Source organism: Lissotriton vulgaris, chromosome 6 (assembly GCF_964263255.1).
Source record: "Lissotriton vulgaris chromosome 6, aLisVul1.2, whole genome shotgun sequence".
NCBI classification, from domain to species: Eukaryota; Metazoa; Chordata; class Amphibia; order Caudata; family Salamandridae; genus Lissotriton; species Lissotriton vulgaris.
Window position 1 is genome coordinate 1,858,141,143 of NC_141694.1, and position 144,179 is coordinate 1,858,285,321.

At 46.4% G+C, this 144,179-nt stretch overlaps 1 protein-coding gene across 1 annotated transcript; it reads left to right on the forward strand.

Annotated features, from left to right (window-relative positions):
- The first annotated feature begins 4,960 nt into the window (after positions 1–4,960).
- On the forward strand, positions 4,961–107,420 carry LOC147709666 (vomeronasal type-2 receptor 26-like). The gene is made up of 3 exons (XM_086926066.1): positions 4,961–5,140; positions 8,699–8,822; positions 106,495–107,420. Exons 1-3 carry the CDS (start codon positions 4,961–4,963, stop codon positions 107,418–107,420), a joined length of 1,230 nt encoding a protein of 409 aa, XP_086782192.1.
- Positions 107,421–144,179: the final 36,759 nt, after the last annotated feature.

Genomic DNA, 144,179 nt, shown 5'->3' on the forward strand with positions numbered 1-144,179 from the left:
GATATATAGGAGTCCAGGCATGCTGCAGAGTATGAGGTGGACTGTTATTTGGAGTGGAAGGTCAGCGAGATACAGGGTTCGGTTCATAGCGGTGATCTGGAGGAACCTCTTGAAGGCTGAAGCTGTGAGGAGGTCACTTCCGTGGAGACAGGATACGGTGGCTAAGAGCTGCCCTGACGAACTTGGAAAGCCCCAGCAGCACTGGTGCCGTGATGGACCAATGGAAGGGCGGTTCCCCACTTGAGAGGCCAGCATGGAGCCCCATGGCGAGTAGGAGCAGCATTACGAACGGCATGTAGTCAGTCAGTTCAGAGAAAAAGTGCTCCAGTAGTTCGATCAGACTGAAACTTATGGGTCACTGCTCGCCTTGTGTAATGTCCACGAACAGGTCCTGACTTTCAGGCGGCTCCACATCGTTAGAGCGGTCCGCCGATTTTCTGCGCCGGTCGTGGGTGGTCACCGAATGACACCATCCCTCCAGCCAGTCCCACACTTCAGCAGGAGACTCAAAAAACCAGGTCTTGCCATCTGATTCAATGCGGAGCTTCGCGGGAAACAGCATGGAGTACTTAATGGATTGTGCACGGAGTGCCTTCTTCACTTCCAGGAAGCTTCGTCGATGAGCCTGCACTTTCATAGTGAAGTCCGGGAAGATCGTGATCTGGGCATTGTCAATCCGTAAGGGCGGTCCCGCCCGTGCCGTCTGCGGGAAGACATCTCGGTCACGGAAATTGAATACACGGCAATGATAGGGCGGGGCGGAGCGCCCGGCTTCGGTCTGCCCCCGGGGACCCTATGAGCCCTTTCTATGGAGAAATAATTGGAGAGTTGCTTCGGTTGAAGGTGTTGCAGGACCAGTTTCTCCACAAAGAGATCAGCGGCCAGCTCCTCAAGGCGCTCCGGAACCCCCAGGATGCAGAGATTGTTGCGCCGCGGGCGTCCTTCGTAATCATCAAGGAGCATTTCCATTTGGTGCTGTTGTTTCTGGAGTTGAATTACCTGTTGTTGCAGTGTGGAGGTATCGTCAACAAGTGCCAGGGTCTTGATTTCTATGTCTTTCACTTTGGAGTCCATTTTACCAAGGTCTGCACGCAACAGTGTCACTTCTATGTTTACGGAGTCAATGCGATTCTCTAATGAGGAGCGGACCCCCCGATTGCTTCCATGACATCGTCCAAGGTGGGGGGGGGTCTCACCATAGGAGGGGGAGTCGCTGTTTTGAGAGCAGCCTCTGGGGCAGTGTCTTTGGGTTCCCCCTTGGAGCCCCATGAGAGCTTGTTGATTTGCCTTTGGGTGGGAGGTCGATTTCCTTTACTGGAGGCCATCCTGATACCCAGGTCCTGCAGGGGGTCGTTAAGGCGCTAGTCTGCAAGGCACACTTGTCGGAGAGAGGAGAGAGGAGGGGAAGTCTCTTGTTAATACCAGGGGGGGGCAGCGTACCCCTTGCCTCATGAGATCTCAGTTCCGGGAGAGGCCGCGAATCCACAGGGCTCTGGGGGGCAAGAACGAGTATCTGTTCACTGGTGAGGAACGGGGGTAGGGCAAAACCACTCACAGTTATACCTGCTTCACCACCAAAGCAGGATGCAGAATAGTACTCAGTCACACCCGGGCAGTAGTGGGAGTCATAAAGGCAGTAATCTCCACAGCGTGGGGGTCTTTCTCCTGTTGGGCGCCTCCAGCAGTAAGGGTGGGCACAGGGAACAAGAGCACCAAATCGGAGCGCAGATGGAGAGGCAGGTGCTTTGCAAAGCGCGCTGAAATGGGGTCCAGAGTAGTGGGTCACGGTGATGTTGTGAGCCTCGATGGTGCCATATAGTCCCCCACGTGTCAGCCAGTCGAAGCAGGTCGGGGGGAAATGTGGGCCGGATGTCGAGGCCGTAGGCGCAGTCGCTCCTCATCAGAGTGGGAGAAACAGCATCAGCAGCAGTTGCAGTACGGTGGTCCCCAGCGGTAGGCCCAAAGCCGGGGACTCGCCTAGGTGCGGGCCCCGAGCGGGTGGGGGAGGCCGTTGTTTACTGCACCATGCCTCACCGGTGGGGGCTAACAGGGCATGAGTGTGCAGCAAAGGTGGCGAATCGCCTCCTCAAGACTCGGTGAGGCAGCTCATCGAAATTCAGGATTCTCTGGCGTGCGGGGCAGCCCTGGAGTGTAGTGCAGGACGTGAGACGGCAGCAGCCGCCATCTTGGGCTGAGGAAGGTCCGATCGCCAGGATCCTGTTGCAGCAGTTTAGGGCGACCCAGCGGGCAGCATGGACCAGGCGGGAGCGCCCAGAGAGGCAGCAATGTATTGTTAGTCGATCCTGGGCATTATGAGGGCACCAGTGCAGGATCAAAGGCACGACTCAGTCAAGGCCAAGCTCTGGGCCCTCCACTTATAATACATGCTCCTGTTCCCGGAAAAACTAAAGGTCCTCTTCCAGACCCCAGAGGCAGTATGGGCATGGGTAGGGGAATGGCCAGCACCACGCTCCCTAGGCGGAATGTCCCTGGATAATCAGGTGTCACGTGCGGGCGCTGCCTGGCAGAGCTCCCCCAAAGGTGAGGTCGCATGACCTTGGGTCATCAGCAGAGATCGCACAAGAGTTCCCCATATGCCCTCAGTAAAACTACACAAGACAAGATACACCACAATGGCCATGGAGTACAGCATTCCCACTCGGAAACAGATGCAACACAGGGACCTGGATCTCCCGGCCAACAATCCGACTTCAATGGCACCAAAATGTCCTGGGCCAGAATCACGTCATCCCCTGGAGAAGGCAATCCAGCCACTTGAGGAAGGGGAGGAGACAGGAAGACCACCAGATGGAGCTCTCTCGAGTAGCCTGAACCAGTGGAACTGAGTGTTGCAACCTGACGCCGGCGGGGAAGCCCCCTTGCATCAAAAAAGCCCCACTGGCTTCTCCTTTGCAGCGTTACAATGCTTTGAATTGTTGATTGATTGAGTGAACTACTGAGCAATGAACTGTAAGAGTTTGGGGTTCTGATTTAAGGGAGGACCGACAGACCGATCTACTCTCCTTAGCCAAGGCTCACTTCCAGAGATGGGGTGGCAAAAGGCTGTAGGGAGATGGAGGGAAGTGGGATGGGAGAGACAGAACAGTTGGGGTTTCACAGTTTTTTAATGTTGGTTTGTTATGCGCAGGGATCAGGGTGCCAGAACATCTTTACAGACCAAAACACACTCGAGACTCTCACTCCTACACACCCCTAGATTTTAAAACCCAGGGTCCACAATGGATAGTGATATCATGTCCCACACATCTTCCTTAATGGTCATGACATAGAATGTAAATGGGCTGGTAGATAAGATTAAGCACGGATTAGTGTCGCAATATCTTAAGAGGCTTCACCCTGACATCATAATGTTGCAAAAGTCACACCTCCGGGGCACAGAATGTGGTTTTATTGGCCGTGGTCCATACAAAGTCCTGGCATATGCTGGGTCTCCTGTGGTGTGAGAGGGGTGGCTATCCTGATTAAAAAGGGTCTCCCCTTCCATGTCTCATGTCTTTGGTGGGACCCCCTGGGTGGAAAACAGGGAGTCCTGGGACTATGGGGTCGAATAGAAGCCATACTGTTGTGTGCGTACACACCACCCAGGCTATAAGCGCCTTCCATGACTAAGGTGATGGACATACTGATAGAGATGCCCTTAGCTCTGCATTTAGTGGGGGGCGACTTCAACAATGTTATGCACTCACAGCTAGATCACTCGGGAGGGGGAGATAGACTTCCAATGACCACTCCCCTTAGGCGATTCTCCTCAACATTGGGTTTGATAGATGTTTGGAGGGAAACTCATTCCCTAGTCCAGCAGTTCTCCTTTCACTCTGGGACCCACGACACATAGTCTAGATTGGATTTCATATTCATCCCTAAGGGTGAGCTATGGGATGCAGGGACTGCAGAATACAAGGCTCGGGCCTTTTGGACTACTCCCTGTTTCTGATCGAGATGGGCTTGAGGGAACAGGAGGGCATTCGCACTTGGAGACTGAGTCTGTGGGACTTAAGCAATGCCAAGATAGCACGTGGACTTAGGGCAGACTCTTTACAGGAAAACAAGGACTCGGTCTCCTCTGGAGTGACGTGTGGGAAACGTACCGTGTAACGTGGCAGAGCCCAAAACTGCATAGCCTGTGAAAAGAAGGACAGGGATAAAGCCTTAAAAACCTAGGAAAAAGAGATCATGGAACTTGAAAGACGGTGATCCTGGGCAACGACCCAGACATAACACGCTGATTGGCAGCGCGGGTAGAGGAATATAGGGAACTGACCACAGAAAATGCCAATAAGTTATAGCTGGCCTCACTACATCACCTTTATGAAGTAGGGGACAAGGCTGGAAAGCTGCTAGGCTGGATCAGTTGGCAAGAAGTAATGAACAGATGGGTAAGGTAGGTATTTGATTCTCAGGGCCTCATCCAATCTACCGATGACTGGGTTGCCAATGCCTTCGCAGGGTACTGTAAGGATCAACACCATTCCAAAACGTCCAAATCGTAAGCCGAGATCCAGGCCTACCTTGAAGGGATCCCACGCCACTCTTAGAGGAAGTGGAGGCACAGAGCCTGTAAGGAGAACTGATGTTAGTAGAGGTCCAGGACGCGATTTCGAAACTTCATCCCGGGACGACGCTAGGCACCAATGGGTTCCCCGCTGAATTTTATAGACGAAATACAAATATCCTGGGCCCCCATCTCCTCGACTCTTTATCGATTCACATGAGGAAGGCATTCTCCCACCATTGTGGTCATACCAAAGGAGGGCAAGCATTTGACCAATGTGGGTCATGCAAACCAATTTCCCTGTTAAACTCGGAAGTCAAAATCTTGGCCACCATATTGGCAACACGTCTCCTGGGGGTGATTGAGGGTCTGGTCCATGAGGATCCATCGGGATTTATGCCGGGCAGATCCACTTGTTTAAACCTTAAACGCACCCATAACCGGCTCATGAAGGTACGGGATCGGACCAGCACGCAGGTGTTCCTATCGTTGGATGCCGAGAAAGTGTTTGACGTGGTTGACTGGCTGTTCCTTGATGCCACTCTGGTCAAACTGGGGTTAGGGCCTAAATTTCGTAAATGGGTCGCACTTCTTTATAAGTGGCTGATGGCCATGGTGCGAGTGAACGTAAGGTGCTCGTCACCCTTTCCTATCGAGGGAGGAACACGTCAGAGATGCCCCCATTCCCTCTCCTTTTCGCGCTCACCCTCGAACCCTTGTGCGTGTGCGATACTGGTACACCCCTCCATCCGTGGTTTCTATATTGCACCCACGGACACTATAGAGGAAAATATTTCTTTATACCCCGACAATATCCTGATGTATATATTGCACCCGGCAACAACCTTCCTGGCCCTATTTGAATATATTATTTATTATGGCAGCTATTCTGGATATAAAATAAACTGGAACAAGTCCACACTCTTCTGCCTGATCACCACACAAATTGACTGTCCCCCGCCGGGAGACATTTGAGTGGTGTAGAGTGGCTTTAAATATCTATGTATCTTCATTACTCCCTATCCTGAGGTTTGTAGAAAGGAAAACTTAGGACCCGTCCTTACTAATTTTAGATTAGATGCAGAACGGTGGAGAGACCTCCCGCTTACTCTACTGGGTCGTGCAGCCTCAACTTCTTTACGCCCTGCAGAACCAACCCCTTACTCATGCTGTCATTACAGAGATTGATGGTATACTCTGACTGCTACTGTGAAAAGGGGGCCACACCAGAATCACACTTAAAACATTGCAACGCAATCCCTACAATGGAGGTATCACCCTTCCTGACATTCAGGCCTATTACTGGGCATCTCTTCTGATACTCATTAACAAATGGATACACAAACACAGACAGCACCCCACATACCGACTAAAGAGAGAGGTCATGTTGCGCTATTCGCACCTGCAATACCTATATGGAAGAAAGGGTGGCTCTCGTCTGCTACCCGCGACTCAGGAGACCCTGACGGCATGGACAAGGGCGACTAGGATCATGGGCTGGACAGGGACGGGGGTGACGAAGGTCACCCCACTTTGGGAGGGGACTGGCTTCAGGGAACTAAGCAAGCTCTCTGGGTTTGGGACCTGGGACCTCCTCGGGATTTCCACAATGGCATTATAATTGCGAAAGGGCACTTCAAACTGTGGGTCAATCTTTACCAAGAATATAATATGAGTGACTCACAATTCCTCAAATACGCAAAGCTGCACCACACATGGCTGACATAAAACGTTTCAGGTGACCAACTAGAATATGCGCCCTTGGAGGGTAGACTCCTGAAAGAGGAGCTCGCCCAGAAGGCGGTCTCATTCACATACAAAACAATAACCAACAACATTCCAGACGGGTTGGGGATACTCCATTTTGTGATGGGAGAGAGAGGTAGGAGCAATGGAAGACAGACTGGGAGGCGGCGCTAATGTACCCTAGGGAGGTGGCCATACAGGCGAGACTCCGACTTATTCAGTTGAAGATATTACATAGATCTTACTACGATAGAGATAGACTGAATAAAATGGGGGCGCGGAGTCTCAACTTTGCCTGGCCTGAGTTGCGGCCAATGTCTGATTCTTCCTCATGATTTGGGCATGTCCTGAACTCCAGCCTTTCTGGGGACAAGTGCTGAGACTACTAGGCACTGTCTTGGGGGTGACGCTACCAGTGGAACCCAGTTTGCAATACTTGGGTTACCGAACAAGGTCAATATCACCGATCGCAACTGACTTTTGCTTCCTTAGGGTTGGTGGTCGCGAAGAGAGACATTGCCGGGAAATAGGGGCTGGCAGATTAGCCGACTATTCAGGAATGGATGAGGGGCATGGACATGTACATGATAGCCGAACGAATGACTTACCGAAGCAGAGGATGCCCCAAGAAACTCCACAAAATTTGGGACCCTGGGAGACGACACTTTGAACTTGACTTAGGGGGAAAAACACAACAGTCCGTGGTATTTACTACGCAAGGGTCTCCAACACTGAGGCCTGATGATGCGTTGCCCTCAGGATCACTGGCATGGCCCAGACACCACTTTTCCCGGACCCCATGAGCATAGGCGGGATCATAGAGTAATGACATGTGTTGAAATACAGGTCTACGAGAATCCTGGGGAAGGAGGGAGAGACAACCTGGTGTGGGCGAGAAAATATATGCATTTATTTGTGACTATGCTTTTGTGGAGATCTTGTCAAAGCTTGTACTGCGCTGTTTGTTTTGTTTTAAAAATAAAAAAATATATATTTTTTTATGAATCTTAATCCCTCTTGACCCCATCCAGTCTATGTTTTTTGCTAGTGCGTTTCAAGGCAAGGACCAGCCATATGCAAATCACTCTTATTGTTGCTCAAGTCTAGCCTGAAATTCGAGACCTCACCTCTCTGTTGGGATCACAGGTAACCACTGACATATGCCTGCTTTCCTGGGCCTCATTAGGTGCAGGTTGAGTTATATGGCACAGTGAGGCACAGGACCTAAGTATAGGCAAACCTGTCTCATTTCACTGAGAAAAACTAAAATGAATAAGTCATGTTTGAAATGCTTAAATTAATCTCAGTGAGAGGTCCTTGCTCTGTACTGTATTCCAGTTCTTTGTTGCCTACATTGCCACTGTAGACCGGGACCAATGTATGCACACCATCCTTGGTCCCTCCCCAAAGGGGACAGTGCAGCCCAAATTGCTAGTACCTGGCCCCTCTGAACAGCAACAGAAGCAACCTCAAACCGATGTTGGCCTTTTTTTGGCACCATGTTAACATGTGGCATCTAATATTACAATACTAATATGGCCTTCTCTATTACACCTCTCCTGACTGTGTTTAAATATAGCATTTAGTAGTAACGCTCTTCTGCTTAAACTCTGGCAATATTTCCTGCGGTCCCTACATCCAATATACCGGAGATGAAACATTATAAACACATCTGCACTCCGGGCTCCAGTTGGAAATCTCTGTTTCCATCTGTGCCCATTTTCTCTACCTTGCTCCAGTGCTTTGTTCCTTTGGGTAGATATAGTGCAAACTAAAGTGGAAACTGATGTAGGAAAAGACAAACAAATCATAGCTGGGAGTCACCTAAACTGTGCTTTCATCATTGATGGCTACAAGCTATTGATTAAATGGCAACTGTGTTACAGAATAATTTCCCTGTTATTAATTAATGCCTAACCATGTATAGCACACTGCATAACTGATAGACATTAAGGACATGGAAAAAAACGTAATGTCTGCAGAATTCAGATCATGTGCCCGGGTTTATGCAATCAGCTTATAGATTAATCGTCAGACTGGTATTTACCTTGCTTAATGTGAGCTGGTGGTTCCTGGTGCTCAACACTGGCACTTAATTGTCAACACTGGCACTTATGAAAACCTGCCACAAGGTGGCGCTATTTGTGTAATTTGGAGATGAGCACAAAAACAGTTGTTATTAGTTTAGAATACATTGAAAAGGACTAATACATGCTGCTCAAGCTGATCTTATAGCTTTGGGGGTCTGCAATAGTCAAACCTGTGTGAGTGTGTGACGAGAGCCTTGTCACTTTTTCTTTAATTAAGCACTGTATTAAAACAGTTTACTAACGGATGATGGTAGCATCTATGCGTAAAGCAGTACTTTGTTCTATTCCACGTGCCATACAGCGGCTTTATACTGTTTAACAATGTTTTCTGTGTCCCCCTTGCATGCAGGTCCCGCGCGCGATCTGCACTGAGCACTGCCAGCCTGGGTACCGAAAAGCACATCATGAGGGGCAACCAGTGTGCTGCTATGACTGTCTTCCATGTTCCTTAGGAGAATTCACCAATGAGAGTGGTGGGTGGCATGGAGCAGATGGTACTAAGGAAGCTTGGCTTCACCTGACTAGTGTTTCTGATTGGCTTATATGTCCATGGCAAGAGGAGATTGGGGTCCTGCATCCTGTGATAGCAAAATGGAACTTAAAGCCAAACCATTTTATATTACATAAAACAAACAAAATTGATTTTTGGGTCACTGGGGTTTCACCCCCCTAGGACCTTATAAGTTGCTATAAAAAAGCTTTGCATGCATACCACCTAGAAAGCAATGGAGATCAAAAGACCAGACCAAGTCCTACAAAAAGGAACACATTCTGCTTGACACTACAATCTGATCCTTCATAAGTGATTGCACACATCCACATTGTAATATTGTGTAAGCGAGTTCATGCATTCCATGATACTAGATTCTGATTTTACATAGGTGATTTTATGCAGCCCTTTGCCACTAATATTAAATATTCCTAATATGAGTTGTATAGATTCTCTTGATATTATATTCGGATCACATTAAAGAGATTGGAAAGATATTCCACTCCACCCCAGCATGAGGTATTGCACGAACACCAATGAAACTACATTCCAGACATGGTTCTACATTTCATCCATGAAGAAGCGATTTCATGGCACTATTAACATTGCTTGCATGGATTCAGCAATTCATGTTTATTTTGTAGAACTGATTTATTGTGCACTATGACACTGAGGACCCCATTAGGATGGCGGGCAGATTGCCCCCGCCGTGCCGGTGGTGGTGACTGCCGACCCGGTGGGGGCAATTTGCCCGCCATCCCTGTTGAAAAGACCCCTGCCATATTATTATGGCTCAGGGGTCCGCAGCGGACGGAAAGACCGTGCGGCGCATTTGCTCCCCGGTCGACTTGCGATTGGGTGGAAAAAGCTGCAATATGGTGGCGGTGTCTGTTTGACACCGCCAGACATATTACAATGTGCATTTAGGAATGCCTAATGCCTCCACGAAAAAAAGGCATTTGGAGTCTGCTAGGGGGGCCCTTTGCGGGCCACCAAGGACTCTGGGGATGGGGGGTAGGGGGTTCACATGGGTGGTACCCACTTGTAGTTCCCTGCGGTGCCTGCCATGTTGTGCATGGAAGTGCACAACAGGCCTCCCTAACATTGTGTCGGGCGGTGCTGAGTGAATGTTAGGGATGCAGGATGTGCCCGCCACTGTGGCAAGCGCATCCTAATAGCACCCACAGGACCCCCACCCTTATGACGGGCGGTCCATTTTCACGACCGGATGGCGGGCGGACTTTGTCATCCTAATGGGGCCCTAAATGTCTGTCTTGTATGAAAATCTGCATATACAATATTGTTTTTTCAGTGTAATTTTGCATAGGGTGTACCTGACTACCCAAGAAGCAAAATTGCGTACAGGATTGAGTGCACATCACTGTCATTACATATTAATTATTCTTGCATCAGGGTTTGCATAGACAGCTGTGAGACTATATTTCAATCACGCACCCAGAGTTGCACTATATCCTTCACAGGACAGTTTGTACCATAGCATAAGTTGTAGTAGGCATAGCCAAGGTACTACTTGTCAGTTTAGCATATTGAATACAAGACTGCAGGCATATCTGTGATAGTGCAGTGTAATTATTCGTAAGACATTGCAAGCACAGCCTTAAACTAACATTTCATTTTTGTATGCGGTATTGTGGGCACCACTGACACTGTATTTCAGTCAGTCATGCATAAGTGATTGCGTGCACACCCTCGACACTGATTGGTGTAGGGATACTTCACCACAAATTAAATTTGATTTAAATGTGCTGCACTATATTTGGACCATGGCAAAAACAACTCAGTATCCGCCATGGCCAAACTTCTCAGATGAATCGACAGAGTAGGGGCTGTTTCAGAATTGGCTATATGTCTAGTCACTTCATTTAGATCGGTGAGCATATAGCCATTTGTTTACTCCTTGTCACCGCCAGGAAAACTCTGGCAGTAATTGACAGTTAGAAACTAAAAACATGACCATCTGACTATGAAAGATAACTCCCATTGCGAGTGGGGCATTGTTTTATATTTGTATTTTGCCCACAACATGCATACTGTCGCCATTATATTTCAATAATACTGCAGGTTCAACTTACATTACAAATTGAAACTATACCCTTGACACGTCTCACTGCTTTCCAACCTGTATAAGAGATTGCATGCCCACCCTTGAGAATACAATTTATCCTTGCGTAAAGGATAGCAAGTCTACCATTTGAACTACATTGCAATTGTGCACACCAATAACTTGGCTGAAATTAAAATGCCAAAACCTGGTTTGCAAATTGTGCTCCACTTTTTCTGAATCTGAATAACGTGCCAGCAGAGAAAGGGTTATCGCAATGTAGTTGAATGAGTACAGACCTGTCTCACAAGTCATATGAACAAACCCTTGAACAAAATACAAGAGATATTTAACATTTTAGATATATTTGTTGTTAAAGAAGTATGACACATGAGTAGGACAAACTGCAACGGTTTTTGTAATTTTCATAAAAAAATCTCGAAATTGTTTTAGCTTGTAGTAATTTAAAGAAGGTGCTGTATTTTTTTAGGTGTTCAAAATATTTTATTAGAATTTTTTAGTATAGACCACGTACAAAAAGAGCTATGTAAAGGTACAAACGTTAATCCAATGATACAATCAGTATAAAGATAAACATTCTACTTTATGAATAAGAGATTCAAGATTATATTATAAAGTACCTACAAAACAAAATCATATCAGAGCAATGAAAAATAAAAAGGACAACATTGTAAATTCATAATAATAGCTTACAGACCTACTAAGCTAAAAGTTAAACCTAAACATAAATAGATATATTTAAACTGCATACTAACGATTCAAAATTAAATAATCATCAATTGGATTCCAAAAATTTAGATAGTTCAAGTTATTATGAATAATACCAGATAATGTCAAATTAGCACCCTTTCATGTGAAAATTATACAAGCCCACCATGCATGAACCGATAATGAAGGTGAATCTTTCCAATTAGTAGTAATTGTCTTTACTGCTGCAGACATTAAGAAATCCCAAAATTGGTTATTCAGTAGTGGCATTTTAGTGGTGAGAAAAAAGGCTTTGCAAATAACTATTTTATATGATAAGGTATCTAATACATTCACTATACAAGTAATCCTTTGCCAAACTTCATCCTAAAAAATGACAATCATATAACATATGTCTTAAGGATCCTATATCTGAAGAACAATTCCAACAAGTGAAAGAAATTAAAAGTTTGGCAATATATAATTTTAAGGGGTTCCATAAACAATTAAAAAGTATAAAATAATAAGTTTGATATATTAAAACAGTCAACCAACCCAAAACGGAATTCAACCAAATCTTTCTTCATGTGTCCAAAGATAAAGACACATCTAATTCTGCATTCCAAAATATAGAAAGAACATTGATATCACCTCCATCAGAATTATTTAACTTTTTATATAATAATGACATTACATTGGAAGATGACGCAATTGTTTCGAGATACACGTCTAAATCAGAAAAAACAATGTGAATAGTGTTACATAGCAATTCATATTTAACAATATCAGATGATTGTAGATTAAATCTTTGTTTCAAGTAGTCAAAACGTAAAAAGGCATTATTATAAAAAATATCTTTAAAATAAAAAATGCCCGCTCTTAGCCATGAATTCCAAAAATGTGTGTGACAAACTAATTTTAATGATGAATTGTACCACAGCATTAAGTTCAATGTGTTAGAAATAGAACTTTGGAAAACAGTATCTAAATTGTGTAAAATCAATCTAGTAGATTTCAACATTACTGATTTATTGAAAAAAAACGGAAGAATTGGACATTGTAATAGGGGATTTATGATACTTAAAAAAAATCTGGTAAACCATACCCTCCATTGAGGTTAGACAATTTCAATTTTTTGTAAGTTAACCGAGGCGATTTATTATTCCTAATAAATTTAGAAAAGGAGTTATATATAGTCTTATAACATTTAAGAGGGAGTTGAATAGGTATCAATGATAAAAGATAAAACAGTTTAAGAGCCAATATTATTTAAACAGCATCCATTCTTCCCCACCAAGATAAACACAAGGAGAACAACTTTTGAAGTTTAACCTTAAGATGCACCAAAGTAGATTCAAAATTCAGACTCAAAAATTGTTTGATATTGTTAGCAAATGATATACCCAAGTATTTAAAAGTATTTTTTTGTAAAACAATATCTTTCCTTGTGAGCATGTCAGGTGAAGAGTGAATATTTAAGGGAACAAAGTCTGATTAGTTAGTGTTAGTTTATAACCTGAAATCCTAGAGTAAACATCAATGAAATTCAATAATGGAGGAACGGGAGATTCAGGGTTAGCAATATATAAAATAATATCATTAGCATATGCTGACATTTTAATAGGGACTTTGCTTAGCTGAAGTCCTTCAATTTCTGTGCAATCTCTAATAGTAATTAATAGTGGTTGAATTGCAATAAGAAAAAGTGATGGAGACAATGGGCAGCTTGAGACAATGGGTAGTTTTGCCTAGTTCCTCTAAAAAGGAAAAACGTCTGTGAGAGTCGACCATTGATAAAAAGTTTGGCAGAAGGATTGAAGTAGAGTGCTGAAATCATACAAATAAACAAGGAATCAAAATTGAAAGCAGACAAGGTGCAAAAAAGGTATTGCCATTGAATTTTATCTAAAGCCTTTTACGCATCTAATGCTAAAACTCCGGCAGGAAATGGCAATAATGCTCCAGCATCAATTGTGTGAAATATTAGTCTAATATTCTTTGTCAAGTGTCTCTTTTTCATAAAGCCAGACTGATCCACATGAATAATACAAGGAAGTATGTAAGCTAACCTGGTGGCAATCATTTTAGCATTAAGTGTACAGCCTTGATTTATTAAAAAACGGTAATTGGTAACCAGAGAAGGGTCTTTATCTGGTTTCAGAAGGACAATAATCAGAGCTTCCGTAAACTACCCTGAAGTAGACCCTGTATTACTAAAATGTGAAAACAAAGAAAGCTGGGGTGATGAAAGGTGAGACATAATTTCCTTATACAATTCTGCAGAAATACCATCCGGACCCAGAGATTTCTTTAATTTTAGCAATTTGATAGCTGAAATTATTACCTCTACCGTAATACAGAGATCCAATTTAGTTCTATTGGTTTGTGAGATTTTAGGTATACCAGAGCCTTCCAAACAATTATCAATAAGAAATGCATCAGAAGAAGGTGGTCAATTATATAATTCTGAATAATATTTCATAAATTCCTTAATTATATCATCATGGGATAAAGCAACTGAACCATTTGGAGTGTGATTAGCATTCATTTTTTTTCATTTGTTTATATGGAGATAATTAGTTACAAGCCTACCAAAGATATTAGCACTAAAATAAAATGTCTTTGTTGTTAGAGATTTGTATTCCAGCTCTATTGCTTAAAATAGAATTCAGTTCATAACGAAGGTTCTGTAATTTTACCTTATATTGGAGGTAGTTAGAAGTAATATATAGATGTTCAAATGTAGCTATCTGTTTACCCAAATTCTTCAATTTTACTGCTAAAAAAGGTATTTTCATGTGCCATAATGGAAATTGCTTCACCTCTAATATATGTTTAAATGTGTCCTATCGGTTAGTAGTAGACGTGGAGCCTTCAGTATTGAATGAAAAATACTCTAGAATAACCGATAACAGTTTAGATTTGTTTTTGTGATTAAGAACAGTATTACTATTCATACTCCAGGGACCTTGACTATGTTGACTGAAGTTGCCAGATAAAATGCATGATTTTAAAGCATGGTCAGAATATCTATATTCTGAATAGTGGTATTAAAAATTGAGGAAATTAGATTATGAGAAATTAAATAATAATCCAAACTAGACTAGGAATCATGCGGATTAGGAACAAAGTAAACTGTTTAACAGTAGGATTATGAGAGACCATATATTAACCATTTTGGACGTATAAAAAAAGATTTGAGAGAGAAAAATGCTTTTGGAGGACCAACTTTAGCTTGGGATATTCTATCTAGTAATGAGTCTAATTAAAATACCCTCTGATAATCAGAGAAACATTACCCAATTTTAGAATCTCTGAAGTAAATCTGAACCAAAAATCAGGGTCAACATTAGTAGGCCCATATACATTAATTAGGTGGAAAACTTTATTGTAAATTTTTATATTGGCTATAATGAAACAACCTTCAGAATCAGAACGTTGATGTAAAATCTGAACATGTGATTTTTTTGCAAAAAGAATTGCTACCCTATTTTTCCTATTGAGAGCCGGAGATTAAATAAGATCCCCTACCCATTTTTTATTCATATAGGATAACGCTTTATCATCTACATGAGTCTCTTGAATTAAAAAAAAGAAAATAAAAAAGAACTGATTTAATGAATTCCGTAAAAGAAAGAATATGATTTTGTTCTTCTTTTCTCTTAGAGATTATTAGAAACTGTTGGATTGTGCTCGGGGACAACCTATCTCTTTCTTTGCATTCTCTATGTTTTCACAGAGGAGTTTCTGGGGACGCAAGTGGCCGTTTTTCCCCTGTTCCCTTGAGCCACTTATTTGGAAAATACTAAGTTAGTTTGTGTTGCGCAAGTCTTACCCAGCCACTATTTTATAATTTCTTTCAATAAGGGCAGGTAGTAGTCTCATTCGTTTCCATAGGTGACTGTGACTGCAAATTAAAAAAAGTGCCGAAGATCCTCAGGATGTTGAAAAAACTTAGAAGACCCATCTTTACAAATTTACATAGTAGACGAATCAAAGAAACCATATTTATAACCACCATTTCTCAGCCTGGGACGTAGATCCGCAAATCCTTATGAATGTTGACCGTATCTTTAGCAAAGTCTTGATCAATAACATTTTTATTCCCATAGACCATTAATGAAGGACTATCTCTGGCAGCCTTCCGTATCAAAATTAAATGGTGATGACGTAAAACTTTGAAAATCATTTGATGAGGCTTATCTTGTCTTGGGTTGCGAAGAGAAGGGATTCTGTGGGCCTTCTCTATCTCAAATTTTTCAGTAATCCTAATACGTAAAAGACCTGGAAGTAGGTTTTCTAAATAAACCCTGCAGTAATTACCTTCCACATCTTCTGGTAAATTAAAAATTCAGAGGTTGTATTGTCTATTACGATTTTCCAAATCCATCAGTAATTTATGCATTGGTGCAATTTTGGCTGCACTAGCCATAGAAGATTTTTGCCTTATTTTCTTGAATTGTAATAGCATTGTCAGAGACCTTCATGGAAAGACCAGCCATATCTTTACGTAATTTTTTTTTATCTCAGGCGCAATATTGTCTGTATTTGAGCTCACAGCTTGTAACTCCTCCAGCAAAGTAGACAATGAAGGCTCATTAATATCTACTAATTTATACTTAACTGGTGGTGGAGAAATGTTTTGTTTTCAGTTGGTAGACATATTATAGGACTGCTTGCCATCCATATTTAAAAGAAAATAAATATGAGCAACCATGATGGAGCAAGGTAGAACAATATTATATGAGTAATATGAATACAGGAGCGAAATGCTGCCTAAATAGGCACAATGCAGCAGCTATAACCGACAGTGGGAGTGGCCCAAGCCTCACCCGCGCCCTTTCCTGAGCTTCACTTCACCCTTCTGACAGGAATTCCAGCAACACAAGCTCCCAGAACACCGGAGAGCAGCTCACCTCCTGTAACTGCAGCCAATCTTGAAGAAGAGGCCCCAAAAGATAATCAACAGAGAGAACTCCCTCTCAGATCCTTGTAGTCAGTTCAAAATAAGAAATGCCAGCCTTAAATTATCATAAAATCACCGATAATGGGCATAAATCGTCGCTGCTCAGTGGGAAGCGGCCATCCTGAACGGAGCGCTTTCACGACTCCAAGAAGGTGCTGTATTGATGTCATCTTCTGTTAAATTTGATTTCTATATGGACATTAGTTTGACTAATAAAGTAATGAAGAAATGTCTAAAGCTGCAGAGTACAAAACCTCACACAGAACCTCCCAGTAGCACTATGTAGATTAAAGGGAGCTCTTTGAGGACAGGATCACTCATATCTAAGAATCCATCATTAGCAGCTCTGCCTGATCTCCTAATACCCACATTTCACCCCTGACTCCAGTTGCCTACGCAGGCTTTAAAGTTGTGTCAGAAGAGGGAGTCATATGGCTGGCCAAGGAAATGAAAACCTCTCTGTCCTCCCAGTGGAATTGTACCCAGCTACGTTCATGAAGGAAGCTCTCCCATTACTCACAGCTAGTGTTACAGTTCCAAGTGGTACAGTTCCCAACTCTTTGAAACATTCATTGATCATTGTCTTTCCTTAAGAAGCTTACAACAGACCCATATGTGCTAGCCGCCTACTACCTCTCTATGTTACACATTCCATGAGTAAACTAAATCATGGAAAAAGAAGTCACCACTCAATTGCAGTATGTGGAACCTCATATGTAATGATCGTCAATCTGGGTTCAGACCTTTTAGTTAGTTAGTGTTTGCAAAAATCACAGAAGAGCTTCTACTCTCCTTTGATGGTGGACAGCAAGCAGCTCTGACCAACTTCCACCTCTCAGCTATTTATGACCCAGTTGATCACATCTTACTACAGTGCAGGCCTAAGGTGTGTGTGGGAGTCTCTTGCAAAGCCTTTGATTGGATTCACCCGTTTCATAACAGCCAGATACAACAAATACATATAGGTTTACCCCCTTATCTTTCAGCAGAGTCCAACGTGGATCTTCTGTGGTCCCCCTACTCGTCAATATCTCCCAGCTGCCCTTGATGTAAGTCTTAGTCACAGCAGGTCAAATTAAGGATGGTCCTCAGTGATATCCAGACTCCGAGCTGTTTACAGAACAATGCTGAGGACAACACAATCATTAGGAAGTGCATAGACACTGTCTGCTACTGAATGAAGAAAAGTTACCTATGTGTTAACAGATCAAAGATGGAAGTGCTAATCATAAAAAGGTGAGCTTAGAGACTCCACCTTTCAACTGGCCTTTCAACCTGGGCTCCCATCTCCCTTTTGCCACGAGTAGCATGATCTATGATTTCCCAATGCCAATAGAATAAGTGGTGGGAACACTTCCCGATGACAGTAGAGCAATGGTGGTAACAGAAAGCATTGGGCATGTACTCCAGTATGAATGACAAGATCAAATCTGCAAGTAAGGAACTCATGTTGTTATGATGCTTTAGTAGCAATGTCTTGCTGTGTTATGTTACTTGGACACACTAAAAGCTCCACCTTATATTACAGTAAGTAAGGGACACATGTTGTTATGGCACTTTAATGACAACAGCTTACTGTATCAGAGAAAAGTCTTGTAAGAAAGCAGGAGACTTGTTGCTCTTCCAGCAAGATATATATTCTTACGGCATTGCATAGTTTAAACACTATCACATACTCCTCAACTAAAAGTGTGTTTGAATGCAAGATTCACACTTACTTTTGTTACTAACCTTGTCTTTGTTTAGGTGTCAGCCCTTATTTTGCAAAAGACATTGGCCACCGCAAAACAATACAAATGGCCACGCCCTATCTCAGATTATTCTTGTTACCGCAGTAACAGGAGGTCCCGAGTCTTCTGTGGAGTTCCGGCTCACTGTTCGGGATTGGAGACAGTCTATCACCGTGCTCCTAGGAAGCAGATAGGAGACATCGGTTCTTGTTATAGACATCCGAGCGGAATCCAGTAAGGAACAGCTGATTCTGCGTTGCTCTTTGGAATTGGAAACCCAATTGGAAAATTTGGTGTATGACTTTTGTGAATAATTTGGGGTCTTGACTTTGTTCTTCGCCTGTACTTGCTGCACACAGTTTTTTGCCACATCATAATAGATTTCTATTGTTTAAAGACTGTTTAAAGCAAGAACTAGTTCAAAGCAAAACTGAACCTATTGAGCCTTTTCAACATTCACGACGGAAAAGATACTTTGATCTGATCATCAAGGAATATATGAAAGCAACTAAGTCTCTCATATTTGGACCATGTGTTTTCATTTACAGGTAAACTCTCATATCTTCTTCAAGGTGTTCAAGTTCAGATTCAGCTACATGATATATAACCTCAGAGTTGTGAATTCTCCGTTCCCAGGTCACCCTCCCCGTAGTACCCTCCCTAATTATCGTTCCCCTCATCTGGCCATTCCGATACTCTGTGTTTATGTAATCAGAGTCGGAGCTGCCAGAAGGTGGGCCCCTTGAGGGTACTGCTCCCAAGGAACTATGTTAGATTGTGACAGGAGCTCAGAAACGTAGGCATCGTTTTTATTTTCAACCTCATCTTCACCTCTCGAATGAAAGCAGGGGGCTATCAAACCAATGTCAAACTCTCCCTCCGGCAGAAAATCTCCTCATTCTTCCAGAATGGAAGTGATACAGGAACTCATCCTGACTTGACTGAGTTATGATGATGTAGTCTACACTGAACTCACATAAAAACTCATCATCAGACTGAAAAATGTACAGGATCAGACAGCTAAAGTATGTCTCAACATAAAGAAACTGGATTACAGTTACCAACTCCGAGAGCTTTCCACTGGTTCTAGGCTAAGTTTAAGATCAGCTTCAAAGCACTGTGTATTAAGTACAAGATGTACTGGGAAAAAGTTCAACAACTGGAACTCAGCTGCACTCCAGCCAGGAACCTACACTTATCAACAGCTCATCTGTTCCAACAATGTCCCTTTAAAAGACTAAAGTGTGGGGGGAAATGTTTGGAGATTCAAAGCCCCATACTTGAAGGAAGCCTTCATCCTTAGTTCTGAAGAGAAGTTTCTTTGTTTCAGTTCAGAAAACTCCTGAAAACCGATCTGCTCTTCAATTCTGATTAGCATTGCCAACGGAATGATCGCAAAAGTACCAGGCCTCTGCATCCAACTGGACTTTAACTCTCATGATTTGGAAACAACCTAGGCATGATAATAATGGTGTGTAAGCGCTACGAAGTGGCCTAGGTGAGATGAAGTGATTATAACAAATCCTCATAAATAAATTAGTTTGACACCTGCAGTTGTGCTGGAACAATATTTAGAGTGTGGGTGCTGCCATTAATGTTATGTCACTGAACTCATAAGGATTGTGAAAAAAAGTCATAAAAAAAGCAAGTGTATAAAATGAGCCACGCACATTCATCAGGAGAGTGAGGATGTGGTAAGTAGCTAGAGGTGCTTTTTGGAGCACTGGTGTGGTAGGTCACTGTCCTTTACAGGCATATTTCCCTATGAACTGACCACATAGACATGCCGTTTTAATGATAAAACTATATAGCACAAAAATAATAATAAGTGGAAATCGGGTTTCAATGATTTTTTAACTTGCGCATCTCCAAGTAAAGTGTCTTGATTTCTTTTGATCCAATCAATCAATCAATCAATCAATCAGCATTTGTAATGCACAACACTGTCGCCCCTAGGGGTATCTGGGTGCTGTGTCTCCGTCCTAGAGACAGGCCTTGAGTCTCTTCCTAATGTCTGCGAGCGAGGGGCCGTACGAAGCTGGAGCGGAAGGCCGTTCGAGGTCTTGGCAGTGATGTAGGAGAAGGAGCGGCCATCTCTGCAGGTGTGATGGATGCGGGGTGTATGTGCGAGGGTGAGAGATGAGGAGCGAAGGTCCTATTAAAATCTTTGTTTCCATCACACTTCAGAAATACAAAAGAGCTTCATTTGTGCTTTTCTAACTGCTGATATAATTTGAACTGTGTGTTTAGTTCATTTCCTGATATTTAAATGTTCTTCTGTGTTAAAAAAAAGGCTGACATACTACAACCTTTACTTTTGTTTCCTGCACCCCAGCAGCATTGCCACTTCGATCACTTTTACTAAATCCCAGCAATTAGAAAAATAGAAGTACACTCCAGCTTCCGAATATGCATGAAATTGACTCTATATTTAAGTCCTGCTTAAGGGAGGGCATTGTGACCATCAATCCCACAGCTTAATCTTGTATTACAGAGTGTATATCATTTGGCAGCACATTGCAATGTGTGTGTGTGTGATTGCATGCATAGCTTTGGCGCAGCACTTTAATCCGCCATTAGATTCCATAACATTCCATGCATTGCGATTGTGCATACTACTGACACCTGTGTCAATCAAAACAACCGAATAGATGGCAGTAATGTAGCAGAGGAGCAAATGACTTTAGGCCAGAAACTTGAGCGTTAGAATTTTTTTCACTTCCTTTTTGAAAGAAGCGGTGGAGGAGATTCAACAGATTTCAGAAGAAGAGAGTTGCAAATCTTCGGGCAATGCCTGAGAATGCTCTGGTACTCATTCTCATTTGGTGGAAAATCTGTGATTTCAGGAGCACTGAACTTGCACTTTGTGACACTCTTCAACCCCCTGATAATTCTAGGTTTTGAGCCAGATAAAGGGGGGTCTTGAATCATGGTTCCAAGAATAAATTGAAGAGTGGGAAACAAACAACCTTTGCAACGCAGTCATTACAACGCAACATCCTTTACATTGCATGCCATTACAACACATGTCACCACAACGCTTGTCCTTACAACGCATGCCACTACAACGCATGCCTACAACGCATATCATTACAACGCATTATAAGGTAAGTAATGGGGAATAGTCATTTTTAACTCTACACTATCCAACACTTATCCTACTGCTACATTCATTGGAGTGGGAATAGTAATTTTTACCCTTACACTATCCAACACTCACTCTACTGTTGCACTCACTGGAGTGGGAATAGTCATTTTTACCCCTCCGCTATCCAACGCTTTCCCTACTGTTGTACTCACTGGAGCGGGAATAGTCATTTTTACCCCTACACTATCCAAAACTTACCCTACAGTTACACTCACTGGAGTGGAAATACTAATTTTTACCCCTACACTACCCAACACTTACCCTACTGTAGCCCTAAAAGTAATATATGTTGTAATGTTATGCACTGTAATGGTATGCATTGTAATGACATGCTTTGTAAATGTAGTTTCTACAAATGTGTTGTGATGGCATGCGTTGTAAATGTTTGCGTTGTAACATCATAAACTCTAGAAGAGTATGTGTGACAGGGTAGACCCCTGTGGCACCCCCATAGGTACTATACGGGGCTGAGAAAGAGATTGGTTCATCCTGATTCTTTGGGATCTGTTTTGGAGGAATGAATGAACCATTTCAATACCAACCCTGATAAGCCCATCCTGTGTTTTAGAGTGGATTGTAGTTTGAAGTGGTTAACAGTGTCGAGGACAAACGATAGGTCAGGGAGGATCAGGAGGCAAGATTAATTTTGGTCTAGAAATTTTAAGCTGTCATCCATGATGTAAGTGAGAGCAGATTCAGTGCTGTGCCCTCTCCAAAAACCAGATTGAGGATGAATCAACAGTTGGAATTTCTCGATGTGTGAGCAGAATTGTGATTGCATACACTTTTGGAGACATTTTGCCAGTGTGAGGATGTTGGAAATGAGATGGAAGTTATCAGATCAGAGCTGTCTGCATCTGTTTTTTTAGAATGGGGGATACCTGCGCTGCTTTTTGACATTCAGGATCGTACCTTGCACTCATGAAGCATTAATGATCTTAGACCGTAAGGGGAGGATGGTAGCTTTTATTTCTTTGAAGATAGTGGGTCGCTGAAGGGGTTAGATGGATTGATTGCAGGAAGAGTGTTGCAGATGTCACTTTCACTGAGGGGAGTAAAAGTGTGGAAAGATGCATTGTTCTTGAGGCTAGTACTAGGGGGACGAGTCGCTCCTGGTGAGAAAGTGGAGCAGTGATCCCAGAAATTTGAAGATGTCTATATTGACGCTTTTAGTTTTCTGAGAAAAGAGGGTGGCCAATATATCACATGTAGTTGAGCCGTCACCAAGGTCATGCCGGTTGGGTGCATTACCGATTGTTGTTTAACAAGTGTGAAAAGTTTTTAGGGCAGTTTTGGCTTGATTTAGTTAGGATCTGAAGAATTCGGCTTTTGCAGACTTGATTATTTTGTTGTAAGAAGTCCTGATAGATCTAAGATGGTTTAAATGTTTGTTGGATTTATGGATCTCCTGAATCTTTCCGCAGCCCACTGTTTGCGGCGTTCTACGTTTAGGTTGGTGTACAACCAAGGTTTGGAGATTTTGTAGGAGGCATTTTATTGTTATAGGGGTTATAGCATCCATGATACCAGAGATAGAGGAATTATAGGAATCAGTGAAGATATGAAAATCATTCATGTCTGCTTGGGAAGTCAGGGCATTTTTACAACAGGTAGCTAGGTCTTCAGTGTTTACATTTTGGAGGTTTTTTTTCATTGCTTCATTTTCTTGAGCTGGTCCCCCTTCATATACACCTCCTTGTTGATAAAGAAGAGGATGCAGTAGTGGTCGGACCAATCGCATGGGTAATGGAGTCCATTTTGATGCTGTCACCTTTGGCTATGATGAGGTCCAGAGTTTTATCCTTGTTGTTAGTTGGGCTGTCACAGAATGGTGCCAGTTCTGGATCCAAAAGGAAGGATTTGAGATAATTCACTGCGTGATAGTTTGGGTTAGACCAGTGGAGGTTGAAGTCTCCCAGGAAGATTTGGGATACTAGAGGGTCGTCATTGGAAGAGATGATTTCCATTAAGTGCTCGGTCAAGGAAAGATTGTCTCTAGGGGGGTGGTAGAATGCATGTAGTTTGCAGACAGGGTGGGTTTTGCTAGAAAGATTTGACCAGGTTGGTACTTGACAGTGTCTAATGGGAGGGAATAAGATAAGAATAGATCCCGAATATCACTGGTTGAGAGATCATTCTTCAGTCTTCTGGGGCGGGAGGAATAACGATTTAAGGTATTGTGAAATGTGTGCGAGACAGGGGCAGGAACTGGGTCCATAAAACGCTGGGTCGGGTCCCTTGCGTGCTAAGTGTTCTGAGTAGAGGGAGATGTTCGATAGTGATGGCCTTCAATTCCTGGATTTCTTCAATGAGAATGCGCAGGTGAAAAGAGATCTCGTCAGGATGAGCGGCCCAGTCTGAGTTTTAGCGGTTGGGTAAGGGTTGTGGGGTAGTTCCGGCAGAGGGGTGTGACCTAGAGTGATTGCTGATGGGACCAAGGTGGCACTGAGAAAGTCCGAAGGAGTGAATCAAGCAGTGCGTCTTTTTGATTCCCAATTAACGAGGAGTGTGGAGCCGGTGGTGGATGGCAGGTGATAGGGCTTGTGTGTGGCTTATGGGATGAGGACAAAGAAAGGTAGAGTGGGTAAGGTGTGATATGATCCAGGGAAGGTAGTAGCCTGGTCATAGATTGGGCTGAAGGCGTGTTCCGTAGATCAAGCAGAGAGGTTCTACAGAAGAGGAAAGAAGTGGTGAAGTGAGAGAGAGTTCCCTAGCAAGGGACCCAAAATGTTTCCTTGTATGGGACGGGAAGGTGTGTGACGCTGTAGGTCCGATAGCTGCTTGATTCAATGGTATTATGGACCTTGTAGGTTCTGATGACACTACGTCAGGGGACTGGATGGAACAGAGATCGTTTAGGTAGTAAGGAGGATTATGTTCAGTTTTAGTCACCCCAGCAAGAGGATGAGTATGAGAGTGAAAACATTTGGAAGAGTATGATTTAAGAGAGGATGAGAAGACATAGAATTCACCACTGTCTTGAAGGTAGGAAAGATATTATCTATCTTAGCTAAATTGTCATCTAAGGCTTGAATTAGGTTAATTCCGTTATAGTAAAGGGAAATGGTGGAGTCTGCATTGTAGAATGTGGAGGGCGAAACTGTTAGTTTGAGACCATACTGTGTTTTCTTGGTACCCATTATACGAAGCATAGAATAGAAGACGTTCCTCTATTGTGCCTGTTTTCTGGAGTAGAAGATAAGGCCATTGGTTATTTTGTCATTATTGGTACAGAAGTAAAGGATAGATAAGTGTTTCTGGTTGGGTTTTGAGTAACCAATGCTTGTGCTTCTTGACTGTATTTTTACAGATGTTAGGAGGGTAGTTGATCATGAAGGCAGGGAGACTGGCTTCCGTAAGCCCTGTATCCATTCTGTGAAAGGCCAAAGTGAAAACCTATGAAAACCTATGAGGGAGATTAAAGGGCTCCTAAGCTAGTTGACAGTGAAAATGAGATCCTCAATGCAACATTTGGCCAATATTTGGAGTTCTAGGATGAGAGTGGCTCAGGGAATCTTTTTTAAATCTCAGCGTGGAAACAGGACTGGTCAGTGTTCAAAGTCACGTGGAGATAACAGGTATACTGTGACAAAATGTTTTGCACCAAAATGAGGTTTGTATTAACAGGATTTGGGTGGAACCGAGCTCCCCTCGAGTACGGCAACATGTTCAATTCAATTCAATTCAATTAATTTATATAGCGCGCTACATACCCAGAGGGTCTCAAGGCGCTTGGAGAAGGGTGGGGAATTACTTGTCGAATATCCAGGTTTTAAGTTGCTTTCTGAATGCTAGGTGGTTCTGAGTGAGGCGAAGGTGAGTGGGAAGTGAGTTCCAGGTTTTGGCTGCCAGGTAGGAGAAGGATCTTCCTCCCATGGTGGTTTTGTTGATGCGAGGTACAGCAGCAAGGGCTTGGTGGGAGGAGCGTAGCTGGCAGGAGGGGGTGTAGAAGGAAAGTCGTGTGTTGAGGCATTCGGGTCCAAGTTCGTAAAGTGCTTTGTGAGCGTGGGTTAGGAGGCGGAATGTTATCCTCTTATTGACGGGGAGCCAGTGGAGGTTTTTCAGGTGACCAGAAATGTGGTCTTTATGCGGAATGTCTAGGATGAGTCTGGCTGATGCGTTCTGGATGCGTTGGAGTTTTTTCTGAAGTTTTGCGGTGGTACCGGCGTATAGGGTGTTTCCGTAGTCCAGGCGGCTTGTAACCAGTGCGTGGGTGACCGTTTTTCTAGTTTCGGTGGGGATCCAGCTAAATGTTTTTTTGAGCATGCGAAGGATGTTGAAGCAAGATGATGAAACAGCGTTGACCTGTCTGGTCATCGAGAGTGAGGAGTCCAGAATGACGCCCAGGTTCCGTGCGTAGTCTGTCGGGATGGGTGCTTTTCCAAGGGACTCTGGCCACTACGAGTCGTCCCAGGTGGAGGGGGAGGTACCTAGGATAAGGACTTCTGTTTTGTCGGAATTCAGTTTCAGACGGCTGTGCTTCATCCACTCGGCTACTTCTCTCATTCCTTTATGTAAGTTTGTTTTGGCGGTGTTAGGGTCTTTGGTGAGTGAGAGGATCAGTTGAGTGTCATCAGCGTAGGAGATGATGTTGAGGTTGTGTTGGCGTGCGATGGCCGCGAGGGGGCTCATGTATACGTTGAAGAGGGTGGGACTGAGTGAGGATCCTTGTGGCACGCCGCATATGACTTCAGTGGCCTCTGATATGAATGGTGGGAGGTGGACTCTCTGGGTTCTTCCGGCAAGGAACGAGGTGATCCATTCCAGTGCTTTTCCTTGGATTCCGATGTTTCTAAGGCGTTGTAACAGGGTGCTATGACAGACTGTGTCGAAGGCTGCGGAGAGGTCGAGGAGGATGAGGGCGACTGTGTCTCCATTGTCCAGTAGAGTTCGAATGTCGTCTGTTGCTGCGATGAGTGCGGTCTCAGTGCTGTGTTTGGCTCGGAAGCCAGACTGTGAGGAGTCGAGGGATTTGTTGGTTTCGAGGAAGGCGGCAAGCTGGTTGTTGACAGCTTTCTCGATGACTTTGGCCGGGAATGGAAGGAGCGAGATGGGGTGGTAGTTTTTGAGTTCGGTGGGGTTAGCTGTGGGTTTTTTCAGAAGGGCGCTGAGTTCGGCGTGTTTCCAGCTTTCCGGGAAGGTGGCGTAGTTGAGGGAGCAGTTGATGACATCTCGGAGGTTGGGTGCGATGATGGAGTCAGCTTTGTTGAAGATGTGGTGAGGGCATGGGTCTGTGGGGGATCCTGAGTGGATGGAGTTCATCAGGCGGATGGTGTCCTCGGTGGAGATTGGGTTCCAGTAATTAAGGATGTTCAAGGGGGGTGAAGGTACGGCAGAAGGTTGGGTGGGTTGGTCTCCGGGTTGGTTGTCAAAGCTGTTGTGGATGTCTGCGATTTTGTCGTGGAAGAACGAAGCTAGGGAGTCGCAAAGGGCTTGAGAGGGAGTGATGTCGTTGGAGTTGGCAGTGGGGTTGGTAAACTCTTTGACGATGTTGAATAATTCCTTGCTGTTGAGGGCGTTGTTGTCAAGTCGGTCTTTGAAAGCGGCTTTCTTGGCAGTCCGGATCAGTTGGTGGTGTATGCGGATGGCGTTTTTGAAGGCGTCCCTGGTGCTGGTGTTTGGGTCTTTTTTCCATGCCTTCTCAAGGGAGCGACAGAGTTTCTTGGATTTCTTAAGATCATCGTTGAACCAGGGGGCGTTTTTGCTGCTTAGTTTGATTTGACGTTTTTTCAGGGGTGCTAGGTTGTCGGCGCTGTTGGTTAGCCATTAAGTGAGGTTAATGGCTGCTTTGTTGGGGTTCGAAGAGTGGCCAGGGGGGTTTTGAAGAAGCGATGAGGAGATCTGGTCGATGGTGATTTTGTTCCAGTTTCTGCGCAGAGTAGGTTGAGGATGGTTGTGGGTTGTGGTCTTTTTGTAGATAAAGTGAACGCAGCTGTGGTCCGTCCAATGGAGAGCTGTGGTGTGACTGAAGGAGATATGTTTGCTGGAGGTGAAGATAGGGTCGAGAGTGTGACCTGTGTAGTGAGTGGGGGAATTAACAAGTTGTTTGAGTCCGAGGTTGGCGAGATTGTCCAGCAGGGTGGTGGTGTTGCTGTCGTTGCTTTTTTCCAGGTGAAAATTGAGGTCTCCCAATAGAATGTAGTCCTCGGAGGGGAGGGCGTGTGGGGTGATAAAGTCAGTGATGTCTTCACTGAATTGAGCACGGGGTCCTGGTGGCCTGTAGAGGAGGGTGCCTCTGAGTGTGGTCTTGGGGTCGGTGTGGATCTGGAAGTGAAGGTGCTCGGCGCTAGCGATGTTGACGTCTCAGCTGGTTGAGATGCGGATGGAGTTCTTATGGACGATAGCGATGCCTCCTCCTGTTTGCTTGGAGCGGTCTTTTCGGATGATCTTGTAGCCTTCCGGGATGGCAATGGTGATGTCTGGGGCTGAGGAGGCGTTCATCCATGTTTCTGTTAGGAAGGCGACGTCCGGAGAGATGGTGTCTAGTAGATTCCAAAGGTCGATGGCGTGTCTGTGGACTGAGCGGGTGTTGAGCAGGATGCATTTAAGGTGGTTGGTGTCAGGTCTCTGTTTGGTGTTAGTGGATGAGGAGTTGGTCTTGGTGCCGTCATACTTGCAGGAGTTGCATGTGAAGGGTCCATGGGTGTGTCAAGGGGCGGCTTGGGCGCAGTTGGGGAGTCGACCGGGGTTTAGGGCTATGAGGGTGGAGGCGGTGTATGTAATGCGGGTGGGGAGAGTGGTACGGGGGTCAGGGGGTCTGGCGCTGGGCGCGGGCTCGGTTCATGGTAGGGCTGAGGACGTAAAAGTGCACACCTTTTCAATAAATTCGGTTGAGCTAATACAAAATAGGAACAAAGGAATGAGTATTAAATTGCATGAGCCCAACGAAGCATGAGGAAAGAGAAATCTATCAAACCAGTTGTGAGAACCTAAAGAAAAAAGGCCTCATGGCCACCACTGTGGCAGAGTTAGATGCAAGTAGAGTATCGTCCTGCTTTAGTTTCCATTTTAATTCAGTTACCTTTCCATATGAGGGGACGCTATCTTCAGGGAGTGCCTCAAGTCAGTGGCAGAGAAGTGAATCACAAAATGGAGGATTCATCACCAATGGCCCTAACGATTAAACCAGGGTACCCCAGCAGTAGGCCAGCATGGCCTGGGACTACTCCTTCCAGAGTACATGGAGCTTAGATCAATGAGCTGAGGCACTATCTAATCTCTGGGCACGCAATGCCGGGATAAAACAGGGATCTCATGCTAGGTTCCTGATTGAATCACAAGCATACAGTTAAACAGCTGCCCTAGAGCCTCAGCAAACGGGGAGAAGAATTGCGCCAGTCAGCCAGATCAGCATGAAAACATCACCTTCCCCCAGGTTGCTTGACACTGAAGCCTGCTAGTGGCCAGAAGCCCATCATGCAGTCGGGGGTGGTCGCTTGCCCAAAGGCTTCTGACAGACCACATCCAGTAGACCACTTTGCATACTTCAAACACAAGTCAGCTATTGCTGAGTTTATAATAGCACATTCCACCCTGACATACCACACACTAACGTCCATCAGAGTTCAATGGACAAAATAGTGACCCCCCACAACCTGGCCTAAACTCGTAAAAAGACTAACAGACACATGCATCAACCATTTTTGCGAGCACAAATGGTGCAATTCGCAAAAATCAGCTGTTTGCACCAGCAAAAAGGAATGAATGGGAAGGGATTCCTTACTTGTGACTCGCAATTTGCATCTCTCAATTAAGGAATGTTTGGCACTCGCTAATTTTATAGCGATTCCTACATCCATAGGCTTTTGCAATTCCTTAATTACAGTTCCTTAATAATCACCAAAGCGTACATTGATGCATGTGCCTGTAAATGTATAAACCCTCAATGAATACCATACAGCAATGAAACCACATGAAATAACCAGAATGCAAAACCCAGACTGGAACACAACCCTCCCTGTAACACAGCACCCCCCACTTGAATCAGACTCCAGGCTGGAGTGGTACCCACAGAAACATGTCGAATTAGCTCATGACCTCATTGTGTAATGAGCCTTCCATCCCTCCCTAAAACTCTGGGAAGATTTTTCTTCCTGGATAAGTTATCTGAGCATCGTCCACCTTCGCCTCTGGTTCAGATACAACTTTATCTCCACCTCCAACTCCATCCACCATCCTTTAGTAACCAATGGCCACCGTGAGTCTCTTTCATGACTCACTGTGAAGCTCTTAATTTGAGCCTATCCTGCATTGAATCTGTCTTCCCACTCCATCCTTGCATGGTACCTCAACATAAAAAGAAAGCTCCTTTTACTACCTCTATTATATGTGACTGCCTCACTCTCTCTTTATTCCCTACCACTGCCACAACTTGTCTGGAATACAGGCTTGTGAGGCTGTGTGAGAAAAACCCTAAAATTCAAGCAGCTATCGCCCAACATCAAAATTATCCATCACTACAAAACTTCTGAAAAGATTTTGAGTTCAGAGCTCTCTCCGCATCTTGAGAGTCCATCTATTGTTGACCCAGATCAAGCTGGATGACATGCAGCCCCTGGATGGTGGCTGTCTTCGTGGCAGCGCTAGATGACATGTGAGGGCGCGGTGTCCTGACACTCATCCTTTTAGGTTTGTCAGCTGCCTTTGACTCAGTTGTCCCCCTCTGATTCACCCAAAGATTCTACAGAAAGGGCATTAAACCTCATGCCTCGAAGTGGCATAGGTTGTTAATATATGTTTAGAGCGCATTCTTAGCCCTCAACTTGGAACTTCTGCATGTACTGCAAGGCAAGATAATTAGTTTAAAAAGCCAGGTCTGTACTTTCCTCCTCAGTCAAGCTAACTAGAAAGGCATCTGTGCTTGAAGGGGAGAGAGTCCCAAACCTTTGCAGTCTGAAAACGTTTGCCACCTTGAGGAGATTACTTCACCTTCATCACTATTAGTAAAATTGTCTTTACTGACAGCTTGTTTATTACTGACAGGGACACAGCTGGCAGTCTACTACCCTACAGCTCCCCTTTCAGTGTACTGTGCCTCAAGGAGCAGCGCTTGGCCCTACTGTGTTTAAAACACATGTGGTAAAATTAGCTGCCCCAATCGATTCTTTTCATTTTAGCATTTTGAGCTAACTGATGATAGGCAAGGCCTAATTAGACTGGTCATAGCATTAAATAATTCCAGAATTGTGTGGCTGAGGTGACATCTCAGATGTTTGAAAACATTCAGGTCTAGTGGCATAAGGCGGATGTAGTTGCCCTTGATTGTGCCACTGACCAGCGTCCCCCAGAATATCGTGGTACAAGAATATCGAGGACGGAATATTGAGGGACAAAATATCACAAGCTAAGTGCCTATAGGGAAGTATATGTACTATTCCTAACTACACCTCTACGTACCTTGAAGATTTATGTAGGTACATATATGTACATATATGTGGACTTTCCCGCCGCTGTTTTTCCCGCTGTGTCAGCTTTTTTCCTGCCCTTGTCTCCCCGCTCTCCCCTCGCCGCCTCCTGTGATGCCTTTCCCGCCGCTGTTTTTCCCACCATGTCAGCTTTTTTCCCTCCCTTGTCCCCCCGCTCTCCCCTCTTCACCTCCTGTGACTGCCTTTCCCGCCGCTGTTTTTCCTGCCGTGTCAGCTTTTCCCGCCCTTGTCCCCCCGCTCTCCGCCGCCGCTCCTCTGCGGCCCCGCCCCCCTTCCTTATCCCCGGTCCCCATTCGCCACCCCGCTCCTGCCTCCCAATTGTTCCTCCCTCCCACACTTGGCCATATATGGCGGGGATCGCGTGGCAGTGAACTGTGACCCTTAACCCGGTCACTCCACTCACCGCACGGCCCCCGTGTGCCCTGGTCACCGCTGCTGCCCTTCTTGCCACCACTCCTGCTGCCTGGGCTCCCGCCCTCAGGCCTGCCCCCTCGCCGCCTCCTGTGACTGCCTTTCCCGCCGCTGTTTTTCCCGCTGTTTCACATTTTTTCCCACCCTTGTCCCCCCGCGCTCTCCCCTCACCGCCTCCTGTGACTGCCTTTCCCGCCGCTGTTTTTCCCGCCGTGTCAGCTTTTCCCACCCTTATCCCCCCCGCTCTCCGCCACCGCTCCTCTGCGGCCCCACCCCCCTTCCTTATGCCCGGTCCCCATTCGCCACCCCGATCCCGCCTCCCAGCTACTCCTCCCTCCCACTTTGCCATATATGGCAGGGACCGCGCGTACGCGTAGCGGCCACGCGCAGCGGGCGCGCCGATTGCGTGCCGAAGGCGCACCAAAGGCAAGCCCGTCTGCGCCCGTCCACGCCTGGACCGCGCCCAGGGCCAGGACCCCTGGGCCCCGACGCTGCCAGCCCACACGACGGACCTACGATGCCGCCACCCTCAACGCACTCAACGCTGGCCGGAACCCCGCCTGCTACCGAGCCATCCCGAAACGCACCCACGGACGAAGCGTAAAATTACACCTGTCTCCGGACCTGCACTGCACCCAAAAGGCCAGGCACCAGCAACAACCACCTCAAGTGCATCCTGCTCAACACCCGCTCCGTCCACAGACACGCCGTCGAACTCTGGAACCTGCTCGACACAACATCACCAGACGTCGCCTTCCTCACGAAAACCTGGATAAACGCCTCCTCACCATAGCCATCCCGGACTGATACAAGATCACCCGGAGGGACCGCGTCAACCAGACCGGAGGGGGCATCGCCATCATCCACAGAAGCACCGTCCGCATCACGACCAGCTCCGACGACACCCTCACCGCCGCCGAACACCTTCACTTCCAGATACACACCGACCCCAAGACCACCCTCAGAGGCACTCTCATCTACAGACCACCGGGACCACGAACACAAATCAGCGAAGCCATCGCGGACTTCATCAGCCCGCACGCCCTCACCTCCTCAGATACATCCTCCTAGGGGACCTCAACTTCCTCCTGGAGAACATCAATGACAGCAACACCACCACCCTGCTGGACAACCCCACCAACCTCGGACTCAAGCAACTGGTGAACACCCCCACCCATTACGCCGGCCACACGCTTTACCCCGTCTTCACCTCCAGCAAGCCCATCTCCTTCAGCCACTCCACCGGACTTCATTGGACTGATCACAGCTGCGTCCACTTCAACTTCAGGAGAACCATGACCCACCACCACCCGCAACAGGCTCCCCTGCAGGAGCTGGAGCAAGATCACCGCGGACCAACTCACCACCTCCCTCAGCCAGAACCCTCCCGCCAACACGACGGACCCCAACGAAGCAGCCCGCAACTTCACACAGTGGCTCACCAACTGCGCCAACGACCTCGCACCTCTGAAGAACCCACCCAGCAGACCCGGCAGCAAGAAAGCCTCGTGGTTCACCAACAAACTCAAAACCTCCAAGAAAAACTGCCGCACCCTCGAAAAAGCCTGGCGACACGACCAGACTACGGAAAACATGACAGCCCTCAAGTACGCCACCCGCATACACCACCAGTTGATCCGCACAACCTAAAGGACAACATTCAAAGACCGACTGGACAACAACACCCACAACAGCAAGGAACTCTTCAGCATCGTCAAAGAGCTCTCCAACCCCAGCGCCGGAAACAACGACATCACACCCTCGCAAGACCTCTGCGACTCACTCGCCTCGTTCTTCCACCGCAAGATCGCCGACATACACAACAGCTTCGGCGCACAGACCACGCACCCAACCTCCAAACCAACGCCCCCCACCACCACCCTCAGCAACTGGACCCCGGTCAGCACCGAAGACACCACCCGCACGATGAACACCATCCACTCCGGCTCCCCTACCGACCCCTGCCCCCACCACGTCTTCAACAAGGCCGGCTCCATCATCGCACCCCAACTATGGGACATCATCAACATCTCCTTCACCACTGCCACCTTCCCGGAGAGCTGGAAGCATGCCGAGCTCAGTGCCCTCCTGAAGAAACCGACAGCGGACCCCACCAACCTCAAGAATTTCCGCCCCATCTCGCTCCTCCCTTTTCCTGCCAAAGTCATCGAGAAGACCGTCAACAAACAGCTCGCTGCCTTCCTCAAAACAAACGGATCCCTCGACCCCTCATAGTCCGGTTTCCGAGCTAACCACAGCACCGAGAACGCCCTCATCGCAGCCACTGACGACATCAGATCCCTGCTCGACAACGGGGAAACAGCTGCCCTCATCCTCCTGGACCTCTCTGCAGCGTTCGACACAGTATGCCACTGCACACTGATACAGTGCCTCAGCAACACCGGAATCCCAGAGAGGGCACTGGAGTGGATCATCTCGTTCCTCGATGGAAGAACCCAGTGAGTCTGCCTCCCCCGTTCCTATCCGCGGCCACCGTAGTCATCTGTGGCGTACCTCAAGGATCCTCGCTCAGCCCCACCCTCTTCAACGTCTACATGAGCCCCCTCGCAGCCATCGCACGCCAACACAACCTAAACATCATTTCCTAAGCCGACGACACCGAGCTGATCCTCTCCCTCACCAACAACCCCGCTACCGCCAGAGCCAGCCTACACGAAGGAATGAAAGACGTCGCCGAGTGGATGAAGAACAGCCGCCTGAAACTGAACTCAGACAAGACGGAAGTCCTCATCCTGGGATCCTCCCCCTCCACCTGGGAAAACTCCTGGTGGCCCCCTGCTCTGGGCACCACCCCCAAGCCATCGGACAACACACGAAACCTGGGCTTCATCCTGGACTCTTCCCTCTCGATGACCAAACAAGTCAACGCCGTCTCATCATCCTGTTTCAAAACCCTACGAATGCTCCGAAAGATCTTCCGATGGATCCCCACCGAAACCTGGAAGACTGTCACCCAGGCCCTCGTCACCAGCCGGCTGGACTACGGGAACGCCCTCTACGCTGGAACCACGGCCAAACTACAGAAAATACTCCAGCGCATACAGAACGCCTCCGCACGACTCATCCTGGACATCCCCCGCCACAACCACATCTCCGCCCACCTGAGAGACCTGCACTGGCTCCCCATCACAAAAGAATCACGTTCAGACTCCTCACCCACGCACACAAGGCTCTCCACGCCCTAGGCCCCAAGTACCTCAACAACCGCCTCACTTTTTACACGCCCACCCGCCAGCTGCGATCGACCAGCGTCGCCCTCGCCACCATCCCAAGCATTCGCAGAGCCACCGCCGGAGGTAGATCCTTCTCCTACCTGGCGGCCAAGACATGGAATTCCCTCCCCATCCACCTACCGCTGACCCAGGACCATCTCTCCTTCAGGAAGCAACTCAAGACCTGGCTTTTCGAACAGTAGCAGACCCCTCCCCTCCCAGCGCCTTGAGACCCTAATGGGTGAGTAGCGCACTCTATAAATCTGACTGATTGATTGATTGATTGATTTAGGTATAGAAAATCTAGACTTACTTACCTGTCAATATTTCCTATTGATATTTTGTCCTCAATATTGTGTCCCATCTATATTCTGGATTTGATATTTAGGGTGCGCACTGCGGCATGGTCAGACACTTAATGCTCATCTACACTGGACCCGCATCTGTCTCCTGCTACTGTTATTAGGAACCTAGGGGTCCTCTCTGAAAAGCCATTGTCCTTTGTCTCTGAAGACATTGAGGAAGCATTTCCCTGCTTTCTTCTAAACGCCTGTCTTTCCTACATTTCAAGGGGAAAAGATGTGCTACTGCGACTGCTAAATTAGGTTTTTTAATGCTCTATGTACAGCTCTGCCTCAGCTCATGTTTACAGGTATTGGAACATTCTGCAGCACATTTTCTCCTGTAAGGATTGTACTGCTGCCACCCACGGCTTCCTGTGGAAAAATGAGTAGCTTTGAATCTCTCTGTGTGGTCTGAAGTGGGTTTCATCTCTCTAGCCCCCTGTGTGTGAGAGCCTCCTTTAAGCTATATACCCTTTAACATAACCTCTGCAATCCCCTATGATGAGGGAATGTCATTGTTTGTTGCTGCAACCAATGACCTTGACCGCCACGGGTTCCCTCACTACCGCCCTTTAACAGTAAATGTAAATGTGAATGTAAATGTGCGGGACTTGTAAGGCGCACTGTTGCCCGGGAGCGTCCTGGCGCTGAAGACCGCTGGGGAACCCGTCCTGGCTTTCCCTGTGAGAGGGTCCCTTCTGGGTATCTCCAAGGTGAAACCAGGCATCCCCGGTGAATGTAGGGGGCCATTGTAGAGATGAGGCAAGCTTAATGCCCTGAGTTGCCGAGTGTGATCCCTGGTTAGAGTAGGCACCGAGGTGAGAATTATCGAGTCCGTTGACCCTGGTCCACGACCCTGCCGCGTCGGGAATTGAACCCTGGTCCCGGGCCGTTCTCTGCTTCCGGGTCTGCCGCCTCTAACCAGTGAGCCACACCACTCCCCAATGCCCCTGAAGTTCCACAACCACTCTCTCAGATGCATTTAATTAGTGGTATTGGTGCAGGGATGGATTTTGGCCAAGAATAGAACTATGCGTAGAATTATGGGACCTCAGAGCATGGGGACTGAGTCATCCTACAACATTAGTACCCATGAGCCTAGGACCGACTTGCTATAGTGTCTCACTTGCCCTCCCACACACTCACAGAGAAATAAGTGATTAGACACCCCAGAACACAACACTCCGGAAACGCTCAGGACTCTCAGTTGCAATACACAGCCTTCCCCTTGCACTCTTGTACAAGACATGAACCAGTTTAAAATATTTATGTTAACTAAGGAGCTCTAACTTGATGTATATGTGCCACAACAATCAGAAAAATGCATAATACAAATACAGTCAGTGTAACCTTTGGGTTAACAAGGAGGGAAGGAGCCGATATTAGGATAAGTCACTTTTTATTCGTGCATACAGAATGACTGTCCAACAAATAATAGTCCTTAAAGTAAAGGTCCCAAACTTGAGGATACTCGTCTGGGCTCCTCTTCTCTGGTTGGGCTCTTCCGGAGAGGCTCCTCTTCACCGTCTCAGCCCCGAAAACAAAAGAAAGAAGAGTGGCTATTAGGTAACTGCTTTAACACTTCCACTCGACGAAAGGGAAAGGGAGTGAGGATAACGTTGTGTGAGGGGGAAGTATCGACACCGGTCTTGTCCCTTCTAAAGCAACGCGATACCCAGGGTTGGTGGAGTGAAAGTGCTCAAGGAATGGAACAGCGTGCTTAAAGAACTCTCCTATATCCTCGTTACCCCACCCCACCGTTTAAGGAAAAAAGAGCTTGTATTCGGCCACGTACCTTGCTTAGCCATGCTTCTTCCTGAGCGTGGCTGGGCGAAGCGTAGTGTCGTTGGCCTCCTGGCTTCTCCTTCGGTGCTCCTGGGATGCTGGGCGTAAACTTGTCTTCTCGGCCCGTCTTCGTCTGATCTTCACAGGCTGGAAGTCCTTCGGGGTCGTCTTCGGTCTCCTCCTTTGGTCGACGTCCTGTCTTCTCCTCCGGCCGGCATCCGTCTCTCCCGAACTCGACGACGGTTGCTTCCGTGTTCCGCCTTTCATGCTGTGGAGTTGCAACCGATAGGCCCACCAGATCCGACGTCACAGAGGGAGGCGTGTTTTCAGGGAAGTCCAGGCTTTCCTTAAAGGGCCCACTCCCGTCCTGCAGAGGATACAGAGAAAAAGTCATGGGGGATAACATAGGAGATCCAGTGACCTGGTGACAAATCTCCCCCCCCAGCTTTTCCCGTTCGGGGGAAAGTGGATATCTAGAAAAGAAGTCAGCGTTTGTCTGATGACTACCCTTCCTATGGCGGACTTCAAAGTCATAGGGCTGGAGTGAGAGAAACCATCGCAGAATACGATCATTCCGCCCTTTGTTCCGTTGTAGCCAGTAAAAAGAGTAAATTGACGACCATCTAGGTAATAACGTAGCTTATCAATACTCCACTTGACCGCTAGGCATTCCTTTTCTATCGTCGGATAAGCCCTCTCCCTTGGGAACAACTTCCTGTTTAGGTATAAAATGGGCCTTTCTCTACCTTCCTCGTCTAGTTGAGACAGAACTGCCCCTACCCCCACCCCTGAAGCATCAGTCTGCAAAAAGAAGGGTTTATCAAAGTCTGGGGTAATCAATACCGGGGCGGATGACAGTATGTCCTTGAGGGATTGAAAGGCCTTACAAACTTGAGGGGAGGGACTCTTTAAGTGAGCGGAAGAAGCTGTTTTTTTCAATAGGTCAGTTAGGGGTGCAGATATCGTAGCAAAATGGGGTATAAAGCGACAATAGTATCCCACTAATCCCAGGAAAGCCCTATGATCCCTTCTAGTGGAAGGGAAGTTTTGGGACTGGATGGCTCGTACTTTCTCTTGCTGAGGGAACAGGCGTCCCTCTGCTAGGACATACCCCAAATATTTGACCTGGGTGAATGCAATGCGAGACTTTTTCGCATTAATGTGTGGCCCAGCTTTTTCCAACGCCGTTAAGATTTGTTCCAGGTGGAGAATGTGAGCTTCCCATGTTGGGCTATGGACGACAATGTCGTCCAGATAGGCGGCTGCAAACTTGGTGAAGGGGGCTAAAACAGTATCCATAAGGCGTTGAAATGTCGCCGGCGCGCCATGTAGATGAAAGGGAAGGGCGGTAAAATGAAAAAGGCCCTCGGGGGTTGAAAATGCTGTCTTCTGTTGGTCTTGGGGATGAAGGGGTACTTGCCAATAGCCCTTTGTGAGGTCAATGGTCCTTATGTATTGAGCCTCCCCCAGGCGCTCAATGAGTTTGTCTACCCTTGGTAAGGGGTACCCATCTTGCTTAGAGACTTTGTTGACAGCGCAGAATTCTATGCAAAACCTAGTACTTCCATCCGGTTTGGGCACTAGGACCACAGGGGAGGACCAGCTGCTTTTAGACGGTACAATAATACCTGTTTCTAGCATCTTTTCCACTTCCATTTTCAACACTTTACGTCGTGCTTCTGGAACCCGATAAGGTTTTTGTTTTACTGTCACACCACCAGGGGTAGTTATAGAGTGCACCGCTAATGAGGTTCTGCCTGGTTGATCCGAAAAGATCGTTTGATGTTTGAGAAGCACGTCTACTACTTCGTTCTTTTGGTGTTTTGTAAGATCAGGGTTCATTACTGTCTGGTCAATGGTATGTGTCACTGGAGTGATAGTAGAAACAGTCTGAGGAGAAGGGGGCGGGGGACCCAGCCATTTCTTTAGGATATTGATATGGTAGATTTGAGTTTTTGAGGGAGAAAGTTTCAAAGCGTATGTTGTTTTTCCTATGTTTCTAATTATAGGAAAGGGTCCTTGCCATTCCTTGCGGAGTTTATGGGTGGAGGTTGGTAAAAGGACCAGGGCCCAGTCACCGACAGACAACTCTCTCCACTTTTCCCCTTTATCATAGAAGGTTTTCTGTTGGGTTTGGGCCTTCTCAAGCGTCTCACATAAAAGAGTACACAGCTTATGTAATCTGGTTTTGAGCTGTTGGGTATAGTCCAACTGTTCCTGAGCATCCTGTGCCCCTTCTCTTTCCCAGCTGTCCCTGGTTATTTCTAGTAGGGTGCGGGGTTTTCTTCCGAACAATAGTTCGAAGGGTGAAGACCTAGACTGCTTTGAACCTGACTACGCAACACAAACAGGGCCAGAGGAAGCAACTGGTCCCAGTGTTTCCTGTCTCCCGTTAACAGTTTCTTTAGGGTGACCTTTAGTAGACCGTTGTATTGTTCTACCAATCCGTCGGTTTACGGGTGGTAAACCGACGTGCGGAGGTGTTTGATATGTAAAATAGAACATACCTGCTTCATCATTCGGGAAACAAATGGAGTACCCTGGTCCGTTATCAATTCTCGGGGGTACCCCATTCTAGCAAACAACTCTACTAGTTTTTGTGCAATGGCAGTGGAGGTTGTGGCCCGTAGGGGAAACGCTTCCGGATAACGCGTAGCGTAATCAACAACCACCATTACATATTGGTATCCTCAAGTAGATTTAGGCAGAGGACCAACTATGTCAACCCCAAGCCGGTCGAAGGGTTTCCCTATGCTGGGAAGGGGGACTAAAGGGACTTTTGGTGGGACGTAAGGGTTACGTTTTTGACAAATTGCGCACTCCTGGCAATACCGTATTACTTGTGCGTATACCCCAGGCCAAAAGAAATGGTTAACAATGGAGTCTGTGGTTTTCTCAGCACCTGAATGCCCCGCCAGGAGATGTGCATTGGCATAGAACATAACCTGCTCTCGAAAATCAGTAGGTACTATTAGTTGGGGGGTTGCCTTTTCGCTCTCTAATCTGTACAGAAGTTCTTTTCTTTCTACAAAACAGAAATATTTGAGTTGTTCCTTGTTTTTATTATTTTGGGCATTTTGCCAAGCCTGAGCAAGGGAAGCGTCATTTAGCTGAGCGGTTCTGAAGTGGGAGTCAGTTGCCCAAGGTTCTGAGATTAACAAGTTGTTTGCTCCTGTTGTCCTATTTTTATGTAGTGTTTCGGCCATGAGGGTGGAAAAGCACCTATTATCAGTTCCTATAATGAGTGGTTCAGGCAATTCTGGTAATACCCCTAACTCACAGTACACTTGGATGCCTTGTTCAGTGGTAATGGTTACACCGGCTAAAGGATAGGTCTTAACATCGCCATGTACACATTTAATCCTGACTGTGCGATCTGACAAAACATGAGAGGGAGGGATCAGGTTTTTCTTAACTACTGAATGACGGCAGCCTGTGTCTAATAATGCTCGCACTTTCTGTTGGTTGAGCAATACACTTACATAAAACGTAGGACCAGTTTCTTGGGCAAATATGATGGCGTGAGGCAAATATCCCACTTCCATGGGTTCTTTTCTTTCCGTATTCTACAGTACCTGGCAATATGCCCCCACTCCCCACACTCATAGCATTGAGGTCCAGTCATAATAGCTAGTTCTGGTCTACTGGACCGTGCTTTCATCTGTTCAGACACTATTCTCGGAGGAGGAGGCTTTTTCTTGTTTTTTATTGGAGTCGGGGCTTTAGTGGGTCTTTCATTTTCACGGGGGTTAGGACGGGATTGAGCCCTAGCGTATGAGTTCGCCATCTCTATAGCTTGTTCTAGTGTTAGCCCTGCATGCTGTCTAAGCCAACGCTGGGTTCCATAAGGTAGGGGCTCTAAAAACTGCTCTAAATAAATTTTACTCATAACATCCTCCATGGTGGAATCCAGTGGTTTCAACCAGCGGTCAGCCTCCTCTTTCAATTTATAAAATAACTTTTTTGGTGCATCGGTCGGGAGCCCTCTCTCTTGTCGAAACCTCAGTCTATGGCTCTCGTCATCAACACCGAGTCTGTCTAGAACAAACTGTTTGACGTGTCCATATGTGGCAGTCCCATCCTTATTAGCTAATTGGTAGGCCGCTAGGGCTTCCCCTGATAAAAGAGGTGCCAGGTAAAAAGGCCATCGTTCCCCCGGCCAAGCGCTGGCTCTGGCTGCTCTTTCAAAACTTAGGAAAAAGGAAACTCGATCCTCTCCAGCCACATACTCCTGAAGGGGGACAACAGCACCTGGGGGAGCGGCAGTCCGGGATTGCCCCAGGATAGCGATGATCTGATTCTGTCCTTCTGCTAATTTCACTACATTGTCCGCTTGTTGCTGCATTGAGGCTGCGAAGGGTGCCCTGGCTTGGTTGGCCTGTTCAGTAGTCTGTCCCATGGCCCATTCCAGTTTGGCTTGACCTTCCCTCACTTGATCTAATATGGCCTCCATCTTTTATCAGACAGAAGACTCCTATCTGGCTCGCCACTTGTAACCTTTGGGTTAACAAGGAGGGAAGGAGCCGGTATTAGGATAAGTCACTTTTTATTTGTGCATACAGAATGAATGTCCAACAACTAATAGTCCTTAAAGTAATGGTCCCGAACTTGAGGATACGCGTCTGGGCTCCTCTTCTCTGGTTGGGCTCTTCCGGAGAGGCTCCTCTTCACCGTCTCAGCCCCGAAAACAAAAGAAAGAAGAGTGGCTATTAGGTCACTGCTTTAACACTTCCACTCGACGAAAGGGAAAGGGAGTGAGGATAACGTTGTGTGAGGGGGAAGTATCGACACCGGTCTTGTCCCTTCTAAAGCAACGCGATACCCAGGGTTGGTGGAGTGAAAGTGCTCAAGGAACGGAACAGCGTGCTTAAAGAACCTTCCTATATCCTCGTTACCCCGCCTCACCGTTTAAGGAAAAAAGAGCTTGTATTCGGCCATGTACCTTGCTTAGCCACGCTTCTTCCTGAGTGTAGCTGTTCGAAGCGTAGTGTCGTTGGCCTCCTGGTTTCCCCTTCGGTGCTCCTGGGATGCTGGGCGTAAACTCGTCTTCTCGGCCCGTGTTCGTCTGATCTTCACAGGCTGGAAGTCCTTCGGGGTTGTCTTCGGTCTCCTCCTCTGGTCGACATCCTGTCTTCTCCTCCGGCCGGCGTCCTTCTCTCACGAACTCGACGACGGTTGCTTCCGTGTTCCGCCTTTCATGCTGTGGAGTTGCAACCGATAGGCCCACCAGATCCGACGTCACAGAGGGAGGCGTGTTTTCATGGAAGTCCAGGCTTTCCTTAAAGGGCCCACTCCCGTCCTGCAGAAGATACAGAGAAAAGGTCACGGGGGATAACATAGGAGATCCCCTGATCTGGTGACAGTCAGCAAAGCAGCTAGTCCATAAATCATGAAGGGAGATGTTATCATGAAAAGACAATAGAGTATTATAATATATTAGAAGATATCTGGGCTTTGTCTGCAGACCCCATACCTTAGACTACAGATGGTAGTTCTACATCATAGGTGCTGTCTCGCTCTTCTCCCTGGAAAGGTCCCTCTCCAAGTGTGTGCTCCCAATGCATGCATCCCCATAATACCAAAGTACGATTTCCAAACAACAGCTGCATTGGAATGTTTTATATGGGTGCTAGGGCCTGACCAGAACAGAATAGCAAGGGTCATTGTTATCGACTTTGCTCACAATGTTCAGACTAACTCCCAGGAACTGGCAGAGAGTGAATACAGCAGACGGTTCTCATATGAAAAGTACAAACAAAGTCTTTGCAAAAATAAGGCCATGTAGTACGGTGCGCAAAGCCGCTTGCCATCTGCAGAGCTCATGCTAACTTAGTGAAGATGACAATATCCCCATGGGCCACGTGACACCCCCCTTGGCCAGGTCAGTAGAAACCAAAGGTAAGCGGTTCCAAAGCGGGATGGTAAAAGGCCTGCTACTTCACTTGCACTCGGTTCTGCACCGCGCCAGCCAAAACAGCCGCCTCAAGTGCATCCTGCTCATCACCCGCTCCATCCACAGGCACAGCATCGAACTATGGGACCTCCTGGATAAAACGGCACCAGATGTCGCCTTCTTCACGGAAACCTGGATGAACGCCTCCTCAGCCCCCGACATCGCCATTGCCATCCCGGACTGCTACAAGATCATCCGGAGGGACCGCGTCAACCAGACAGGAGGAGGCATCGCCATCGCCCACAGAAACATTATCCGCATCACGACCAACACCGACGACACCCTCGCCACCGCAGAGCACCTGTACTTCCAGATTCACACCGACCCCAAGACCACCCTCAGAGGAACCCTCATCTACAGACCCCCGGGACCACTCTCACACTTCAGCGAGGCCATCGCAGACTTCATCACCCCTCTCGCCCTCGCCTCCCCCGACTACATCCTCCTAGGAGACCTCAATTTCCACCTGGAGAACGACCAGGACAACAACACCACCGCCCTACTAGACAACCTCGCCAACCTCGGATTCAAGCAACTGGTCAACACCCCGACCCATTACGCCGGCCACACGCTCGGCCCTGTCTTCTCCTCCAGCAACCACATCTCCTTCAGTCACACCACCGAGCTCCACTGGACTGACCACAGCTGCGTACACTTCAACTTCAGGAAAACAACGACCCACCACCACCCTCAACAAACCCCCCGAAGATGCTGGAGCAAGATCACTACCGACCAACTCACCACCTCCTTGCGCCTTAACCCTCCCACCAACATCACAGACCCCAACGAAGGAGCCCGCAACCTCACACAGTGGATCACCGACTGCGCCGACACCCTTGCTCCACTGAAAAACCCTCCCAGCAACCTCAACAGCAAGAAAGCTCCGTGGTTCACCAACGATCTCAAAGACTCCAAGAAATCCTGCCTGACCTCGAGAAATCCTGGCGTCACAACCAGTCAACAGACAACATGACAGCCCTCAAGAACGCCACCCGCAAACACCACCAGCTGATCCGCACCACAAAAAGGTCATCCTTCAGAGAACGACTGGACAACAAAACCCACAACAGCAAGGAACTCTTCAATGTCGTAAAAGAGCTCTCCAACCCCAATGCCAGCAACAACGATATCACGCCTTCTCAAGACCTCTGCCACCTTTTTTCACCGTAAGATCGTCGACATACATGACAGCTTCGGCGCTCAGAACACGTACCCCACACCTGAACCTACACCCCCACCACCACCATGTGCGCCTGGACTCAGTTCAGCACGGAAGATACCACCCACACGATGAACACATCCACTCGGGCTCCCCAGCCGATCCCTGCCCACACCATTTCTTCAACAAAGCTGACTCCATCATCGCACCCAAACTTCGGGACGTCATCAACAACTCCTTCATATCCGCCACCTTCCCAGAGAGCTGGAAGCACACAAAGATCAGCGCCCTCCTGAAGAAACCCACCTGAGACCCCTCAGACCTCAAGAACTTCCGCCCCCATCTCGCTCCTCCCCTTCCCTGCAAAAGTCAACGAGAAAACCGTCAACAAACAGCTGACAGCCTTCCTGGAGACAAATGGCTCCCTCAAACCATCGCAGTCCGGATTCTGAGCGAACCACAGCACTGAGAACGCCCTCATTGCGGCCACCGACGACATCCGGACCCTGCTGGACAACGGAGAAACCGCCGCCCTCATCCTGCTCACCCTTTCGGCTGCGTTCGACACGGTCTGCCACCGCACCCTGACAACCCGCCTCCGCCGCGCCGAGATCCAAGGAAAGGCCCTTGAATGGATCACCTCCTTCCTCTCCGACAGAACCCAAAGAGTCCGTCTCCCGCCCTTCCTCGCAGAAGCCACCAAGATCATCTGCGGCATACCTCAAGGCTCCTCGCTTAGCCCCACCCTCTTCAACGTCTACATGAGCCCCCTCGCAGCCATCGCACGCAAGCACAACCTCAACATCATCTCCTACGTCGACGATACTCAACTGATCCTCTCCCTCATCAACGACCCCACCTCCGCCAGAGCCAGCTTCCAGGACGGAATGATAGACATCGCAGACTGGATGAAGCTCAGCCGCCTGAAACTGAACTCAGACAAGACGGAAGTCCTCATCCTCGGCCCAACCATCTCCGCCTGGGACGACTCCTGGTGGCCCCCTGCTCTGGGCCCCCCACCCAAGCCCACGGACCACGCACGCAACCTGGGCTTCATCCTTGACTCCTCCCTCACGATGGCCAAGCAAGTTAACGCCATTACCTCCTCCTGCTTCAACACTCTCCGCATGCTCTGTAAGATCTTCCGCTGGATCCCCACTGGAACCAGGAAAACGGTCACCAAGGCCCTCGTCACCAGCCGTCTGGACTACGGGAACGCCCTGTACGCTGGGACCACCGCCAAACTACAGAAAAGACTCCAGCGCATCCAGAACGCCTCTGCACGACTCCTCTTGGACATCCCCCGACACAGCCACATCTCCGCCCACCTGAGGGACCTGCACTGGCTCCCCGTCAGCAAAAGGATCACGTTCAGACTCCTCACCCACGCAGACAAGGCTCTCCATGACTTGGAGCCTGAATACCTCAATAACCGCCTCACGTTCTACACGCCAACCCGCCAGCTCCGCTCCGCCAGCCTCGCCCTCGCCACCGTCCGACGGATCCGCAGAACCACCACCGGAGGAAGATCCTTCACCTACCTGGCGGCCAAGACCTGGAACACCCTCCCCACCCACCTACGACTCACCCAGGACCATCTCTCCTTCAGGAAGCTGCTCAAGACCTGGCTTTTCGAGCAGTAGCAGCCCCTCCCCCCAGCGCCTTGAGACCCTAGCGGGTGAGTAGCGCACTTTACAAATACTCTTAATTGATTGATTGATTGGTTGTAAATGTTGCAAGCCAAATGGATGGTGGATAAAGAAATATTAGAATCCTGCACGAGTATGGAGAAGAAAAAGGCATTTGTGATGTTTCTCAATGATCCTTTACAGTGGATCCTCAGATTCAAAAATATCACGGGAAAGTGGAATTCCATGAACTCTAACAGGCCGTCAGAACCTTCCATTGAAAAGAGGTACCCCATCCAATTGAGTAAGTCAAATTAGCAGACATGCTCGTATCTAGAAGCTGTCAGGAGCATTTCAAGGCAATCTGCATCAAATTTGATGTAGCACTGATCCAAGAGGCCCTGTGCACTTCAGTTCCTCCAAGTGTAGAATCAGTCCTGGTCATGGGCCATCAACGAACCCATCAACAGTTCATGATCCGGGGCAGCGTGTGATGAATTGGAGAGGCCGACATCCAGAGCCCATTCAAATGGGCACCGGAGGCAGTAGAACTAAGCATGGGCAGAAAATCCGTTTTGCTCGCGGATTTTGCGGATTTTCAGTAAATTCGCAATCCGCGAGATTCGCGAATCTCCCGCAAAATCCGCAAATCCGCGAGCAGCGGATTTCAAGGCTTGCTCGCACTGTTCGCATGAGTTCACGGCTTCCCAGTACAACTTCGCGCCCCGCGAATAAGCGCAAAATTGCAGAAATACGATCTTAGCAAAACTGAAACTACTTACCAGGTTCAAAAGTTCAGGCTAAGCATGGGCGGAAAATCCGTTTCGCTCGCGGATTTTGCGGATTTTCGGTAAATTCGCAATCCGCGAGATTCGCGAATCTCCCGCAAAATCCGCAAATCCGCGAGCAGCAGATTTCATGGATTGCTCGCACTGTTCGCGTGAGTTCGCGGCTTCCCAGTACAACTTCGCGCCCCGCGAATAAGCGCAAAATTGCAGAAATACGATCTTAGCAAAACTGAAACTACTTACCAGGTTCAAAAGTTCAGGCTCATCATTAGTAGCCATTTCCTGTAGTGCTTCCTGAGGGGCCCCTCCAGAGTTCAGTTGCCAGTTGCAACTATTATGTGACCCTGCTCTGAACCTCAGAATAGTTACACATATGCCACAAAGGTCCTGAATTACAGCTAAGGGAGACAAGCAGGAGCCAGGCTGGAGGTTCAAATCCATTAATCAGCCCCTAATTCATTATTGTCAGTTGGGGCAGGGCAGGTGTTGTAACTAATTTTGCAACAATGAAAGCACTTAGCAAGTGCAAAAGATCACTAATCAGGAAGCACTAAGGAAGCAGGTGCCAGCTAAAAAAATATTCTGTGACACATTAATCAGCCCCAAATTAATTCAGGTCACTTGAGGCAGGGAAGGTGTGCTTGCGTTGCCACAATAATGTACACTGACTGGACAACCAGAGGGTGCTGTGATGAAACAGAGGGTGGCATGGGTGGGCCAGAGGGTGGCATGAGTAGTCAGAGAGTGGCAGTGGTGACAGAGAGTGGCAGTGATGAAGAAGAGTGTCCCAAACAGGCTGGACAACAAGTTCGCGAAACTTGCGACCCGACAGGTAAGTTCGCGTTTTGCGAAATTGTACAAAACCCTCGCGAACTGGCAGAAACCCGCGCGAACACAAAAAAAAAATCCGCAAATTCGCGAGAATTCGCGGATTTTGCGGATTGCGAGTTCGCAAATCCGCAAAATTCGCGAACGCGAGATTCGCAAAATTCGCCCATGCTTAGTTCAGGCTCATCATTAGTAGCCATTTCCTGTAGTGCTTCCTGAGGGGCCCCTCCAGAGTTCAGTTGCCAGTTGCAACTATTATGTGACCCTGCTCTGAACCTCAGAATAGTTACACATATGCCACAAAGGTCCTGAATTACAGCTAAGGGAGACAAGCAGGAGCCAGGCTGGAGGTTCAAATCCATTAATCAGCCCCTAATTCATTATTGTCAGTTGGGGCAGGGCAGGTGTTGTAACTAATTTTGCAACAATGAAAGCACTTAGCAAGTGCAAAAGATCACTAATCAGGAAGCACTAAGGAAGCAGGTGCCAGCTAAAAAAATATTCTGTGACACATTAATCAGCCCCAAATTAATTCAGGTCACTTGAGGCAGGGAAGGTGTGCTTGCGTTGCCACAATAATGTACACTGACTGGACAACCAGAGGGTGCTGTGATGAAACAGAGGGTGGCATGGGTGGGCCAGAGGGTGGCATGAGTAGTCAGAGAGTGGCAGTGGTGACAGAGAGTGGCAGTGATGAAGAAGAGTGTCCCAAACAGGCTGGACAACAAGTTCGCGAAACTTGCGACCCGACAGGTAAGTTCGCGTTTTGCGAAATTGTACAAAACCCTCGCGAACTGGCAGAAACCCGCGCGAACACAAAAAAAAAATCCGCAAATTCGCGAGAATTCGCGGATTTTGCGGATTGCGAGTTCGCAAATCCGCAAAATTCGCGAACGCGAGATTCGCAAAATTCGCCCATGCTTAAGTAGAACACAAGTTGCATGCAGGTGAAGTAGGCATAACGGAAGGTCAGCCAATAGTCGATGTTAAGAGCTTCCAATGGAATCAAACCAAAAAGTTGCAGCATCCATTCACGGTTCAGCTGCAATTGGTCCCAGCGTGGCAGCACCACAGATCGAGCAGCCATTATGGAGCAGCAGTAGAAGTACAAGCATGCCGCAAACCAAAAGGAGCAATATGGGAAACCCACAAAAGCGCTGGACAAAATAGAATGAATGAAAGCTTGGATTACTCCCAAAATAGTCTGAAAGGTGGTAGCAAGGCTGGATCCCACATGTTTAAAAAAGTGGGCCAGGCCCTCTGTATCAGACGCATTAAATATTTGGTGTATTTATGGTGTATTTATTCTCCAAAATGTAGTGGGAGATTCGTGTCCAGCTGCCACTGAATCTCCCTTGATGTTCTAGCAACCTGTAATTCGAAGGCCTCTCGAGCTGAAGTGAAAGCCACTTCTTGTTGAAAATATAGTGCTTTGAGTCTGCTTAGTTTATTTAAATCTGTTTTCAAAGTTGGAATGGAAGGCCACAACTGCAAGGGGGTGGAAAAAGAACATTGCTGCAACATGTAACACGTTATGAAACTGTTACTATATACAGGATGCCTACCTGTTAGCAACAGTAGTTGTGGGTATTTAGAATAAGATAACTGCCATTAGAAAGGAGAGTTAGTGTGGGAATCATTGTCGGAACTGGTGTCATTTTTAAAAAACAAGTCAAATTAGGGGCCGAAATATTGCAAGCACTGTGTAGTTTTACTTGTTTTAAGACTAGGGAGTGTCCTACCATAGAATCACAAACCTCCCATGTAATCAGCCCATTGACAACGAAACGCGAAAGGCAAGGACCATAATTCATGAATAAAGCTTCTACTTAGGGGCTCTTATCTACCTACTGCATAATGTTTCATACATGCTGTGAACTGGAACAGTGAGATGGTCAATGAAATAACCCAGTGTATTAACCACACAGCAGAATCAGTTTCTGCTATTGAGAAAGGGAACTGATCTAGTTTCTCAATGTGTAACATTGAGTATGTTGCGTCTTTCATTGACACAAGCTTCTGTTTATCTGTCAAGCTAAATGGTAAAAATAGGGTGGAAGCATTCAAATAATCCCATGACACTTTCCCACTTTTTAGTGTTTTCAATGTCCAAACAATTTGCATAACGGCGCGAAACTGATTTTGACCATGATACAATACAAACACATCATTCTGAACAATGTCAATTACAGATGATAGAATATTATCTAAAGTATATTTATGAGAAGACAAAGTGTTACTACTGTTATCAACCACGGCAAGAGCTTTTTCCAAATGATCTTGATCAATTTGCATACTGCAGCTTTCCATCTGAGACAGTTTCCAAAAATAAATATACGCAGCATATGCAAAACATTTAGTGCTTGGGGATTTTGGACCTTAAAGGAAATCAGCCAGATCGATTTCACCTGACAAGAGAATAAGGTGTTGTTTCACAGATAACAGTGCGGAATGTTCTAACCATTGTTGACACAATTCGCCTACTGAATATGTGGTAGTTGTATGGGAATACGTAAACCAGGGTCAGGTCTACTGAGTATAAACCCTCTGGAGGCATTAGAAAAGCATAACTGACAAGCATTGGTATTAGTAGGCCAAACTAACCAACCCAAAGGAATAATGTTGGTGGAGTTAAAAGTACCATTTTGAAACATTTCATTCAATTCGTCCAGTGTACGGTTGGTATGTGTCTGCCATGTATCATAGGCAGCCAAAGACGGAACTGAGGGTGTATTCTAATTTTTTTGCAGTGGCCAAACCAAAACATGTAGTTTGTTGAACCATTGATTAAAAAATATCAGTTGAGATGTTATTAAACACACACGATGTAAAGATTTAGTTCCCTGCACCTGCCAATCTTTGGTACCTCATTTTGATTTTAAATCAATTATGTCCTTCCAATAATCATAACCTTTTAAGGATAAGTAGGGTATGAAGGATGAAAAGGTATCCCAATTTAGTATGGGTCAGCATGAATTTTGTGCATGTAGGTGAATTCAATTTCTAATAATATGACTTTGGTTCAGTAAGATTGACAGCCCACTGCTCTAGAGCTTTTAGGACTGAATTACAGAGCCACCCTGGGAACCACCTAAGGGCATAAACCTTTTATAAGCAAGTGGGCTGTCACCCGGCTCACATTGAATGCCTCTGTTAATCCCCCACAGTTCTCTCCTACAGGGAAGGGTGCTGGGATGGGTTATGTGCTTGATTACTCGCTGTTTGGAGGTGTGCTTTTGCAAAGGTGCTAATGAAGGTATCATTTGCATTTCCAATAAACAATTAGCTGCAATTAGCTGCTCCTGCTCTTTCTTACAACTGTTATATGTAATTAGATCGCTGCATGTACTTGAAGGCACATGGTAATCAATTCTGTATTTTATGTATTTATTCATTCTTAACTGGACTTTATAGTATCTTAAAATCTGTCTACTTTTATAACCTGGATTCATGTTTATTATATTGTATATTGTAAAAGTTTTAACTAACCATACAAAATAAAGATTATTATTTCACATTGCTGATCTGATGTATCAGGCAAGGGACATGCCTACCAACCAAAAGGATACATCGCCAAGGTGTTCAACTCCACTATTTCAGACATCAAGATTATAACCCCAAAAGTCAATGAACATGACACGGTCACCTTATTGGCATTATCATCACAAGCTGAATCACACAATTAGAAAGCCTGTGAGCTTCTGATAGCACTGTAAAGTTATTCCAATGACAGAAGATGTGTTATATAAATACCCATAGCATAATATGACATTCAGTTAATCTTTAAAAGCCCTTGTGTAGTGGATTAAACATTATTTTGAATTTTAATTTATACAGAATATCAAACATCTGACAAGGCCCCAAAGTGCTTTCAGTGGCTGGGTAGAACGCTAAGTTTGGTACGTGCATACTGGGGGTAAATCTGGACAATGAGTCTCAGGTGGAGGAGGCAGTCACCTCCTTTCTCCACAACGTCCCCCACAACGCTAAGGATGCCTGGCCTCCACCTTGGGGGTGCCCAGGAGTGGACGCCTCACAGGGAAAGCCAGGATGGGTTCCACAGCAGTATTCGTACAAGCGCCTAGAGACCCTTGCGGGTGAGTAGTGCGCTATACAAGTATCAATTTACATTTCCAGTGAAGTGGGAATATAGTGGTGTAGTGTCTCTTTACAAGTGTCCTGGTATTTGTAGTAATACTGCCTGAATATATACAGCTAGTGCCTGGTGCAGTATATACCAATGGATGGTATTGCCACAGGATTGGTTTATGGTTTAAGTGAAAGGACGAGGAGCTGGGGCGCATTTTATCTAATGTATCAGAGAAGGCTGATGAGTCTTGAAGGAGAGTGGTCTACATGGCTTTTGTAGCACCAGACAAACAGCTCCTATAATGATGTTGGAGAATACTATTACCTTACTACTGACATGAGCTAAAGCTTGACAGATGTTCAAATGGATTGTATCAAAGGAAGACTAGACCTCCAACTCGTTCTGTATATTGCCCCTTTACCTCTGGCAAATGCAGCAAGCTACAGCTCATGCAATACTGATGCTCAGCAGACACGTTAACATTTCATTATTCAGAATGTGGACAGTGCACGAGAGATTGCTCATGTTCTTCCAGCTTAACACCCACCCATCCATCCATCTACTGAGTCACCCATGCACACAAGAGCCATTCATTCATACAAGCACGCAGCTGTCCATCCATACATGTGTCTACTAAGATCTACTCATCAATACGTCCATCCAATCCATCCACTACATAATCCACCCATCTGCACCGTCTTAATTCATTCCTATTCTCTCCATCATCCATTTATCCATCTTCCTGAATAATGCAGTCATCCATTCACCCATTCACATATCAACATAGCTTTTGTCCATACAAACATGTTTCAGGTCTTGTTCTCTGTTCCCAGGACATTTGAGATTTAGTGAGCATTGTGAATATTTTAGAGCTCTGCAATGGGACATCTCAATGCAGGAATAGGAGTGTTTCTACGTAGTTTATTTACATCACAAAACAGTCATGAGCTCTGCCTCTACACAATGTACCATGTAATGCAAGTCAAAGCCAAACATCAGAAGCCTAACCGAAATCAGCCCTAAATGGCTGCCTTTGTGTAAAATGAATAAGTCATTTGGCAGTGCTTGCACGCTAAAATAAAACAGGCTGAGGCGGAAACGGGTTGCTTCGCTGGAAAAGGAAAGCGCACAGAGATGCAGTGGAAACGCTTTTGTCACTTTGAAAAGTGGAAATTCGCCCGGGACATTTTAATTCACATCTGTCCTCGGTCATTAGTACACTTTTTGAGGGAGGGTCCCACACTCCAAAGGAGCGCGCTCCATTTCCAGCCTGTGTACATCTCTTCCGAGAGAGAGGTGTGCGCCAACTCGATTTTGGGTGAAGTAGATTCTAGTGGGCGATACAACGTGCAATAACACTGAGGGAGATTCGATGGCAGGCTCCTCTGGGAAGGTTAAGCATTTATCGTTTCTGTATTTGGCTAATGTGTCTGGCTTCATTTTATGTGTGACTCAGCCAATGTTGGGATGAGGGATTGGCATTTGGCAGATGAGGCCTGGCACAGCACTGACGAGGAACGACAGAGGAGGCCTAACAATGAGGGTACGGTAGGAAGCTAGCATGGCACTAGTTAGGGATGGCAGAGGTCAGAGGAGGCCTGGCACAGTGAAAAACTTACATAGACGCGGTCGCTGTGGTGGTGACCGTGACGTCGACTACCTCTCTGTGACTATGTACTCGATGTCTTCAGACCGACGCAGCAGTGCACAGTTGCACACAAAGAAGCACCAGGCGGTCCGGCCCACCCATAGTAGGCACAACGACGAGTCATGACGACGAGTCACGCGGTCCATTCTCCTTCGTGTCCTGACTCTGACTCATCTACTGACTACTTCTACTTTCACTTTTAGCTGTTGTTGTGGCAGCACTGGTGCGCCACGCGCGGTGACGTCCCAACAGCGTAGGGAAATGGCAAATCACCTCGACATGGCTGGATATAACCATATGTGATTGGTCATACAGTGCGGCCCTCAGCAGGGCAGCCAACACCCAAGTGCGGCACCATCCTGCTGCAGCAGCCAATCCTGGTGCAGCGTTAACAGCGCCACTGCACCAGGATTGACTACGAGCAGTATACTATCTGCCCATAATGACACCGGGGCCCCGGGTCCCTGCCTGTGTCTCTGAGTGCTATAGGGGGGGGAAGGTCTACCACTGTACGCATTGGCGGGGCATGCTAAATATTTAGTACTCCTGGATTTCACATGCGCAGTCACCCGGCTGCTACTACTACACTATTCTGCCTGTGCGCTGCCTGTCACTCTCTGCCGCAGCCCCACCCCCCACGGCCCACTTCCTTATGCGATGCCCGATTCTGTCGGGCTTGTCCCGAGCCGTTAGCGCAGTGCGGGTGCCTGAATCAGTGCGCTCAGATAGATTTATTTTAAAGAATCCTTTTTTAATGCATGTTCGCAGTGCAGTCGTCCATGGCTAGTGGGGCATTGCCCCAATGCCCCCAATGGACGCACCGCCACTGAAGACGAATTGCAACTGCACCCCCAGAGACTTAATTGCATCACAATAAGCCTTAGAGGCAAAGCCGGACATTGGTGTGAATGGAAGTTACCACAGGCAAAGGTCCCTACAAAAACATGCAAATCTTTTATAACAGTTAGAGCGCCCGCACTGCGTTGCAACCGAACCCAAAGGAATCTAGTGCAAGAATCCTCGGCAACCAAGATATATTTAAAAGCCGTGTCAGAAGTTAAAGGGCTGCTGGGATCAAGATAAATAGAGCCAAATGGCTGATTTGAAATGAAAAGTCAAGTATCTTGTGGGCATGAAACTGTAGAAAAGTTAATTTGTTGACAAATATCACAAGAAAGTACATATTTATGCACGTGCTGAGATAAATCACACCACCAATGACGTTGCTGTAAGAGCGAAATAGTCGCTGTCACACCGGCATGGGCAGAAGCCATGCCTTCATGAGTGGCAATGATCAAAGAAAGAATGCAGTCCTCTTTGGGAATCAGACGATCCCCAACGGATGGTATAGTTGCAAATGGAATTTGACCAGACGTCAAGTGGTATGTATAACATGAAAGAAAAACTTGGGGAAACTCCGGAAGCCCCATTTGAACAGCGGTCAGAAAATGTCAGTGAATGAAAAACGCTATTCTGCTGGAGCATACAAATGCGATTTATAAGCAATGGGGACCGTGTTCCTTTCATTGAAAGTCGTGCAAGTAAAACCTAACGTACCCGGTACAATCTGTATGACACATTTGTAGTATTGTCTCTTGTCAATAAGAATTGGGTCGCAAGCAGATGAGACTGCAAAGACCTAAGTATGCAGTATGTTCTGATAGCCAAATGGAAGAAGAAAAACAGGGTTTTATCAATGCGTAAAGTGGTTTGATACATTGGGCATAATCAGGAATGTAAATTCTCCCAAATTAAAAAAGCCCAGCAAAGATTGTAATTTTTTAAGTGTAGATGAAGGTTGCAATTGAGCACATTTCTCCTGAAAGTGAGGGGCTAACCCCTACCTTCATTATTGAGTTTATAACCAAGGAAAAGCATAATCAAGAAGGCTATATGCAATTTAGTAAAATTGAATTTGTAACCTAAGTCATCAAAGTGTGTGATAATGAGGTCCACACGCACAAGATGCAGATTTAAATCCTCATCAGTCAAGTAAATATCATCAACGTAACAAAAGGCATCAGGGTCAATATCATGCAAAATTGACACAATGCTTGCTGCAAACACACCAGGGCTAATTTTATATATCCCATAGGCTATCTTGCATATCTTTTCTGATTGGCTGGCGTGCTGAATGCAGTCAAGTTACGACTTTCAAGAGCCAAAGTGTGACAGAAAAATCCATTGGAAATATCCAAAGTATTTTTTTTCCGAACAATATTGTTAATCAACGCAGAGATATCGGTGTTCTGTACCGCAAAGGTATGAATATGACTGTTTAACTGTCTGTAATCTAAATGTATACAATATGAACCGTCCGGTTTCAATATCGGAAAAAGAGTATTATTCATCAACAAAACACAGGGTTCAATCACATCCTGATATTCCAACTGGGTAAGAATTTCATCAACAGACGCTTTAGCATCAAATTTAATTGGCTTTTGGGGTTGGGGCTGCGGTGTAGAATGCAAAGGAATTACATGCTCTGTCCCAACCCGCCTGATTACGATACAATGCAGGAGCCAGGCAAAGTGCCCACTCCGATGCATAAGCAAATCTATCTTCTTCTGGGACATATTGCGAAAAGCTTGGGAGAATAACATCCTCCCCTTTAGCGGACGCAAGAACAAAAGGGGGAGGCCAATCAAACTCGGCCAACAAAATATCATAGGAAGATGTAAGGTTATCCCAAAATAGTGCATTTAATATCATCTTCAATTTGGAGGCCTACTTTTTAAAGCCTATCAGGAGGGGCAACATGAGTGTCAGCTGTTTACACTGTAATCACAGTGTCAGTTGCTTTCGCCTCCAGACGCTGGTGGAGTGTCTGCTGCACTATGGTAACCTTCATTAAGCTATTGAGGAGAGCTACCACCCAACTCACTCCTGTTGAGGAGTAGGGTTCTCACCGTCTGAGGCATACTGTGCAGTCAAAGCGGCAACTTTTTTCTTAGGAAATGGGGCTCCATATTGAGGTTGTTCCACCTTTTTGACTTTTACGTCAAACTGGTGCTGCGGGTCACATCTTGTTTGTGTAGACTTGCCTTGTATGTGATCCTATCAGCCTCCTCCGATGAATTGTTGATCCTAAGATTCCTGAAAGGAACGAGGAGAACGAGGATCAGGAACCTGAAACCTCTCTGGTGTCATATCTACTTTCAGAAGTGTCAGGCGGAGGACAACCAGCTCGAGAACCAGGCTTCTGTTGTTGCTACCGCGGAAAGGCTGGATGACCCCTACTTTCAGGGCGGGGTTTATTATGAGCCAGAGTATGCCGTCGAATTCCCAGGCTATTTCGACCCAATGATATATACACATCCGCAATAATAATTGGTAACTGTCGCAGCCGATCCACGTCTGCTACCGTAGCTGAGCATTGGCGTACTTGTAAGCAAACTGCTTCACCTTTAATGTTGGCGAGAATCATTTCAGAGACAATGGGGAACATTCCCACTAATTTCATCCCCAAGTCCAGGGCTGGACCAGACCTGTGTTCATCCTGTACCTTCTTCAGAATGCTCCGCAGAATACTCATGGAGAGGGTACTAAAGTACAGTGTATCCAAAACAGTAAGTCATCCCATTTCGTAGGATGTTTACCCATCACTGAATTAATCATGATGGGGCTAATCACAAGTCCACTGGCTGCTAAAGTGAACGTGACATAAACTGTGTGATGCTTTTGTGCAAATGAACTAATTGTTTATAACGTATATGTAGCTCCGCAACTGTAACATTAAGATAATTTTGGTGTGGTGTAAAACCTGCCAATACGGGCCAAGTGGCCCCATCGATGGACAAGGGGCCCATTTCAACGAATGAAACAGGGTGTGGAAGGGCACCATTAAACCAAATGGAATGCTCCCAGCACGTCAACAGGACTTCAATTAAAGCATATGGCCGATACTCTGCTGGGTGAGCAGCGGCCGTGTATGCATGAAACAGATTATCATTTGCATCTACCGCTGGAAAGTCAACACAGACGTCTCTGGAAATCGGTGACAGAGTATCTTGAACAAGCACAAGCACTACTCAGGGGTCTCGTGACTAAGTACCAGACCAAACTTTTGCAGCGCCATGTTGCAGGGATTCTGCCCAAGAACAGAACTATACGAAGGATTATGGGGCTCTAGTGAGTAGGGACTGAGTCATCCTACTACCTTAATACCCATGAGCCCAGGACCGACTTGCTATAGTGTATCTTGTGCCCTCCTACTCTTTTACAGAGAAACAAGTGATTAGATACTCCAGAAAACAACACTCCTGAATGTCTCAGGACTCCCGGTGCAAGACACACCCTTTTGCTTGCACTCTTGTACCTTTCCACAATAAGATCTGAAAGAGACATGAACCGGTTTAAAATATTTAATTTAACTAGCGTGCTGTAACATGCAGGATACGTGCCACAACAAGCAGAAAAATGCATAATACAAATACAGTCAGCATAGCAGCTAGTTCATAATCATGAAGGGAGATGTCATCATGAAAAGATAATAGAGCCTAACCTACCTCCCTTTTCTAAGAAGTAGTATTTTTATATATTTGGAGCTCTCTGAGCTTTGTCTGCAGACCCCATACCTTCGACTATAGATGGTAGTTCTACCTCATAGGTGCTATCTCACTCTTCTCCCTGGAAAGGTCCCTCCCCAAGTGTGTGCTCCCTATGCATGTATCCCCATAATACAAAAGTGAGATTTCCAAACAACAGCTACATTGGTATGTTTTGCATGGGTGCTAGGGCCTGACCAGAATAGAATAACATGGGGCATTGTTTATCGACCTTGCTCACAATGTTCAGACTAAACCCCAGGAACTGGCAGAGAGTGAACACAACAGATGATGTTCATGTGAAAAGTGCGAACAAAGCTTAGCAAAAATAAGGCCATGTAGTAACGTGCGCAAGCTGCTTGCCATCTGCAGAGCTCATGCTAACGTGAAGATGACAATGTCCCCATGGGCCACGTGACCATATAGTGCCCCTCATATTAGTGTATGGTGTCAGAGCACTTTATATCACACACACATTGCACAGAGACAACCAATCATATGTGTGTAAATCAGTTTATAAGAAATGTTACATAAGACAGAGGACTATAAGGTGTAGGAGTGACATGTTATCCATACTGGTAGGCAGTATAATTTAAGAGTGCTTGGACTGGAGAAGCACAAATTCAGATTTAAAATTGTAACACCATGGTTGTGGGTTCCCTTTTAATAATGAGACTTGATTTATATCCCTGAACGAGCACTTTTTGCAACATTAGGTTAACGAAAGACTGGAGGACAAAATCATAACGCTCTAATCTATACCTTGCAGTTTGCATGCAGCTCTTTGGTGATAGTTAATAGTTCACTGTTATGTATTAGATTTAAACTCATAAACCCCTCTTTGTTTATGAGTTTACATAAACAAAATCTCTGACAAAATCAGTAACCCACTGAGCTAGCCACATAAAATACAGTTCCGAGATCTGCATGGTACTTGTTCTTTGCAGCAGGCATATTAATCCTCTGCGCTACTGTATGATGAATCAAAACCTCCACCAGACAAAACTCCGACCTCTCTCCAGGAAGAAGATTAATCACCTGAGGTATCTTGACATATTTATTGTTCCCTGGAAATTCCTGTAGGCAAGGAATGTGGCAGCAGGTTATTTTCAAACCATTATATGCTTGCAAACAAGGTGCCCCCTGAAGTCAGTGCCCAACACCGGTCGCACTTCCCAAGAGCTGGCCCTGAGCAATAGTACTGAGCAACCGGGCATAAGGTGGCTCGGTGCTATTGTTCATTAGTGCCTTGGTTTTCTTTCAAAAGATATGATTGTCAATCTGATTGGATTGTGTGATGGTACAACGCATTCCTGAACAACACATGCCTGTACCACGCTGTCTCAACCACGACTGCGTCTTTACCACGCATGCCTTTACCACACAATTATGTGGTAAAGACATGATGGGTAAACAGACATGTGTGCTAAAGATCATGCCCCTGTCCCCTGTCCTGTAAACTGTCCTTTTTCCCCCTGCCCTGAGCCCTAAAATGTAACCCCATGCCCCCAAAACTACCCTGTCCCCACCCCCACCATCCCCCACACTGAGCCCTAAAAATGGTCCCCATACATCACCAAAGTACCCCTACCCAGTCCCCCAGCCCTGAGGCCTAAAACTGCCCGCCCTGTAAATGGCCACTTCCCCCCTGCCCTGTGCCCTAAAAATGAACCCTGTGCCCCAAAAACAACCCTGACCCCAGGCTCCCCTGTACTGAGCCCTAAAAACTGGCCCCTATGTTCCTAAGGTACCCCAGCCCAGCTCCCCCGCTCTGAGGCCTAAAACTGCGCAGCCCTTAAAACTGTCCCTTTTCCCCCTGCCCTACCCTGAGCCCTAAAAACTGCCCCCTTGCCCTAAAATTACCCCGACCCCATTCCCATGCCCTGAGCTGTAAATACATTTACTACACCTGTAAAGTACCGTCGATCCTGCCCCCCCTGCCCCCCTGCCTTCACCCATAAAACTGCTCCCTGCCCTATAAACAACCCCAACCCCCTCCTGAGTGCTAAAAACTACCCCGGCCATAAAAACTATCCCCATGCCACTAAGACCCAGTCACACTTACCTCACCGCATCCTCTCCTGATCCTTCCTTTTACTTTCTTCCGTTATCCAACCCATACGCTCTGCAAGTAGACCGCACATTGCCTTAACCAGGCTTATGCGTTGTTAAGGCATGTGTGGTCATGCGAGGAAACTGCATGTGTGGCTGAGCCTGCGTTTTTAAGACCATTTCCCATCTGATTGTGAGGGTGAATGTGATTTTGAATGTGCCTGTTTTGTGGGTGTGATTTTGAATGCGGATTCGCATGTGAATGTCATTGTGGATGTAATTGTGAAGGTAACTGTGAATGTGGATTCATTATTGATGTGGATGTGGAGTGTGATTGTGGATTATGGATGTGAATGTGATTGTGCATGTGAATGGGATTTTAGGTGTTAATGTGATTGTGAAATGCATTGTGGATTTGATGTTGTATGTTGTGTGATGTTACATGTGATGTGATTGTGTAGATTATGTATGAATAGATGATGACTGGGGTTGATTGAGACTGTTCTGTGTTCCATTTTGGGTCTTGTGAATCCCTCTACACTAAGGTAACAAAAAGAATGCCATGCAGAAGGGGGATGGGAAGACCGGTCCTGACATGGTCACTCTAATGGAGTTGAATCTCTGACCAGGAGTCTTCTCAGCATTGAGCATCCTCAATGGCAGCTGAGAGGTGAGTCTAAGCTCTCCACATTCCCCTGAACCATAAGCGCCCCTCTTAACCCGCTCCCCTTCCCTTGGGCCACCACGGTGTTACGGTGTAGGAAGTCCCTCAGGGAGGTGTTACTGAGGGGTGTGGGTTCTTCTCCCAGGGGGTGTAACCAGAATACAAGGCAGGGGAGGCTATCTTGGCCCTGAGCTCTTATCTGGAGAGAGAAGGATGTTCACTGCACCTCCTCATGGTAACCAGGTCTTGGCAATCTTGGATCCCACATGTGGTCTGCAAGGAGGGGGAGCCGCATGTGTGGCGACTGTAAACAATGCCTGTCGTTGTTCTGCGAGACAGGCTGCCTGTGATGGGGCTGTAAACAATGCTTGTCTTTGCTCTGGGAGGTGGGGCTGCTTGTGCTAGGGCTGTAAACAATGCTTGTCTCGGCTCTGCGAGGCGGGGCTGCCTGTTGGGGCAGTAAACAATGCTTGTCTTTGCTCTGTGAGGTGGGCTGCCTGTATTGGGGCTGTAAACAATACATGTGTTTGCTGTGCGAGGTGGGGCTGCTTGTGCTAGGGCTGTAAACAATGCTTGTCTTTGCTCTGCGAGGTTGGGCTGCCTGTGCTAGGGCTGTAAACAATGTTTGTCTTTGCTCTGCGATGCGGGCTGCCTGTTGGGGCTGTAAACAATGTTTGTCTTTGCTCTGTGAGGTGGGGCTGCTTGTGCTAGGGCTGTAAACAATGCTTGTCTCGGCTCTGTGAGGTGGGATGCCTGTATTGGGGCTGTAAACAATACATGTGTTTGCTGTGCGAGGTGGGGCTGCCTGTTGGGGCTGTAAACAATGTTTGTCTTTGCTCTGTGGGGTGGGCTGCCTGTATTGGGGCTGTAAACAATACATGTGTTTGCTGTCCGAGGTACGGTTGCTTGTGCTAGGGCTGTAAACAATGCTTGTCTCGGCTCTGTGAGGTGGGGCTGCCTGTTGGGGCTGTAAACAATGCTTGTCTTTGCTCTGCGAGGGGAGGCTGCCTGTGTTGGGGCTGTAAACAATGCTTGTCTTGGCTCTGCGATGCAGGGCTGCCTGTGTTGGCTCTGTAAACAATGCTTGTCTTTGCTCTGCGAGGGGAGGCTGCCTGTGTTGGGGCTGTAAATAATGCTTGTCTTAGATCTGCGAGGCGAGGCTGCCTGTGTTGGCTCTGTAAACAATGCTTGTCTTTGCTCTGCGAGGGGAGGCTGCCTGTGTTGGGGCTGTAAACAATGCTTGTCTTGGCTCTGCGAGGCGGGGCTGCCTGTGTTGTCTCTGTAAACAATGCTTGTCCTTGCTCTGCAAGGCAGGACTGCTTATGCTGGGGTTGTAAACAATGATTGTCTTTGTACTTCCATATATATAATGTTTGTCTTTGTACTTCCATTTATGCATGCACGATTTAATATTCACTATTATCTGCCTTTTACTTTGGTTGTATGACAGAGGCACGCATTGCTGAACCACATGTGCCTCTAGAGTGCCATCCTAACCATGAATGCGTCTAAACCATGCATGTCTTTACCATGCAATTTCATGGTAATGGCATGATTGTTAAAGGGATTTACGTGGAGAAGATTACCTATACCACACCCCCTCCCTACCCTGATAACTTAAAATCTTAACCGCCTAAGCTGCCCCTCAGCCCTGAGGTCTAAAACATGCCCACCCCTTAAAACTACCCCTTCCCCCCACCATGAGGCCTACCACCATGCCCACTTTCAAAAAACCCCTGACCCATGCCCCCCCACCCTGAGCCCTAAAACGTACCCCTGCGCTGTCCTTAAAACTATCTTTACCCCTTCCTCTGCCCTGAGGCCTAAAACTGGGTCCCCCATTAAATAAACTACGCAAACCTGATTGCCCTGAGCCCTAAAACTGATAACCCACCCCCTACAAATACCCCCAAACATAGCACCAGCCCTTAAAACTACCCCTCCCCCGCCCTGAGCCCTAAAACTGACTCCACCCATAAAACTCCCCCCAAACCCAGCCCCATCCCTTGAAACCACCCCTCTCCCTGCCCCATGCCCTAAAACCACTGCACCCTTAAAAACAACCACTCTAAACCCTGACTCTCTTACCTGTCCGCATCCAGAGCTTCCTGTTCCGATGTTTCCTCTTCTCACCGCCCATCTGAATACTAGACTGCTATCTGCTTTAACCACGCATTATACATGGTTCTGGCAAGCATGGTTATGCTTGCGGGGAAACAGCATGCATGATTCAGCCTGTGTTGTACAGGCCATTACCGTTTTACTTTTGTTAGGTTGAAAAATATTTAATATATTCTTCCAGAGACCTGTTTACCTGTGCTTCTTCTTCTTTGCTTGATTTATGTTTCAAGGCCAAGTTTCAGGGAAATTCTTTTGGAGTGTGGGTGTCAGTGACCTCAATGGAGGGATGTGCAGTGCAGACATTCAGTGCTTGACTGATAGACTAGAAAGCACTCAGTAGGACCTAGAAGTGAGGATTAGATTAAACATGGAGGTGAGAATGAGAAGGAGAGAGTGAGAAGATACAGAGAGAGAAAGAGCGTAAAGTTGAGTGAGCAGGGTCATACCATGACACATAGTGGAAGAAGAGCATGAGAGAGATCAGGAACAGATGTAAGTCTACAAGAACAAAGAAGGTGAGTAGGAAGTAGGAAGAACAACAGTGGAAGAGGAGCATGAGAGAGATCAGGGACGGATGTAAGTTTACAAGAAGAAGGTGAGGAGGAAGAACAACAGTGGAAGAGGAGCATGAGAGAGATCAGCGACAGACGAAAGTTTAAAAGAAGAAGGTGAGGAGGAAGAACAACAGGGGAAGAGATGCAGGAGAGAGATCTGGGACTGATGTAAGTTTACAAGAACAAAGAAGGTGAGTAGGAAGTAGGAAGAACAACAGAAGAAGAGGTGCATGAGAGAGATCAGCGACAGATGAAAGTTTATAAGAAGATGGTGAGGAGGAAGAACAACAGGGGAAGAGATGCATGAGAGAGATCAGGGACAGATGTGAGTTTATAAGAAGAAGGTGAGGAGGAAGAACAACAGAGGAAGAGGGGCATGAGAGAGATCAGGGACAGATGTAAGTTTACAAGAACAAAGAAGGTGAGTAGGAAGTAGGAAGAACAACAGAGGAAAAGATGCATGAGAGAGATCTGGGACTGATGTAAGTTTACAAGAACAAAGAAGGTGAGTAGGAAGTAGGAAGAACAACAGAAGAAGAGGTGCATGAGAGAGATCAGCGACAGATGAAAGTTTATAAGAAGATGGTGAGGAGGAAGAACAACAGGGGAAGAGATGCATGAGAGAGATCAGGGACTGATGTAAGTTTATAAGAAGAAGGTGAGGAGGAAGAACAACAGAGGAAGAGGAGCATGAGAGAGATCAGGGACAGATGTAAGTTTACTAGAACAAAGAAGTTGAGTAGGAAGAACAACAGAGGAAGAGGAGCATGAGAGTGATCAGGGACCAATGTAAATTTACAAGAAGAAGGTAAATAGGAAGAACAACAGGGGAAGAGGCACATGAGAGAGATCAGGGACGGATGTAAATTTACAAGAAGAAGGTGAGGAGGAAGAACAACAGAGGAAGAGATGCATGAGAGAGATCAGGGACAGATGTAAGTTTACAAGAAGAAGGTGAGGAGGAAGAACAACAGGGGAAGAGATGCATGAGAGAGATCAGGGACTGATACAAATTTACAAGAACAAAGAAGGTGAGTAGGAAGAACAACAGAGGAAGAGGCGCAGGAGAGAGATCAGGGACAGATGTAAATTTACAAGAAGAAAGAAGGTGAGTAGGAAGAACAACAGAGGAAGAGGCGCAGGAGAGAGATCAGGGAGAGATGTAAGTTTACAAGAAGAAGGTGAGGAGGAAGAACAACAGGGGAAGAGATGCATGAGAGAGATCAGGGACTGATGTAAGTTTACAAGAACAAAGAAGGTGAGTAGGAAGAACAACAGAGGAAGAGGAGCATGAGAGAGATCTGGGGCCAATGTAAATTTACAAGAAGAAGGTAAGGAGGAAGAACAACAGAGGAAGAGGCACATGAGAGAGATCAGGGACGGATGTAAATTTACAAGAAGAAGGTGAGGAGGAGGAAGAAACAGGGGAAGAGATGCATGAGAGAGATCAGGGACCGATACAAATTTACAAGAACAAAGAAGGTGAGTAGGAAGAACAACAGAGGAAGAGATGCATGAGAGAGATCAGGGACTGATGTAAGTTTACAAGAAGAAGGCGAGAAGGAAGAACAACAGGGGAAGAGATGCATGAGAGAGATCAGGGACTGATGTAAGTTTACAAGAAAAAAGAAGGTCAGTAGGAAGAGCAACAGATGAAAAGGAGCATGAGAGAGATCAGGGACCAATGTAAATTTACAAGACGAAGGTAACGAGGAAGAACAACAGAGGAAGAGGCACATGAGAGAGATCAGAGACAGATGTAAGTTTACAAGAAGAAGGTGAGGAGGAAGAACAACAGGGGAAGAGATGCATGAGAGAGATCAGGGACGGATGTAAATTTACAAGAAGAAGGTAACGAGAAGAACAACAGAGGAAGAGGCACATGAGAGATATCAGGGACAGATGTAAGTTTACAAGAAGAAGGTGAGGAAGAAGAGCAACAGATGAAAAGGAGCATGAGAGAGATCAGGGATCAATGTAAATTTACTAGAAGAAGGTAACGAGGAAGAACAACAGAGGAAGAGGCACATGAGAGAGATCAGGGACAGATGTAAGTTTACAAGAAGAAGGTGAGGAGGAAGAACAACAGGGGAAGAGATGCATGAGAGAGATCAGGGACGGATGTAAATTTACAAGAAGAAGGTAACGAGAAGAACAACAGAGGAAGAGGCACATGAGAGAGATCAGGGACAGATGTAAGTTTACAAGAAGAAGGTGAGGAGGAAGAGCAACAGATGAAAAGGAGCATGAGAGAGATCAGGGACCAATGTAAATTTACAAGAAGAAGGTAAGGAGGAAGAACAACAGAGGAAGAGGCACATGAGAGAGACCAGGGACAGATGTAAGTTTACAAGAAGAAGGTGAGGAGGAAGAACAACAGGGGAAGAGATGCATGAGAGAGATCAGGGACTGATGTAAGTTTACAAGAAAAAAGAAGGTGAGTAGGAAGAGCAACAGATGAAAAGGAGCATGAGAGACATCAGGGACCAATGTAAATTTACAAGAAGAAGGTAACAAGGAAGAACAACAGAGGAAGAGGCACATGAGAGAGATCAGGGACAGATGTAAGCTTACAAGAAGAAGGTAACGAGAAGAATAACAGAGGAAGAGGCACATGAGAGAGATCAGGCACAGATGTAGGCTTACAAGAAGAAGGTGAAGAGGAAGAACAACAGGGGAAGTGATGCATGAGAGAGATCAGGGACTGATACAAGTTTACAAGAACAAAGAAGGTGAGTAGGAAGAACAACAGAGGAAGAGGCACATGAGAGAGATCAGGGACAGATGTAAGTTTACAAGAAGAAGGTGAGGAGGAAGAGCAACAGATGAAAAGGAGCATGAGAGAGATCAGGGACCAATGTAAATTTACAAGAAGAAGGTAAGGAGGAAGAACAACAGAGAAAGAGGCACATGAGAGAGACCAGGGACAGATGTAAGTTTACAAGAAGAAGGTGAGAAGGAAGAACAACAGGGGAAGAGATGCATGAGAGAGATCAGGGACTGATGTAAGTTTACAAGAAAAAAGAAGGTGAGTAGGAAGAGCAACAGATGAAAAGGAGCATGAGAGACATCAGGGACCAATGTAAATTTACAAGAAGAAGGTAACGAGGAAGAACAACAGAGGAAGAGGCACATGAGAGAGATCAGGGACAGATGTAAGCTTACAAGAAGAAGGTAACGAGAAGAATAACAGAGGAAGAGGCACATGAGAGAGATCAGGCACAGATGTAGGCTTACAAGAAGAAGGTGAAGAGGAAGAACAACAGGGGAAGAGATGCATGAGAGAGATCAGGGACTGATACAAGTTTACAAGAACAAAGAAGGTGAGTAGGAAGAACAACAGAGGAAGAGGCACATGAGAGAGATCAGGGACAGATGTAAGTTTACAAGAAGAAGGTGAGGAGGAAGAGCAACAGATGAAAAGGAGCATGAGAGAGATCAGGGACCAATGTAAATTTACAAGAAGAAGGTAACGAGGAAGAACAACAGAGGAAGAGGCACATGAGAGAGACCAGGGACAGATGTAAGCTTACAAGAAGAAGGTGAGGAGGAATAACAACAGGGGAAGAGATGCATGAGAGAGATCAGGGACGGATGTAAGTTTATAAGAAGAAGGTGAGGAGGAAGAACAACAGAGGAAGAGGCGCAGGAGAGAGATTAGGGAGAGATGTAAGTTTCAGAGAAGGTGCAGTGTCAAGAAAGAGAAAAGACATCTGGAGAAAACAGGATAATGAGAGGGTGAAAAGAGAACCGACCTGAGGGTGAAGAGGTACAGAGATGAAAGATCATTATGAGGAAATGAGAGACAAAGGCACATAGAGATAACAGAGAGAGGGTGGGGGTACGTTTTCCATGCCTGTGTTAAGGCCTCTTGTACCCTTGAAGACACCGCTGTATCAGTTGCTTGTGTGATGTCATCTTCACTGTCACTGCTGAGCAGAGGGAGACCTACCTCGGTGGAAACCATTACCCTGTGCTTTCCTTCCCAAAGGTTTTGTTGCGGTGTATAAAAGAGTTCTGTTCCATTTCCCAAAAAATATTTATAAGGCTTTAGCACTGTTAATTATTAGACACGCCCACATGCAGTCAGTGTAAGGCCGCCTATACATGCAGGAATATGTGTATGCGCCTTAGACTCACCTGCAAGAGAATAAAAGCATGAATCCGGAAATAAAATGTCATGTGACAAGGGAGGAAGAATGGGAAAGGAGAAGAAGATTGACTAATAGACAGATTATGACATCACAAAACCATTCAGGAAACAGTCTACAAGGTATAGAAGTGGTCTCTAAACTGGGCCATCGTTCTATATTTTGTTTGTATGTTTTCTACTTTTCCAAAAACATGCATGATTTGCTTGAATTCTATTCATATAGTGGTATAGAATGCCAGAAATAAGCAGTCACTCCTTTCCATGAAAAAACATTTATTCTCTACGAATAAGAATGAACAATGATTTCCATATTTTGTTTGTCATCAGTGTCAATCAAACAGTGGTCCATGCTTGCACCAATGTGCACTCTGGTCTGATGCATATCAGTGAAAACACTTTCCCACAGAGTAGAAAAAGAAGAAGTGCAAAATAAGCTCTGCCCTGTACCCCACCCTGTAATAGAAATGTAAAGGTTTTCTCCTAGTGGCACTGAGGTGAGAATTGACAATATTACAAGGGACTGATAGAGGGGGTAAGGGATCAGGTCCCTGCTTGCTGCCCAGGCCTGTGGTCTCACTTCTCAAGGTTTTCCCAGGATTCTGGCCCGGTCCACCAGAAGACAGAATCCCGGCTTTACATGAAAGGAGGCTGGAGGAGGACTGCAACGTTTAGGAATTATATTTATAGATTGAGGAGGAGAAGAGCATATTCTGACTCCAAAATAATGTAGTCTGGGAAATATGACCTTTCAGAATTAGAGTGAACAAAATTAACTGTAAGGTTGCACCAGAAATACAAATTAAATAAGTAAAACAATTTTACCTATTTTAACCCGCCTCACTTTGGCGACAATCATAAAAATAGAAGTATTGGACAAGTGCAACATTGATTTAAGACGTTTGATACAGGCGCCATCTAGCTCCTAGATGCAGCAAGGCACTTTGGCAATCACAATTTTATTGTAGCAGGAGCATTTTGAGCACAAGGTGCTACATATAGAACAGTATGGAGTTTTTTCTGGTGGGGTAAATGCACCACAGAGAGCCGGGTGTGATGGAGAGGGGCAGGGACATTTATTGGGACAGTACTAGACAGCTCAGTGTACAGCTGAGTGATATATTCACATCAATATACTTACACTGTAGGATGATTTGATCTGAATCATTTGAGTTGCTAAAATGCCAGTTCTGGGATTGGAGTTCTGCTCTCCATATTTTATCAGAGACAAAGAGTCACCAGAAAGAACCTAGAACATTCTACAGGACTAACAAAAAGAGGAGAGAGGGGAGTAAGGACAGGTACTCTGGTCTAGATTGGGATCAGTGGCTGCTTTATTTTATACATGTGTAGCACACAGATCTAAAGTGCAAGGCCCTCAACATAAACAAGTATTTGCAATGCAATAGGTCTCGCATTTATACCAGTTTGAGCTATTGGCAGTGCCTTTTATTCATGTTTTGGTTTTTAAAACATAAATAAAAGGCATTGTCATTTACAATGCCAATAGCTTAAACTTGATGGAATGCAAGAACCTTTGCATTGAAAATGTTTGTTTATTCATGCAAATAGTGAATTATATTGTTCACTGTTAGTGTAATATAAAATGGAGTACATTAGCTGGAATATGACCCTATATGGAAGTTAAGGCAAGTAAAAAAATGTTGTTAAATGTATGTTAAATATCATAGTGATGTCATTTGAGATGTCATGAGTGATGTCATCAGTGATGTTATCAGTGATGTTACTGACCATAATATGAGTGATGTAATATGTGATGTCATCAACAGTGCATTGCAGAGGCACGAGTTATAGTTAGCTCAACTAACTATAACGGCAGAATTTCTCTGGTTTTGTACAAGTAAAATGTCCAACTAACTATAACATCCCTGAAACCTGTGGTTTTTTTCTGTGAATTTCTAAGGTTTTTTAAATGCTAATTTCTAACTATAACGTCCCTGAAACCTATGGTTTTTCTGTAAATTTCAAAGGTTTTTAAAATGAAAATTTCTAAGTATAACGTCCTTGAAACATATGGTTTTTTCAGTGAATTTCAAAGGTTTTTAAATGTTAATTTCTAACTATAACGTCCCTGAAACCTATGGTGTTTTCAGTGAATTTCAAAATGCTAATTTCCTACTATAACGCCCCTGAAACCTATGATTTTTTCAATGAATTTCAAAGGTTTTTTTAATGAGAATTTCTAACTATAACGTCTCTGAAACCTTTGCAGGGTGTGGCCCCCCCTCCCAGGCCATTTTTGGCACTGAGACCCCATAATTCAGGGCATGGCCAAAGCTGTCTTTATTAATTTTTTTAAGGGATGGTGGCCGAGTGGCCCCCTTCCTGGGCTATTTATGGCCCCGGAGACCCCATCCCCCAGGGCATGGCCTCTTGTTGGGAACCATGGGGTAGCCCCACTGCCCCTGCAGTCCCGGTTGGCTCCTGCGGGAGTCGTTATTGCTTTTGGCTCCTGCGGGAGCCGTTATTGCTTTTGGGCAAGGGGAGCTGCTAACATGCAGTTCCCCTTGCCCAAAAGCAATCTGCCTTGCTTCTTGTAAGCGAGAGCAGGTTTCATGCGCTCGCTTCCAAGAAGCAAAGCAGTGTTTGCTATGGCAGGGCTGGAGCTGGGCTCCCGCCCTGCCATAGCAAATTGTCATGTCCCGGGGTGGGCACCCCGGGACATTGCAGGAGCCGGTCCTCAGGGGTGGCGGTCCCCAGGGCCAAGAAGGGTTTCAGGAGGGGGGCCGCGTGGCTCCCCTCCCAACATTGATATAGCCCTGGGGAGGTGGTGGTCCCCGAGGCAGGGGGCCATAATGGACCCCCTTATTAACATAATTAGTGCCCTGGGGAGGTGATGGTCCCCAGGGAAGTGTCAGGGGCACAAGCCCCCCACACTTATTCTTTTACATTTAATCCCCGGGGAGGTGGCAGTCCCCAGTGCAGCGTGGGAGGGGGCAGCCATAAGCAGAATCCTAGCTCACCTGTGGGCAGAATTGGGTCAAGAATGCGCTTGCAACACAGGTCTGTCAAGGGAGGAAGGCGCAGGTCTGGTGTATAAATTAAGCGCAATGCTGGAAGTGCAGCAGGGTCGATGCTCCTCAAATTAGGCATAGGATGTACTTACTAGGGGTGCGACCAAAGTTCTCTAAGGATCGGACGGGCAGATGATCCATTAGAGTAGAAGGGCAATGGTTAGGCACCGCGAGGTCAATGCCAGGTACTTCCTGTGAAGACAGAGGTGGATTAGTGCCAGGCGTGCCTGATAGGTAGGAAGTGCTGGTGCCTGCTAATTCCATGCGGGTAGATAACATTTACCTTGAGACCACATGAGTCAGTCAGGATTTCTTTGAACAGTCTGCCATTTTGGGTCGGGCACCCAGGGAAAGAGTAGCATCGATAAAAACCAACGCACCAAGAGATTGGTGTCAGGTGCCACCTGTCAAGATGGGAGGTGGTAAAATTACAGAGCAGGCATGAAGGCGGTCAACACAAGGAACTCGTGGTGTGAATATAGGACGAAGAAAATTACCTAAGGGTCGAATTGATTGGTCAAGGTATTTCGGGATGAGCTGTCGCTCTGTCACGAATGTGCACTGTGAATGTGTCGTAGGTTGCTTTTCCAAAACACAGCACCGTAGGTGCCAGGATACGTCTGTTGAGGAGGAGTGGTATTGAATTAGGTAAACAGGGGTCATGAGAATCATGGAGAGCAGGGAGCGCAGGTAATTGCTCCGATCAGCTAACATACCTTGAACTGCTTAAGTCGGTCGGAGAGAACCGGGGACAAGCAGCTGCTCCACCTCGGGCTAACAATAAAGGAAGTGGGTACGGTAAGGTGGAAGTGAATATATACTTCTGGTGAGAGAAAGACTAGACTGCTTCAATGCAGCACATGCGTGAGGAGGCAATGCCCTCAATAGCAGTGCATGCGCAGAATACAGAGACCCTGAAGAGGGTTGGGACAAGGCTGTCAAGAGCCGAGTGTAGTTTCAATGTCATATCACTGGTCAGATCAGCGAGACAAATTAGTTTGTGCAAAAAGTACTAGTTATAACAAAGCCCAGCTATGTACAAGCTTGGAATAGGATTGAAACCAAAGATTTGTCAGACCTCTTGGAATCTACACTGCCCTCTTTAGTTATGTTATGTTATGTTATATGGGTATTTATTACGCGCGCAACTACTCTTGAGTATCCTGGCGCGAAGCAGAACCTCAAAGAAATCGAAAGAAACAGCATTTTTAGTAAGCTTGATTGAATAGGTGAGTTTTAAGGAGCTTTTTGAAGCAGCTAAGATCTCTGGTATCCCTGAGAGTGAATGGAAGGGAATTGCAAAGGGTACCCGCTTTAACCGAGAATGATTGACCGCCCAACCTGGTTCGTCAGAAGCGGGGGTTACCAGCCGACGTTGGGAAGCCGACCTGAGGTGTCGGCTGGGGACATGGAAAGCCACTCTTTTCCTGAGATAAGCGGGGCCGATATCATGTAGGGCTCTATGAGGGAGAACCAGAGTCTTAAATTGAACTCTTTGGGCCACCGGCAGCCAGTGGAGTGCGGCCATTTGCGATCTTATGCTGATGTGTCTAGGAATGCCCAGCAGAAGTCTCGCGGCTGCATTCTGGATGAGTTGCAACTTGTTTAACAGAAAGGAGGGGGAGCCCAGATAAAGAGCGTTAGCATAATCCAGGCGGGATAAAATGAGGGCTCTGGCGACCGTCTCTTTGGCCGGCTGGGGCAATAGAGGGAAGAATCTGCCCAGAGATTTAAGGGTCCCAAAGAAAGCACCCATCAGTCTTTTAATATGCTCTGAGAACCTTAAATCTTCATTGAACCAGATGCCCAGATTCTTGGCTGGGCCACCTTCAGAGGGAGGACGGGAAAAATCATGAGGCCACACTAGTTCAGTAAATTGGTTTGGAAATTGGCCATATAGTATGATCTCCAATTTTCCCTCATTACATTTAAGTTTGGCATGGGCCAGCCAGGTAAATACGGCCGCCAGGCACTTTTGTGCCACAGCTGTTTCTACTTTCGAGTTACCCCAGGTAAACAGGTGCTGGGTAGCATCACCCACCTCAACGGCGGCGTAGGCCATAATTTTTGCACCCAGCTCCTCGGCCAGGTAGATCAGCGGGGTCATATAAATGTTGAAAAGAAGTGGGCTCAATGTTGAGCCCTGTGGGACCTCTGTCTGAACTAACCTGGCCGAGGAGGAGTACGGGGGCATCCAGACTTGCTGGTAACGGGAGTCCAGAAAAGACTCTAGCCATGACCACACAGCCCCAGTGAGGCCGATATCGTTGAGGCGGGCCAGGAGGAGTTGATGAGGGACCGTATCGAAGGCAGCAGAGAGGTCCGATAAAATTAGCGCCGCTCTGCCACCCTTGTCCGTACACTCCCTAATGGCTTCCACCACCTCCACCAAGGCTGTTTCCGTGCTAAAGGAGGCCCTAAAGCCGACTGGGCTGGGTGAAGTGCCCCGGACTCTTCCATAAAGGCATTCAGCTGCCGAAAGACGACCTTTTCGCAGACTTTAGCCAGTGCCGGAAGCAGGGAGATGGGGCGGTAGTTGGCTGCGACAAGGGGGTCTGCTGATGGCTTCTTCAGGAGAGGCAGAAGTTTAGCTTTCTTCCACTGCCTCGGTACCACTGCAGATTGCAATGACCACTTTATCATAGCTGTAACTTCAGACCCTACACAATCTGCTACACCTGCCAAAACTCTTGCCGGGCAGGGGTCCGAAGGGGAGCCCGATTTAAGAGATTTCAGCAGAGCAAGAATGTCCGATTGATCGACCATATCAAATTGGGCAAGGCAACTGCTAGAAGGAGTACCGGACGTCTCCGCCAAAGGGCGTGAGGCGACATTGTTCAAGGCTAATCCCTCTTCAATGAGCTTGATCTTATTAATGAAAAAAGAGGAGAGCTCCTCACACCAGTCAGCGGAAACCAGGATCTTTTTTTGCTCCGCCAGAGGCGACAGAAAGCTTTGGACTGTAGCGAAGATCTCCTTATCATTATTATCCGCCTTCAAAATTCTAGTCGCAAAGTAAGCGCCTTTTGCAGTCTTAACTGAGGTATAGTATTCTCTTTGGACTGAGCGGAGGTCAGCTTCAGCTTGTGGAGAGTGTGCAGCCCTCCAAAGCCTCTCAAACTTCTAGCATGACCTCTTTAGCTCTTTAAGCGCTGGCGTGTACCAGGGTTGAGAAGGCAACACGCGCCGGGGGATTTTTGAGGCAGGTTTGGAAATAGCCTCTACTCCCAGACTGACCCAGGCATTAAAGAGGTCAACTTGGCCCTCTAGATTGCTGGCGAGAGCCATCTGGGAGTGGGTGAGGGCTTCTGCCAGCCCAGGAATGTTAATTTTCCGCACTAGGGGCCTGACAGAGGAGGGGGGTGGCGAGATGGCAGTGCCATGGCCCAGGAGAAGTTAATCACAGCGTGGTCGGACCAAGTGGCCGGCTGGGGTTCTTTAATGACCAGTGCAAAATTGGAACATACCAAATTGTATTGTATTGTATTTATTATTTGTAACGCGCAACTGTCACCCTACGGGTATCCTGGCGCCCAACAGGAAGTAGTCAGATGGTACTACAATACACTAGCTGTCAAGACATATAGAACAGCCGCCGGATCTATTAAATAAAGTCACAGTGATTAGACTTTGGCGAATAGCCATGTTTTCAGGCTCTTTCTGAAACCCAGTAGGGTGCCAATTTGTCTGATGTTCTGGGGAAGCTCGTTCCACAGCCTAGAGGCAGAGATGCAAAAGGCTCTGCCTCCCATCCTCGACCTCCTGATCCTGGTAGTAGCTGCCAGACTCTGGCTAGAGGAGCGCAGGGATCTGGAGGGCCTATACCAGGAGAGCCTTTCCTGTAGAGGGATAGGTCCCGTGTTGTGCAGGGCTCTGTACACAATACATAGGGATTTAAAAACAACTCTACTCCCGATTGGCAGCCAATGTAGATCTCTTAGTGCCAACGTAGTGGAGGAACTGCGAGGTCTTTTAAGTGCCAGCTTGGCCGCTATAGACTGGACCCTCTGGAGCCCCTGTAGGATGTATAGGGGGGCCCCTAGATATAGAGAGTTACAGTAGTCCAGTCTGGCCAGGATCACACTCCTAACTACTAGCGGCCTGGACTTATCAGGCAGAAGGGGCAAAATCTGTCTGAGTGCTTTCAACAATCCAAAGCAGACACTGATGGTTTTATTGGTCTGAGAGGTCATTTGGAGATCCGCATCAAACAGTACCCCTAAATTGCGCACGGTTTTAACTGGGATACAGGGTTCAGCTCCCGGCGCAAGCCTGATCTCATGGGAAGGTTGTTGACTCAGTTTGGCTGACGAGCAATAGACAACCTCTGTCAACCCCTCATTAAATTGAAGGGAGTTTATGGTCAGCCACCTGGAGACCCTGCTCATGCAGTTCTGAAATGTCTCCATGCTCACCGCCTGTCTTCCTTCTAAGGAGAACACCAGTTGTGTGTCATCGGCATAGTTTATCAAATCTATGCCGAAGGATTTAATCATGGGAATCAGGGGCAGCAGATAAAGATTAAAGAGAATAGGGCTGATCGAGGAGCCCTGAGGTACTCCATGATTGACCAGGGACTTGGGAGATGAAAAGGGTGCTAGGGTCACCACCTGTTGTCTACCTGTCAGATAGGATTGTATCCACCTCAGGGCCTTGCCCTTCACGCCTAGTTTTTCCAGCCTACTTAGCAGCACAGCATGGCTGACCGTGTCAAATGCGGCCGACATGTCCAACAGCACCAAGACTGAGGAATTGCCGTTGTCGGCTCACATTCGCAAATCCAATACATGCCCTCGGGCGTGCGTTGGTTTGGAGATCCACTGTGTTAACTGCGTTATTCCCAAAAGGTCTTGAAGGCCCAGTGTATCTGGGGAACTGGGGGAGTCTAAATGTATGTTAAAATGTCCAAGAAGGAGAAATTTCGGAAAGCGTAACACGCGTTCCGCCAGTACACCTCCTAAGGAACTTAGAAAGGAACCAATCGTCCCCGGCGGTCTATAGATCAAAGTCCCCCCTAAGGTGAAATGAGGGGAAAGAATAAAGGAGAAGTCGAGGGCTTCTCCCTCCAACACGCTCAAAGACTTGTCACAGGAGAAGGCCCATGCTTCCCTGAATACTGGTGAGGTGGGTGATGCTACTACCAGATTTAATGATTGTGTCAATGATGCATGTGATAAACTTGCTCCTAAAAAACGCTTCTATCCAAAAAGGATCCATCCCTCTGCCCCCTGGTACACTCCCAATTTAAAAGCTCAGAAATGTATTTGTAAGCACTCTGAATGGGAATGGAGGAAGGGTTATAAGGCAGAGGATAAAATTAAACATAAAGAAAGTATACGGACCTATAAGCAACTGCTGCTCATGAATAAGCAAGAATACTTTGTTAATCAAATTGAACTAGCGTAAAACTCAGCAAAAGAACTTTTTAAGATTGTCTGTAAACTAGCCAATCCACAAACGTCACAAGTGGCAGAGAGCCAGGAACTTTGTGATAAAATCACCAGTTACTTTTTAGACAAAGTTGAAGATATTTTCTCAACCTTTAACAATGCCAACAATGGCCTTTCATATGAATCTGGCACGGATAGGAATACGGCCTCTCAAACTCAGAACTCATTGACTGAATTCCCTCTGCTAGCTAACATAGACACTGCCATACTTTTGCAAAATTTGAAATCAGGCTCCCCTTATGACCCCTGTCCTATTAAAATAGCCAAATTGATCCCTCAAATCTTTACTGCAGCTCTTACTCCTCTTTTTAATACTGTACTGGAGGTAGGCAGCTTTCCGGCATATTATAAGACGGCTTCTTTGATTCCTCTGCTAAAAAAAACTAATCTAGACTCAAAAGATGTTCGCAACTTTAGACCCATTTCTCGCCTACCTTTTCCGGCCAAAATGTTGGAAAAATTAATTAATAGTCACCTGAGCAGATATCTTCAGGATGCTGAGGTGGTTGACTGTACTCAATATGGCTTCCGGGAGGGCCATAGCACAGAAACCGCCCTCTTAAAATCTACTGACGAGATTAGGAAAACTCTGGATCAGGATGGTAAAGCAGCAATGATTATGCTGGATCTCTCCGCAGCGTTTTACACAGTCCATCATGATCTTCTGATGGACCGTTTGTCAGCCTGCGGAGTACAGAACTCCGCCTGGAAGGTCTTAGAGTCTTTCCTCTCTGATCGTCAGCAGATTGTGGCCCTTGGAGAGTTCTGCTCGGCCCCTTTCCAACTTCCCTGTGGGGTTCCACAGGGATCATCATTAAGTCCAACTCTATTTAATGTCTACGTATCGTCCCTAGCTCCATTGATAAGATCTTTCCATCTTACCTCCTATGCAGACGATACTCAGATAGTGGTATCACTTCTTCCAGTATCAGAAGGGGCTGTGAGCCACAAGCTACATGATTGTATGGAAGCGGTTGGATCCTGGATGTCCAGTAATTGTCTTAAATTCGTTTCGTTTCGTTTCAAAATGCTTTATTCGGTTTGTACAAGTACATCCATATAGCAACATACATCAATGCAGTTGAAATCACATTTGTAAAAAGAAAAAAAGAATAATGAAACTTTTTTTAAAAACAATTACATCGATATCCAAGCCAATCTGGTTAAAACCTGTAAGATATATCTCATTTGTATACAGAGTTGAAATTAATCACTATATTTAGCAGCAATTAGAGGTTTAGTGCAAAACATGCCAAGTAGAATAGTGCAAATCAGAAAAGGCCTATGATGGGCATAAAGTGCAGTGGTATGTGCAAAATATGCAAGGATATAACTAAAGTGCAATGTCTTTATAGTCTCTTACGTATTTTAGCAGCAGTTTGTATACGAAAAATTTAAAAGGACGTTAGTGCAAAAAAAGGTACAAAGCCGGGAGACAATCATACCATGGATACACAACAAGTATGAAGTACAGAATAACCAAAATTCATATATAAGAGAAATGCATGTGGTTTAACAGTAACTCACAGTTAGTCATAGGATGTGTTTACCAACGGGGGAAAAACAAGGGGAATCATATAATAATTGATTTCCTGTGCCCAATGCATTTGAGAACATAGATGGCTACACGGTAACACACATTCGGGGAGGACAAGTCAAACAACAATTGCATTGCAGCTCTTATATTGCACGTACTGTATTCTAAAAATAGTTGCTTCAGATAAAACTTTCTAAAACCAGTATAAAAATTACAAAATAGTAAAAAGTGGCATATACTCTGTTTGGATTTCCCATCGCATGGGCACGGACATGACCCGGGTTTTTTTACATTAGGGAAAGCCACCAAATGGTGGACTATGCCCAACCTCAGGCGTGCTAGAACAAAGCGATGGGAGTTAATATTAACAAATGTAAGATAGGATGGGAATCCTGTGCTTAAATTGTACTCCAGGTACAATTTGAATGTACTTTGTATAGCGTACTCCTTCATTCTGATCCCTTTTGCATGATCCATATAGGTGGTTTTGAGGTCACGCTTCATTAAAACTAATTCTGTTGGGATATCTTTAAAAATGTCCTGACCAAAAAGGATCTTGTACCAGGAGAAAATGTGTTTTAGCCAGGGGATTTTTGAGTGCTGATCCAATTTAATACAGTCTAAAATTACTTCCTGGGTAAACTTAGTTTCTTCTTTAGCCCATATGGATCGCCAAAGAGAAAGAGGACGCAGTGCAATCAGATCTGTGGCATGATTTATGCCTAGCTCCCTATGGGTGATCTCATTTGACGCTGAAGCAGGGAGACATAGTAAGCGTTTCAGGTACCTGTTTTCCTCCTGCTGAATGAATAGGGCGATCTGGGAGTTGTATCCCCATATCCCTGCTCCATATAGGGCAGAGGACATGCACCTTGAGTTGTAGATGGAGATCATCTCTCTTATTCTGCGGCCCCCCAGTTTGGAAGCGAATCGGAAGATACAATTTGTATTTCTAGTCATCTTCATGCCTACACAGGATTGCTCGTTTACCCATCTCCCATCTCCTGAGAAGGTAATGCCTAGATAGCAGAAATGTTGCACAGACTCAAGTTTATCCCCATCTAAGAAAAATGACTTACTTTTCTTTAATTTCTTACCACAGGTCATGGTCATAGTCTTGCCCTTGTTAATTTTAAGCTTTCTGCCCTTAATAAAAATGTTAAATTTCTCAATTAACTTTTGGAGCCCATTCGCGGTCCTAGAAATCAGGACCGCGTCGTCCGCATATAAGAGGACGGGTATTTGTTTTCCATTATTAATGGGGGCATCGGCAAAAGATTCTTGTAGGAACTGGTCAACCTGGTTTATAAAAAGGGAGAATAACAAGGGAGCAAGAACACACCCTTGTCTGATTCCTCTGCCGATTTTAAAAAAGGGGGTGCATTCTCCATTCGATCCGAATCTGACTTTACTTGATAAGCTGCTATACATTCTGGCCAGTAAATGAATAATTTCTGGGGGTGCGCCCATAGCAAGTAATGTTGGCCAGAGCAGTGTGCGTTCCACTAGATCGAACGCTGAGCTTAGATCGGCAAAGCACATGAACAAATTCCCCTTCTTGGCTTTTGTGTACTTGCCGATAATAAGCTCGAGGTTCACACACTGCTCCATGGTTCCTATGCCCCTTCGGAACCCATACTGAATTGGTGACAGGACATTTTTATCTTCGGCCCAGGACTCTAATCTTACCAGAAGCACGCGACTCAGTATCTTTAGTGACGAGTCCAAAAGGGAAATTGGGCAATAGTTTCGTGCTTCCGCCCTTGAACCTTTTTTGAAAAGTGGCACCAAGATAGATTGACCCCATGAGGTAGGTAACTCGTCCTCAATAGCAGCATTAAAGTAGCGTGTTAAAATAGGGGCCCATAAATCAATCTCGGATTTGAAGAAGTCCACAGGGACCCCGTCTGGGCCCGGGGCTTTCCCCCCCTTGCTCTTCTCAATTGCCTCCCGCACCTCATTTAAAGATACCGAAAACAATAATTTCTCCCATTTAAAACAGGTTGGCGTTTCAGTTAAGACATTAAGATTTGGAACCGAAATAAAATCATGGGTACAATCAGAGTTAAAAATCCCAGTAAAGTGTACAATCCAGGCCTGACAACTGACATGCGAGGTTAGTTCAGGAATATTGTCGTTCTTCAAGAACGGACTATTTACAGTGTCCCAGAAAAGTTTATGATCTTTGGTTTCTGCAGCCTGATCTAATTTAGCCCATGCCTCATCCTGTAATTCTCTCTTCCGGGTGGATAGTGCAGTTTTATAGTTATAACGCTCTTCCCTGATCTTACAAGGGTCTCTTGGTTTGGCATCAAGCGAAATTTTTAACCTTTTTAATGACTGAGCACAGTTGTCATCAAACCACGCTGTCTTGACTTTTCTTGGATTCCGGGTTTTGCGTGTCAGTGATTTCTCAATAGCTTGTGTAATAGTTAGAAATTTAGATAGCAAGGTTCCTGGGCGTGGTGTCGGGGATAAACAGTACTCCACCTCTCCGTAGCAGTTTGTGATTACATTAGTAACAAATTTAACGGTGTCAACTTTTGTCCACTTCACCCTTGTCCCGTTCGGCCTTCCTACGGTGATGTCCTGAATGGGTTGACCATAGGTGTTCCTTTTGGTCCCCCAGCCCAGTAGTTCAACAGATACACTATTATGGTCACTGACCGTTTGTTCAATTACCCAAACATTAATATAGGTTACAGAGCAGGATACAATAATATGGTCAATAAAAGATTGGCTATTCCTTCCATGGAATGTTGGACATCTGGCGTTGTTTGCATTCGTATTGCATTCAAGGAGTTCCAGATCGTATTTGGCCAATAAGTTATTCAGAGCACTGCCAAGGTTGTTATGAGGGAAATGATTGTATACACATGTTGTTTCCCTTCCAGAGTATTCCTCCTGTGGCCGCATGCCCCCTTAAGTGCATAAGTGCATGTTTTGATGTTAAAATCTCCTGCCCACAGAATGGCAGCTGGTTTGGGTGTACTTAATAACATTGCATCGATGGCCTGCTCGATATCAGAAATGAACATCCCCTGTTTGTGCCCGGCAATATTGTTATAAAAATTCACTATTATTAAGTCTCTGTATCCACTGTGGGCCAAACGCAGAACGGAAGCATGTTCTCCTAAGACTACCTGATCACTAACCCAGAACTCAGTCAATGTTGTAGATAACAGAGTCACTAGCCCGCCCTTGGCTCGACCAGCCTGGGAAGCCACAGCCAGCACATTGAAAGAGGTATATCCCTCGACGTGTACTTCAGCCCTATCCCAGGTTTCTTGTAGGCAAATTATGTCATAGCCCTGTTTAATAAAGTCAGCCCATACGGGGGTGTTTACCTTGGAAGCTAACCCGGCTATGTTCCACGTAATAGCCCTCAATGACTCTTCCCAGGATACTTGAGGTGGAGCAGTAGCTGTTGTGGCTGACGGTATTATTGGGTTACCCAGATGATTTTCAACAGTACAAGTGGTGTTGTCTATCATGGTTAGATCATTTAAGCTTATTACAGGGATGTCTGTTGGAGGTTCCCCTGCTGTATTATTGCCCATTAACCTAGGGGCCTCACTTGCAGGAAGTTCTTCAACAAGGGTATTCACGAGTCAATCGTTTTCATCTAGGGAATTAAATATCTGGAATCTGTTTGATGTTGGGACTGTAAATTGACCATAGATGTTGTTTCCAGGCCTGATGGCATTGTGGTAATTAAGGTAGTTGGGGTTTGGCATTCTGTACAAATTCATAGGAGGTTGTGGGACGTGCTGATTACTAGGGTCGTGAAGGGTCAAGGGGTACCCAGCTGATTGTACTGGTGCCTGCTGTACTAGTGGGTAAGGTGTGTTAATTGCTCTAGGATGTTTAAAATTCTGCACCGGGATCTTGAACCCCACCAGATTTCTATAAAAGTAGTCCAATGGGAACAGGGTTGTATTGTAATCATTGTCTGAAGGGATGGGCGCGTTCAGGATGGAATCTCTTGCCCATTCGGTGGTTTTGTAGTTTATGATTACACAGTCCCCATTAATTTCCTTTTTACTGGGGCCCACCCACCCTACCCTTTGAGTTGAAATGATCTGGCCTGCCCCACTTAAGGGGAATCCACAGTTATGGACGAGCCAGTGTAAAATTTTGTTTTTAAGTGTTTCACTATTTTCAAATTGGGAGGGTTTAAGTTTTGGTACATTGGCAAGGATAGCCACGTATGGCCTACTTTCTGGTGGGAGATTGATCACTGCAGGAATAATATTATTATAATAGCTACGCGCTGGTGGATTCCTGCTTACTGAAGGGTGACCCATGGGCACCTCCCCAGTTGCTCTGAGGGAAGAGGATGTTGAAGGGCCATTGGTGGCATTGCCTGGTGTGTTGGTATGTGAATTTGCAGGTTTACCAGGGGCTACTGTGGGGTTCACATTTCTGGCGGGTGGAACCTGTGGTTTAGATGTATTATGGACAGTCGTATTGGCCTTATTCACAGTCGGTACATTCAAGATGGTTTGAGTAATTTGTGGACCCAGGTGTTCAAGGATGTCTAATTTGGCTAAGCCCAATTTTTCCAGGTTTTCCACCTTTTTACCTATTTGCTCAAGTTTGTCGTTTAGGGGAGCAATGAGGAGCTTCATAGCATCCATAATGTGATCCATTATAGACTCCATATTGACTGCGGGTCCTGGAATTGGCAGTGGTGGTTCACTTCCGTTGGTCTGTTCTAAGGGAGGTGATGGTAAAATTGCCTTCTTTCTTCTACCCCTTTGTTTCACGCATCCCCTACTAAGGGCTGGTAATTTTCTATTATGGATGCGTCTAGATCTGCGATGGGCAGTGCCATGATTGGTCGTACTGTTGAGGCTGCTATTATTGGGTAGGTCAATTGTGTGGGTGGTATCTTCGTTGTCGCAGGAAATCAATATTGCGCTAGGCGCATTACTAGGGCCCGGTTCCTCGGATGGTGTTACATTAATCTGCAAATTAGGAGTTAGGGACAGGCGGCTGTCCCTATCTTGGAATACTGTTGGAAGTGTAGGAGGATCTTCTATGGGAGGTGGCACAGCCCCGGGAAGGCCTGTGTAGGATTGCATTAAAATAGAATCATTTGATAATGCAGTCACATTTATGTTATGTACAGTACTGTCGGCAGGTTGTGCTGTCCGCTGAATTAGACAAGTGCTGGGTGGTAGAGACAATCGTCTCTCAGTATTTTCAATGGCATTTGCTACCACCACGATTGTCTGTTGAAGCATACGATCAATAGCAGTTAGCGTTGGTAACGGTGTTTTAGTTTGGGCGGTGATCCTTGCAACAGAGCGTGTGTTAATGGGCGTTTTTTTTGCCATGCTTTTAGTGGTGGATTTGGATTCAGTAGGAGCCATTTGCAATATGCTTTAAATCACAAATTTAATACCTTGGTGATCAGTACAGAATTGGCCAGGGGGTAGTGCCCAGCCCAGTCTCCTCAGGCCTCTGAGGGCCACAGAGGGCCCGCCCTTTGCCCGGGCTTAGCCCCGGGCACGGCCCCGCGCGCGGTCCCGCGACGCGGGAAGGCCAGCCCCTTAAACAGCGCCTCCGGGCGCCAAGCCTCGACGCGACTTCCGCTCGTGTCGCGGAGGCTTCTGGGTGTTGTAGTCTCAACTCCCCCTGCTCAGCTGCAGACCCGGTGTTGGAGGGCTGCAGCGGGGGGAGGAGACAGCAGGCGCGGCGGTGGAGGCTCTGGACCCCTGTCAGGCGAGGCTGGTGGCAGATCTGGGTCCCTGGATGAAGACAAGCGAGCAGAAGGACGGACAGGCGAGCAGGTAGGCTCGCGTGCTAATACTCTGTTAGGCGCCAACACCCGCTCCCCAGCAAGGCCAGCCCCTTAAACAGCGCCTCCGGGCGCCAAGCCTCGACGCGACTTCCGCTCGTGTCGCGGAGGCTTCTGGGTGTTGTAGTCTCAACTCCCCCTGCTCAGCTGCAGACCCGGTGTTGGAGGGCTGCAGCGGGGGAAGGAGACAGCAGGCGCGGCGGTGGAGGCTCTGGACCCCTGTCAGGCGAGGCTGGTGGCAGATCTGGGTCCCTGGATGCAGACAAGCGAGCAGAAGGACGGACAGGCGAGCAGGTAGGCTCGCGTGCTAATACTCTGTTAGGCGCCAACACCCGCTCCCCAGCAAGGCCAGCCCCTTAAACAGCGCCTCCGGGCGCCAAGCCTCGACGCGACTTCCGCTCGTGTCGCGGAGGCTTCTGGGTGTTGTAGTCTCAACTCCCCCTGCTCAGCTGCAGACCCGGTGTTGGAGGGCTGCAGCGGGGGGAGGAGACAGCAGGCGCGGCGGTGGAGGCTCTGGACCCCTGTCAGGCGAGGCTGGTGGCAGATCTGGGTCCCTGGATGCAGACAAGCGAGCAGAAGGACGGACAGGCGAGCAGGTAGGCTCGCGTGCTAATACTCTGTTAGGCGCCTTAAATTAAACTCAGACAAGACTGAGGTCATTCTATTTGGGAATGATGTTAACTTGTGGACCCCCGAATATTGGCCGGACTCTTTTGGACCCTTGCCTTCACCCTCCACACAAGTGAAAAACCTGGGAGTATACTTGGATGACAGATTGGACATGAAAAAGCAGGTTAACGCCATTGTGTCATCCATGATGTTCACCCTTAGAACCACTAAGAAAATTCTCCCTTTCCTACCTAGGGACAGTCGACAGACGGTGGTTACGGCATTGATTATGTCACGACTGGACTATTGCAACAGCCTCTATTTAAACATTCAAGAGAGGCTGTTGCATCGTCTACAGATGCTACAGAACACTATGGCTAGGCTGATTTCTGGCATACCAAAATTATCCCCAATCTCTAGTGAAATCCATAGACTTCACTGGCTGCCAGTGAGGCAAAGAGTATATTTTAAATCCATGTGCCTCGTTTTTAAGTCACTCCAGAACCAGGGAGCACGCTATCTACAGGACCAACTTCAATGGTATCTACCAACTAGGCCTTTACGCTCATCAGCTCAAAAATTGGTGAGAGTCCCACCAGTGAAAAAAGCCCGCTGGGGTGGGAAAAGCTTTGTGGTAGGTGCTGCAAAATTGTGGAACCAGCTTCCCTTTCACCTGAGGAACTGCACGGATTTGTTACTATTTAGGAAAATGCTCAAAACATGGTTGTTCTAGTCTCACGCTCAATCTCCCCCACTCTCAGGATAGCAGATAGCGCCAGGACACCCATGAGTAACAGACGCGCTTTACAAATTAATTAACATAACATAACAAAAAGGAGGATAGAGGCATGAGACAGGTGTGAATTATCTGATGCCAGTGACAGAAATAGAGTACGCAAATAAATATTTATGGTGTGAATAAGGAGGTAACATTTATAAGAGTGTTGAAATGAAGAGGCTTAAGTTCACAGTTGGCGGATGATTCTTACTTGTTGGTGATGATCGTCATGTCGCTTTGTATTGCAGATTCTTTTTCATTCCTGCTCATTTCCTTTGTCACTGTTTTGATATCTGTCTTTCCTCATCTCCTTTTCTCTTTTCTGCCTTTTTCTGTCTCTGGGCCCAAATCAGATGATGAAAACTAAGTTTAGGTCCCCAATAATGAGTGCCTGTGCTCACCACTAGTGTCTTTTTGTTACTCCATGTCCGAGTTGATGTGTTTTGTGCTACATTCGTGCCCTGTGGCTTTAAGTGCTACCCCACAGTCCTTCAACCTAATCCTTCTCTTTCAGCCCCTTCGCAGACATGAATTTTTCTCGTGCTGGGGTTGCGTCTCCATTCTTGGAAGGTCGCCCCTCTTCCCTCACACAAAGGAAGAAGTGCTTGGGAGAGACTGTGCATCTTTTACACCACTTTGAAGATCCTTCTCCCCATACCTAGTTGAGCTGTTAATCCTCAGTGCTTCACGCCACATTCAGACTTAGTGCTCCAAATCTTGGCCTGAAGACCCCTCCTTGTCCTCGGAGGCCCCGCTGCTCTAGAAGCTCTTACCTGAACTCCTCCTCTGACCGGCCCCCTGATAACTCATCCTAACATCACATGACTCTATTTGTCACAGATTGTTCTGTCATCCATTTCCGCACTGGCCTTTTTGCATTGAGTCCGGCGACATCAATGACACCCTTCAAGTAACAGTGGGTGTGTGTGGCCGCCCAAGAGATTTTGTGCCTATGTGTGTACAATATTAGTGTGCTGGGTACATACGGCTGCAAGATGATTTTTATCTTTCCTGATCTAAAGAGGTTGGTAATATTGTGTTTGACCAGATCAGCTACCACCCGAGATCCACCCCATCATCCATCCTGTTCAAAATATACCAAACACTGGTATAAAAGTAATAACTATAACAATAACAATAATAACTCTAACAATAACGATAATAATACTACTAATGCTACTACTAATAATAATAATAACAATAATATTTGCAATAACAATAGTAATGATAATAATATTGATGATAATGATAAAAACAATAACAGTAATGATAATACTATTGATGATAATGATAATAATAACAATAATAGTATTAATAATAATAACAATAATGATGATCATAATAATGATGATAATGCTAATAATAAGCATACTACTAATAATAATAATAATAGCAATAATAATAATAATAATAATAATAATAATAATAATAATAGTAATAATAATAATAATAATAATAATAAGGATAGTAATACCAAAATGATGATGATGATGATAATGATTACAATAATAATAATAATAGGAAGAGCAATAACAATAATGATGATTTTTTTTTCTTTTTTTTTAAGACCAATGGTCCCAGATTTTATTTAGTTTCACAAGTAATAAGCCAATAGATCATACAATGTCATAAAAACTACAAACATTACCCAGCCAGTAACATTTTCGACATGTCGGCCATACATAAGTGAAAATAAACAGTAGCCAGGGGAGATGCATTAGTCCGCAATTATCAGTGCCAGGAAAAGTCTCGGGTTGCAGTGCCTGCAGCATTTATCACTGCAAAAGGACCAAGGTGGTCATAAAAGCCAACAACGATTGTTCAAGGCTGTGTTCCCTGGTTGGCACGGATGAAGTCAAAGGCAGGAGTCACATCCCATAGTGCCATATGGGTCGCTGGGCTACATTCTTGTGATCATGGCAGTGTTCAATAAGCATTGTGGAAAGGTTAAGCGGGGAGGGAAAAATGAACATCATCGTGAGTACAGCAGAAACAAACTCACTGCCAACCAAGAGATACAACAGGGAAATAACGAAAAAAGGAGGGAAAACACTTCAACAACAGTTGGACTAGTATTAGCGTGTACAGTAGTGTATCAGTGACCCTAGCGACGTGTGTTACGCCATATATGGACTGTGTGGGGGTGGGGGTGGCTGTGGATGGAGGGTTGCTGTGGCCGCAAGGCGGGGGGAGGGAATGATAGCAAGTAGACTTTGTTGGGCATTACCTCAGCGGCTGGGGGAGGGGGGGAGGAGGGGGGGGGAGCGTAATGCCGGAACGGCGGATGACTGGTCTCTCACCGCTCCGTGTCGAGGCGGTTACGTGATACCAGCCTGGGTGCAAGCCCGATGGTATGCGGTCAGGGTAGTGTCCCAGTCTTGGGCAATCGGGTACATACGGAGGCCCGCCGTCTCTTCCCTGTGTAGAGACACGCTCTCCGCGCAAGCCCAGTTGTCAAATGAGCGACGCCAGTCTGCAGGACGCAGGGGGGCTTCATTCTTCCATCGTTTCGTGATGAGTCGCTTAGCCGTAATGAGCCCCAGCTCCCAGAAACGTGCCTGTAGTTTGGTCTGCTTGGTTCTTTTGTAGAGTCCCAGCAGGCATGCTTCCCACGTCTTGGGGAGGGTATCGCCCGTGGCCGCCGTTAATGTGTCAGTGACCGCCGACCAGTACAAGGTGAGGTGAGTGCAACTCCAGAGTGCGTGCAGTAGGTCCGAGTTCAGGAGGCCGCACCTGGGGCATGCTAACGAGGTGAGGCCAAAGTAGCGGTTCAGTTTGTCTGGGGATAAATATGCACGGTGTATTATGTAATATTGGATGATCTTAAATCTCGCGTTGCGAGGAATGTTCCTGGCGACTGCCAATACCGCGGCCCACTGTTTGTCCGTCCATTCACTACCCCGGTCGGCCGTCCACTTCTCCCTCAGTCGTTGGGAGGAGAATTGAGTATGACAGTTTAGTGCCTGTGCCAGCCAGTGCACTATATGGGAACCATCGCCCATCACATGTAGGTACTGAATGAGCATATGCGTGGTCGGCTCGTGGGTCAGGTCTCCCCATGCCTCCGTCAGCACACGGAGAAGCCTTGCATGCGTCAGAAACTGGCCTGCCCGTAGACCGGTGTCGGCGGCCAGAGTCTCGAAGGACAGTAGCTTCCCATCGCTATACAGGTCACCTAGGCCGTCCAAGTCTGCCGCGGTCCAACTGCGTAGCCCGGATGAAGACAGCACGCCAGTTCCCAAGGGGGTCCCCTGCAGAGGCAGGTTCGGGGCATAGGGCACCGTGCTCTTGGTGAGTCTGAGGCTCCGCATAAAGCACTGCCTTGCGACAGCCACATGGACCTGGTTGGGGGGCCGGCCCCGCGTCAGGGGGTGGAAGAGCGCCAGCACCTGTGTGGGGGACAGGGTAGTGTCTTCCGTAGCCGTGTCCATCAGGTTCTTACCACTCAGCCAATAGGCAACCCATTGCAGCTGGGCCGCCAGGTAATATAGTTCCTGATTGGGAACCGCCAAGCCTCCAGATTCCGAGGCCGCGTAGAGGGTCCTCAATGCCACCCGGGGGCGTCCTTTATTCCAGATAAGGCGCCTGGTGAGGGCTTCCAACCCCTTGAATATGCATGCTGGTACATACACTGGTAGGTTAGCATAAAAGTAGAGGAGCCGGGGGAGCATTATCATCTTCGTCAGCGCCACTCGGGCCGGCACATTCAGTGGGAGGGAGTTCCAGACGTGACCTGGGCTGACAGCGAGGAGATGGCTCTCACAAGGTTGCCCTCCAGGAGATCAATGGGGTCCCGATATATGAGGATCCCCAGGTACCTGAATACCGTTGGGTGCCATCGGAGCGTCTCTCCCATCATGCGTACATCACATTGTGGCATAGCATCACTGAACGCATAAACTCCTGATTTAGACCAGTTGACGCGGAGCCCTGACATGTCCCCGAACACCCGAAAGATGTCCGTGATTGTCGCGGGTATATGGGTGAGGTCCCTGATATATAACAGTAAGTCGTCAGCATACAGAGACACCGAGTGGGTGCCATCCGCCAGTGGGATACCCCAGGCGGCGCCGGAGGTCCGGAGCAGTTCTGCCAATGGCTCCATCACGAGTGCGAATAACAGGGGAGAGAGGGGACATCCCTGCCTGGTGCCCCTCCCAATCCTTATTCTGTCAGAGAACAATCGCCCAGTCCGGACTCGTACCTCGGGCGCCTGGTAGAGGAGCCCCACCATCTGAACATAGGCATCGCCCAGTTCATACTTTTCGAGGACTCGGAGGAGATAGGGCCACTCCACCGAGTCAAACGCCTTTTCGAGATCAAGTACTATGCACCCTGAACGTGGCCAGGTGGAAGTCGCATATCGTTGGACTCTGAAGAAATGGCGTATGTTGTAAGATGTGCTGCGGGTGGGCACAAAGCCGTTTTGGTCAGAGTGCACCAGTGTGGGAACTAGGGGTGCAAGCCTCCGAGCTAATGTCGCTGCCAAGATTTTGTAATCTGTGTTGAGGAGCGCCAATGGTCTGTACGATCCGAGCTCGCACGCCTCTCTGCCCGGTTTTAGCAGGGAGATCACATTGGCCTCGTTCAGGGACGCCGGAAGTTCAGCATCTTCAGATGCCGCCTTGTACACCCTTAACAGTTCGGGTATTAGTAACAAGGAATAGGCCTTGTAGAATTCGGCCGGGAGCCCGTCTGGGCCCGGCGCCTTGCCATTAGAGAGGGAAAAGATCACCTCTCGCAGTTCCTCACTGGTAAGCTCCGCTCCCAACTCCGCCTGTTGGGCGTGAGTGGCCGCCAGCAGTTGCAGTGTCGCCAGGTAGTCCGCGATCTCCACCTCGGTGGCTCTCAGTCGTGAGCTGTATAAGGACCTGTAATGTGTCGTGAACGCCTCATGTATCTGCTTCTGGGTGAAGACTTCAGTGTCCTGAGTCGTACGGATCGACAGTACCGACGCGGACTGAGTGTCTTGTCGTATCAGCCACGATAGGAGTCTGCCTGGCTTGTCACCTGTGTTGTGGGTGCGTGCGGAGTGTGCTGCGAAATTAATGTTCTTCAGCCTCTCCATCAAAAGAGCGTGATCTGCCCTGGCCGAGACCAGTTGGGAGTCATCGCCCTCCGCCGCTTCCCGCTCCTTGTCTAGTAGTGTCACTTCCGCTTTCAGCAGATCCCTCTCCACCTGCCCCCGTAGGCCTGCCTGCACGCCGAGGCAGCTCCCTCGGGTCACTGTCTTAAAGGCGTCCCACTCAATTTTCGGGGACGAGGCCGAGTCGCTATTGTCCTCGAAATATTGTATTATCCTCCTAGATATCTCCTCACGGAATGGAGTATCGAGTAAGAGATCCGGCTGTAGGCGCCAGGTGGGCGCGGGCGCCTCCACCCATAAACTAGAGTGTGTAGGTTGTGGTCTGAGTGCGTTCGCCCCAGGTAGTCAGTGTCTGTTACGGAAGGAATCAGGTCGCGGGACATCATATACCTATCTAGTCTGACGTGCAATGAGTGGGCCCCAGAGTAGTAGGAATATACCCGGGCGTTGGGGTTTCTGACTCGCCAGGCATCCTGTAGGTTCCACTGTGTCGCCCAATCAAGTAGGGCCCTGGAGGCTGTTTGGGCTGGGGCGATAGTCGCCGGGGGAGACGAGCAATCGAGGGAGACATCTAGCACATTGTTATAATCACCACCTAACAATAGGGGCACGTCAGGCCAAGGTGCAATCACCGCTGACAATCGCGTTAGGAACCTCCCCTGCTCGACATTGGGCGCATAGATGGAGGCTATAACTATCTGCTGCCCGTCCAGTCTGCCCTGTACGAAGACGTAGCGCCCCTCTGTGTCAATGTTGCTGTGTGTCAGTGCAAATGGAACCCCCGGTCGTACCCAGATCAGAGTTCCTCGTGCAAACGCTGAGAAGGTTGTGGCGAATATTTGCCCCCTCCATCTACGGCGAAGTGTGGCTACCTCTGTGGCTACCAGGTGGGTCTCCTGCAACAGTGCGATCTGTATCTGATGTCTTTTAAGATAGGAGTACACCTGATATCTACGTGAGGGTGTGTGCATGCCCCTGACATTCCAGGTACAAAATTTAACCGTAGTCATCACAGTTTCAACCTCGCCCAATTACCCGCACCCCCCTCCCCAACCCCCAGCCCGCCCCGGTCACACATGCACAGTAGCAGACATCAATTACCAGTATTCCAACCCGCCGTCCCGCACAGACCCAGGGATGTAAGCTGTAACACTTTAGTGCCGACACTAGTCTCAAAAAGAACATTAACAGAACCATAATGCCAAAAGGGCAACCACAAAACATGTCGCCGCCCAAACGCTCTAATGAGCTCAATCAATCCGTGAGTTCAACGGGGGGATGACAAACTACGTTACTTAAGCAATATAGGATAGTTCACTAGGCCAAGAGAGCCTTGGTGACTCCCCTCCACGGGTTTTGGGCCAAAGGGCATCAGAAGTCAATGTCAGTGCCCACATTCAGGGCCAGAGTGTCTAATGTCACAGAACCAGGATGCTCTGTTCCGGGGGGTCTCCTCTTCCCCCCCCGGGGGGCACTCACCTCTAGGGGTCCGTCCACCCCTTCAACACAATGTTTCCGGCGTTTCTCAAGTAGAACAGTTCCGACCCCCCTCCGGCGGTGGGGGCAGCTCAGGGTTCATTTGGGTAGGAGGGGGGCGGAAGTAGGGCACAGGCCCCGGGGACAGTGCCGATTGTGTTATCCGAAGTCTTCAGAAGTGCCGGTGGGGATCTCCAAGCGGGTCATCCAATGTAGTGTACAGCCTGTTACATGGCGTCAACCGCTGCGGTCCTTCCAAGACTAGGGTGAGGAGGGTCGCTATGCTATTAGGTCCGCCGTTTGGGGTGTGACATCCGGTAGGCCCTCTGTAACTTGCTCATCCGGCAGTCCGTACAAGTATTCGTCGTCCTCGCTCCCGCGTGATCTTGGGCTGGCGTTGGAGATCAGGATAGGCGACTGTGATCCACTGAGCTCGGCCGCTATCCGGAGGGCTTCTTGTTGTTCACTTTGTATTTGCTCTGGCGTGGGGCCTATTTCCGTGTCCGCGGTGGACGACCTGGCCGGCGAGGGGCGCCGGTGCCTTCGTCTGCGGGTGCCGCGGTTTCTACGCTGCTCTGGCGGTGTGGACCCATGGCCCGTATCAATTCCAGAATCCAGCCAGGACGCAGCCGCCTCAGGAGTGTCAAAGAAATGAGTCTTGTCCTGTGCCACCACCCGGAGGCGTGCCGGGAACAGTAGCGAGTACTTGAGAGCCAGACGCCTGAGTCGCTGCTTCACCGCCATGAACGATTGGCGTTGTCGTTGGACTTGCACTGTGTAGTCGGGGAAGAACATCACCTTTGCATTGTCCACTTTTATGTCCGATAGTTTCCGGGTTTCGCGTAGGATGGCGTCCCGGTCACGGTAGTTCAGCACCCGCATAAGCATTGGTCTGGGATTGGAGCCCTCCGGGGGTGGACGGGACAGCACCCGGTGTGCCCTTTCCACCACAAAGTGCGGTGACAGTGTGCCCTCCGGTAACAGTTCTCGGAGCCAGGCCTCCATATGTTCCGCCGTCTCCCTCCGCTCCCATCGTTCCGGCAGGCCTACTATGCGCACATTGTTCCTCCTGGCCCGCCCTTCCGCATCCTCCGCTCTGTCCTCAAGGAACTCCACCCGGTTGAGGAGGTCACGTATGTGCTTATCCGTCTGAACCAGCTTGGGCGAGGCCTCCCCCATAGTTTGTTCCAGGACCGTGGTGCGTTCGGAGAGTTTCTTGTGGTCCGCCCGGAGATGTGTCAGGTCCACCGCCACCTTATCGATCTTGGTCTCCAGCGATGTACGGGTCAACTGCATGGATTCTTCCAGGCGCTCCATGGCCGCTAGCATGGTGTCCAGTTTGGAGGCAGTCTGGTCAGCCTCGGAGTTCTTCACCATCTTTCTCTTGTTCAGTGTCCCACCGGTGCCGGTCTTCGCTCTAGTCCCCCCTGACATGGGACTGGTCAACGCTGCAAAGCAGCCGGGTTGGCAGGCCTCCGCAATCAACACCGTAGAGCCCCGTGCGCGACGGCCACAAGGTCAGGCACTCTGCGCCGCTCGCTCCGGGTGGTGTGTAGCTGGCGAGGGGACCGCTATACCGCCAGGGCCTCCGGGATCTCGCTCAGTGTCACCACCTAGGGAGGGTGAGAAGGCTGTGTCACAGTCGGTGTGGGAGCTCCTGTGTGCCACTGGATGCCACTCCGAATGTCTCAACGGCGACTCGTCTCTTGGTAGTGCTGCGTGCAGGCCGGCCAGGCCGGACCGCGTGGCCTCTCTGGCCGCCCCCGTCCCCCTGGGTCCGGGAGGCTCAGTCTGTCCGGGCGACACTAGACACCACCCAGTGTGGTGCAGGGCGTTGTGCTTCTCGGCATGAGGCGAATCACGGGGTGTTGTGCGCGGGATTGCTCGGGTTCCGCTCCTGCGCGGTTAGAGTCCAGCACCCCCGATGTAAGGTCGTCTACCAGCGGGGCTGCACAGGTGTGGCTGTGGTCGTCACAGCGTGCAGGCCGGGTCCCCGGAGGCGGGCCAGGCCCGACGTCGGCCAGTGATCACTGCAGGGTAGAAAGGGGGAACAGGGGCCCAGTGCATGCGATTTCGCCATCTCTGCTGGCAGTTGCAGGGGCCCAGGGGCAACAGAGTCAGTGGAGGCCCCCAATCGGTGGAACGCGATCCCTCTCCGAGGACCGCGTGGCTCAGCGGGGTGTTCCTGGCGCCGTCAGGCAGGTGGGCCGGTGCTACAGTCTTCAATGGCCGAGGGTGTCGCCTCCGCCCCCAGATGTACGGGCTCCTGGGCAGTGGGGACGCTGGAGGCACCAGGCGCAGTTGCGCGATCCCGTTCCCCACTCCTTGCAGATCGGGGGTGGGTGCGCGCGGCGCGGCCTACCTCGTAGGGCCGGATCCCCGGCCTCTGGTGATCGGGATTGCCGGCCGGAAATGGGCCCAGGTCGGGTAGCTGCCGAGGCCGCCGCCGGTCGGAGGGTCCGTGACTCCGATCCGTCCCAAAGTCGCACCGGCGATTAATCAGGCTCCGGGGTGTACTCGGTCCAAATCTGGGACTGCCACCGCGGGAAATGACGGAGAATTGGCCCGTGGTAGGGGAGCTTCAATCGGAGCTCAGCCCGGGCACATCCGTCTACATCGCGTGCTAAGCCACGCCCCCCACAATAACAATAATGATGATAATGATAAGAATATTAACAATAATATTAATAGCAATAACAATGATAAGATAATGATAATAATATTAGTAGCAATAATGATGTTAATGATAATAAAAATAATGATGACAACAATCATAATAAGAATAGCGACGGTAATATTAATAATAACAATAATAATAATAATATTAATATTAATAATAATAATGATTATTATTATTATAATTATTATAATTATTAATATTGAGATGAGTCTGGTAGGGTCCAGGTGTTCTGGGGCACCCTCTCTTTGTCTGGCTTTTATTCTATGGCCCACTAGCATCCCATGAGCTATCATGCCAATGGTGGGAGGTGCTTGTTTTTACCGGCTTATGGCAGAGAGCCCAGGAGAGATGTGGGGGCTTGGACAAGTCAGAGGCCTTGGTCACATCTTAAACTTCAATTAACTTTGGTCTGATGCTGAAGAGCTTAGTTGATGCTTTAGGCCAGGCTGGTCCTGGGAAGGGAGGGGAGCTTAAGAATGCATGGCTCCACGTGGAGCCACGTTGGGTGAAAAGCTTAGGGAGTAGAGAGTCCTGTGACACCATGGGCTGCAGCAGGAGGAGGGAACCTCAAGAACATGCAGTCATCCAACCATTCATTCAACCACAAACTCACTCACCCATTCATACACTCATTTGCTCATTCACTTATCTGTTTATGCAATCATACATTTAAATATCCACCCACCAATCTGTTCTATCATCCATCCAGTCATGCACTCAACCATACATCTATCCACCCATCCGTTAACTCACCAGCCAATTCATCCATACCATTATTTGCCCATAATATTAATATAAAGAAATATTAGCATTTGTAGAGTACAACAGCTACCTCAAGCAGAGGTGTCCCTGTGCTTCGTGGTCAACAGCAGGTGAGGGAGGTCCAACCGAGGTACTAGCAATGGCTGAAGAGCCACGTCTTCAAGGTCTTTTTGAACTCACGTTCGGACCCATCCATCCACTGACACATTTATTCATTGACACATTCATCAATTACATGGTCACACATACAAGAAGCTGAGAAATGCTTTGTCAATGCTTGTTTCAGATACATTCAGGGATCGGAGAAATGCAAAGATTTGAAAACCTGGAAACTTGACTTTCCTGGAAAAACCTGGTCTTAAACAGGCAAAAAGAGGAGAAATGCTTTATTTCTCCTAGTTTTTGCTGTTTCCATGTATGCTGTGTTGTGCAGCACACATAGAAACAGAAAATTGCCATTGATTGGTTATGTGCAGAAAGGTTACCCTTCCTGCACATAAACAATTTAAAAAAAGTAAATTTTGCAACTTCTATGTATGTTGCATTAAGCAGCACTAATAAAAGATACAAACAGTCATTTAAAGATAAACAATCATCCCCTCAACATAGACACCCTTGCACTATGGTGCAAGGGTGCATGCATTGGCGCTAGGCTGCTAAGTTTAGCACCTAAAGTAAACAACAATGGTGGAGTTCTGGACTTTTTTGGTTCCGTCCAGAGGTGTCAGGGGACAACACCCAAAGACCCCGGAGTTCCACCTGTCTTGGTGCACAAATGAACAGAAACACGGGCTTCTCGATGGTGGCGTCAAAGACCAAAGGTTTATTACTGCAGGGACACAGAAGTCACAGATACTACACACGGGCAGAATCTAGGAGCCTGTTCGATTTGTACAAAGAGGGTTGCTCCTTATATACTGAATTTTAAGCTGGGGGCAAATTCTTTACATATAATACATTCCCAAAACCTTTGTGTCTAAAACAATAAATATTTGGCGTTACACAGGAACCGTCGATAATATCTGAGGCCAAACATTACGAAGAGAGGGGTTCCCACTAGTTTGTCACAATTCCCTGTCAATATTGCATTCAGGATCCGGACCGCCTCATCGTAAAGTTCGTTACCTCCCCCTAATAAAGATTCAGAAGGAAAGAATCAGAGCCAGGTGTGGAAGATAGAAAAGCAGGATAAGAGATGTTTGTGGGTTGTAAATGGGCAAGGCTACCAGCTTCGGCCGCCTAATCGTGATCAGGCCAACGGGCACGAGAACCAGTATAGCAGGACTGGCCTCGGGCAGAGGAGGCAGCTTTTGTCGAGTCATGCAGCTACAGCGTGATCTGGTCTAAGGTGCACGTGTCACTAGAGAGGTGAATCTCCGGCTAAGGCTACGTGTCCTTTATCCAAATGAAATGATCAGAGGTTATTGCGTATGTGAGGGCAAGAAACACAAAATGGCTGCCATGATCTAAGATGGATGCCATGGGTAGATCACAAATGTGTTTGTTACAGGAGTACTCTTGCTCGTAGTATAGCGAAAACACCAGGATATGCTAAATGGATCATTTGCGGTTCGCTGATACCAATATTATGTATTTCCGACAATGTTGAAAACACGGGTTCAAATCGTCACGGAACCTCAGACCCTCCTTTTGCCCTTACATAGGCAATTACTCAGTCTATGTCAGAATCTAATTCTATGCTCATCAGGTCAGTGACATGCTGTTGTATCATCATCCTTTCTCGTGTCTTTTCTCCAAACGCAGGTGGTTTCCTAAAACAAGTTGCAGCACAAAGACTACACAGAGCAGGACCACACTGGATAATCAGACAACATGAGAATAGGAATACTAAGATGACACCAATGACCATCAGAACCTTCCATCCCCACGCTGATATCAGAGTCCAAAACCACTCCATGAAGGACCAGTTTCCCTTGTCTACATGTATGGAGTCGGAAATCTTATGTAGCTTAGAGATCGCCTCATAGACTGTTGGAGCGTTATTAGGAATAAAGACACAGCAGCTCGATTGGATCATTCTGCATACCCCACCTCGATCTGCAAGTATAACGTCTAGAACCATACGGTTCTGCAACGTCATGAGTCTATCCGCCTGAAGCTCAGCTGTCAAATTGCTAAGGGCACCAGCAGTTTCGGTAATAGTAGATTCAACTACCCGTGTTAGCTGACGTATGTTTCTACTATTGGCCATAGGCCCCCAGAACGGAAGGAAGCCTTTGAAAAAGTCTCCAGCTTCCTGACCAGCAGTATCTTCTTTGCTGAAGACACCTCTTGCTACTCTGGTTCTGTGGTAATCAGATGAAGCAGTGTATGTCGGAGGCAACAATCGAGCAATATAACATGATCCTGAAAAGTCGGCAGGCAACCATGTATAAGCTCTATCTTGACAGATGAAGTAGGTACCCCTAGCAGTAAGAAAGGCAGGGGAAGAGTTAGCCGGAAACACATAAGTCTCTACGCACTCACTCCTCCCTAGCTGAGCCCTCGGATTTCTCCCATTACCTTGCAGACAGACTTGACCTCGGTGAGGTACGACCCAGATTGGAGTTGAGCTTTTACGCTTGCTTTCTCCTAAACTAAGGCGATACTCTGAAGTATTCCAACTTAAATACACTCGCAATTCGTCTCTAGGGTATGATGGAGTATTATTGACGTCCTTGACCATGTCAATAATTCCCTGGACTAAGGCTTTGTTGGCAGAGTTATATTTAGTGGAACGCGGTGGACGTGGAGGATAGGTTTCAAGGGCATAAGCAAAAATGGTTTGGAGGGCCTGAAATGATCCATTGTAGCTGAAAGGCAAAACCAGATAGGGAATACCTTTATCCATAGTGTGGGGTATCAAGCCACACACCCAGCAGTCTGTAGTGTTAACTACCAGTTGGTGTTGGTGTAAGAGCTGTACAAAAGTGTTGTTAATGAACTCTGAGCGTCGAGCTTGCTCATGTTCAGGAAACGAATGAAAAGAGTGTATAGAAGAAACAGTAGAAGTAGCAGGATCAAGGGGAGGTACTGTAGTTACTGGCACAAAAATTAAACTCATACCGAAGACGATTCCACCCACCAACGTTATCAAAACAATCAAAAATGTAATGGCACATTGTATCAAAAAGCATTTGCTGTGAAGAATTCTGTAAAGTCTGTTTCTGCGAACATAAATCACATTTTCTCGTTGCAGCGCAGGAAGCTCCATCTTCTACAATCCGCTCGCGACCACTGATGATGTGTACGTAGATGAAAATGCCTCTATCAGCCCTGGGAGTTCCCAGAACCAACAGAAAGATCGACCTTGTGTCAGACCCCCGCAGATTCAACTAGGCACACAGCCACGACCCTACGGCTACCCAGACGGCAAGGCAATTTAAAAAAAAAAAAAACAATAGCAAACTTCCTGGCTGAAGGCAAAAGTTCAAAATTTCAAAATATCACAATAGGCAGTTGCCTGCTTTATTTGTCCATATTACGGCTTCTTAAGTTATATCTCTGTTTCGCTGGTACTGTCTGATCGGCAAATAGTGTATCACTAGCAGCTGTTGCAGTGTTTAAGTTCGCAGATGGCAAAGTTTCTTCTGATGCTGGAGGCAAGTGTTCAGTGTTCAAAGGAGTTTTTTCAGGAGGAGAGTCAGGTTTTAGAGTGTCAGTAATCAATTCGGCATCGCTGAAAGAGATGAACTTCGGTGTGCTTTCAGATTCGGAGGCACCAATTCCCTTCTTCACCCAGTCGTCGTAAGGGAGCGGCAAAGGGACACGCTTAACGTGGGATGCGTGTACCCAGTGCTTGCGGCCAGCTACACGAACTGCTGTCCTTGTTGCAAGTAGGATTTGGAAGGGCCCCACAAATCTCGGCTGAAGGTTCTTCGTCCTCGCGAAGTTCTTGATGACAACGAAGTCTCCCGGTTTCAGCTGATGCCCTGGACTCTCCGGAGGTTTTGGCAAAGCATCGAAAACCTGTTGATGAATAAGACTCAATTTAGCAGTCAAGTCGTAAAGGTAATCTATCAACATAGGATATTCTATGGAGCAAAATTCTTTAGGCCTTGGCACACCCCAGATATTTGCCGGGCGACCAAAGATTATTTCGTAAGGGCTAAGCCCTATTCTAGAATGCACCGTTGCTCTCGTTGATAACAAGGCCAAAGGAAGTGCGTCTGGCCAGGCTAAACCTGTGGATGCTTGTATTTTAGCCATTTTCAGCTTGAGGGTGCCATTGTAACCCTCCACTAAACCAGCAGACTGGGGATGGTTTGCACTGTGGAATTTCTGTTTCAACCCTAGGCCGGCACACACACTCTGCATAACTTTCCCTATAAACTCACTTCCGTTATCTGACCATACAATCCGTGGCATTCCAAATCTAGGGAAATATTCTTTGAGAAGGATTTTGGCAGTCGATAGGGCAGTGTTGTCCTTTAGTGGATATGCTTCGATCCACCTGGAAAAAGCACAAACTACCACCAGGACATACTTCAAATTATTGCAGCGCTCCATGTGAATGAAGTCTAACTGAATCACTTCAAAGGGGCAGGAAGGGGGAGCGAAATGACCAGCTGGAGTTGGAGTTCCCTTACCAGGATTATGCATCAAGCACACCATACAATTTTTCACCACTCTCTCTGCACACTTACTGATTCCCTCATTCTTCCAGACCGGAGCCAACATCTTACAGATCCCTTTAGAACTTATATGCGCTACTCCATGCGCCATCGTCACTACTGCAAGCACATACGCATCGGGCAACATCCAACGCTGCTGTTCCGTCAAATCAATCCAACATCCATTCGAATCCAACTTGCCCGTACTTTCTCTCCATACACGTTTCTCTTCCTCAGTTGCTTCTTTCTGAATCTCTTTCACACTTTCCATAGTATCCTCGCACATTCCAGACTCAGCAATCCATCTTGCAGACGTAGCAACATACATTCTGCTCATCGTGTCTCTAGCTGTCTGTTTAGCAATTTCATCAGCAAAAGCATTCCCACGACCAACATCATCCGTGATTGCTTTATGAGCACTGCACTTCACAATCGCAACTTCAGTCGGTAAGGTTAGAGATTCCAACAAGTCATTAACTAGCTGGCCATGTTGGATCTTAGTCCCATGGGACGTAATGAAACCTCTTTCTCTCCACAACCGGCCAAAACTATGGGCCACGCCAAATGCGTACTGACTATCTGTAAACACATTCACTCTCTTTCCCTCCGCTAAAACACACGCTCTTGTTAGAGCTATTAATTCTGCAGCTTGGGCAGAATTCTGACTCACTCTTGCAGTCTCCACAATCGTCTTCAAAGTCGTTACTGCGTAAGCAGCAGTCACATCACCATTCTCCAATTTAAAACATGATCCGTCCACATACAGCGTACCATCTGGATCGGATAGCGGAGTATCCTTTAGGTCGATGCGTCCTTTTGTCTCTTCCTCCGTTTTAAAACAACAATCATGTGGCTCGGAGTCACTCGACTCTTGATCAGTCGGCAACAGCGTTGCTGGATTTAATACATTACATCTTTTGATCTGAATATGACTCGCTAGTAATGTCAGCTCGTAACCAGATAGTCTCGCACTGGTAAGGTGTTGTGTCTTCGTTCGATTCATGAGTGTATCCACTGCATGAGGAACCATGACCACTAGCATGTTGTTCATCACCAAACCAGCAGATTGTCGAATGGAAGCCGCAGCTGCCGCTGTAGCTCTCAAACAACTAGGCAACGCTCTAGCTACCGGGTCTAATGTTGATGAAAAATACGCACAAGGGCGTTGTTTATCACCAAACTTCTGTGTCAGAACACTCAACGCGCAGCCTTCCCTCTCATGAACATAGAGCGTGAATGGCTTACTGTAATCAGGTGTACCCAATACAGGAGCTGAACACAAGGCTTTTCGTAATTCAGTAAAACTCTCTTGACATTCATCAGACCATGGTACCGGACTCGGAACATTTTTCCCAGTCAAGGCTATCAATGGTTTTGCTAAAAGAGAAAAATTTGGGATCCACTGCCTACAGTAAGAGGTAATACCTAGAAAGGCACGTACTTCTCTCTGTGTGCGTGGAACACTCATTTGTGTAATTGCTTTTATTCTCTCTGGGGTCAACTTCCTTCCCTCCTTTGACAAGAGATGACCTAGGTAGGTCACTTCTTGGCAGCAGTATTGCAATTTGGAAGGAGACACCTTGTGATTCAAATTAGACAAATGATGCAATAAGGAAATTGTAGCTGCTTTGCAAGTTTCCTTGTCATCAGCAGCCACTAAAAGATCGTCTACATACTGTATTAGAGCAGAACCTGGAGGAAGGACAAAGGAATCTAACTGGCTTTTCAGTGCTTGACTGTAAATGGATGGGCTCTCACAATAGCCTTGTGGAGCGCGTTTAAATCTGAAACTTCGACCTCCTAGACAGAAGCCGAAAATATCTCTGCTTTCCTCGGCTATCGGAATGCTGAAAAAGGCATTCTTCAAGTCGATGACTGAGAACCAAGTAGCTGTAGCAGGAATCAGTGTTAACAAAGCAGTAATGTCTGGAACTACAGGAAACTGCGGAATTACAATCTTATTAACTTCTCTAAGGTCTATGACAAACCTATAAACTGGAGGCTTTGTAGGATCAGTTCGTTTCAAAATTGGCAGTACAGGACTATTGCAGACATTTCCTCTCGTTTCTTCGACTACACCTTTCTTAATCAAATCTTGCACAATCAATAGAAGTGCACGCTCACCTTCACTAGATATTTTGTATTGAGGAATTCTTGGAAATTTCACATTTGCTTTCAAAGTCACTACATATGGTGGTATTTCTAAGAGACCTACATCATTAGGACCAGTCGCCCAAAGAGAATCAGGGAGTGAACGCAGCTCTGGCGGGAGTGCATCCATTGACAAGTACATCGGAGAAGTGATATTTTTACCCAATGTGAGCTGTACTCCTTCCGGGGAACAGTACAATGTCGCATATAGTCGTTTTAACAAATCTAAACCAAGCAGATTTTCATTACAACCTGTCGTCAAAATCAGAGGTGCTTTCAAGTGACATGGTCCAACAGAAATAGACAAAGGACCAGATATCGGGTTGTAAACAGGGGCGCCTGAAAAACCTACGGAAACATTTGTTGAGCCGGACAAAGGTGCGCCAGGGAGTTTCGCATGAATGATAGAACTTTTTGCGGCACCAGTATCCAACAGAAACGGTTCGACTACACCTGATGTTGCTACTGCGACATAAGGCCCACTCTGATCCACTGGAACTGATACTACTCCCTCTCTCTGTCCATGGCTGTCCTAGTACCCATTTTGCTGAAAACCCTCATCTCCTTCACAATAGTCCTCAACAAGATATTGTTGAGATCTGTTTTGCTGAGTGGATTGTCCATTTCGTTGATCAAAGTGATTGGAAGGACGATCATTTGTTTGTGGAGGCATAGCACCTCGTCCTCGACCCCTAGAATTTTGTACGAAACCACCACGACCTCTTTGAGCTGCTGCTGCATTATTTTGCGCCAAGATCGGACATTCATTTTTATAGTGACCCTCTTTCTTACAGTACGCACACTGGTTCCACTGATATTGAGGCCTTGATGTACTATAATCTGTCCTTTGGTACGAACCTTGCTGTGTATTACTCTGATTTGTGCGAGGCGGATACGCCTGCTGTAAAAGAACTTTAGTTTTTAAATCTTTCGTTTTCTTTTCTGATTTCTCCTTTTCCTCTTTATCCCTGTTTTCGTAGTACTGCGCAGTCGCAAGTATTTGCGCAGTTGTGGAAACAGCCCACGCACTTTCTGAATCTTTTAGTTTATTGCATAATTCAGGTAACAAATTATGCACAAATTTATCGACAAATAGCCTTTGTCCTCCTTCTGTACTCATGTCCTGACCACTATGATCTACAAAAGTCTCCTCAAACCTCGTGAAGAAGTCGGAGACACTTTCGTCTTTCTTCTGCCTGCATGCTGATAACTTGTCCCAATTAACACGTAATGCTGGCATCAAGGTCTTCATTAGATCAATTATTCTACCTGGTAGATTAGCAATTAGGGGTTCGGGTTTTGCACCACCTACTTGCTGACCATCTGCTGCAGTGATAGCTGCCCAATCACCACCTAAAGCAACTTGATGATCCTCTCTACGAATTTTAGCCCACACTGGTTGCGGAACCACATTACCAAATAACATATCGATGTCGGCTAAGTTCATTATACAAGCCTCAACTGTCTGTGTTAATTTGTAATATCCAGCAGGATTCTTACGTGGATCTGGCAAGGCCTGTTTCACTGCTAGCACTTCAGCTCGCTTCCATGGAATGTGTATCCACACTCTCTGGAATTGCGCTGGAGCACCTGCAATACCAGCATTATCATCACGTGCCACTGCTTCGCGCCAGATTGGAGGAACTTCCCTCATAGGATATTGGCGACTTAGCTTCATTTTTCCTCTTTCTAAATCTCTCGGCGAACGAAGAGATGGATCATTCCTAAAACTTAAAATAAGTTCCATCGCTTCTTTTATATTATCACCCACTATCATTCCTGCAGCAAAGTCTTTCTGAACCTTAATCAAATCTTCTAAATTTGATTCAACATCATCGTCTTCTATCTCCTCACGTAACAACGAGCACATCTCGTCAAAGACATACCGTTGCGTTGGTTCTTTCCACTGCATAAAGGTGTCTAGCACATCTCTCGTACTATATCTCCTACTCTTCGAAATCCATCTGAGAGCCGTGGAATCTAAAATTCCTCGTTCTTCAGTACTTGGAAGCTGACTACGTCTCTGGACTGAGTCAGGAGTAGGAGTCTTAATTAAAGTTTTATATAAAGGAGATAGCATATTAATAACAGAATCAGTGATTCTTCGACGAACAGAAAGTGGAGTCAGCACACTCGCAGACGTGGAGAACGCAGTAGAGGTAGGAATAGATAGCGGAACAGTAGGAGTATCGAGAAAAATAGTTTGTGGAGTAGTAGGTACAGAAGCTGGCAATTCAGGAAGAGGAGGAGCTGTAGGAACATTCACATTCATCACAGGAGGTACGGGAACTTGATTCTGAGGGACAGGAGCAGGAACACCAGGTTGTCCAGCAACCGGCAATTGAATATTCGGGACAAGTGGAGCCGTAGCACCTTGTGCATACGGTGGAGGTGACCGTAACAGATAAGATAACAGAGGATCGTTTTCGGAATCCTCCAGTATTTTAGCTGTTTTCGATGGCAAGGCAGGATAGCACTTGTCAATCGCTAAGTTATGTTCTCTAATGGCTACATCTATGGCCTTCTCGCACTCGTTAGCCTGCAACTGTTTAGCCGCTTGCTCTAGAGTCAACTCTTCTTGTTCTTTCTGTTCTTTCTTCAACCTTTTCATTTCTCTCTGTTTGGATTCCTTTCGCCAATAACGGAAAGAATCAAACATTGCCGGCCGGGCTTTCTTCCTAAACAATTTCGCTTCTAAGTTGTCGAGAATCTCGGGTTCAAAACTACCATGTAATGGCCAACTAAGGACACCATCGTTTTTACAGTAACGGACCCACACCTCATTATAAGATATAGGACCCACACCGTGTTTACAATATAAGTCATATAGGGGAGTCCCAATCGGAGGAACCAGACATGAGTCCTCCAATCGTGAGTCACTGTTGCAACTAAAGCACGACAACATACAGTTTTTCCGACTTACCATTTTCAGTCCGGAACACAAAACAAACAAAACACAAAACAAATATGTGCACTCGAACCAAGAACTTAGGCCTACCAAAACGAACTGATGTATCGATACCCAAACTAAACCAAATAGATTATCGTAACTAGAACAACCAGTGATAATCTTACAAAACCAAACCAAACCAAGAACCGATCAAGGATTTTAGCAACCCTCACAAAGTAACCAGCTAGCTATCACTAAATACTTAACTGAGGCACTGAAGACGTCACCAAAGAGAAACCCGTCACGTTTCGCCGTACTAAGGACTGCACCTCGGGTCCAAGACAGGGCGACGGTCAAGGCAACGGCCCACTGCAGCCGTCCTGAACGGGAACCCTCGTGGAAGAGAACTTCGGGCCACTTTTGCGATATGCCGGGATCGATGAAGTGGGGCGCCTCCCTCAGGAATCTTCACACGAAGCTTCTCGAACTCTTCAGGCTTTTGGACCGGTACCGAATGACGTCGCCCCACGTTGGGTGCCAATTGGAGTTCTGGACTTTTTTGGTTCCGTCCAGAGGTGTCAGGGGACAACACCCAAAGACCCCGGAGTTCCACCTGTCTTGGTGCACAAATGAACAGAAACACGGGCTTCTCGATGGTGGCGTCAAAGACCAAAGGTTTATTACTGCAGGGACACAGAAGTCACAGATACTACACACGGGCAGAATCTAGGAGCCTGTTCGATTTGTACAAAGAGGTTTGCTCCTTATATACTGAATTTTAAGCTGGGGGCAAATTCTTTACATGTAATACATTCCCAAAACCTTTGTGTCTAAAACAATAAATATTTGGCGTTACACAGGAACCGTCGATAATATCTGAGGCCAAACATTACGAAGAGAGGGGTTCCCACTAGTTTGTCACAATTCCCTGTCAATATTGCATTCAGGATCCGGACCGCCTCATCGTAAAGTTCGTTACCTCCCCCTAATAAAGATTCAGAAGGAAAGAATCAGAGCCAGGTGTGGAAGATAGAAAAGCAGGATAAGAGATGTTTGTGGGTTGTAAATGGGCAAGGCTACCAGCTTCGGCCGCCTAATCGTGATCAGGCCAACGGGCACGAGAACCAGTATAGCAGGACTGGCCTCGGGCAGAGGAGGCAGCCTTTGTCGAGTCATGCAGCTACAGCGTGATCTGGTCTAAGGTGCACGTGTCACTAGAGAGGTGAATCTCCGGCTAAGGCTACGTGTCCTTTATCCAAATGAAATGATCAGAGGTTATTGCGTATGTGAGGGCAAGAAACACAAAATGGCTGCCATGATCTAAGATGGATGCCATGGGTAGATCACAAATGTGTTTGTTACAGGAGTACTCTTGCTCGTAGTATAGCGAAAACACCAGGATATGCTAAATGGATCATTTGCGGTTCGCTGATACCAATATTATGTATTTCCGACAATGTTGAAAACACGGGTTCAAATCGTCACGGAACCTCAATGGTCCTTGACAAAGAAAGATTACAATTTCAATAATTATAGGCTACAATGTGCACTATAATGAACATAAAGTCCAGCCGGACTTCAAAATGTATTTGATAGTGAGATAGGTCAAATTTAAAAAAGCAACAATAGGGCAGTGGGACACAGTCCTGTATCCACAACGCTATACATACAATACACAGTACAATTAACTAGGGATTTTCAGGCATTGAAAAGGTACAGGAGCAAAAAAGGAAATTTTCAATATATTTGCTTCACAAATGTAGAAAAAACATGATTTTTAGCACAAGGTTGTCAGCTAGTGTTTAGACTACATAATTTGTCGACGGCGTTTCGATCCAGTATAGGATTATGGATCATCATCAGGACATTCAAATGCTTGCCTGAATTGAAAGCCTATAGGGTTGTGTTAGGTCAGGGTCGATCGGGCTGCCAAGATAAGGAGCCAGGAAGGGGTGTACCAACGGTTCAAGGTAAATTCCAGAAGAGCTGGTTAGAGGTTGGCCGACTTTGGCCTGCGTGGAACCTAAAAATTGAGGGTCCCCGGGTTACGCACTGGGCTGTACAATCGGTGTTGACAGTGCGCCGCTGTTAATGCACGGACCGGTGACAAGTCGCAATCAAGGTGTGCGCAACCGGTTCCAAATGAGGCACCAAAAATTTGCCGATTCCTAGATTCGGCTGCAGGGCGTGGAAGCCTGTGGTGAGGCTCCTGTCAGGGAGTTAATTAACAATGAGAACCCGCATACCGGTGAGATGTCGCAATCAAGATGTGCAGAACCGGTTCCAGTTGGGGCACCTAAAAGGTTGCCGATTCCTGGATACGGTTGCTGGGTGCGGAAGCCTTAAGTAAGGCTCCTGGAGTTCTCAATGGAACTTCCGAAACCGTCTCCGGAGCACGATCGCGCCGTAGAAGTTTAGCACCAGCGCAGGGGGAAAAGCAGGGCTGCACTATATTGTTGTAAAAATTGTGCAGCCCTGCATTTCCGAAGTGGCGCAGTGCGGCATTAAGCCAAGAAGGCTAACGCCGCAGTACGTCACTATGTTTTAAATATGCCCCTTGCTGTCTTAATACCCCTGTGATGCTTCCTTGGGATACTAGTAAAAAGCTGCAGAGAGTACTACATCTAAATGTAAAGATTCATACCAGGAATTAGAACGTGGTATGTGGAAGAAGAGGCATATTTCAGGCCTCTGAGTAATGTTCTAGCAATGTGTTAGCTTTCCATCCTACACTAAATGCGTCACCATTTCATGCTTACTAAGAATATGATGACTTTCACTTGTTTAGATGCAGCTGAGTGTCAGCGATGCCCGGACGATCAATGGCCCAATGAGAGGAGGAATATGTGTGTCCCCAGAGTAATCGAATTCCTCTCCTACGAAGAACCGCTGGGGCTGGTGTTGGCCATTACAGCCACTTTCCTCACACTCCTCGCTACTGCTATTTTGTGCACCTTCCTATGGTACCGCGAGACGCCCATCGTCAGAGCCAACAACCGCGGGCTCAGCTTCCTCCTACTCATTGCACTCATGCTCTGCTTCCTCAGCTCCTTGGTGTTTATCGGCCAGCCCACCAGCCTCAGCTGCATGGTCCGACAAACCCTCTTTGGAGTCATATTCTCTGTTAGTATCTCATCTGTTCTAGCTAAAACCATTCTGGTGGTCATGGCCTTCAATGCCACCAGTCACCACAGCCCTTGGAGAAGGTGGCTGGGGCCCAACACAGCCAACGGAGTTGTCTGCCTCTGCTCAATGCTCCAGGTCATCATATGTACTGTTTGGATACTGAAGTCCCCTCCATTCCCAGAAATGAACAAAGAAGCTAATGAGGGAAAGATCATCTTCCAGTGCAACGAAGGGCACTCCTTTTTCTTCTACTCCATGATGGGATACATGGCGCTTCTTGCCCTGGTGAGCTTTATTGTGGCCTTCCTAGCAAGAACTTTGCCTGCCAGCTTCAATGAGACAAAGCTAATTACTTTTAGCATGCTGGTGTTTGTCAGTGTGTGGTTGTCCTTCATCCCAGCATACACCAGCACCCGAGGCAAGTACATGGTGGCTGTGGAGGTGTTTACCATCCAGTCCTCCAGCGCCGGGCTACTGGGCTGCATTTTCTTTCCTAAATGTTTCATTATCCTGCTAAAACCCAAGTTCAACACTCGAGAACATTTAAAAGAGAAAGCAAATTATGGCAATACAATGATAAAACCTTAGCAAATGTTGAGTGTTTCCTTTAGGATCTTGAAATGTTTTCAGTAAAACCACAGTTCATGGGCTGGGCTACATCACTGAAGCTTGCACAAGTGTTTTGGTTGTGCAACCAACCAGAATAAAAGGGAAAGTCTTTTAAATATGAAGGCTTCAGATATGATTCGTATCAAGTGGCAAGGGAGTATATGTATAGAACACCATCACAGAATGTAAATGGCCAGTTTTTAGGTCTTTCATAAAGCTTTTTTTTTAATTGCATAGAGAAAAGGCTTTGGGTCAGTCATTGCTTTGAGGCAGTGTCAGTTTCACTATGGATCAACCCATGCTATTGGCTCTATTTCCTTAATAGGTTTTCTAGGGAGTGTTTCAATGACAATGCATATGTTCCACTGTTTCAGCATCTGGCAGGTAATATTGGGTGAACAAAAGAAGACATCTTGAAATAAAGGCTTTCAACACAAAAAGAAACCCATTCTGCATGATAACTGGATGCTTCTTTCAAGTATGAAGTGTATTAGTATCAAAATATATTTACCCTGGGCATAGTGGGCGTATCAGGGCTATGCATAGGTCCATGGAGTTACGAACACACTCTTCAGAACTCTGCTACGCCACCCGCCTCCACCCCCCATTAAGAAATAAGTCAACATTAATTCAAAATAAATTTAAAACCACTTACCTCTGTACTGTGGCGTCCCCGGGCTGTCCTCCTCCTCTTCCCCACCGTACCGGTAATCCGTGAGAAAACTGCACATGCTTGCATGCTTGTATTAATAATGCTCCTTGAAAAAACTTTGCTTACATTTAAACATCTTCATACACACAATATCAGGGCCTTGAATATTCTGTCCAACAGCTAAAGTTCACCGCACAAAATGATGTTGATAATTATTGTTTGCTTAGCATCAGCTTTGTCAAGGTAGAATCAGTAAGGAAAGCCTTACTGGAAGTTCGGCATGGCGCAAGAGTGATGTTTATTTTATGAACGCCATCACTCCTTTGTGTAGTTAGAAGAGCATTTCGCTGGCACTCTTGAGGTCACCCTATGCCAGAATTCCAGCCCAGCTGATTCCTGTTTACCTCCTGCGAGGGATGAAGCCCAGCTCTCCACCAAGATGGGCTCCTGTTGACACTCATCTGCAGGTAATGGGGAAGTAAGATCACCCTACAGGGATATTTGCAAATACACCCACCTTAGGGACACAAGGATAAGTAGCACTAGTTAGGAACACAAATATAACAGTACTTATATGCGAGTATATATTCTTTGTAGCAGCACAATGGTTGAATTATCTTCTTCACCATTTTGTAATGCTCATCAGGATATTCTGTTTCTTTTTCTTGATTATTTCAGCACATGTATTTTACACAATAATCATAATGCTTCAATAAATATTGAAACACAATGTTGTGTCTTTCTTGTCCATCTCTATGGGTATGCATGAGTTAGAAAACAAAAAGGATGTAGATTTGTTTCCACAATTTCCTTGGGGAGTCAGGGTTGTCATGTTTGCAGGTTGCGCATTGCAACTGTTACCTTGCTTGTTTAGGGGTACATATGAAGCACTGTGAGCTAGCAGGACTAAGTCCAATATATCACGATGGTGTGCATAGAATCAGTCTTGCACAATGTTGATGTTTATGTTGTCCAACAATTGCACAATTTTACTGAGGAAAGTACAACCCGTATGACAATTTTCTTTATTCTTTTATGAACAGCAGTCTTCTGGCCAGTAATTCGGGTGAGAGAGCAAGCCCTTAGGCTCTCAGGTGCCCACAACCAATTGGAAAGGACGAGACATATTGTTGGGATGCGAGATACCTATGGTTTGTTTTGATCTTGCTAAAAGAGTTCTGGTTGTTCACTGGAGGTTGGCCTCATAGACTGTAGATGGTCTTATGATTGGCTGAAGGGGGGCATGGTTACAAATTATTCATTGGCTTTGGTGTCCTAATACTTTTGCCCAGCATAACATTTGCTTGGTGTCTACCTGTCCTTACGGAAGGGATGCCAGGTCTACGTTTTCTTATCCTCAACATTCTGCATCATCTGCAAATTACAGCAGGTTAAAGCAAAGGACTTCTCTTGAAATTAAACAGCCACAGGAATAGTTCATGAGGAAACGTCTGTCAGTTTTCACCTGGAAAAGTAATTAACATCCAGCATTGCATATACGATTCAAATTGCAGCAAGACAGCACTTGAACAGTGTAAAAATGTATGATTAGCCCTTTATATGAAGGTGTTGGGACCAAATCATACATGTCATTCTTTAGCTTCCCATGCACAGTTGTCAAGAGTAGGAACTCAGATATGGAGGATCCCTTATACATTTTCCAAACTGTTCACCTACACACACACACAGATGTATGGTGCCTCTTTTGATAAAAGGTTGTGGATTTCTTCCTTCATTCACATGCACGATGAAGCCACACTTACACCGTGCACTTAGACTGCCTGTGGAAGGGCTGTGCAGCACACAGTGGGGCAAAATGACAAGACATCATAAAAGGCTCATTCCTGCTCTCAATTCTCATGCTGGACTTTAAGCATTGTGCTGTGCTGGATAATGTTCAGAGGCTTGTACTTAATTGGTATCCTGCCTCATTTTGTGATCTCTACAGTTGTCACATACAAGTTATGTTCTAAACAAGGTGAAAACATGTTTGGAAATGTCACTGAGAGTGCCTATATTTTACATGTATGCCAGTATTGTTGTGTAGAATGAGACCAGGAATGTCAGTGGTGCATATCTGAAAAAAAATCTATAATACATATCCCTTGTAGGAGACTACTATCAGGAAGGGAGACATATGTTGCATTTACCAGAGAGCAATGTCTATCTATTTTGTGTGGGTTACTGAGCACCAAACTTGATGTATGAGTGTTGTTGAATGCGTACATTTCATTTTGACTTCTGCAACATTGTCTTCGTCTCAGCTTGGGATTTCACATGCAGCCGTCCATAAGAGAGATCATTATGTGTATAATGAGTTGTTTTGTGTAAGTCCAAGCTGTGCTGATATGCAAGGAGTGTGAGCATTCTCCACACATCATGCATGTGACAGTAGAATCAGTTGATGGCGATTAAGTCCAGCTCAATCACAATTGAAACCTTTAACATTTATAAATCACTATTTTATTTTAAAGAACCACGGACTCATTTAGAGTTAGTTTATAATTTTATCAAAATTCTTTGAGCAGATAAGTAAAGTTCTTTATTAGGCAAATTACATTTAATATATTACCCAGCGTTTAAGTAAAAAATTTGAAAATAGAAACGGAAAATATTCATTACCCTTGGCCATAGGGCGATGAGAAGAAAGGTTCACAAGGAAAGAAATATGAACTGCAGGTCACAGGATAGGACTCCCAAAACTGAGTGACTATCCCACTAACCTCCTTGGACACAATTCCCTCCCGGGGAAACTCCCGCAACAATCTTGTTCCTTCCCCAGTCAAAGTTCAAAAAGTCCAGAATGGCAGAGTCTCTCGCAACATCAGGATAGGAAAAACAGCAGCAACGAACCTACGCCATAAGAGCAGAATCTCTTATACCCTATTCTCCGGCTTACTACACTCAAAGTTGCAATCTTTGGTGGCAGAAATCACGCTAATTGATCCATTGGAGTGGTGGAGATGGTCACCTCATAGCCCTTCGTGTTCGATCCGGTTTGCAGACAATAACGCATACAATAGTTCCCATGATCCACAATGTCCAAAGGTAATTCAACTTTTTAATGTACTTTGTAACAAACTCTGATGGTCACACATTAGTTCATCCTCTGTAGCTCGATTCTTCCATCCGTTCCCATGCATACATGCTGAACTCTTGGCACGACTCTTGCTGCAGGTCAGGCTGGCCTTGGCATCTCTCACTACGGGCACAGGCCACATACACGTGACTGGAGCATTCACTCTGCCCAAGCGCGGGGGCCATTTTATTCAGCGCATGTAACCTTATCCGTTTCCTTTAGCAAAAAACAAGGACCCCCTGATAAGGATACAGTTCCTGGGTCAGGGCAATGAATTATGAGAGATAGAACACCCAGGCAACAAATATACACTGGCAAAGTTACAAACAAACAAACAAAATGAATAAAAAATAGTGAAACACTGAAATTAGCACAAAGGATTCAATTTAATAAATTGTATAAAAATATCATGAACAAATTCATTGACATATAGATTAAAAAAGCAATAAAAAGGTTTCACAATTGATATAATACAAAGGTATGTTATGATTTCTTTAGTCAAGTGATGCAAATGTGGAGATGGTTCCGTCAACGCGTTTCAACACAGTAAGAGTGTCTTCCTCAGGACACTACCATCTTGTCACTGAAAATAAAGTTGACAATATATAGATTATTATATTTCTGTGCTAAACAGTACATGATGTCAATATAATTCGTTCGAACAACTTCGCCAGTGTTTTTTGATGTGGAAACTTGATGGTCCGCCTAACATGTATTCATTCTATAGTATTAATTTGAATTGCAACATTTTTGAGACATGATTCAAATAAAACATAGATCATTTCATCATATAAACAGAAAGATGATTTTATAGCCGAGAGAACAGTTTTGCGGCACATGATTTACTTGAGACATATGTTGTTTAACAGTTGAAACAGTTATTATTTCACAACATTTAGAAGAACATAGTTCATAGATAAAGTTATCACACAGGTTTGTAATAGTCGAGAAGATACAAAAAAATAAAAGAGAAAGCAGTATACAATACATATAAAGAAAAGCTCTAGTGGACCTCCTGTCGACTTTTCTTAATGGTTTAATTGTCGTTTTATATTAAGGATGGTAAGGAATCTTATTATCTATTTATCTTTTTTTTAAAGAATAAACCCTAATTTCAATTAAGGAAAAGATTAAGGGACTAAGGTAAATGTGCGTTACAGATGCCAAAGGTTAATGGGAATGATACATGGCTTGTATCAAGTATATAATATCAATGCTTCCCTTATGTTGTTTCTTCCGATAATATAGGATCTTTTAGTCCAGGTAGGTATAGTCAAAAAGACCAGAACCGGATTTTCTTTCTCTGTTGGTGGTTTAAAAGAAAAGCCATACAGAGCCAACTGTTACATTAAGGAAAAACCATAGGTAAGAGAGAAAATTTACATTTGCTAATCGAGTTATAGGTGGCGATAAATGGATGAAATGAAGCACAATGTTAATTGATAGTCTTTCTAATTGGCGTGCTTCTTTTAACATAGATCGACTTGAGCTATTTCTGTATTGACTTAGTAGGTACAGTTGGGATTCTCACTTGTATTGCATATTGGATCACTATAGTGGGGCGGGAATACCTGGGGTACAGCTACTCTGTGGATTGCGTGCTCCTTATGAAGTTGGATTTCTTTGTCTGGAATCTTAATTTTAATGTTTTATCTATAGTGAATAAAAGAATTAATTGCACATCAGAGGGAGGGTTGTTAATGGAAGTTTATTCGCAAAAATGGATTTTTTAATATGTCTAAATAAATGTAGCTAGATCAAAAAGTCAATGTATCTAAAAAATGACTCAATTAGTTATATTAAGAAAATTCTTAATGAGTCTAAGTTCTTAAAGATAATGAAGTCTAGACTTGGGCTTCTACATACTATGCAGATAAATGTTAAATGATACACGTGACTGGAGCATTCACTCTTCTCATGCCTGGGGGGCCATTTTATTCAGCACACGTAACCTTATCCGTTTCCGACGGCCATTTTCTAAGAGCGGCCTAGCAGGCCCAAATGAAACTAATATAAGGACAAACACATCAAAATTAGACATAGAAAATAAACCTTTCTGTTTCCCACCCACCATTCTAAAGACCAGTGTTAGGTATTACCTAGCAGACGCGACATTTAAAGCCATTTTACTTACCATCTGCACTCTTTGCCACAGTACAATTTCCTACGCAACACAAATCATGCAATTTACTCTATTTACTATGCAAATCAAATTAATTCCTAATGTTATTTTACTTCACATTTGTAAATGAATTAGAATTGGCAATTCCAGCAAGTTGCCCATGTGTACTATTTAATAAAGGTGCATTTGTTGATTAATGCATGCGTTCCATCAGTTAGTATCATTAAAGTTATGGGGTCATTAACTTCCAAGGGGTACAAAAAATATTTTGTTTTCCCCTGCTCCATCAATTCCCCCTTTGGTGATTTTTAACATCACCACTAAAACCTATCTCTACAAATGTATCAGAATATGTTTCTTGTCCACTTGCATTTGTTATTTCAGACAATTGTGTTCTTTTCATTTTGTCTTTTAGACCTGGTGTACATGTTCTCTTTAATTTCTTCTAATTCAATCTCTCCCATCTCCTTTTCTCTTGTTTTCTTTTCCTTATTTTTCTTATTTTCTATTTTGCTTTATTTTATCTTTTTCTCATTTTAATACACACATATGCTAATCTCAACATTAATGTTATTAATATTACTTATGTCACTGGAATTAATATTTTTCCAATTAGAGAACTACCTATTTCAGTAAACCCTTTCTTTAGTGAGGAAAAACTCTTACTAAGCTTCTCCCAGCACCTTCAACCTCCAGTGGGGCAATTTCTGTATGCAACTCAGTAATGTCCTTCATATACTTTTGTATATTTTGGCTTTTGTCTTGAATGTTACTGCAACAATGTTGTACTTTCAGCATTCCACACACTCCACCCTCTTTTGACAAAAGAATATCAAGGGCAAGTCTATTTTGCATCACCATAGCTCTCATGGCAACCATCTCAGTATTTACCATCAAGAACCCTCCAGCAGTATTCGTTGACAAATGATCTACTACTGTAGACGATTTCCGAAATTTGTATGCATTCAATGATACACCCACTGCTGATCTCAATGCTCCAAAAATGTCACTTATTATCTCTGAGAAGCTTTCCCTTCTTCTTCGGGTTAATGGTTTACCAATCTCGTGAATTCCCTTCGTTACTCTATCTACATGGAATATCTTTGGAAAGACCAGGCCTAGATAACATGTTCGGTACCAATGGTTTGGCAACCTATAATAAGCTTGGTTCCCGCAACTATAATAGATTCCAGGGAATACTGGATCTTTTCCTCCTTTAAATCCCCATCCTCCTATAATTTTGTATGTATCTCGGCACTCACTAGAACCCACAAAATAGTTATCATACATAGTGTTATCTCTGCTAATACACAATTTCCCTTGTTGTGGCCAATCTAAACGCATGGCTGCATTTGTTTTACCTTTGTCATAACTTCCTTCCTCAAAAACCCAAGGTGGGATTTTTGTCTTCTCTCCGGTTGCTTTTCTTTGAAACTTAACCCTTCTGTCCTCTACCATGTCTAAAAAGACCTTTTCTTCCTTCCTTAATCTACAAGTAAGATTGTGTCTAAACGCATAATCTAATATTAATTTCTTGCGTTTCTAAGACAATTTCTCCAAAAATCTTAGCAAGTTTCACCTTATTTAGTCTGGGGACTACGGGAACTTTAGCAAAAACAGCATCTATGTCAGTGTAATAATATTCTAATTTGCCTGTCTTATAAAATAAACTGGCTAAAACACTACGAGTTAATCAATACGTCAAAGGAAGGTGATGATATGTTACACCTTCTGTCACAAACGCAGGTAACTGCATACATACATAACAATCTCTAACATCCATTGTCTCTACATATTCTTACAAACGTTTTGTAAAAACATCCTTGGAAAAATCAGTTATTGACTTGTCTCTATGAAGATCAGTACTATCTATCAGTGTTGCGGTATTCTTTATGTTAGATTTCTTGTCCCTATTCGTGTCATTGATGATTTCAGATGTATTTTCTCCAACGAATCTAAGTGGAATGATTATTGCTAAAATAAACCAAATAGGCATCATTAAACCTGTACAATAGAAACACATTTTACACCATCTACTGAAAAACTCACACCTAGGTCTTCTATTCTTAGGGTCTACCATGGTGAACTATAATCTTAAATATGTACAGGAAAATGTGTATCTCCACACCTCAGAATGACCTTTGCTGTTTTATCCTTTCTCTTATTGTTGACTGGACCCAAATGCTTTTAGCGTACTTTATGGTCTTTCAGAAATTTTCTTTGACTTTATCAGTTAGTGTGTCTAGTCCGGTTTTCTTTTCTTCTGTTCAGGATGGGCGCAGTTCACTCTCACCCTCTTGTTCACAGTCTTTGTCTGTGTTTTCGTGACTGCTATCCACCTCTTTATTGTCAGGCAGTGCTATGTATACCCATTCAGGTGACTTGTATTTCAGGTTAGGTTTTTTCACTCTTTTGGGTCTCTGTAATTGTCCTTTATTTGATTTTTTCTGTTTTCTCTGACTTGTTATTCCATTCACTTGTTCTGCTTTGTCTTTGTTCAAGTTTACTATTTTATATCTCAGTCTTTTAGTTTTGTTGGGCCGATTGTCTCCTTTTCTAGGCCTTTTCAGTTCATTTTCCTTTTCTCCTCGTTCCGCTCTCCAAGTTCTTTTTCTTAATCCTATTTTTTGCCTTATCCCTTCTTCACTTTTTTCAGATTCTGCTTCAGATCTCACTTCACCTTCTTTAACTCTGAACTTTATGATCTCTGTCTCTTTGTCTGAATTTGAATCTCCTTGGGTTTCTTCTGCTTGCAATTCTGAATCAAATTCTCCTTGTTTTTCTTGTGCAATTTCCTCAACCTCTCTGTCTGAATCTGAATTTTCTTGAGTTGTTTCTATAATTTCTGGAGGAATTTCCCCAAAGCTAGTACTTGGCTGTTTACCATCACTGTCTACTTGTTTAGTTTCTCCTGCTTCAATATCAGTTCATTTTTTTTCAGATTCTTTTATTTGTCTTTCACTGGACTCAGGTTGGTCTGATTCAGATGCCAAACTGGTATCTGATATCTCCAAGATGTCGACTTTCAGGTGGATCTTCAGGATCTGAAACTCTGATTGTTTCACTTTCTTCTTCAGATGCTGAATTGGTATCTGATAGTATGGCTGGCATGGATCCAATTTTTCACACCGGCACACTTTACTGCTGTGGTAGTTACCAGAATCACTTGATGTGGCTTGTCCCAGTGAGGAACCAAGCAATTTCTTCTACTGTGGACTTTTATGTGGACCCAATCTCCTGTAATCAGATCATGAGCTGGTTTTCTCTCAAGAGTGTTCGCAACCGGTCCAACCTGATAAAACAGAGAATGCACCCTATTAGCCAATCCTTTGCAATAGTCCAGAATGAGTTCATCCGTTATAGTCACCAGTTTGTTGACAAGTACAAATGCTTGTCTCATTGCTCGTCCCATTATTATCTCATGAGGACTCAGATCTGTTTTTCTGTCTGGTACGCTTCTTAAGCTCATCAACACTAAGGATAAGGCATCAGGCCATTTGAGTCCTATGACTTAACACATTTTCCCTAGCCTATTCTTGATTGTGACATTTACTTGTTCAACCACTTCAGAAGCCTCTGGTCTGTAGGCACAATGCCGCTTTTGTTGACTATCTAGTGCTTCACATATTAGTTGGATAATTTCATTCTGGAAATGAGTTGCTCTATCTGTTTCTATAATTACCGGAAAGCCATATCTGGGAATGAATTCTCTCAGTAGGAGCTTAGCTACAGTAACTCCATCATTCCTTCTTGTCGGATAGGCCTCCACCCAACGAGAGAACAAACAGACAACCTCCAAGACATATCTCAGTCTGTTACTTGGGGGAATTTCAATAAAATCCAGTTGCATTCTGGTAAAAGGACCTCCTTCATTCCCTATTCTTCCCAGACTCACTACTGTCTTCCTTCCAGGATTTATCTGTTGGCATATAAAGCATCTTTGGCAAAGGCTGTTAGCTATAGCCCTAAACTTGGGATTGTACCAGGTCTGTCTGAAAAGTCTGATCATGGCATCCCTACCTATGTGTGCCTGTCCATGGTACATCTGTGCCATGTTAGAGATCATGCTATCAGGCTTAACTGGTCTTTCATCTCTGTAAACCCAGATTTCATCTTCCTCTCTTCGTCTACAGCATGCTTTTATCCATATATCATTATCCTCATCACTTGCTACTTCCTGCAATTGTTTCACCTCTTCCCAAATTTCAACTGGGTTAGTAAACAATAATGGACATGAAACATGTTCTTTTTCCCTCCTCTGATTCATTGAGGTCATATTACTGGCACAAAATTGAGCTAATTCATCAGCAAAATTGTTTCCTACTGCAATGTAATCAGTTTCATTTTTGTGAGCAGTGCATTTTACAACCGCAATCTGTATAGGCAGCGGTATTGCCTCATACAACTTCATCACAAACTCACCGTTCCTAATAGGAGTTCCCAAAGAAGTCAGGAACCCCCTCTGGGACCAGATCTATACAAAATCATGGACCACTCCAAACCATACTGGCTATCCGTGATCACAGTAATTCGGAAATTCCTTCCCAATTTGCAAGCTTGAATCAGTGCAATCAGCTCAGCAACTTGGGCTGAACGTATTACTCTCAAACAAGACGCTTCCATTATGGTTTCCACCGTACATACAGCATACACAGAGCTCAAAATTCATTTGTTTGTTCTCAGTCATGATCCATCTACAAACATCACATAATCTGACTCCTCTAGAGGTTCATCCTTGATTTAGGACGGGGCTTTGTGCAAATTTCAAGCACATCCAATTATGATCGCCTCATCTTTGATTTCTGCATCTACTGCATCAGGTAGCAAGGTAGAAGAATTCACACTGGTGCATCTTACAATGGTTACATTGTCTGCACCCAAGATCACCTTTTCAAACCTAGTCAGCCGACTATGCATCATGAACTGTGTCTTTGTTCGGGTCAGGAGAATTTCAACTTAATGTTGGACACGTATTCTCAAAGGATATCCCATCACAATGCCTTCACTATGTTCAAGACCCACACAAGTAGCAGCTACTGCTTTCAGACATCCAGGCAATGCTTTTGCTAACGGATCCAAAACAGCTGAAAAGTAAGCTATTGGTCGTCTCATTTTTCTATGCCTTTGCACTAATACTGAAAGTGCACATCCGTCTTTTTCACTACAGTACAGCTCACATTCTTTCTCATAATTAGGTATTCCCAGTGCTTGGGTTTCACACAAACTGGATCTCAGTTGCAAAACCTTCATCTCTTCCTCATCCAATACAATCAGATTGTTCTCATCACTTTTTGTCAATCGCTGTAAAGGTTTTGCAATCAATGAAAATCCACGTATCCATTGTCGGCAATAACCAACCATTCCAAGGAACATTCTCACCTCTCTTTGTGTCATTGGGGCTCTCATTCCTTTAATAATCCTAATTCTTTCTGTTGTTACTATTCGCACCCCTTTTTCAATCTTATTACCTAAATACTGTACTTCTTGTTGACAGAACTGCAGTTTTGATGGGGACACCTTGTGTCCTCCTTCTGCTAAATGATTCAGTAAAGTAATTGTGTCCATAACACATGCTTCTCTGGTCTTTAATCCCACTAATAGGTCATCAATATATTGGACCACCACATATTTTCAGGTATTTTCAAACTTTCTAAGGATTTCATCAGAATTTGATTAAAAATAGAAGGACTTTCTATATACCCTTGATTAATTCGACACCATGCCAAGATACGTTCATCAAACCGAAACGCAAATAATGGCTTGGTGTCAGGGTGCAATGGAATAGAAAAGAATGCATGGCACAAATCAATAACTGTGTACCATTCTGCATCATGAGGGATTTGATACAATATTACAGCAGGGTTTGGCTCAATGGGGCAGCAAGGAATAACAATTTTGGTCACTTTTTTCAAATCCTGTACTATCCTATATGTTCCATGAGACTTTTTCAATCTCATTATAGGAGAATTACATGGTCTGCTCATTATTTCTCTCAAAATTCCTTGTTCAATCATCTTATTAATTACTGGTGTTATTCCTTCAATAATTGCTGGCGTCAGTTTGTACTGTGGGGTGTTTGGGTAATTCATTCCTTCTTTTACAGTAATTTTTATAGGATCAACTTCTCTCATTAGTTCAATATCTTAACCTGTGAAATCCCATACATCAGACCTAACTGTTCCTTTCAATTCAGTAGGGATTTTCTCTGCATCGAACACAGGAAACATACCATACATTCCTGGTTCTAGTTCTGCCATTGTCATTTTATACAGAACATCATCATCTGGTGTCTGGAAGGCAATACCATCTGGAGTACAGTAGATGGTACAATTCATTTTGCAAAGCAGATCGCGTTCTAACAAATTTACAGGACTACAATCACACACCTCAAAACGGTGCATATCTTTCAATGGACCAATTTCCACCTACACTGGTTGTGTCAGAGGGGTTTTAATTTGTCTGTTTGAAACACCTACAACTAAGATGTATTCTCCTGAGAGAGGAAGGTTTGGAATTTCCACTGATCTAACAGTATAATGGGTAGCACCAGTGTCCACATGGAAAGTAACATTTACACCATTCACTTTTCCATCCACAAATGGACCTGACTGATCTACCACTAGAGTTGCGCCAAGCAGGCAATCCTCTTCCTCTCCTTGGCACCATCAGATTTTTTCGTTCGATTCATCTTCATCTTGCCGTAACCAATATTGTGAAACAGCAGCTGCGCGCGGCAATTTTGTTACCTGCTCTCCTCCGTAGATTCCTGCCTCTGTACTGTATCTTTGATGATTTACAGTCTTTGGGAGAGGTGGTTTCGGCACCAGACACTGTTGAGTACCTACCTGCTGCTGTTGAAGCAGTTGGTAACTCACCTCATTGTGCACCTGTAGATTCAATGGTTGATTCTCTGTGTTAACTCTTGGAGGTAATTTACACTCGTTCCTCCAGTGCCCTAATTTTCCGCGATTATGACATGGCCATTTCTTTTTGCCTTCTTCCATACTCATCTGACCTTTTCCCTTACCAATATTAGGTCTGAACTTCGTCTGTTCTGCGCCAATTGATTGATTATTCATTTGAGCTTCTTGTTGTTCTGCAACCTTTACTTTTGCCCACATTGCCTTTTCGTTGAGTTTACGCTGTCTGGCCTCAATATCATTGCTGCAATATTTTGCATACCGTAGTACCTCATCTATTGTGCAAGTCTGCCAACATAACATATGCTGCTTAATCATTTCACTTATTTCGGGTTTCAAACCATACACAAATCGATACACAAAGTGACTCATATCTTTTTCACTCATATTCTCGTATCCGCTATACTGTTTAAAAACTAAGTGCAACCTTTCATAATAAGCATGCACAGACTCCTCATTTTCCTGAGTTGTTCTGTTAATCTTTACCTGTATCTTTCAGTGGAATGTTATATTTCAGGAATGTGATTGCCTGCTCATACTTTTTCATCACTTCTGAACTTGGGGCTCCTGTTTTTGCATCTCTAGGATATTCTTCTTTTGGCCAGTCAATTGTAATTTTACATTCTGTCCACAAATCAGCAGGAACAACAATCTCAAACAATCTATCCAGATCTTCCCACAACACTTTTGAAACTTTACAAACCTTTCTACCTGTCTATATCTTTCTACAGGCTTTTCTCTAAATCTTGGAAAATCACTTGTAAATGACAAATTTATCTTCTCTGGACCATGATATGTGTACATAAACTCCTCCTGGAATTTCTCCCATTGGACATTCTACTACCATTGTTTTTTTTCCCTCTTACTGGAAAAGCCAATGAAGCTTTATCAGTTGTTCCTTCTTTTCTCCTTATCCACCTACTTCTCCACTTGTCTTCGTCTCCCCATTTTCTCTGTAACACAATTAATTCTTTAATCTGTGTTAACCGTCCTGAAGTGTTCAGATTTTCTATATCTTTCTCAATAAAATCTATCCTGTACGGCTTCTGCAATCCCCTAATTTGGCAAAATCTACTCCCAGTTCGTTTACTGTTTCTTCTAATTTTTCATGCAAGTTCCTAGCTCTCCAAGTCATGCTTTTACACATAAACATTAATTCATCCTCTTGATAGGACTTTAGTCAATCTGTACCAATAGTCCCTAGGATTAATTCTTCCATGTCTATCTTTAATCTAACCACATCCAAGGGTTGTGGTTCTGTGTCTTTCTTCTGCAAACTTCTTACCCAATCATTTAATTCTTCTACAGTTGGACACACAGGGGTAAAAAAACTGCAGCCTAACCGTAATAAACCTTCTGCTCCTTGGTTCTCAGAACTATTAAGGCTCGAGAGACAACGATGCCGAAACCTAGAGAGGCGTTGGCGCAGGAATTACGACAACAATGATAGAGAGAGATACAAGATAGCTCTGCATAGCTACAAAAAACTTATCATTAAGGAAAAATGTATTTTTTTCACTACACAAATAGAATCAGCTCAAAACTCGAGCAAACAGCTATTCCAGGTGGTAAAAAAATTATCTAACCCTCCGGTTCCCGATTCCATAGAACCATCTCAAATTTTTTGCAATGAAGTTGCAGAATTTTCTAAAGGAAAGGTTACAGATATTTTTGATAATTTCACTAAAAAAACCTCTGCTGCCACAGCTGGTCCAGTTAATCCCCATAAATCCACAGGGCCAATTCTGGAAGCTTTCTCTTCACTCTCTCAGGCCTCCATGGAGGAAATCATGAACACTGTTAAATCAGGATCACCCACGACCCATGCCCCCGCTCATTCTTAAATTAGTCTCTAATCAGATAGCCCCGGTGCTCACTAATATCTGCAACGCTATGTTCCTGACAGGTGACTACCCTATAATCTGGAAGAAAGTCATCGTGAAACCCCTCCTAAAAAAAACGACACTAAATCCAGCAGAGTCAAAAAGCTATCGACCTATTGCCTCGCTCCCCTATCCATCTAAGGTTTTCGAGAAGGCAACTAATTTACAACTATCAAGCTTCATTGACAAAAACGAGCTGCTAGATGATACCCAATTTGGGTTTATAAAGGGTCATGGAACCGAGACTGCTTTGATAAAAGCAGCAGAAGAGGTCAGAATAATTATGGACCAAGGCGGTACAGCGATCCAAATACTTCTAGATTTGTCTGCAGCTTTCGACACGGTCGATCACAACATCTTGATCGACCGTGTCGCTGCCATGGGCATTCAAGGCAAAGCTAAGGCTCTTCTGGCATCCTTTCTATCGGACAGAGAGCAGTCTGTGAAAATGGGGAGTTACTACTCGCCTGATTTCGCCTTGCCTTGTGGAGTTCCCCAGGGCTCCTCGCTAAGTCTGACGCTTTTTAACATCTATGTGTCGGACTTAGCGAGGGTGATTAAGTCATTTGGCATTGGATTAACATCATACGCCGATGACACTCAGTTAGTCCTGGCTATTCACAGAAACGGAGCAGCAGTGGACGCTAACTTCCAGGAAGGTATGAGAGCGATTAGCACCTGGATGGACCAGAATTGCTTAAAACTAAACTCCGACAAGACGGAGGTCATGCTATTTGGTGAACCGACCCCGTATTGGTCCCCAGTCTGGTGGCCATCAGAGCTGGGAGATCCTCCCCTACCGGTGTCAAAAGTCAGGAATCTTGGAGTCCTATTTGACAATAGGCTAACCTTTGTCAGCCACGCTAACGCAGTGGTCTCAGCGTCCTTCTACACCTTGAGAATGGTAAAGAAATTACTTCCTTTCCTACCCCCAAACGCAGGTAAAACCTTAATGTCCACGCTGGTCCTGTCAAAGGTTGATTATTGCAACGGCCTATTGCTGAATGCTCAGGAGCAAGTCCTGAACAAGTTACAGCTTGTGCAAAACGCTGCTGCAAGGATCCTAACCGGCACACCTAAATTCTCATCCATATCTCCCATCATTCGCCAAGTACATTGGTTGCCGATCAGATGTCGCACAAAGTCCAAGGCCTTGTGCATTATTTACAAAACACTGAATAATACTGTGTCTACAAACCCACCCGATCCTTACGTTCTGCGGCATCTCAGCTGCTTAACATCCCACGCACTATGAAAGCAACATGGGGAGACAAACGCTTCGTAGTTGCTGCTTCGAAATTGTGGAATAAGCTTCCCCCTCACATTAAATCAAGTTCTTCCTTATTAATATTTCGGAAACATCTTAAAACGTGGCTTTTTGACCAGTAAGTTTAGCAGGAACCCTTTGCAATCTTAGTGAACTCTAGCGCCGAGACACCGGAAGGTATTTGTGCGCTCTAGAAATTTTATAAATACATTTTTTTTATAAATAAATACAATGTAATTCTACCCTATTTACACTTCTCCCCGGTGTTTCAGTTGCTTACTCGGCTCCTATAGGAATCTGATTTATTGGACTCTGGTTTATTGTCAAAATAATAGGTGGAGTTGATCTAACATAATCTTTTGTCTTCTTAGTATCTGGAATTATCCCTTCTCGTATTGTTTGCATGCTAGAATGGTTAAGGAATGTTTGTCTATCTTTTGATTGTCAAAAACTGGGATTACTGGACCTATAGTTACTAGCACAGTTACAGCTTCCATATTCTTTGTCAATTCTCTTGTCTTTTCAGTCAACTCCCTTATGGTTCTGGCTATTTCGACCGTATTATCATTTTTATTTTATTTTTGTAACTTTATTTTTCAGATTTTTAGTTTCAACAGTTACGAAAGGAAGATCCCCCCAATTGGCATCGTGACAACACATGTATACAAATCAACCTTCTCATTATGACACTTGTGGATATAGGCTTTACCTGGATATACTAGTACACATGAGGAATAACAGAATAGCAGGTAAATAAATAGATAGCATCGTGAGGAAACAACCAGGCCTCACACCACGCCCTGCAATAAATAAACCATAGGAAACCCCCCCCCACACTCTCTATCAGATCCTGATCCCTGTGGCGAGAACAATTCGTCACTTGCCCCTTCAGACTCGCTTTGGGAAGACTGCCCTCTCTCTGCCAGGCCGAGATACACATGCTTCGCCAGGAAAAGTAAGTCCTCCTGCAGTTTCTCATCTCTCCTGGTGAGCCGCTTATGTGTTTCTTCGGCTAGGGACCACTCTTTCACATCTCTAAGCCATGTGGGCATCTCTGGGGCCCTCTGTCCCATCCAAGTAATCACCACCCTGCGCCTGGCAAGCACCAACATCAGTTGCAGTAGTTTATAGGAGAGTTTCTGTTTCTTGGGCCTAGGGACCAACCCCAGTAAGCAATGCAATGGTTTCAGTGCAATCTGGAGGCCTGTAGTGGCAACTATGGGATCTACCACACCCGCCCAAAAGCTCTTGATCAACGGACAGTCCCAAGCTAAATGTAAGAAGCCCGCCCCCTCTGCACTGCATCTGGGGCAGCTATTCCCCTGTCACCAGATAAACGCCTCAACGAGATCGGGGTTAGGTAGGTACGGTGCAGGAAGTTAAAGTGTATCAATTTGAATCGTGCATTACATGAGACCTTACGCGTGAGAGACCCTATTCGCTTCCGCTGCCCCTGTTCCACTGGAGCGCCAAGATCCGCCTTCTTAGGCTGCCCAAGCCGGTGGCACCGGTGGGGCGGAGTCCTGCTTCATAGCTGCATATAGCAGGGAGATTAGTCTGCGCCCCCTGCCGCAGGACAGAAGAATGTGTAAGGTGTGAGTCTTTGGGGGTGCCTCCGGACACTGAGGCCAGGTCATCCGCACCACATTGTGCAGTCCCTGATAGTGCAGATACTGCCCTCTTCAGAGGCTGAAGGTCTCCTCCGCCTGCTCATACGTCAAGAAGGACTCGTTAGGGTATAGATCGGCCAGAATTTTACAGCCCCCCCTCCCGCCAGTTACGGGAGGACATTTGTTGTTCCATTACCACTAGGGGGTCCAGTATCCAGACCGGGAGTTCTCTATGGAAGGGCGCTCTCCGCAGGACCCTCTCTACAAATCACTGCCAGACGCCCGCCGTGTGACGCACAATGTAGGGCAAATTTTCCTTCTCCCCCTTCCCTGCATCAATGCGACCTGTAGCTCCTGCACAGTCTCTCTGCGCGCCAAGAGGCGCGTCTCCCAATTATCCGCGTCTGCGAACCACCTGGCCGCAGTTTGCATTTGCGCCGCGTAATAATATATAAGTCAAAGCGCGGGGTCTCTAGGTATACCTCCTATTATGTGTGCACGACAGTGTGAAGAGCTACCCTACTGCGCCGGCGCGGCCAAAGCAGGGATGTGAGCAGGATGTTTAGGGTACGAAAGACTCTAGGGGGAAGAGGACACAGCGTATTTTGGAGGACATATAGCGTCCTGGGTAGCATTACCATCTTTGCGACGGCCAGCCGACCCATTAAAGATAGCGGCAGGGAATTCCAAAAGGACACCGAACGCTTCAGGGACTGGATTACCCGATCAATATTTAAGGCCAGTAATTGTGAGTCTGCCGAGGCTACTTGAATACCGAGATAACGGAAGCCCTCCCGTTCCCAGCGCAGCCCAAGCTCTGGCAAGTCCTCCAGTGGCACTGAATCAAGGCCCAACAGCGGGAAGATCAGAGACTTATCGCGGTTGAGCCTTAGTCCCGACGCCTCACCGAACCAATCCAGGTGGTACAACAATATCGGGAGTGCCTCCCTCTGTGTGTTCAAATAAAACAAGGCGTCATCTGCATACAGAGAGATGACATTGTATGTGTATCCCACCGGAATGCCCCATTGTGACATCTCCGTGCGGACCCGAACAGCAAAGGGCTCTATGGCCAGGGCAAAGAGGGGACACCCCTGTTGTGTACCCCTTCACAGCTGCCACTCCTCCGATCGCACAGCTCCAAGTCGTATCCTGGCACGAGGGGACTTATATAGGATGCAAATCCATCTGCAAAAGTTGGGGCTCAAGCCCACCACTTGGAGGACCTCCTGCAGATACCCCCAATCAACTTATCAAACGCTTTAGCGAGGTCGATGGATACCAGAACCATCTGCTCCTCGCTGCCATGTACCTCATGTTTAATGTGATTCAAGCGCCGTAGGTTCATGGCTGTATTACGCCCAGGAATAAACCCACACTGGTCCGTGTGGACCAGATGGGGCTTTTACGGTGCCAGGCCGATGGCCAGCAGCTTGGTCAAGATCTTCACGTCAGTATTAATCATAGTGATCGGACGATACGAAGAAGGGTCATGCTTGTCCTCCCCCCCCCACCCCCCCCCCACCCCGGTTTCAGGATCATACAAATTCCCCCCGTGTCATACTCAGTGGGAGAGTTCTGCTCTTAAACGCTTTGAGAAATACCTGCAAGAGGAGGCGGGAAATGTACCCCCGAACTCCTGATAGCATTCAGCAGGGAACCCATCGCTCCCGGGGGACTTAGCACGTAGCTGTCGGCCCAAAGCTGTACGCACCTCCCCCAGCGTTAGGGCCTCATCCAACTCCTCCTGTGCCGCCTTGGAAAGGGTCTGCAGGGTCAGCCCTTGGAGGTAAGGGAGATAAGAAGCCTCAGTGATAGCGGGGTCCACGGTATATACCCGTTGTAAATGGGACTGGAGAACCCCGAGGATGCCCCGTTCCGAGTGAACCATGGCGCCGGTTGGGTCCCACAGGGCCACAATACGCTTTTGGGCCTGCTCCTTCCAGAGGATCCAAGCCAACAGAGGCCCTAACTTATTACCCTCCCTGTGAAGGCGCTGCCTATATTGGCCGAGGGTATATTTGTCAAGCTGATCGAGGATGTCATGTACATGAGTCCGGGCAGTCTGATCCTCCTCCCGCTGTAAGGCGTCAGGGGCCATCGAGGTTTGCACATTCAAAAGAGTATCCTCCACCATCTGGAGGTCCTGATGGAGCTGTTTCCGGACCCCATAGGTGAGACCCATGCACGCCCCCCTCACCACCGCCTTCAGGACCTCCCACCTGGTGGCCAGGGTAAGTTCCCCCTCTTCCCAGTTAAGGTCCAGGTAGTCCCTGAGAGCTGCCTCCACATGAGCTTTCCCCACCTGGTCCTGAAGGATATTTGCTGGGAACCTCCAAGTCCGGGGGTGGGAAACCAGGGCTCCCCATTGCACCATGCATGCTACTGGGGAGTGATCAGATAAGAAACGAGCCTGGTGGGTAACCTCAAGGGACAAATTGGACTCTGCGTTCACCACTAATACCCTATCTAAGCGACTGTGCATGTTGTGGGTGGGGGAAAAACAGGTATACACTTTCTGTGTCGGGTTTCTCTGGCGCCAAACATCAACTGCTCCTATATTCTCCATGACCTCCCTAAGCTGTACAGTCATACGGGGCTTTGAGCCTTCTCGGGGCGGAAACCTATCCAGGACTGGATCAAGGACACAATTAAAATCCCCGACCCAAAGCACTGGCAAAGACCGGGTCATCCGTGTTGGGTGCATATGTGTTTAGTATAGTGACTTCTCTCCCATCCAGTTTCGCCCGATGAATCAGGTATCTACAGTGGATATCCGCCTCCACATATTGGATAGCGAACGGGACACCGGGTGCCACCCAAATCAGTATCCCTCTAGCGTATGTGGAAAATGATGAGTGGAATACTTGACCCCGCCACTTTTTTCTAAATTTCTGAGCTCCCTCATCTGCAAGGTGGGTCTGGAGGCACGCAATGGAGACCCTATGTCTGCGAAGGAAAGAAAGGACCCTTTATTTCTTAGTGCATGTGCCCATCCCCCTCACGTTCCAGCTCATAAACTTATACCCCATGTCTGATGATGTAGCCAAACCAGCCACAGCGCCCTACCCATGGTGTCACTACAACCCCGTGCCCGAAATGTAATACATACTATGCCTGAAACATTCCCCATCAAAAACCCCTTCCAAACCCCCCTCCATCCCCCCAACCACGAGCAATATACTTGCAACAACAAAACTTGCCAATATGCCCTTCCCCTGCTGGTGCCAGGACGTGCACAGCCACCCCATTCGCCAAACAGGGCTAAACCACCCAAAAGATAAAAAGGAGACTCCTCTCCCCCCACCCAGCTCTCGGCAAGGCCAGCTATCTCAGCATTAATATAGGGTTCGGACCGTCACCGTTGACATACACACACATTTTCAGACCCTCCACCCCGACGATCAGCTTCTTCCACCAATGCAAATAGCCTGAAACATTCTCCCCCTTGCGAGAGGGCCTAGTTAGGCCGGTCACCAGTCACAGTGTCGAACAAGCAATAGACAGCCATACCCGCCCCTCAAGACGGGACCGCCGAGGCAACCAACTGGTCCCCAGCTGTCTCAGGACTCATGGTAGTGGTAGGCGGGAGAGTATCAGTGGTGGGCTGCAGGGTGTCTGGGACCAGTACCTCCCCCAGAGGGGGAGTCATCGATTTCGCCGGCAAGCCTTCAGACACAGTGAGTTCTAGGGGGAGGGCCCCATCATCTCTCACCGTGACACGCTGCCTCTCCTCGCGCTCAACAGTGTCTGAGAGACGTCTCCGTCTGCTAGTGCGCCTCCTCGATGGTCGTGTCCCCCAAGTACTTCGGACTCCCCCCTCCCGTTCGCCTGGGGGGAGTGCATCCCGTCTGATCTCTATCCACTCCCATACTTCTTCCGGGGCTTCAAAAAAATGCGCCTTTCCCTGGGATATAACCTTAAGCTTAGCCTGATAGAGCAGCATGTACTGTAGGTGTAGCTCCCGGAGCTTCTGTTTGACTGCCAGGAAGGACTCCGCTGCTCCTGCACCTGTTGGGTGTAATCCGGATAGATGGAGACCGTGGCATTTTCAAAGGTGAGGTTCGCAGTCTCACTCGCCGCCCTCAGGATGCAGTCCCTATCCCGATAATTGAGGATCTTGGCAATGAGGGGTTGCGGAGGGGCTCCCGGTCTTGGTGGCGGAACCAACGCTCTATGGGCCCGCTCAATTGCAAAGACCTCAAACAGACCCGTGGGGCATTGTGTTGTACGAATCCAGTGCTCCAGAAAGCGCTCCAGGTTGCCCGCCTTCGCGCGTTCCGGAATGCCGAGAACCCTAATGTTGCTGCGGTGTGCCCTCCCTTCCACATCTTTTGCCCTCGCCCCAGTGCCCCCATCATGCCAGTTAGCTGTGAGACTGTTTTTTTGAGGGACGCCACTTCTCCCTGTAGCTGGACGATTTTCCCCTCCGCATCGGAAAACTTATATGCCACCTTTCGCAGATCTTAGAGAAAAAATGGAGGCAGCACCAAGCGTGAAGTAAAACAGGACCACGTTGTTTCAAAAAATATATTTTCTTTTATTTTTTCATTTTTAGGACAGCCAACGCGTTTCGCTCCCCAACCATGGGAGCTTCGTCAGGGCTGAAAACAACATGAAAGTAATACACAAATATTAATAACACATACTCACATTAAAAATTACAAAGAGACAAACCTTTCGCAGATCTGTCCGTAGTAAATTCACATCTATGGATACCGTTTCAATTTGTCACTCCAGGGCAGAATGGGACCCCTGGATCGCCTTCAGCAGCTCCGCTCGGGAGGGTTCGTCGGGACCCTCACCCCCCCTCATCCTGCCCAGACTGGCGCGTGATCCGCTGCGAGGGGTGTTGCTGAGTGGTGTATTGCGTTATGGTGTTTGGCTACGAGGCACGGGACATCCTATCCTTACACATTGGAGGTATCAAAAAGGGCCGCCCCCGGGCATCTGGATAGCAAAGAAGTCTCTAAGCAGTCCCACTCAAAGGCTTGAGTGGATGTGGGTGATTCACGACCGACTCCCTAGCGGCAGCCCCCCACAACATCTGCGCCAACTCACCGCAGTGTCGTTCTTATGCGTCTCAGTCCATGCAAGGAATTCCCTCGGTCCCGGGCCACAATGCCCAAAGCTCAGCCGGGGCCAGTCTCAGCACAATCGTGGCGGACCCCGCAGGAGATTGGGGACCGCGTCAATGCCAGCCCCAGGCATTGCCGTCTCTCACCCGCAGCACAACAGGGTAGCCGTGTGATCAAGGGGGTCCAATGACCCATTCCACGAGTAGCTGACCCTCACCACACTACCGGGCCCTCGTCACAAATGTTCTCCTGGGCCCACTCGCCGCAACCCGGCTCGGGTCCTATGGCTCTCCAGAGACGGCCTCAGATCCAGCTCCACCGGTCATATCAGGCCCAGTCTTGCGGTGTGTCGACTGGCCTGGGGCCCAGCGGACCCCCTGGTGGTCTTTAGAAGGGAGCAGGTGCCCCCCTCACCATCCCTCCAGTGCTCCCGGGGCCGGCCACACGGGGCACCCAGATCTCGGGACGCCTCCGCCCCGGCAGTGCAGGCCGCAGCCCTGGCCCAGGCTGTCTGCAGAGATGATCACCTGTGGGCCCCAGCAGCATGCGCAAGTTCCCCAGTCCTCTGGAGGTCCCCGATGGCAGAGGGTGCCTCCCCTGTCGGCCAACCTCTCCTCAGAGTCAGAGCAGGAGGGCTGGGATCACTCCCACCACCATGATGCAGGCCACAGGCCCTACCTCCCACGCCGCCTGAGTCCGCCGCCAGGCCTTGACATGGCCCCAAAGCTCCAGCTAACACGGGAGGCCCCCCGATGGCAAGGGGTGCCTCCTTAACCAGATCGCTTCTCCAATGGCGTAGGCCCGTGGAGCGCCAGCAGCACGAGTCGCTCCCTCCACTCCGGCACAGGCCACTGCGGTGATGATGCCGGACTCCCACCGTGGGGTCCGGCAGAGCTGCAGGCGATCCTCTCCTCGCTGGGGCCCCAGATGGCAGTGGGCCCCTCTCCTGCGGTGATGTTCCCCTCGTCTTGGGGGCCCCGATGTCTGTGGGTGCTCAAAGTGCGGGCCGCCCCCGTCACGCTAGGGTAGGCTGAAGTCCCCGGCCTCACGTGATTCCGGCCCGGCCCCCACGCAGCCCGGGTTGTCGCCTCCGCTCTCCGTCCACCATGCAGTCGAAGCTCTTGCCAGGATGTGCCCCTAGATACTCGGGACTCGTGGACCCCTTTTACTCAGTCCGAGGACCCCCGGGGAGGATATTATACAGGATTTCTGTGCCGGCCTGCCGGGAGCCGAAGGAGCTTATGTTCTGTCGGCCATGCTGCTTGGCTATGCCCCGACCATATTATCATTATCAGGTTTCTCATTCTGTGGTGTTTCTTTTCTATGAAATGGACTACTTATTTATGAAAATTGTTCAGGGCTTTGATTTATCACAGTTTCCATTGGCGGTGCATTTGTTGTCACCACCGCAGAATCCTGTTGATATGGAGGGGGTCATTTATTTAAAACATCCTCCAGCAAATCTGTGTCGCTAACTCCATACCCATACTTCTCTGGGTCTGCATGCTTCTTTTTCTCGTACACTTTTTCCCTGCTAATTCCTCAACCGTTCTGGTAGGACACATATCACCCATCATGTTAGCACACTGCCACTGTCTTATCCTGTCTTCATGGCTCAAACCCCATACTCTTCCATGAATAAAATTATAATTCTTTGCACCTCTGTGTCTCTCTCTTTCATACATCTCATCTTCCCATTCACCTAAGGCTTCGAACTGAGTTGGTCTAGGTCTCGGTTCAAGCCTCATCATTCTTTCTCTCAAATTTCGAAGTATAGCTGTGCTAAATGAACCAGTTTCTGGAAATGCCAATACTCCATCATCTTTGGTATATTTCACCCAATTATCCAACCAAATAAAAGTATTATAGCCATATTTCACCATCATATAAGATGCTGGTGTTTTCGGTGGTGGAAGTACCTCTCCTTCCCGAGTCACAACCTTTTTATCTTTCTTAAAAAGATTTTTGAACTTCGCAAACCATGATGGTTTCTCTCTATCTCGTTCATAGTAATAAGCCATATTTCACTGTTGTTTTTGCCGAAGCAAATTCACACAATTCTCCACCAATCGGTTCTTTCTACTGTCCGACTATTCTGACCTATCACAGCGCGTCTCATGCCAACGCACAAATCAGAAAGCTCTACGTCACTCTCGCACTGACCTATTCCAGCGCGTCTCACACTAACCCACCAATCAGAAAGCTCTTTGTTCTTCCACAACTTGCCAATACCAGCACTGTCCTTGTTGACCTCAGCTCTACTCCTGCTTCTACTGACCCCTCCTTAACAAAAATTATCACTCAATGCAATTCATACATGAATTTCCCTAACATAACACAGTCGTGTGTTATCACTGATTTGAAATCTGACAATGTACAATTCCATGTGACTTCTCTTGTCACATGTGTCCACTTCCTACTTCCCAGAAGCTTCAAAATTATGACTTCATATAACGTAATACAAACTCAACATAGAGTGTTAGACATGAAAAATCAATCATCAATAATCACCGAACTAATCTATAGAAACCATAACTCTGCTACCAAGAAATCCGATCCAGCGCGGCTAAATTAAATTGTTCCTTATGACACTAACCCAGAAAAACATTTACACAACCTTAATCATTTTAAACCCTACGTCGGTTCGGCCCATAACACCGCATACATACATTCACTCAAATTTTCTGGACAAACTCTAAGGAAATAGGCTGCTGGACAAACAGAATACTTTGTTAAAATGTCTGCTATTATAACATACCCAATATATACATAAAGTTAGGATTCTGTCAGTTTCAAACATCAAAGTACTCCGCTATTTGGTCGATGGACCAACTAGTAGAATCAGTTGATGGCGATTAAGTCCAGCTCAATCACAATTAAAACCTTTAACATTTATAAATCATGATTTTATTTTAAAGAACCACTGACTCATTTAGAGTTAGTTTATAATGTTATCAAATTCTTTGAGCAGATAAGTAAAGTTCTTTATTAGGCAAATTACATTTAATATATTACCCAGTGTTTAAGTAAAAATTTTGAAAATAGAAACGGAAAATATTCATTACCCGTGGCCATAGGGTGATGAGAAGAAAGGTTCACAAGGAAAGAAAGATGAACTGCAGGTCACAGTATAGGACTCCCAAAACTGACTGACTGTCCCACTAACCTCCTCAGACACAATTCCCTCCAGGGGGAAGTCCCTAAATAATCTTGTTCCTTCCCCAGACAAAGTTCAAAAAGTCCAGAATGGCAGAATCTCTCGCAGCATCAGGATAGGAAAAACAGCAGCAACGAACCCACAACATAAGAGCAGACTCTCTTATACCCTATTCTCTGGCTCACTACACTCAAAGTTGCAATATTTGGGGGCAGAAATCATGCTAATTGGTCCATTGGAGGGGTGTTATTGGTCACCTCATAGCTCTTCTTGTTTGAACAGGTATGCAAACAATAACGTATACAATGTTTCTCATGATCCACAATGTCCAAAGATAATTCAACTTGTTAATGTATTTTGTAACAAACTCTGATAGTCACACATTAGTTCATCCTATGTAGCTCGATTCCTCCATCCGTTCCCATGCATCCATGCTGAACTCTTAGCACATCTCTTGCTGCAGGTCAGGCTGGCCTTGACACCTCTCATTCCGGGCACAGGCCACATACACGTGACTGGAGCATTCACTCTGCTCATGCCCGGGGGGCCATTTTATTCAGCACACGTAACCTTATCCATTTCCGACGGTCATTTTTGAAGCACGGCCTAGCAGGCCCGAACGAAACTAATATAAGGACAAACACATCAAAATTAGACATAGAAAATAAGCCTTTCTGTTTACCACCCACCATTCTAAAGACCTTTGTTAGGTATTACCTAGCAGAAGCGAAATTTAAAGCCATTTAACTTACCATCTGCACTCTTTGCCACAGTACAATTTCCTACGCAACACAAATCATGCTATTTACTCTATTTACTACCGAAATCAAATTTTTAATGTTATTTTACTTTACATTTGTAAATGAATTAGAATTCGCAATTCCAGCAAGTTGCCCGCGTGTACTGTTTAATAAAGGTGCATTTGTTGATTAATACATGCGTTCAAAAAGTAAGGGCCCGATGTAGGTAATTCTAATTTACCACTTCTTAAATACCGAATCATACCGATTCGGTATTTAAGAAGTGGTAAATTAGAGGGGGGGAAATGTAGGTAATTCAGAATCGGTAAATACCGAATCGTTAAGATTCGGTATTTACCAATTCTGTAAATACCGAATCGGTAATGCCCATTGATTCCTATGGGCATTGAAGCCCATAGGAATCAATGGTCATTACCTAATCGGTATTTACCGATTCGGTAATTACCGATTTTTGCAAGGGTGCAGGGGGTGTCACTTTGACACCCTCTAGCACCCCAAATTCAGGCACGTGTGCCATGTGGCACATGTCTGTCTGTCACATGGCACAGGTGTGCATGCACACATGTGCATGCACACCTGGATTCGGTATTTTACCACCCAATTGGATTGGGTGGTAAAATACCGATTCAGTAAGGCCTGTGGGACTCAGAAGAGTCCCACCTACATGTCCAATTTACCGAATCGGTATAAATACCGATTCGGTATTTTACAGATTCGGTACATTTACCAATTTGGTAAATTTACCGAATCGGTAATAGAGGTCACCTACATCAGGAATGACCATTTACCGGTTGGTAACTGCCGAAATCGGCCGTTACCGGTCGGTAAATGGACACCTACATCTGGCCCTTAGTATCATTAAAATTATGGGGTCATTGACTTCCAAGGGGTACAAAAAATATTTGTTTTCCCCTGCTCCATCAGCGCCTTTGGGGGTTAACTGGTCGTGATGTACTGGGGCAAAGTCAAGAGTTCAGACTGACTGCAATGGAGAACGGACCGGATACATGAGCCATGCAAGGCCCGCTGAACAAAGTACCTTGATCCTGGTCGCAACTGCAAGATGTGGGGTGCAGCCAAGCAATGCATAGGTGTTGATTCTGCAGTCGAGGTGATGTGTTTATTTTCTTCATGTAGTAGTGGTGATGCACAGGTTCTGAAGACGATGTGACAAGCCGAGAGGCTTTGGTTCCGTAGACGAGGTGCCGGGTTTCTCCAAGCAGTCAACGGGATGCGGCAGTCTTCCCACTCTACAGCAAAGGTGATGCGTTGGTGATGTGCTTTAAGGCGATGCACTGGTTTTGAGTGCGAAGTGCCAATTCTGCTTCTGCAACAGAGACAATGAATTGGTTCTGCTACAGGCAGACAGGGGATGCATTGGTTTGACTGCAGCAAGCACCTGGGTCTACTTTCAATGGACAAGGCACAGGAGCAGGTGGTGAGTCATTGATATCCCTGAATCTCAGGAGCAGATCACTCTGGTTTAACATAAAGTCCAGTTCTTCCTCAGCAGGGACAGAGGGTAGCAGGCAGCATGGCAGCACAGCAGAAAAACAGTTCTTCCAGAGCAGCAGTCTAGCAGAGTGACAGTCCTTATAGCAGCAAAGCAGTCCTTCTTCCAAAGTCACTTTACACGTTCAGAAGTGTCTGATTGGATGGGGTCATATACCCACCCAGCTGTGCCTTTGAAGTAGGGGTGACTTCAATGAAGGGTCTTTGAAGTGGTCAATGAAAAGTCTTTGAAGTGTACAGAGGTCCTTTATTTCCATCCCTGGCTCCAGATTATCTGCAGGGGGTAATTATCCCTTTGTCTGGGGACAGAACACTGCCTACTAAGGTGTAAGTGTCAGCTCCTCCAACCCATCCTGCCCAGGATGAGCCATCAGGATGCAGATGGGCACTCAGACACACCTAAACTTCCTTTGTGTGCAGCTGTCTAGGGGGAGTGCACAAAGTCAAGCTGTCACCCACCAACAGGCATGGATTGGAGATAGGCTGCTGGCACACATACATAGATTTAGGAACCGAGAAATGCCAACTAAAATAGTAATGTTAAATCCAACTTTACCAGTAAAGAGGATGTATCATTACCATTCCAATGATATAGAAAATGGCAAAGCTACTTCTTTCTAATCAGGAATTACATCTTAAAGATGTAATATGGAATTTCCAGTGTTAACCTATGAGAGGAGTAGGCCTCATAGTAGTGAAAAACGAATGTGGGTGTTTTTCACTAACAGGGCATGCAAAACTTAAAAGTACATGTCCCACCTTTCAGCTACACAGCACCCAGCCTTTGGGCTACTAGGGCCTACCTGAGGGGGTGACGTATGTGTAATGAAAGGGGAGGTTAAGACTTGGCAAGAGGTTTTAAATGCCAATTTGAAGAGGCATTAAACTACACACACAGGCTCTGCAGTGGCAGGCCTGAAACAGGTTTGAAATGCTACTTGTGTGGGCAGCACAATACGGTGCTGCAGGCTGTAGGAAAGTAGGATCTGCTTCATATGGTTACCCCAACTTTTTGCTTGACGTTACACTGTTTTTGACTAGTCTGACTGGGATCTTGCTAATCAGGACCCCAATCTTTCTGCTTTCTCCCTAAAATGTAATGAGATGTATTTAGGTACACTCCAGATTGGATACTGGGGTACCCTTATTAGTCCCTATTATATGGTGCAAATGTACCCAGGGTATAGGTACCCCAGAGGCTGAAGCATGTATTATGCCACCCCTGAGAGGCCACGCAAAATGGATCTACAGGTCTTCGATTGCAGACTGTGTAAGCTGGTGTTTGCACCACTTACGTTAGATATATGTTTTCTATATCTATAAGTCACTACACTTAAAACGTATAAGTCCCCCCTATCGCAGGCTTTGACAATCCTGAAGGCAGCCCCTCTGCAGCCTTTGGAGACCATTCTCCTGGGTTATCTGTGACACAGCCACACATATAGATAGAGGTGCATTATCCTCATGGTAAATCCTACCTCGAAAACAGCTGAAACAAAACATGTTGTGTTTGGTATCAAACACCTTGGAATCGTACCTCCACACCGGTAACTGGTGTGGGAGGTATGATTCCACCCTTCTGAAGCGAGCTTCGTGGGTTCACTAGTCTTTCTGGTATCAGCCTTCACAACCCGGGCAGCCCAAAATTGTTGCTGCTGACCAGAGACACATTTCTGCCCTCCTGCTGCTGACACAAGTTCGAGCAGGGGAAGCTAGGACAAAAGGCATCCTGTGGCAGGGAGGTGTGACCACCTCCCGTACAGGGTTCAGTGTATTGGGGCTGGGTGGGTGCACTTCCAAAGTGCCTAAAAGTCTGCAGAAGGGGAACATTTGGTGTCCCTGTGCATTGTCCAGCTCAAATCAGTTCTGGGAGCCATTGCCTCCTGCTCTAGTGCGAAACTGGACAAACGAAATAGGCTTATCCTCCCCACTGTCCTGACCCTCACCTGGGAGGGTCCCCTGAATCTGTCCAACCCTCTCCCGTGGGTACAAAAGGGCGTACCTGGCTATAGGACCCTAGATTCGACGTGGACAAGATTAAGATCAAGAAATTACTGACATTCGATCATCTGGACCCTCTGGACTTCGCTGGACTTCGACTGGGCCCAACTTCGTCTCCCTCTCCGTCCAAAGCATTGTCTGTGCCTGTGCACCATACAGGCTCTGTGCAGGACCTGTGGAGCATCAATAAATCAATCAATCAATCAATCAATCAATCAATCAATCAATCAGGGGCTTATAAAGCACCCTACTCACCTGTGAGGGTCCCTAGGCCCTTGGGGTGGGTGGGGTGGGGAGGAGGCTCCAGCCAGTTGACGAGCCCGGTGTTCGCTTGGAGACCGTTCCAAGTCTTGGCTGTGATGTAGGAGAAGGCTTGTCCACCTGCTCTGTTTCTGAGGGTGCAGGGGGTCTCTGCCAGGGTGAGGTCGACGGAGTGGATTTTCCTCTTGGGTACGTGGAAGGAGACTCTCTTGTTGAGGTATTTGGATCTAATGTAGTGGAGGGCTTTGTAGGCATGGGTGAGAAGTTTGAAGGTCACTCTCTTCTCAATGGGGAGCCAGTGGAGGTCTCGTAGGTGTTGGGTCATGTGTTTGTGTTGTGGTGTCCCTAGGGCGAGTCTTGCTGCGGCGGTCTGGATGGTTTGGAGCTTGTGCAGCAGGGTTCTGTTGATTCCAGCATAGATAGTGTTGCCGTAGTCCAGTTTGCTGGTTTTGAGTGCTCGGGTGACGGTCTTTCTGCATTTGGTGGGTATCCATTTGAAGGTCTTTCAGGGGATGCGAAGGCAGTTGAAGCTGGAGGAGGCGACGGAGTTGATCTGGCGGGTCATGGTGAAGGAGGAGTCCAGGATGATGCTGAGGTTCTTTGCGTGGGCTGTAGGGGTGGGTGGCTCCCGAGGGCAGGGGACCACCAGGTGTTGTCCCAGGCCGAGTTGGAGGGTCCTAGGATGAGGACCTTCATCTTCTCCGAATTGAGCTGCAAGCAGCTGTCTTTCATCCAGTGCGCACCATCCTTCATTCCTTCCTGGAAGCCGAGTTTGGAGTCTTCAGGGTTCTTCATGAGGGAGAGGATAAGCTAGATGTCGTTGGCGTATGAGACTATGCTGAGCCTGTGCTGTCTGACGATGGCTGTGAGGGGGGCCATGTAGATGTTGAAGAGCGTGGGGCTGAGCGACGATCCTTGGGGTACTCCGCAGTTGATATCTGTTGGTTCAGAGAGGAAGGGAGGGAGTCTGATCCTGAAAGGAAGGATTGGATCCAGTTGAGGGCGGTTCCTCGTATGTTGTGAAGTCTGTCTGAGCGTGCGGTGTGAGACGGTGTCGAAGGCTGCAGAGAGGTCTAGTAGGATGAGGGCCGCAGTGTGTCCCTGGTCGAGTAGCATGCGGATGTCATCCATCGTGGCGAGGAGGGCGGTCTCATGCTCTAGTTGCTTCAGAAACGGGACTGGGAGGAGTCTAGGATGGAGTTCTCTTCGATGAAGGTGGTCAGGTGGGCGTTCACGAGTCTCTCTGTGACTTTGGCGGTGAAGAGGAGCAGGGAGATGGGCGGTAGTTTTTCAGGTACATCAGATTGGCCGTGAGCTTCTTGAAGAGGGGCTTGACTTCCACCCATTTCTAGTTGTCTGGGAAGATGTTGGACTTGAAAGAGACGTCGATGGTCCGTCCTAGTTTGGGTGCGATGGCGCCGGTGGCCCTGTGGTAGATATATGGAGGGCAGGGGACCGTGGGGGCTCCAGAGTGGGTGTTGTTCATAGTCGCGGTGACTTGTTCCACCATGGAGGGATTCCAGGTCATGATGGTTGGCCGGTTGTCGGTGGTGGGGAGGTGGGTCGTGTCCAATGTTTGTTCGCTGAAGTTGTCATAGAGGGTCTTGATTTTAAGATGGAAGTACGAGCTGAACTTGTTGCAGAGTTTCTGCGATGGTGTGATGTCCGTGGCTTCCCTGGGGGTTTTGATGAATTGCTGTATGACGTTGAAAAGTTCTTTGGCGTTGGTTGCGTTGGTGTGGATCTTGTTCTTGATGAAGGACTGCTTGGTGTCCCTTATTTGCTGGTGGTATTCCTTCTGGGCGTTCTTGTGGTTGTTCAGGTCCTCTGTGGTTTTACGGTTATGCCAGGTTTTCTCAAGGTGTCTGCAAGCACGTCTGGCTTCTTGGAGTTCAGTGGTGAACTAGGCGGCCTTCATTGGGCATTGTTAAGTGGGGTGGTGGAGGGGTGCGAGCTTGTCGGAGCAGCTAGAGATCCAGCGATGGAGTTCTTTTGCTGCGGAGTTGGTGTCAGTCGTGGCGCTGGGTGGGTCTAGGCAAAGGGTGGTGTTGAGGTGTTCCTCTGTAATCTTGATCCAGTTTCTTCGTGGCGGGCCCGGGCAGTTTGGGTGCGGTGGTGGTGTTGAAGGTGAAGTGTACACAGTGGTGGTCAGTCCAGAGGGGCTGCATGGTGTGGCTGAAGCGGATGTTTGGTCCTCCTGCCAAGATGGGGTCGAGGGTGTGTCCTGCTCTGTGCGTGGGGGTGGTGACGAGCTGCTTCAGTCAGAGGTTGGGGAGGTTGACGAGGAGGGTGGTGGAGTCGGGGTTGTTGCGGTTGTCGAGGTGGAAGTTGAGGTCTCCAAGTAGAATGTAGTCCATGGAGGTGATGGTGTGTTATGCGATGAGGTCAGCGATGATTGTGGCGGCCTGGGTGCATGGTCCCGGGGGCCTGTAGGTGAGGGTACTGTGCAGCATGGTCCTGGGGCTGGTTTAGATCTGGAACTGGCAGTTTAGATGTTCTGTGTCGGCGTGGGGGTCACTCGTGCTGGAGGTGGAGAGTTGGAGGGAGGTATTGTGTGCAATGGCGAGGCCTCCTCCTGGGTGGTTTGGATGGTCCTTTCTCTGGATCTTGTATCCGTTGTGAATGGCGGTGGCGATGTCGGGTCGTAGGTGGTGTTGGTACACGTTTCCGTGCAGAAAGCTACATCGAGCAATAAGGTATCGATCAGGTCCCAGATCTCTGAGGCGTGTCGGTGTAGGGAGCGCATGTTGAGGAGGAATCAGGGCTTCGGTAGAGCGGACGTCCAGGGGTCCTTCTGCCGTGAAGGGCGCATCATTGATGGTGAAGGATCGCTGGTAGTGTTTGCAGGAGAACTATCCATGGGTGGAGCTGGGTGCGGATCTTTTGCAGTCAGTGAGTCTTCCGGGGTTGAGTGCGTGGAGGGCAGTGGAGTCATATCAGTGGGGCCTCAAGGAATCCGGGTTCCTGGCGCTGGTCGTGGCTGGCTCGCAGACGGGCGCAGACAGGCTTGCCTTAAGCAGGCCTTTGGCGCCCGCTGCACGCGTCTGCTGCATGACCGTGCAGTTGCCTCTATTAAGTAGGGGAGGGGGGGTGGGACGTGCAGCTGGAATGCGGGAGCGGGGGCGGGTTACGGTGGAAATGGAGAGCAACAATTACACAACAAGTGAATGGGGCAGACAGCGATGTCACACACAATAAGGGCACAGCAACAGAGACCAAAAGCAAAACAAACCACTACAGAGGAAAAAAGGAAAATGAATTCCAAGTAATAAGAATTACAGGGCACAATGCAGGAAAGAGAGCGAAAACTGTACCAGCAACAGGCACCAGCAAGGTTCGGTCTCAAACCCTGCCTGGGTCGGACTGCAGGCAGAGGACAGCACGGCGGAGCTGCAGGGAAAGAACAGATCTCAGGACGAGGGTAAAGGGTCTTGCTCGCGCTCCCTCACAGTGTCTCCATTAAGTAGGGGAAGGGGGCAGGACGTGCAGCTGGGAGGCAGCAGTAAATGGGGCAGGCAACGATGTCACACACAATAAGGGCACAGCAACAGAGACAAAACACAAAACACAAAATAAACCACTACGGAGGAAAAAAGGAAAAATATTTATGAGTAATAAGAATTACAGGGCACAATGCAGGGGAGAGCAAAAACTATACTAGCAACAGGCACCAGCAAGGTGCGGTTTTGAACCCTACCTGGGTGGGAGCATCAAGGACAACTGAAGTATCTTTCTTGGGGTGAAGGAGTCATTCCCCTGCATTTGCAGGCACCTTAACGCAACTGACTGGTCTGCTGATCCTGAGCTCCTGCAGACTCCGAACACTCCAGCAACACAGGAGGTGTGTGCCTATGTTCCATGAGGTCGAGCACACCTCTCAGTTTGAGGCCGATATCCCTTGTGGCACTGCATAACCTGAACCCCTGTGCATACGCTTGTTAGTGTTTCCCAACTTTGTGCATTGGGCTATTGATAACTCCAAACTCTGCGCACATTTTGTACAAAGGACTCCAGCCTCCTCTGTGCCCTGCAAGGTGATACTTTGTGAAACTGCTAGAATACCATTGTGACTCCTATGCCTTTGGTGTGGGTGTCCATTTGAGGAACAACACTGATTTTCTTGGGCTTCCCTGGTTGCTCCAGGCCTGCCCTGACTCCCCTTGCCGTGGTGAGTCCTCTGGTCCTTGCTGGGCCAGACCGTGACTTTCTTCATGAGTTGCAGTTGCCAAGGCTTGTTGGTGCTCCCTCCGAACACCGACCCCATAGCACTAGACATCCTTTATGGGATAGCTCATAACTAGCTCCTGGTTGTCTTCGATGTCTCCTGGTCCCAGTGGCTGCAGAGTCAAGTTCTCCTTCTTCACACCTGAAGCACCCGGCATCGGTGGGCATTCGTCTACCGAGCCCCTGGTCCCTCCTGAGTGACCCAGACTCTGTCCCCTCTGCTTTCAGGTTCCTTCCTTCTAGAATCCACCTCTGGTTTCCACCGGACACTTTTCATCTTTTCTGCAGTGGCATTTCTTTGAAGACTCCCATTGAGAACGACGGTGGTTTCCAATGCTACTTCGACCCTATGCACCCGGCTTCCCTGGGAGAGGTAACTCTGGTACTTCTGTATCCCGGGTGGGGTGGCTCTCCAACCTTCTATGGTCCAAAGGTTTCCTTGTAATCCACTGGGAAGAGTCCTTAAACACTAAAACTGTAACCGCGACTCTCCCATTAAATTGTAAGTAGTACGCAGTTGTGTTCTCACACTGCACCCGTCCTCTGTGGGGTCCCTACTAACTCACATGGGGTGGTTCCTTGAGGTCCCAGCAATTCTACAACCTCTAGACACTGTCTTGACTCGATTCGTGGTTCTTATACCACTATTTTAGTATATGGTTTGGTCTCCTTCTGGAGCCCACTGTGTATTTGTGCTACTTATGATTGTTTATGTGCTACAGTATTGTGTGCTTTGTGTTTATCTGCATGTAGCAGATACTGGGAGATATTTAACTCCTTAGGAGCGTCGAACGTTCAGCTCCCAGTACTGAACGTTCGAATAACGGGTGAGGCCCTGTCGGCCAACGGTCGTGCGCAGCACTGGCAAGGTAGTGCTCGCGATGACCGTTGGCCGACGCCAGCACTTAAGGAGTTAAGATGTTATAACAATAATCATATATTCTTATACCTACTGTGTCGTTCTCCTTTCATTTAACCAATACAATAAGATTGCATTCTGGTAAAACAAGCTGCTTAACATTCCTTCAAGTCTAAACCTGAAGGCTGCTTTCCACACCTACCACTTGGATAGATTTCTAGGGTCATCTTTGACCTCTTAAATCACCATAAGGGTTGTTTGGACTGGTGCAAGGTGCCCACTTTAATTAGTGGACTGCATACACTCGGCCAACTTCTCACATAGGCACACTAGTAGCATTTAATTTACTGGACCTGGGCACAGGTAGTGCATTCTTCTAGGGTGAGGGATAAAAGTTAGATTTCCCCTACACGAGAAGTATCAGACATATATATATTGTGTTATCATGATGTATCTATATATCCTTGTGTTAACATACACATCACATGCCATACATATCTTTTCCGTGCTTCAGCTGGTAGGAATTCTTTTAGTTTTGCTCATGTTAATGGAGTAGGCCGAGAACCATACGGACGCCATCTTTTCATTTGGCATCAGACCCGAGCAGTGATCACGTGATAGTTAGTGGCTTCTGATACTGAAGATGGTTGTAAAGATGCCACTGTTCGATTATTGTCTCATTTGGCGGCTCATGGTAATAAGGTATCCCTTTCCAAATTCCAATCATGAAGACAGGAGGTGCACTTCCTAGCTGTTTAAGGGCAACTGCTGCGGTAGCGATGGCCATTCGACAGTGGGAAGGGCTCGTCCTGAGTACTGAGCTCACAGTGATGGTACAGCACGCTGCGGATACATTATTGAACAAAACAAAGACCCAACACCTGACGAGTGTGCATCTTACTGGATATGAATTGACTTTGTTTGCTCCCCATATTACAATTAAACGATGTGCCACTCTGAATCCTGCCACGTTACTACCCCTCCCTTCGGACGAGACAGACAATGATGTACATGATTGTATATTTCGGACAGAGGAAGAGACGAAGGGATGGGTAGATCTCACAGACATTCCTCTATCTGACCCCCAAGGGGAATTGTATGTGGATGGCTCTTGTTTCAAGTTACCAGATGGCACGACAACTGCTGCATATGCAAATATTTACGCAGATAGCCAATACGCCTTTGGCGTGGCTCATAGTTGTGGTCGACTGTGGGCGGCAAGGGGTTTTCTTACTTCCCATGGTCAGAGAATACAACATGGCCCTTTGATTTTACGATTACTGACTGCGCTAATGTTACCAGAAAAGGTGGCTGTAGTCAAATGCAGTGCACATAAGACAGTGGTGGATGAA

Coding starts and splice junctions, on each gene's coding strand:
- LOC147709666 (XM_086926066.1), top strand. CDS start 4,961: ATGAAGGTACGGGATCGGACCAGCACGCAGGTGTTCCTATCGTTGGAT. Junction 5,141..8,698: donor TGGCCATGGTGCGAGTGAAC/GTAAGGTGCTCG, acceptor CCTTGCATGCAG/GTCCCGCGCGCGATCTGCAC. Junction 8,823..106,494: donor AGAATTCACCAATGAGAGTG/GTGGGTGGCATG, acceptor TCACTTGTTTAG/ATGCAGCTGAGTGTCAGCGA.